The 144179-nt window shown below is 37.0% G+C and overlaps 4 protein-coding genes across 4 annotated transcripts; 1 reads left to right on the top strand and 3 right to left on the bottom strand.

Annotated features, from left to right (window-relative positions):
• Positions 1-18507: 18507 nt before the first annotated feature.
• On the bottom strand, positions 18508-29811 carry LOC140170697 (ileal sodium/bile acid cotransporter-like). Its single transcript, XM_072193936.1, has 4 exons — positions 29505-29811; positions 22950-23143; positions 21067-21271; positions 18508-18918 (listed from the first exon to the last, which is right to left on the bottom strand). Exons 1-4 carry the CDS (start codon positions 29697-29699, stop codon positions 18508-18510), a joined length of 1005 nt encoding a protein of 334 aa, XP_072050037.1. The 5' UTR covers positions 29700-29811.
• Positions 29812-41097: 11286 nt separating this feature from the next.
• LOC140170698 (uncharacterized) lies at positions 41098-42057 on the bottom strand. Its single transcript, XM_072193937.1, has one exon. The coding sequence runs from the start codon at positions 42055-42057 to the stop codon at positions 41098-41100; it is 960 nt and encodes a 319-aa protein (XP_072050038.1).
• Positions 42058-57629: 15572 nt separating this feature from the next.
• On the bottom strand, positions 57630-67496 carry LOC140170699 (receptor-type tyrosine-protein phosphatase U-like). Its single transcript, XM_072193938.1, has 11 exons — positions 67473-67496; positions 66931-67097; positions 66657-66792; positions 65615-65746; positions 64954-65053; positions 64314-64390; positions 60765-60899; positions 59648-59776; positions 59343-59494; positions 58561-58696; positions 57630-58045 (listed from the first exon to the last, which is right to left on the bottom strand). The coding sequence occupies exons 1-11, from the start codon at positions 67494-67496 to the stop codon at positions 57962-57964; spliced, it is 1272 nt and encodes a 423-aa protein (XP_072050039.1). The 3' UTR covers positions 57630-57961.
• Positions 67497-89241: 21745 nt separating this feature from the next.
• On the top strand, positions 89242-90980 carry LOC140170700 (uncharacterized). The gene is made up of 2 exons (XM_072193939.1): positions 89242-89258; positions 90269-90980. The coding sequence occupies exons 1-2, from the start codon at positions 89242-89244 to the stop codon at positions 90978-90980; spliced, it is 729 nt and encodes a 242-aa protein (XP_072050040.1).
• The last annotated feature ends 53199 nt before the right edge of the window (positions 90981-144179 follow it).

A 144179-nucleotide genomic window follows, 5' to 3' on the forward strand; every position in this document is an offset into this window, starting at 1 on the left:
AAAACGCCATTGGAACTCCATCGGTATTAAGGCGTAGTTCATTGAACTCACCGGATTGCTATTCCAAGTACTTTGATAATACAGATAATATGTACTAATGGGTCGAGGCGATTGCATTATGTGCTGACCTTCTTCTATTGTATTTGTTCATCTGTGTTTGGAGAGAAGACGCCATCGAAACTCCATCGGTATTAGGGCGTAGTTCATTGAACTCACCGGATTGTTATTCCACAGTACTTTGATAATACAGATAATACGTACTAATGGGTCGAGGCGATTGCATTGAAAAACTAATAAATTATTCATAACAGTTACGTAATCAGTCGATAGTGCGGACACTCTTTACTTGCAAACCATCAAAATTCGTAATCTTTTTGCGTTGGAAAAAAACCACGTGAATAGAGTGTCCTCTCAAAGGTAATACTCTGTGCCACGGAATAGGCCTGGAAGCGGCACTAGAAATTAGCATGAAGCCGCATTCATATGTAAATAGCGTATTGTTATTTAAATTTGCGCCCAGACGTATTGACAGGCGGCTGACACTGAAAAATTTGCATGGAAAAATGACCCGTCTCCTCCGCAGCCAATTTGGTTCCGCTCCATCGAAATCAAGCCGGTCACGGAGGAGACTACCCTCCTTTGTGTTTGTTCATTTGTGTATGGAGAGCCCTTTTGGAGTCCGGAATGACTTAGGCTACGCTCTCAGCTAGAGTCCGACGCTGCATTGCACTAGAAATACCTTTTCTGTGAAATCGCTATAGAGCCAATCGGGAGCACGTATTCGTTTTGAAAATATAGCATTAAAATTAGTATCACCCTTGTGGCCACCGTGCAGTGGAAAACCTTAATTCTTTCATTAAAAGGAAATGAAAATTAAAAAAAACACGGATCTACTTGTGCACCAATAAAATTGGCACAGCAATTTGTCTCAAATATGAATGAATTTTAAGAAACAAACGGGGTATGATGAACATTGACCTGACGCCATGATAGTAGGATCTATTAGTCGTTTTATATACAATGTATATACCGTATTGTCATAATACCAATATTTGTCATTATATATAATGAGTAATATCTAGCAACGTAAATGTGCAGTTCATATGCACAAACGAATACTGATCTTTATCATATTCAGGTTTTTGTACATCACATATAACATGTCACATAGGAGGTCATACGTGTTGACCTTCATCTATTGTATTTGTTCATCTGTGTATGGAGAGGATTAGCGCCATTAAACGCCATTAAAACGCCATCAGTATTAGGGCGTAGTTCAGTGAACTCACCGGATTGCTATTCCAAGTACTTTGATAATACAGATAATATGTATTAATGGGTCGAGGCGATTGCATTGAAAAACCTAATAAATTATTCATAACAGTTACGTAATCAATCGATAGTGCGGACACTTTTTATTTGCAAACCACCAAAATTCGTGATCTTTTAGCGTTGGAAAAGAAACCACGTGAATAGAGTGCCCTCTCAAGAATATCAACTCTCTGGTATTAAGGGCGACAGTCATGTTATCCAGACAGAGAATGTCTTGATGCGCCAGGCATGTCAAATTGCTGAGTGAATGTGTATAAATCCCTTTCTGTATAGGTAATAAGCTAGTATATTTCGTGTTCCAGTTTGTTATAAACAAAAAATAAGTATTATATAAAATATATTAAGTGTATAAACTTTGAAGTGCAGAGCTCCAAATCTAGCTAAATCGTGTAGTGTGAAATTATGCTGCGTGACCCCATCTGCGTGGTAGAATTATATTCATAAAACATTGAATTTAACATATAATATGGGCAGCCAACCACGATTTATCAGCATTTAAAAGATATATTAATTAGCAAAGATAAATAATCAATAATACAAATGTCAATTTAACTAGTAAACAAGTCTGAAATCTTAAAATGTTGCCACGTGATTTCCCGAACACATGATATTTCAACACGTGACCATTATTCAGATTTACCGTAAGTATTTAGAGTATGGTACACGGCTTGCAGGCAACTGTGTATTTCTTTACTTCCGTATAAAATCAATAATTCATGCAGGGAGCCAAGTAACATTCTGTCTGCTTAGTGCAGATTGTATTTTATTTTACTTGAGAGCATAATAGAAATACATAAAGACGAATAAGGCGCCATGATGGAAAGCTATGGAAGGTCAGGTCGGGTATCAAAGGTTATTTTAACTTCAAATACTACTTGTGTTTCACACCTTGCCTCTGTCACGTATTTCCTTCATATTATTGACTTCAAGTCCTAATTTTGACTTTGCTATTGCAAAATGTCATTTCATATCAAATTAGTAGACTTTCTTTGAAAGAACATATCACTGGTGCCTGATGGGAATACCCGTCCGCCATTTCATTAAACTGGATCGTTTTCGCGTGATTTGTGCCCAGATGTATTGGGGGCGCGCTATACTCTCATTGAACAGGCAAAGTTCGCAAAACTAACAACGTTGATATTTGCCAATATTAATTAACATGATCCAAGGGGTCGAACATGAATTATTCATAACGGATCGATAACTGGCCTCACTTTCTAGCTAGTAAACCAGCGGAATTTTCCATAGGTTTTGCGTTGCTAATAGAACAACCGTGAATTTAGTGTCACCCCCTTGTCTGTGCCTATGGTCTCGTTGTTCAGTGTGCCGGCAATTCCTGTGTATTGGGCCTGTATATTCTCCATAATCTCGACGCGACCGTATGTATCATCTGCATAAAAGGCGCCTTGTTTCCTTTTTGTCCCTCCAGTAACCAGCGACAAACCGGAAATAAATTTTCTTCTTATACAGTAATTTTACTCGTTCAGAGAACGCCTTTTTCTCCTTTAAATCCTTGACCGTTAGGTCCTCTACTATGTGATAATTTTCATACTTAAGTTTCTCCTTCTTTTCGGTCATAATGTCCATTTTATCTTGATACCGGAGAAATTTGACCAAGATGTGTCGATTTACACCGTGACGAAACTTTCCATCTCTATGAGCACGTTCTATTTCGATGTCTCCTCTGTCAAATTGCTCCTTCAAAATGGTCTCCACTATCTCAAAGACATTTTCCCCCTTTTTCCGGGGTACCCTATTATCCGTATGTTACTTCTACGTGAATGTCTTTCAAGCTTATTAATGTGATCATGCAGCTCGGCGATTTTGCTTGTATTTGATCCGATCTTTTCTTTCTGATTTTTTGCTATTATGTCCAGGCGTTTTGTGTCCTTTTTTATGTCTTTAATTTCCTCACCTTGGAAATTCACGGCAGCTTTAATATCATTCAGTTCCTTCTTCAGTTCATTCTGTCCAGTAATAAGGGCCGTTTAATGTATGCGTTTACCGTTTACGTCCTGATCCTTTGCACTATCGTTGCCAGTAGGCTGGGCATTAGCACTACGGGAATCATCGGCGAAATATTTACTTGTAGTCGGCCTTGGATCAGCTGCGTTTTGTTTAGCGCTAGTGTTACGTGCAGTACTCACATTACTACCGCCGCTGTTTGAATCACCCGCAATATCATTTCCACCTTGATTTTTTCTTCTTCTGGTATCCATTTTCATTCGAAATTTTGATCAGTGTGTTCCGAAACTGCTAAATACGTCGACAGTATCAATATTTCTGATTCTGGTGATTAAAGGTGTCGAGGTTGCTGACGATGATGGACGTGCGTCAAATCGGCTCCTAAATTGTGATTGCTTATTCCATCTGCGAGCTCTTCATGATCAGATTTTATGGTCATCGTCTCATAATAACATCAAGGATCATCGGGGATGATATTTTGGAGAAGCTCTGCCATTAATGAAGAGATTTAGCGCATTTTTAGAACCGACCTGGACACCTGTGAAGAACATCGCTATACCGGAAGCTTACTGCTACTGGCGGGAATCCAAGATGGCGACGCCCATGTAAAACAACATCTTGTCGACTATAACCAAGGTGATAAAACAGATGATGCAAAGAAATTGGACATCAACTTGTGTGTAGATGAACAGCGGAAGACACATTTACTTATAAAATCTGGATGACAAGGTAGCAAATTTTCAATTTGTTTCTGTAAACCGTGTAATACCAATCCAATGTTTACAATGGCTCGACATAGTAAGAAAATGGTGAATGATAAAACGATGTCATGGTTACCAATCCTGTATACACTGGTTGTGTTGCTACTCATTAATCATGTCCTTGATCATGGTAAATCAAAGAATCATCAACTAAATTTCAGACATAATACTTTATTAGAGGCCACACCAAGCCTTGGCCTAAAGCTATACTATTGGAGTATTGTTGATAAAGCAACAAGAACAGGTCAGAAACCACAACCATACAGTGTGACCTTTGTTCTGCTTCTGGTTTTAGGAGGGGATGTTGAGTCAAACCCAGGGCCGGTTAAGGATCCGTGTAAAATCTGTAGTAAACCGGTGGCTAAGACGCATAGAGCCTTACAGTGTGATGAATGTGATCAGTGGGTTCATATCAAATGCGGCGATATAACACCAATTGAGTACGAAAACTTGGGGAAGAGTAGTGCTACATGGATTTGCCACATATGTGGATTTGCAAATTTTTCAACATCATTCGGCAGCTCAGAATCAATCCTAAGCACTGAAAATTCCTTTACAGTTTTGACAGATGAGGATGATATGAATGGTACTGGTAACAATGCTAGATCATCAGACAATCCTGATAATCCCAATCCTGATTCAAGTTCAACAGAATCAGAGGCAAGTAGTGAGCACAGTGGGCCAACAAGACACAAACCAAAATTTAGAAAGCTTAAACTACTTATTATCAATTGCCAAGGTTTAAAAAGCAAGAGGAAACAAAGAGACTTCCAGAGTGTAATACAACAAGAAGACCCGGACATTATTTGTGGTACTGAGTCCCATCTGGACTGGATGGAGATTACTGCTCCAGTGAGATCTTCACCGATAGTTTTGACATCTTTAGGAAGGATCGTAACAGATACGGGGGAGGTGTTTTTGTTGGGTTAAAGAGAGACCTGCTCGGCATGGAGGAAGACGGCCTTCAAACAGATTGTGAATCAGTCTGGGTTAAAATACTCTTTGCCGGGAAACAACCCCTTTATGTAGGGTCCTTTTACAGAACCACAAATTCTGACCCAAAGGCACTTGAAGAACTTGATATTGCTCTGAAAAAGTTAACTGGAAGAAACTGTCTACCCAATATTATTATAGGTGGTGATTTCAACACACCTGATATTAATTGGACATCTATGACCATTAAGAAAAATCCACAGTATGGCAAGAAACTTAATCAAACTCTTCTAGACATAGCAAATGACAACATGCTAACCCAAGTCCAGCACGTTCCTACCCGTGGTGACAATATCTTGGAATTGTGCTTCACAACTCTTCCTGATCAAGTGAAGGATGAATATGCAGTCCCAGGAATTGGTGACCACGATGCAGTCTCTGTGAACCTTGACACTGCTGTCAAGTACAGCCGTAAGCAACCAAGAACTGTTTACCAATTCAGGAAAGGGAACATGGATGGAGTCAGAGAAGACATGGAGGATTTCAAGGACTGTTTTTTAGAATCTGAACCAATGGGAAATAACATTGAAGACAACTGGAATTCACTTAAGAATGCAATTTTCAAGGCAATGGACAACAATGTTCCAACAAAACAGTTATCAACATGGCAACATGTGCCTTGGATGACTACCACCATCAAAAGATTAAATAAGAAAGAAAAAGAGACAATGGAACAAAGCAAAGAGGACACAAACGGAGGAAGACTGGGAAACTTTTAGAAAGTTGAGGAAGGAAGTGGAAGCTGAGATGAAGAAATCTCATGAAAAGTATGTTGGTGGAATCCTGGACAACTCACTGAAAGATACACCAAAGAAGTTTTGGTCGTATATAAGTAGTTTGAAGAAGGACACCAATGGTATACCAACATTGAAGACTGACAATGGGCCGGCGATAGACAGCAAGATGAAGGCAAACGCATTGAATGAACAGTATCAGTCAGTATTTACCAAAGAAGATACATCACACATACCAAAGGAAACCACAAATTGCTATCCACCAATGCCCAATATAATGTTCACTACTGAAGGCATAGAAAAACTGCTGCGGGAATTAAACCCAGCCAAAGCTTCAGGGCCAGACCTTATCCCGATCCGCATCTTGAAAGAGGCAGCACAGCAGATCGCACCAGTCCTGCAAGTCATATTTACCCAATCTTACCAAACTGGCAACCTACCGCAAGATTGGCTCTCTGCGAATGTGGTAGCTATTTTCAAGAAGGGCAATCGTAATGTACCAGCTAACTATCGCCCATTATCGTTGACTTGTGTGATTACGAAGTTAATGGAACATATCATCTTCCATGCTATAATGGACCACATAGACTCACACAACCTGCTCCAAAACTACCAACATGGATTTAGGCAGAAGCATTCAACGGAGTCCCAGTTGATAGTCACCATGGAGGAGATAGCGAGGGCGTTGGATAATCACCATCAAATCGATATGCTGATACTCGATTTTTCCAAGGCCTTCGATACGGTGCCCCATCAGCGACTCCTTGGAAAGATTGACCACTACGGAATCCGTGACAACACCAAGAAATGGATAACAACCTGGCTCACTACAAGATCACAACGAGTTGTTGTAGATGGAGAGGCATCCGAGTCCATCCACGTTCAATCTGGAGTGCCGCAAGGCACAGTCTTGAGGCCCTTGATGTTTCTCTTGTACATAAATGACATCGGGAAGAATATCAACTCATCCATCAAGCTCTTCGCTGATGACTGTCTTCTCTTTCGTAAGATCAATACAGCAGAATATACCAGAGTGTTACAAAATGACCTAAGCAACCTATGCAACTGGACTGAGAAGTGGCAGATGCTCTTTAATGCGAAAAAATGTCACACCATGCGCATACTTAGGAAGAAGCAGCCTATCATCTCTAATTACACCATGGGAGAAGAAGTACTCACCACAGTTTCAAGTCAAGCATACCTAGGAGTGGAGATCCATGAGAAACTCAGCTGGAAACCACATATAAAGGCAATGACAGCAAAAGCCAACAGAACCCTTGGTTTCATCAGACGAAATCTGGGCAGATGTTCTTCCTCCATCAAGCAACAAGCATACACAACTTTAGTCAGATCGCAGCTTGAATATTGGGCAACAATCTGGGATCCTTACCGGCAGAACCAGATCGACAGCATTGAGAAAATTCAAAGGAGGGCAGTACGCTTCATAACTGGCAATTATCAAAGGGAAGCAAGCGTCACAGCTATGAGACTTGACATTGGACTACCAACCCTTGAGGATCGGCGCAAACAATCACGCCTGGTGACAATGTACAAGATCCTCAACCATCAGATAGCTGTTCCCCTTCCTGACTACATCACGCCTAAAGGAAGAGCAACCAGAAGTCAACACCAGCACAGATTCACTAGACTGAGCACATCTTCAGATTCATACAAGTACAGTTTCTTCCCCCGGACCATGAAAGATTGGGACGAGCTTCCTCACAGCACCATAGAGCTGCCCACCTTGGAGCAGTTCAAGGAAGCCGTCAGCACCGAGTAGTTGGCATCACTGTTTTTACTTGCACCTTGACTGTATATATTTGGCACATGCACGAGCCGTCCATCGTCGGCAGCACCCTCGTCTAGATGCTGAAAAGGCTTTGACGAGTAACCAAGTAGAAGTAGAAGTAGAAGTATTTAGACATTCAACTTAACGTTTATTCCGGACGGTGACACCCTCGCGTGCTTCATACCGCCGCCATGTTGTTATTGCTAAAAAATATTTAAATGAAATCAGCTGGCAGGTCCAGAACTAATCCTGATTTCCTTTTTACCTTTTTGGGTGCAATAACTGTAATTTCCTTTCTGTACTTTTGTATTTTTGTTCTTTTTATAATTTTACATAATATTTTATTTACATTTTTAGATGTTCATATTAGCTGCCTGGCCTGGTGGGATTTTTTGCTCTTCATCCTGGGGAGGGGGGGGGTCTCTCAGCCCTTTTGTTGTTTTGTGTTTGTAGAGAGCCATACGGTTAGCCACTTTGAAAGTTGACTTCTTGTCACTGTTTGGCTTTCCCTGCCAGGGTTCTCTTGTTTTCCGTCCTGTTTTGTCAATTTGTTGCTCCAACCCACCCTCCCGGGGGTTGGTGCTATCTGCCCATCAGGCCATGTTGCTCAATTCCCATATGTGTACATCCATATCGGGGCGGTGCGCTTGTCGGTTGCTGCATGTGTCTCGTTTCACATGATAGCTGGGGGTGGGTGCCGTGCTTGTCTCGGGTGGGGGTCGATTCGGGTCGTCCCCGGGTCGCATGGTTTGGGAATGCGTTTCTGTATTCCTGAATCAGGTGACTTCGGTGCTTACATGTACGTACATGTAGTACTATTGGTGAATTTTGTTTTGGGGGTTCGGTAGTCTGGTGGGCTGGCGGCAGTCCTACTCTCGTTCCGGAGTGTGCGGACTTTGCGGTGGTTGGTCATATGCATGATTTGGTGAGTGTGTCCCTTCATCACCGTTATTGGCGTTAGCCCAGGTCTCTTCCATTCGATGCTTTGGTTTTGATGTGACGCGTGATCTGTGATGGCGGACTTGTTTATGAAGGGACATGACCACTAAGTCATGTGTGTGGCTGGCTGCTGTGGGGAGCTGTGGACTCTGGTGATGGGGGTGGGGGTGTTGCTGGTTCGTCGTGTTGCTGAGGGGGTCCTCCGATCGGGGGTGGGACGTCTGGAGAGGGAGTGAATTGTTGTATTCGTGAAGCGGTTTACCATTGGTATGTTATCTAACAGTCCTGATGAACTTATTCAAGGGGCTTATATTTAATCGTTCTTAAATATCTAATTGTTTTTGATGTAGTACTTATAAATGTGCAATATATGTATTTTATAATGTTTTTCTGGCGAATAAAATGAAATAAAAAAAATGAAATGAAATGAAATGAAATGAAATGAAATGAAATGAAATGAAAGTTGGGTTGAGTGCATGGTATCTTAAAGGAAATCTGTACCATAAACTAATCAATGGCTAATATAGTTATATACCCCTAAATTAAACATACCAGACGGTCTATATGAATTTCGGAATATTCCTAACAAAGAAAAAGCAATTTTATTCCTTCGTTTCTGCGATTCATGGAAGCCGCCATGATAGCTGCTTGCGAATCCTTTCTGCCACAAGCGGTAGTGTAACCTTTCACACAGACCCGCGGCGAGCGTGTGTTGCTATGGCATTCGCGACCCCCACAGCGAATTTTGGTTTTAAGTGCTGTTTTTACTTTTCGTTCTCAAAAGACATTGTTGATCATAAATATTACTTAAAATACATTTTTTATGTTCTTCTGTAGTTTTATGGGTAAAAATTGTCGCGTTTTCTTTTGAACGAATGTTGAATCTGAACTTTGGTAGTATTCGCCAAAGTTCACGAGGGACGAGGCTGGTGGCACGGATTTCGCTGGTTTCAAAATCGGGGTACCGTTACAGCGTAATAAAATACATCGGGTATCAATATGGCCGCCACCAAGGATTACAAACTGTTCGCTGATTGTCGTAAGGAATTAAGAATTTCTCCTTTATTTGGACGTATATAAGCTTGGGACTTTTAATGTTTGTCGTTTTTATTATTACTGCAACTATATAGCCATTGATTAGTTTATGGTACAGAATTCCTTTAAGAGCTGTGTGAGCTTCTAGCTGGAAAACAGGCCTCTGTGATTGGTTTTTGTCGAAACCTTAAGGTCCGTATGCACAAAAGAGTTAGACCGGGTCTAAAGTTAGACCTGGTCTAAGTGGATTTTAGTTCCATCAGGAATGGTCCTTTACTCCTATTTCCTTCCTAAAGTAGCTAGCAAATTCTAAAGATTTAAATAAAGAGTTCAAAAATAATACAAAATATCTTAAGCAAATGTAAAGGAAAATGTCCTTTCTCCTGGGACTAAATTCCACTTAGACCAGGTCTAACTTTAGACCCGGTCTAACTCTTTTGTGCATACGGACCTAAGTGTTCCCTTCATCCAATCACAGTTGGTTTTTTTTATATCAAACGAAAGCTAACACTTTTAAAAACTTTTCGGGTCTACAGACCTGATAACGCATTTCAATGTTATAGCAAGGCGAAAGTGTTAAAATGTAGGTTTTAAAAGTCAAAACCTCAAGGTCCGTATGCACAAAAGAGTTAGACCAGGTCTAAAGTTAGACTTGGTCTAAGTGGAATTTAGTACCAGGAGAAAGGACATTTTCCTTTACATTTACAAGTTATTTTGTATTATTTTTGAACTTTGCATTTAAATCTTTAAAATTTGCAAGCTACTCTAGGAAGGAAATAAGAGTAAAGGACCATTCCTGATGGAACTAAATTCCACTTAGACCAGGTCTAACTTTAGACCCAGTCTAACTCTTTTGTGCATACGGACCCAAGTGTTCCTTACAATATTTTTAAAATTTCATGTCAATAAATGAAAGAGCACACTTATATTGTCCATTATACTAACGTCATTTTAATAAGCAATTGAAGAATATATGAAATTTCCCAAATTTATTTTAAAGAAACATTCAAAAAGTGAGCAAAATACAGAACTTACGGAAATACACCTAAAATTAATTAATAAGTTCAATAACATTTCAATAACACTGCAAAAATTGTAACAAGGTCACAACTCAACAGTTGAGTAAAAATTTTGAGTAAAAAATAACTCAACATTGAGCTCATATAGGTCACAACTCAACAAATGAGTACAAAATTAGTCAACATGAGCTCAATGTTGAATAATGTTTTACTCATTTGTTGAGTTGTGACCTTTTTACTCAATGTTGAGTAAAATATTTTTGCAGTGTACATTACAATATACAAAGTTGATACAGCATTGATTTCCATATTTATTCAATGACATAGCTTTTATACATAGAATATACAAAGTTTTTGACAATGAGTGAGTGAGTGAGTGATATGTGATAATGATTTCCTAATAATATATTTTATTATTATTGTAAAAGAACTTGATAAATATTAAATTGCAATCAGAAAACTGGACTCACTGTCTATATTTTGTGCCTTCTAACAAAGTCAATGCTACCTATAAGTGACACCTTCACCAATACCAATGCCGATATACCGTAAAACCCCGTCTACAAGGATATACCTAAGAAACGCCATCAATAAAATTGGTTGCTTTTTGTATTTGGAGTTTGAGCAAATATGTGACGTGTCATGTCAAAAGGAGACACTTTTGGGCAGGATCGTAAATGAAGAAATAGCCAAAAATCTGCCCGAGGGTGATTTTTTTCACAATTTGGGTTTTTTGCAAATTTGTGATGTTATTAATGTTAAAAATATTGTCTGATAGTGTCAGGCCGGAATATAACTGGCGTCTTGTATTTTTAGAGACATTTTTCTAGGTAATTCCTACTCTCAACATTGTCAATAATATTTTTAATGGCCAATATCTCAATTTCCAATTTTATAATACCATAACTTAAGAACTCAATATCTTTGCTTAGGAATGTCCGATTTCATTGGGGAAAACAGTGTTGTGGAGCAAAATATCTCTATATGTAAGATATGTAAAAAGCTCAAAATTGATAACCTGCCCAAAAGTGTCTCCTTTTGACATGACACGTCACATATATATACTGGCACTGGGTGGCTATGCATTCCATCTAAGTATGTTGTAACACCAATCAATTGTATTGACATAATAACGACTGTTTCGTATATCATGATCGTATAGCTCAATTGATAGAGCGTCAGACTTTGGAACTGAAGACATGCTGAAGAGAGCATGGTCCGGGCACCGGTTCCGTTTTTTCATTCTCGTTTAATTTTAACTTTTTGACATGTTCTTTTTATCTTTCTTCAAATCTACCTTTCTACTTTTAATTTTAGGTGTTTTTTTTTTTTTTTTTTTTTATAGTTTTTTTATAGTTTTTTTTATAGTTTTTTTTAGTAATTTTGTGGTTTTATAGAAACTAGTAAAAGCATTTATTCTAAATAATAGCGAAACCCACGGTTAGACAGATGTGTTGTAACTACTTGTCTGTCCTCGTCTTTGCAATAAAAACCTATGTTGCACCTTTGTGCCATCCCAATTCTTGAGGAATGGTAGGTAGGGTGCGTTTTTGGCTTAAGCACGATTTTGTTTCTACTTGAAATGAAATCAAAATAAATATTGTTCTGTTGCCACAATTGCAGTTTTTTCGATAAAAAAAAATAGATGAGGAATAATAATTATTCCATATTTGAATCTATTGTCCCATCAAGAATAGAGTGTCTTCAAAAACTTCAATCAATTCATCTGACAAAGGAAACTATTCTGGTCATTCAATTTTGTTTCGCTTGCACCTGTTATATCACAGGCGTTGGTAGAGAAGGCACACTTCTCTTGTCTTCACCGAAGTAGTGATGTAAACACTAACATGATTAATTACACTAACATGATTAATTACCATAGCTAGCAATGGACATACACTATTTTTTGTTCCACTTGAACCCATACTCATAGGCTATTCGCTGTCGATGTGACGTAATTAATCGGATTAACTACCATAGCAATTGATGAATACAATTTCAAATATAGCCCTGCACTTCATCGTTCACGTGGCACCTATGCATTAAACCATAGTTGTCAAAGAAATGCTAATCACTCGCCATGTAAGATTAGTATTTATGAAAAGAGTGGTATTCAATCTATGTTTGGTGACATACGCGGGTGATTAGTGCAATCTGCTTGATGGTAGTTATTGCGATTATTACGTCACTTCGACAGCGAATTGTAGTATAGACGAATCCAACAAGCCAAGTGATGGTCAAAATTTATTCGGCCATTATACGCTGGTGAAGTTGCGTAATTAATCGGATTAATTACCATAGCAATAGGTGAAAACAATTTGAACATATCGCGCTGCGCTACAAGCAGGTTACACTCATCACCTGTACTGTGTATGTCTGAAATCATAGATTGAATACAATACTGGTCTTTTCAAAGATACTAATCTTACATGCAGGTGCAGCATGATATGGTTCAATGGAGAGGTACCGCCTGAACGTATCAGTGTATAACGCGGTATATTCAAAAATTGTTTTCACCTATTGCTATGGTAGTTAATCCGATAATTACGTAACTTCGCCAGCGCATTGGAATAAAACAGGAGGATGTGAGTTCATAAGGGCAATGTCGGGGATTATAGGTCACAATCGATGTGGAGAGATGAGAGGTCCGACCAACAGCCATAGCGAATGGTTCATGTTCAACTAATTCCAGCGGACGGTCTGTGGCTAGTAAGGAATCGTCTTTGACCACATGCGCAGATCTGTCTCGTCAGGAAGATATTTAATATCCCGAATTTATAATAGGCCTATGCCTACCAGTTCCATCGTATAACCGATCTGCTAGAGAATATTTGTTACCATGTTTAATAAATTCGTATTTATCGTATAATAAAATGTAGCCAAATGTATATTATGTGTCACACGGTTTTCTGCCGAACCACTAGCCGGCTATGTTACCACATAAAGGTGAATTTTGATGATTTTTACGATCGTCCGGATGAGCAAATCACTGAATGGGTCTTTAGTTCCCTCCTCTCCTTATCCTGCCAATATTATATGAATCAAAGAAAAATAAAGAAAAAAAAAATTAAACAAGAAAAAAAAGACAAAGAAAAGAAACAATAAAAGAAAAACAATAGAATAAATTAAACTAAATATGAAAAAAAAATGATCACGAAAGGAGTCTTTAGAAAATGCAAGAAAATATAAATGAAAAGTTTGAACAATATTTTGTTTATAAAAGTTTGTGTGACCGTGATGAGGCTCGAACTCCCCATCTTCCGATCTAAAGAACCAAAGTCTTATGCCTTACCAAGTGAGCTATGCTCGTGAGATGCGAAATAAAGATAAAATAATACATTGTATACCTGCTTGTGTCGGTAAATGATTTGCTCAAATTCCATAATGATATAATATTGTGGAGGGCGCTAGCGTGAAATATGCTATCATCACAGTCGCTACTATTCCTTGTAGACGGGTTTTTACGGTAATTCAATAACTTCCCATATAGCACAATCACGATATCCCTTCAATAAAATGCCTTCCACCTAAACTAATTACAAGACCTCTTCTACATTGAAGCTGGCTTTCCCTTTTAAAGGAAATTTTTATTTAAAAAAGCTACATTTCTCTTTGGAAACGAATGTGAGTTTTTGATTTTTGGGTCGGTCGGGAAAGGGCAACAAAACAGGCTTTAAGCGATGAACGTTTACCATCAAATTTTAATTTTCTTATTCTTTACTCAAAATGCTGAAATGCTGATATTATTAGTCATAACTGTCAGGAAAGGGTTTGGTCCATTTCAAGCCGAAATAACAAGGTAAAATGACTATTTTGGTCGTTTAAAGGTGGAGTTCTATGGGTAACTTAATGTCTGCATACAACATTATGTCAAAATCACTCCGTTGACTCGACTAACATAATCAGCCAGCGAGTGAATAAATACTCGCTTTTAAAATCTAGACGACAAGGACTGTTACTTTGGTAATGATCCATTACTTCCGTGAAATAATTTGAATTTTTGCAGATGACCCTTACTTTCAACATCCATTCAGGTCCCAGCAAGTCCCCCCACCGAATGAGCATTGTTATAAAGTTTGAATTCTCTAATAGTGATACTTTTGGAATGGCAACTATTTTACGAATGTTTAACAAATAGTACATTATATACCAGAGGCTCCGGAAGATTTTAAATATTGGAAGGGCGGGAGACAATGACAAAATTTTAACTAGCCTGGGTGACCAACATTTAACTAGCCAAAATAGGATGCCCTCTATTGATTTTAAATTCAACTAGCCAAATGCTAATTAGCCCAATAGTTATCCCATTTTAATCCCGGGTTTAAATAGCATTTAAATGTCGGGTTATACATGTTATATGATCGAATACGTTATTGCATGGAAGTAAGAGACATGGAAGCTGGTCAAATACTACATCAAAGTGAGTATCATACTTGCCGCGATACTGAACAAAAGAAGTACAGGTGAAAGGAGAACAATTGAGTCAACGCATGGTCAACGTGTACCATGTCTAAAATCAAAGTTCCCGCTTAAAATCAATAGCAGTACGAAGTCGTGTACTAAATCCTGACAATGGGCTGTGTTATATTACCGCAGTGCATGACTAGTTTTATGAACACAAACAGATTTTATAAAATCCCTACGTAATGATCAGTTTAATTTACAATTTTATTAAAGGGGCATTTCGTGATCCACAGCCTCATCCCCCACTTTTCTCAAAAAAAGTTGAGATTTTTATATCACTGGAATACTCTGGCTACATAATGTTTATGTACAAAATATTTCTTGCAGATTAATTCGTTTAGCAAAGATATCGCGAAATTTGAATTTCGTTCTGGTGCACCAGAACGAAATTACAACGTATTGTCTATGGAGCAGTGTAATACACATAATCATGCATAACTCGCAAACGCAAAATCGGAATCAACTGAAATTTTGGGAATATGCTTTTTTCGTGGATATGTACTGAAAAATGTCATAAAAAGAGGATGCTAGGATCACGAAATACTCCTTTAAATGTATGTAATTATGTAAAAACCTAACCTACTGATTAAATGTATATAATATGCTAGACTCTCAGATAGCAGTTTTAAAACAGAAAATGAAATGAAATACAATTTATTTTACGCAGAATGTAAAAATAATACCCGACCCTGGAACATTCTGGTCAACAGCAATTTCGGGCAGCCCCGGGCACACAAATAGATGCGGGATTAATTTTATAATGTACCGCATGTGCCAAGTGCCCATATCAAATTTTACGGCTAATTAGCGGTTTAGAAGTAAATGCATGATTTCCAATATTTTGAAATTTAAGGAAATCTGTAAGTATAGGGTTGAACTCGATATTTTGATTTGATTTCTGTAATTATGGATTACAAATCTAACATCCCTGTCACTTTTTTCCGAATATAAACAACATACTTGAAACATAATCAAGAAAAAACACGATTTTTGCTCATAATAATAAACCTGTAAAAAACGAACTGGCAATAAAGGCGGCAAGTATGATCCACATCAAAGACACGCTGACTACATTGTTATCACAATAGCTTGATACGGACCCTCTATAGAATGTTACGTAAATAATTCAATACAGGGTGTAACAATAAAATTTGTACAATTTTGAAAATAGAATGACACAAGAATGCCGCCTATTTTTTGGTTTGATAGTTATATGCCTATCAAGATAATTTCTTTAGCCACCAGATAAGCTTTGTTCCAATAAAATCGTAGGTATACAAGTGAAGATATAGCCAATTATGTAATCTAGTCTTTACAGTGTTACAAAAGTGACTGAATAGAGTTGAATCATGGACCAGTTGGATGGCGCTCTTATGATAGATCGATTTAAACAATGGGGTATTCGAAGTGGTAGAAATGATTACATAATAGAATATATCCTTGAGTTTTTGAAAGTAACAACTAATCACTGACATAACAACCTCATTTACTAGAAATCGTGGCTGCAGCTCAACACCTTCAACCCCAATTCACGTTGGAAGAGCGTATTTTTATGGTTGTGATATTCGGTAGCACATGTAGTCAAGCAGAAACCATAAGATTGTTTATAGCTTATTTTCCAAACTCACATCTTCCATCAAGGCATAGAATTACATATAACAATGAGAAGTATGTAGAATCTGTTAACAGAAATGCTGTAAAAGTGGTCGCCCCAGAACAGCTAGAAGCCCAGCTGAACTTAATTTCAAAATCTTATTGTTTTGTACTTATGGATGCAAACACTGTTCTCGGTTTTACCAATGATATCTCAGGGATATGAGAAATTACTTTATTTGTAAGGTAATTTGAAAGAAATTTCATGACTTCATTTATAGATTTTAAAGAAATATCATTTTATTCATGTTCATGTTAATTATATGAAGAAACACCACTTATAATTCTTTTGTGTCAGTTCTTTGATGTTAAATGCACGATAAGCACAATCTACGCGGTTCAAACTTGATATACGCTAACATGGCAAAAGTGGCCCAACACGTTTTCTGGACGATTTAATTAATCGAACATAACTTTTGAAGCAAAGCTAGATATTATTGATTGTATTGCATATAACATTTGTGCCGTAACTCTTTTAGTTTTTTCCTGAGAAGTCAAAATGCAATTGTACAAATTTTATTGTTACACCCTGTAGGTGTTGGATCGACCAGCTTCCATGTCTCTTACTTCCATGGTTATTGTAAGTATTTTGTCAACAGTTAAATAACATTCTGTTAGAGTGTTTTGCATTATGATTTCTGGGAATGTTTTATAAGTGTTATTAAAACGTTTAAATACCCGTCATTTAAACATTTTCTGTAAAAAGGGGGGGGGGGGCATTTTTGGCAAGCCGAGAGGGGGGGGGGGGGTGGCAACAAGTGATTTTTGGCACACATTCTTGGGCGCCTTTTAAATAAAACCCTCTAAAAAGGCTTAGGAAAACCGTACGGAAAGGCTTACATATGCAAATTTACCTGCTCGCTGCACTCGCAACATTGTTACGAGCCTACCGACTCAAGGCCAAAATCACCTCTTACCCAAATTCACACGAATACACAGCACAAATACACTGCTTGATTAATCTAACAAAATCTAAGTCTTTAATTGAAAGCAAAATATGATTGATACAATATATGACAACAAATGCATATACAAAAATAATCACACAATCACAATAATTATTTTAACTACACAGTACTTAACCAGCAGTATATATTGGTTATATTGGCTATTATACTGGTTTAAATGTACCTCTTTTTGAAGCACAATAATGACAACACGTAGAGAGTTTACAATCTCTCATGACATTCTGCCGAGAACAAACTCACTTCTCTCCTGCTTTTGCATTCCTCCAAAAACCCATGATGTATTAATAGACCATTCTGATACATTACAACACTTCCTGTGTCCTACATTACAACAATTCCCCATGATGTCATCTACTTTATATACACATTAACCTTTCACATTACATCACTTCCTGGGTGGGGTCTTAATGGTGCAATACACTAAACTGGGGATTTCCAAGTTCCAAACATAGATCTGACTTTGTTACAATAATTTGGGGGAATCCCAAAATGGCTTTCCACACCAACTCTTGCAAGTACAAGGGGGTTTCCCATCTCATGAAATACTTTAAATTAAATTACTCAGGGCACATCACAACATGTATAAGATTTTCTAGCAGGCCAAGAGGGGGGGCGATTTTGGCGGGCCGAGAGGGTGTGGGGCAAGCGATTTTGCCGAACCGTTTAGAAATTTAACCCCCGGGCTCATAATTATTGCACAGTCCCTTACCAACTTGTGCTGTTGTTGTTATAATGCAATATGGCTATTGTTAATGCTGTTAATGTATCATCAGTTACTGCTGAAAAATAATCTTTACGAAACAAACATTTTCGCCCTACTCCCCCCCCCCACACACACACCCCCACACACTTTTATTACGGCAAAAATATTTCCGTCGGCAAAATATGCAGTACACCCCTCCAATCCGATTGGTCTAGAGACGCCCATAATGCCATACAAAATAACGCATCAATCAACATGAAAATCGCAAACAATGATGGAAATGTCATCAAATCGGCAAAATTAGGATGCTCTGAAAAGGTCATTAAAATCAACGTCAGAGTAAGCGCAACATTTTGACATCCTGTCTCGAAAGCAACGGTACGACATATGGTGTGTGACTGCTTAAGAAGACGAGCCATACCGTAGCCGATGCTAAATCCAAGGAAAGGCAGCGTGACTGAAGCGAACCAAATCTTCCAGCCTGATGTGAACATCCGTGGGTTGATAAGTGCATTCAGAGTTATGACTATCGGAATCCCAATTAGTGCCGTGATACTATTAATCTGAGAAAACAAACAGTAAGATAATCATAAAGCAAATAAATAAAACGGGGAATGCTATACAGGGTGCATCAAAAAAAGTATACAGTTTCAAAAATACCACTAGATTAAAAAGTACGAGGTATTTGGTCAAAATGCTTTAGTTGATAGCTGAATCAACATCTTATCATGCCACTCTTGTGAAATCACTGGGGTTTGACCATTATTGAGGACTCAGTGGCTATTTTTGTTTGGCGAATAAAAATGCAGCTGCACAAAATCACTTAAATTCAAAGCAAAATGAACATCACAGTTTAACCACTTTCTTTACAGTAGTTGATAGTCTTGTTCTTCCACATGGCCACCAGAACATCAGGTCTCCTCAACATGGCGTTCACACCACGTTATGAGAGGTCTGCCCTGCCTGGGTATGTCAACTTGTGCAAATGTGTCTCTGGAGTTCATCAAGGTCTGCAGGAGGACTTGTGAAAACCTTTGCTTTCAGATAGCCCTACAAGATGAAATCCAAAGGTGTAATATCAAGAGATCTTAGGGCCATTCCACTTGGTGCTTCAAAGTAATCACACAATTGCCAAATAATTTTGCAAGGCGTTCTGTCAATTACTGTAAAGAAAGTGGTAAAACTGTGATTTTCATGTTGTTTGTATCCTCGGCCCTGTTTTAATTGGCTTTGTGCAACTTCATTTTAACACGGCTCACAAAAAAGCCACTGAGTCCTTATACCAATGGTCCTTATACCAATATTACTGTTGCTAGGTCAACTGGCTCACGCTTTCTTTGTTACGAATCACTGATCGAAATGATCACAACACAAAGCCTATGGCATATCCAAATTCGGAACAGGTGTAAGGGCCCAGGCTTAAACCAGTAACCAATGGTTACTAACGTGCACTACGACAGCGAAATTACGCATCGCAACCCGCCAGCCTAATATAAAGACATGGGGTCTTTTAGGTGGCAGCTTATTCCATACTGGTCAAGCATGTGTTGCAATGAGTCGTATCAGAACAATAAATGGCTTCTATATTTTTAATTTATGTCCAAAAAGAATCTATGGTGATGCAAAAGTATCCGCAAATAAGTTCAGGATTGTCAATAAAACAGATGATTCGAGGATTCTTGTTAACAAATCAAAAATTTGGGTTGATGCTACGTCCTAAGACCCGTGCTAAGACTTAGCACTTTCTGAAATTGCCTGACCAATTCCTCCACCTAGATTCCTGTTTCTGGTTGGAGCTGATGTAGGTGGCGCTGTTAGGAGTTGGGTCAAAAAGTACTTCACACTCCAGTGATTTTAAAGTTGTAGGAGGACAAGATGTTGATTCAGGTAAAGTACTGTGACCAAATATATTGCACTTTTTGTTCACGGAGTGAACATTTCCCTCACTTGAACCCATATCTCATGTGCACCGTTTATCCCTTACATACATTGTGTCTTGAATAGCTAATGTAGCCCATCAGCCCGGTGGTTAAGAGGCTGGGAAATAATTCATTATGTCTCATACCCAGGTTTGTATCCCTTTATCTAATCCTGCCCCACATGTGACAAGGAATTTTTAGCACATCTCATCTTGTATTGAGACAATGGCAGCCAGGACAATTTTTTTGCAGCGCGGAGGTTGTCACGTGCGTATTTATTTAATACGTACAGTAGAATTAAGCATACTAGTAACAAAAAACACGGGTCCTACTCGTCTGATTACTACGGCTTAGGTAGTTTTTAGCGACGTAACTTGTTTTGGTTGGTACACTTCACTCATTGTGATATCTGCATTACAAAACACTATTCTATATGAAATTGCTGTTTCTCTGAAACAGTACTTGAATACTTTTAAAACCAGTGGCGGTGCCACGCATGGGGGAAATGAACGCTGAGGTCGCAGGTAGGTCAAACTATACTTTTGCTGAATCCTTGCAATGAGAGGAATAATTTGGTGTGCTTGTGCAGATTTGAGCAACTTTGAAATTTGACTACTGTGTTGACCATGTTGACATTGAACCTTGAAAATGGCCTGAGTGCCTTGAATAATAGGACCATAAAAAGAAGCTAAAAAGTTGGTTTGGTAGAGTCCTGGGGGGGGGGGGTGCACATAAAACCCTGGTATGTATAGGACTAAACTAAAGTTTGTTCTTGAGGAATGGTTTTCATACCTTTTCAACGTACGGTGCCCATCGCTTCAGTTTATATCGAATAAGCAACCCAAATGAAAACGGTACGACAGTACAGACAAGAGTTATAACGATATCTTTGTATGGGATGACTGAAGTCTCATTGGTCCAAGATCGGCTATAGATGAATAAATTCAGGGGCATCATTCCAAAAGCAAAGATGGTGGAGGCTGTTGTCATAACAACGCTGTAAATTGAAATGGAATGGAATTGAATGAATTATATAATGTATACCGTAATAAGGGCTTGGATAGCGACGTTTAGCACAGTATTTTTGTGGGACCTTAGCACATCAGACACACTAAATTGTATTCTGAATACGAGGAATATGTTTTTTATTAAATGATATGCGATATGCACATTTTATGACATATTATTAAACAATTGTATTTTTGACGTTTAAATGGGCATTTCGTGATCCGCAGCCTCATCAACACTTTTCTCCAAAAAATTGAAATTTTTATTCTAATGAAACCGCCGCGGCGGCCGCATACTTATTTATGTAACTATACAAAATTTCTTGCAGATTAATTCGTTTAGCAAATATATCGTCAAATTTTAATTACGTTCTGGTGTTCGCCCTACGTGATTGTAACTTTCAGCTTCGAGGGCGCATTGCCATCTTAAGGTGTTTGCAGTTCAGTGCGTTAAGAAACGAAGAAATGTCTCAGGTCAACCTATGTTGAGTTTTTGATCATTTGGCATCTAAATCATCTAGTTTCACCTGATATTGGTGGTGTTTAACTGTGAGAGTTCTGAATATGAGAACATTCCGCCCGAAATGAGCCATTTTGCCATTAAAACAGTGTAATAGATAATTAGTGGTATTTAACCTATTGGCAACCTTATCAAAGTATACAATTCAAGTGGGCCATTGCCTCTACTTTTCCCTAATTTCCCTTTTTTGATAGGTGCTACTTGTAGACAGCCTGTTCATGCTATAAGGATTTGCACCTGCTTAAGACTCTACTGAAATTTGAATGCCTTATTTGGAAAGATTGGACAATACCCTTTCAGAAAATAAATACTTTTGCTTTGATAGGGTCTATATGTGGCAAATTATGAGTTTTTCAATACAAAATGATGCGTGATCCTTGAAATTAACTGACGAAACGCAAAGGAACCACACAATGACACACGTACACGGGCCTATACTATAGCTTCAAGAGAAGTACGGCACTTTCTTACTCTGATCGACATGAGTGACCAAGGCAGCGCTTTTACTAGCGCCGCTCGGCGCCGACCAACGCTTTGACGCGTAATCGGCCATACGAATAATCGGTTTGTTGTTATGATTGTCCAGATGACTGATTCAGCCATTCATACATACACGCTATGTAACAGCGCGTGTGATTGGTCGAGAGCCGGTTTATGCCCGGTGTCCTGGATGTGCGATCGCCGGATAGGGAAAATACAAGCTAAATCATATTTTTTAGTAATGTTACTTGTATTTTTTTGTTATTATTTTGATGAAATAGGAATCACAAAATGTTCTGGTATGTATGAACACACAAGCAGCCATTATTATGAATGAACCCGTAAATCAGAACACCACTTTCGTGTTTAGGCTGTATATGCTCTCAAAATGTTAGTCTCATCAGCAGCCAGTTTGGTTCTGCTCCCTGCACACAAATCTGCCAATGATAACGAACGAGTTCTTTTTGATGGGAAAGCAGCTCGTTTATTACCATGCTACATACTCCAACACATGTTGGAAGCTAGCCGGTAGTAATCAGTTTCCCTAGACTTCAATATGATTAGGCAGCTAACGTTTGGGATATCGCACGTAACATATTTTTATTGGGACACAATACCGGTACTTCTGCCTAGTGCTTATGCTCACAAACTTGTGACAACTTGTTTACCTTAGGCATATGTCTCCATTGGTCCAGTAGGTGAATAAGTTGGAGACTGTCCCTCCTGGTGAGCACCCAACGATCAACATACCAATCGCAAACTCAGCTTTAATTTGTAACGCATGAGCCAAACTAAATGTAAGCAAAGGCATCACAAGAAACTGAGATATAAAACCAATGAGAACCCCCACTGGACGACGACACTGCAATAAAGATAATCATGGGAAACGTGAATCACAGTTTGGTAAATAATGAACAGAGATATTGAAATTTTCATTTTACAAACCATTTAGGACAGTTTATGTTTTCATTGGTTTTGGCCGAGCAACAGCTCCATATCGTAGTGACGTGTCTCTGAGCGGAGAATCATAGGGTCTTTTTATCTTTTCAGTATTTTTTTTCGTTTTCGTATTCGTTTTCGTATGTCATTGTTATTCTGAAGTGTTAGGCTCCTAGGTGTGACCAATCTTTTTTATTCTAGCCTTTTGTCACTTACTAATTTCGTTTTGGTAAGTTATGTTAATTTCGGACATGAAAACTTGAGAGGATTGGTGCTAATCTATACAAAAGAAGTGTCTAAATTTTACGGTTTTAAAGTTGCGATAAGTTGTACGGCTTCAATTGACTTGCGTGGCTGTTGGGCCTAATGTTATCAAAACGTTTTGTAAAAAACATTTTAAGAACATTTCTGTGTTTGCTGGGTGCAAATATTTTAACATAATGTTATTTAAGTGTTGACAAAATATTTGGCCAAAAATTTTTGCAAAAATAGTTTACAATGACATTTCGAAAACATTTTAAAAATATTGTTGTAGTGTGTTTTCATACAAAATGTTTTAAAACGATTTCATGACCTTTATATAACCCGACATTTTAATGTTATTAAAACGTTTTTACCTAACCAAAACCCAAAATATAACTTGTTTAAAACGTTTTAAGAATGTTTTTGTGTTTGCTGGGGACCTTGCTGACAAATTGAACAAGTGAGAGTATGAGAGGAAGAAGGCGAAAGAGAGGAGAGGGAGAGACGGAAAGACTAGAAAGAGAAGAACACATATGGAGGGAAAAGGCACCGGCGAGGGAGAGGGGAGACTGATGCGGACGGGGGGGGAAGAAGCGAAATAGGAAGATATACATTGACACGGTGGAAGGGCGACACTGCGGCCCAGCACAGGCCCGTAGCCAGGTTTATTGGGGTGCGACCGGCTCATAAGCGGACCTTTTGAGAGGGCTTATTTTCTACGTTTTCATTCACAAAAGTGGACCTTTTCATTCGGAATGGCATTTTGTCACCTTACTGTCAACCAATTTAACAACATCAAAGATGAGAGGGGCGCTAGACCACTAAAAACAATGACATACGAAAACGAATACGAAAACGAAAAAAGTTCCATAATCTTGTCTTATCCAGCATTTATTGACACAGGCATCCACCTCTATTGAAATAAGCTGATTGGTACTTCAAACTTAACAATGAATTTAGAGTTACAGATCAACTCACTTAATCACATGCGTTTTCGTTTCTGACCAATAGACTTACGAAAACTGAAAAGATAAAAAAAGACCCATAGACTAGTTCCTATTCACAACGACACGCTATTTCGAATTCAAATTGACTTTCTAATTAAACACGCTAGCAGATGGGATGATGAGTACACACAGTGTCTATTAGTATTGACCTGCTTTTAATGTTTTGAGAATAAGAAAGCATATAGAAGTTCAGTTGCAAAGTTTATGGTTTCAAACAGCGTTCGAAATAAGGCGTGTCCTCGCGTCAAATACCTGTGAAAGTAGGTGTGGACCCGCAAATTTCCTACGATACGGATCCACGTGACCTGTAAAAATTGAACCAAGCAAAGAGCCGGAAATCCTAGTTTTTAGTGTTGTTCCACTTGAAAATCTGGTTCACATGCATGACATAATACGTGCAGCTCCCTGAGTACACTTTCATTTTTGTTTCCCATCAAGTTTTCAACCTGGGTTTTCCGATTTCAAAGGTGATGACCCTTGAAATTTCAAAGCAAGGGTCCGGGACCCTTAGATTTTTTTTCTTATTTCAAGGCCTGGTTTCAAAGGTCGTGTATTTTTGTGTGTGATTATAGGGCTTAGAACCATGCGCCAGATACAGCTTTTACATGTGTGAAAGTTTTACCGTTTTAAAATATTAGGACGTTTTGTGCATAATTTTGACATTTATTTAATAAAACGTCCATTTCTCAGAGTTCACTTATGACCACATTGCACGATTTTTGTGACAAGTAACTCGAAAAATATGCACGTAAAGTGTGAACTTTTTGCACTATCGTTTAGAGCACATCAAAGTCCAGGGAACGTTTTCACATTTTTTTCAAAATATTTCTTTTAAACAAAAAAATTACACTATTATGTCCATTTTGTGCTGAATAGAGTGACAAAATTGCTTTTTTCACTTTTTCAAACCATCTTATAACATATCGAAAAAAGAGACGAATTTCAAACAGATGACCTAAGTTCATGTCTCTTCTTCATGAAAATCTAACTAACTGAATGCTCAAAAGGTCCATGTTCTTTCCAATTACTCTGGCCTTAATCATGATGAATTAGTATGTTTTTTATTTGCTATATGCATGTGAAACCAGTCGGTTAAAATCTTAGAGGTAAATACTAAATTAAACACTTTCAACGCTAAACTAAACACATAGACGCTCCTATGCACACATCAAATCATAGAGCATAAACTCATTGCTTATGGATTAAACATCTTAGTTTTTAAAGTTAAGTACTATATAGGCATTTAGTTCATAAACAGTGTGTTAATCTTTTGTAATGAAATTTGTATGCAACTTTGCCGAATTTTATACAATTTACCGACAACTTATACACTTTTGACTTACTAAGTTACAGAAATCTTTATCACATTTTGAAAATGTGTATGCTACTGTGTGAAGAGATGGTAGGGACACGTGTATTTCATGCAACATTTAATACAGAGTTTTGTATAGTACGTTTTGCATTTTCATTTTTTTTCATTTTTCATTTTTTGATTATCATTTTTTAAACATAATACCGTTATCAGAAAACCAGCTCTGTACTTTCATCGAGTTGTCAAGAAATAATAAATCAATTAAATGGATTGACATTTTAAATCAAAACCTACCCTTCTACATGTAATTAAATCCAAACGTTTTTTTATTATTATTACATTTTACAAATTAATTTCGTGCAATTGTAGGCACCTGTTTGCATTTTATGCATTTTTGCAAAGTTTGTATTCGTTTTTGAATTCTAATCTACATTATTTAGACATGATACCATAAACTTAATGACATTGTGTACTTTCATGGAGCTGTAGGCAATTACAAATAATGACAAGTCAATTAAATGAATTTACATTTACCATTCTGAATAACTGAAACCAATATCTTTTTTAAAATTATTTATAAAACACAATACCGTTAACAGGACATTAGTGAACCAGGCGTGCACGTGTACTTTCAACAAGTGGATTGACATTTTATATGAAATCTACCAAGAAACAACAACAAGTTGTCCTTACGATTATAGTACGTCAATACTTTGGAAAAATTGTAAATAAATAAGTTACTAAATTTCATTTAAAAAAAATATAAGTTGAGGTATGTTCTTGGACCCCTATTGTTTATATTATATATAAACGATAATAAATACATCAAAGAAGTTCCCATTTATTCTCTCTGCTGATTACACAGCAAATTATGTTATATTCAATTTGGAGAAAGGTTTTTAACACAGGTCTCCATATGCATATTAACAGCCGGTGAGAAAATTTCACTGACCATCCAGGATTTGAATCTGGGACATGAGCAGCGATGCCCAGCCAACTGAGCTGATGAGTCAGATGGAGAAGAACAGTGATGTTATTATCGATTCTACATTGCCAAGGATGTTATGGATGGCAATTAGCCTTTTCGAAGTATGGCGTACACAAAAGCAGGGCAGTCTTCAAGTTGGGAAAAACCCGGCAAATTCAAAAGACTTTACCCACTTCGTGCAGCGCCATCCGATTACGTCCGCCATATCTCGAAAAGGCTAATCATGGTTGTATGAAATCAACAATAGACAGGTCTATCCCAGGAAAAAACTGACACTTTTTCCTACCCGAACTATACTTGAATCAATGTAACCCAAGATTTGAAAGTTGCAGTAAGTTGTATTGATTTTGTATTCAGTGTAATGGAAGGAAATATGTGTAATGATATCTGAGTGCTTTTGTATTGTAAAAATTTGTATGTAAGTGTAACTTTCAAATCTGGACCTCACTACATTAAATTTACCGGTGTTTTATTGTTTTTTGGGCTATTGTATCAAATGAGGTGTCAAAATGCGCAGAAATAAATTCTGCTTCCAACGCATTTTACAGATTTGTATGACAATCACCCGTTTTTGAATAATGGCCATTATTTAAGGGGGGGTAGTTACTTTTTTTGAGATGTTTATATATGTTGCTTGGGTTAATAAGAACAACAACAACAACAACAACAACAATTTTTCCCTAAATCTAGGATGGCTTCCAAAATCACCACATCTACAAACAAATCATTAAAATAACATGTTTTGACGTCTTCATGTAAATCAAATGACACCATTTCACCTAAAATGTATCCAGATATAAGCAAAATATGCAAACTGAATCATTACAGTCAATGTCTCATCACTTGAACTTGAAATATTCAAAATGGCTGCCATTTGCACTGTACAGGTTAGAAATCACTGAACAAAAATGTTTTGACATCTTTACGTGAAGTAAATGCCACCATTTTGCCTAAAATGTATAAACAAAATATACAAACAGATTAACTTCAAATTGAAATATTCAAAATGGCTTCCATTTGCACTGTACAGGTTAAAAATCGTTGAAAATAATGTTTTTACATCCTTATGTAACGTAAATACCACCATTGCGCCTAAAACGTATCCAGATAATGCAAAATAATTTATTGAAACTGATTAATTTCAGTCAATGTCTCATCATGTGGTCTTATAGCTTCCATTTGCACTGTACAGGTTAAAATTGATTAAAAAACATGTCTTGTTATATTTTATGTGACACAAATACCACCATTTTGCCTAAATTATAACCAGATATAAGCAAAATATACAAACTGATTAATATCAATCAATAGCTCATCACTTGCACTGTCACTATTTTCGTCTAAAATATTCAAAATGGCTTCCATTTACACGTGTATTCATTGATAAATGACATGTTTAAACTTCCTATTATATAAATAATTATACCGGTAGCATTGCATTTGTTGAGAGACAAATTGGAGTGACTATAACTTCTTAAAAGAAGTTATTCAAAATGGCAGCCATTTCAGGCTTGGGTCCGTCTGTACGATATGATCATGGTATGCACAATAAAAATTATATAAAAAGAAGAAAAGCTTTATATCTGGATACATTTTAGGCAAAACGGTGGTATTGATCTTTCCCTAGAGAAGTCCTTTTCAGAGGGCTGAGCTTTCGGAACTCTAGCGCGTGCCATCTTATGAGCAACTAAATAAACATGATGATGCGCCTTATATACCCTAGGGGAACTCAATAGGACATGTCAAAATGACTGACATGAAGTGTCAACAGGGGGTGTCAAAAAGATTGTCAGGAAGTGTCAACGAGTCAATAACGGAACTTCCTGTGTGGAGAACAACAGAGGTTAATTAACATGGTCAGAGGTTCTTTTGAATAATCTATTCCATTCAGGAGGAATGTCCACTCCTTTGTCCCTATTGAAATTGTCTGGAGTGGAATGGATATGCCAAGCTTCAATGAACTTCCTTTCAGACCTCTTGATGTTCATGTCCAAAATCTTGGTATTGTCCCAGTCAATGTCGTGTTGGTTTTGCCACACATGCTCAGCGACTGCTGATTTTTGTGTGTTGCCGGGAATCAGTGTCTCTTTGGTGTCCACTAGTTCTCTTCTTCGAAGTTCTGCCAGTTTCACCAATGTAAACTTAGTCACAGGATCCACAAGGTATAATGATAGATAGCTCCTTGCTGGAGATCCTTGGGAATCAGGTCCTTTGGGTGTATAAGTTGCTGTTCTATAGTATTGGTCGTTTTGAAACAATATGCCTTCAATCAATAGGCAAAAAGAAAACAAAAATATCTATTTTGGACTTTTATAAAGGGTCCGTGTACACTTTTGGATTCGACCATATCTTCAATATAATAGGTCAAAATTTTCAATTGATAATGCGGCTTTTTTTTTTATCCCAACTGCATACATTTTAAGTAATATCATTAAATTGTAAAAGTTTTAATATTTTAAAAATTTAAAAAATATCATATTTTAATAATTTCTCATAAAATGTGTATTATATCGCGAATTTAAAAAAAAAAATCAAAATTATTTGATATCAGAAGGACAATCCTTGTATTCAGAATGCAATTCGATATGCCGGATGTACTCTCAGTTCCCCAAAAAATACTGTGCAAAAAAGTTAATATCCGATTCCTTAAGATAAATAAATTAATCTTCTTAACAATACAAGGCAATAATGTATATGTATTTCCATGGTATATATATATGGCTCTAGTACTTACCGTAGTTTTGATATCCTTTATACTAATTACGCAACCCATTCCTACCATGATAAACACCAAAAGAAAAGAGATCACTATTCTGTTAGCGAGTTTTAGTTCATCGAGATAGTGCGGAGTAGGTGATGTTTCACCGGTGTCATTCATGGTGCTCATATTTATGGTTGTGGCTAATTCGGTTGTCAATAACATCTCCATTTCTAAGCTGAGCTATCTTTTCAAGAGTACACGAAGTGTATAATTCTGTTGTATTACTTCCAAATCGTGTGCAAATCGAAGCGAGTCACTATTATGCAGATTGACGATGCCATCAAAATTCTAGCACGAATGACATTCAAACTGACATTGTATGAATTTATAGTTTATTTTATCACAGATCCTGTATATTTGATTTTATTGACATTTACATTTATATGAAATTATAGTCAAACAACGGATACAAATAAGTGTAGAAAAACATAGAAAGAACTAGTAACTACTTTTTACCTACATGTAAATAAGGAATGAATACTGTTTGATAGCAAATACACATGCGTAGAAGAACAAATTATTCACGAATGGTACCGTAAACGTTCGCCTAATGGCGCTTTTGGATTCTTAGAAATGTGAGAGCGCCATCCTAGTAAAATCTCAACAGCATTAAGGATACGTGTATGTTAAATTGAGCAACCTGGACATAATGATGGTGGCGCTCTGTAGCAGTCACACCCACTCCGTATCGTCTGAAATTTTGTGCCGGATTTTCACCGTTTTTGCAGTGCTGTTTATCGTGAGTGTGTGTGTTATGAATATTAATTGTGAACTGGTACCTCCGCTGAAGAAAGATTTTCAGAACTCTTAAAATATAAAGACTTATTGCTGCATCGAGTGTCACCACCACTGTCGTAAGCTTAACTGTGTGTTGATATAGATTTACTTAAGGTTGACATTTTCTTGCTGTCTCCGTACCAACACGCACAACCTACGGGTTTTGAGGCGTTTAATGTCAGCCCTGTGCGAATCCATTGTTCAAGCCTACAATATTGAATATTCGCAATGACACAGCCGTCTTACACACCAGTGCAATATGTATATAACTCTGAAACACTGAAATCAATTGCATCATCAAATAATATGAAACTTTCACCTACTATCAAACACAAGCTAAATGGACTTGGCATTCTCAAAACTGCATTTAAAAGGGGTAAACGAGCAGGTAGAAAAATCCAACGCCCTATACAAGTTGTGGTTGGAAATAGACCATCAGAAGTTTCACCCCGCCCAACACGCCCACCAGCAGTGCTTGCGCAAGTTCCATCAGCATCAAATCTGCCACCCACAAAAACTGAATCAAACACAACCAGCTTCCTCCTTCCAGGACTGTTTCTTACAAATGCCCGCTCATTAATGAATAAGTTTGATGAGCTGGAGATTTTGCTCAAACAAACAGATATCAACCCCATTGATATAGCAGTTGTCACTGAAACTTGGCAACCAGATAGAGTTGACAATGACTTTCTTGCAGTAGATGGTTTCAATCTGTTTACCACGACCAGAATTTAAAAACGCGGAGGTGGTGTCGCAGTTTACTCCAATGAAAACATGCCAGTGGAGACCTTACCTGACATCAATGTGCCCGACGAATTGGAATGCATTTGGCTTCGCGCCCGCCCCCACCGCCTACCACGAGCTGTGTCTGCAATAGTTATCTGTGCTGTCTATATACCACCCGAGTCACCGTACCAAGACTTGCTGATTGAACATATTTTGACAACTCTAGATACTCTAAAGTCTCAGCACCCTGAATTGGGTATAGTCATTTTAGGTGATTTTAATAGGCTCAATATTAACCCGCTGTGCAGAGCCCATTCATTAAAACAAGTTGTTGATAAACCAACACGTAACAACGCTATCTTGGATTTGATCATTACAAACCTTCAGAAGTACTATGGTACTCCTATTGTGAGCTCTCCAATCGGTAAAAGTGACCACAACACTGTCTACTGGTCACCAGTAGGGTATAGTAAGAACGGTAAATCTCACAAAAGAACAGTTAGGCCATTACGTAAACAAAGTGTGCATGAGTTTGGAAGATGGATAACCAAACATTCTTGGACTGAGGTTCTGAACGCGACATCTCCTGCTGATAAAGCAAATGCATTTTATGCTACTGTTCAGGAAGCAATTGATCTTCACTTCCCCTCTAAGGTTATCAAACTACATTCTGAGGATAAACCTTGGATCACTCCTGAGATTAAGAACCTAATCAGGAAACGTCAGGCAGCTTTTGCAGAGAAGAAAATGTTTCTTTGGCGCTTTCTCCGCAATAAGGTTAGTCGTGCCATTGATCAAGCGAAGAAATTTTACTACAAAGATCGCATTCAGAACCTCAAGTCAAGTGATCCATCAGGCTGGCATAAGGGAATCCAACTAATAACCAACAAATGCCAGAAAAGGCCAATTATCTCAGTCCCTGGTGTCCAGCAAAATGATGAAAAAGCAATTGCAAGGGCTATAAATGATAATTTTGCCTCAGTCTCACAAAGTAGACCTCAATCAACCCACAGGCGCTGCCTGCCTTCCTACCTGCAAGATTGCCACCTCAGATCCAGGTATGGGATATGTACAATGCTCTGAAAAAACTGAATGTTAAAAAAGCAGCAGGACCTGACGGTCTTCCTGGGAGGTTGATTAGAGAGTTTGCCTGTGAGTTTAGCATCCCAGTAACAGATATATTCAACTCATCTTTAAAAGATGGAATGGTCCCCCAAGTTTGGAAAGATGCCACAATTGCCCCAATTCCAAAGGAAACCCCTGCTACAATCTCAAAACTAAGGCCAATCTCATTGACTTCCCTTTTGGCAAAAGTATGTGAGGGGTTTGTTGCAAATTGGGTGCTTGATGATGTTTCTAGTGCAATTGACCGCAACCAATATGGTAGTATCAAAGGGTCGTCTACTTCTCATTGTCTAATTGAAATTCTTGATGTTTTCTTCAAAGGTACAGACAAAGGAGGAACTGTAGGAACCCTAGTTGTGACGGACTTCTCCAAGGCATTTGATTGCATCGACCATACTTTAGCTATCCAGAGACTCTACGAGCTTGGTGTCAGAAGCGAGTTACTGCCGTGGATTATAAACTTCCTCACAGCTCGTCGTCAACGGGTGCAGTACCACTCTGCCCTGTCAGAATGGGAAACTCTCTCATGTGGTGTCCCACAGGGCACTAAGCTGGGCCCCATCACATTTCTTGGTGTGATCAACAATGCTTCTGAGGAGTCTCTGACTAAAAGCTTTAAGTATGTCGATGATCTCACCCTTGGAGAGGTTCGTCCTGCTAAACAAGTCAGCCAGATTGGACCCGATGTTCAGGACTTGGATGCTTGGGCAAAGACCATCATCTCAAGCTCAATCCGAGTAAGTGCAAGGTGATGCAGGTTTGTTTCATGAGGGAACCACCTGTCCCTCCTAGTCTTCACATTGCTGGGATTGAGCTTGAGGTGGTGTCTGAGACTAAGCTCCTGGGACTGACTGTCCAGTCCAATCTTGGCTGGCAGTCTCAGGTTAACAATATGGTATCAAAAAGCAGTCGAAGGTTGTACATGCTCTCACGTCTCAAACGCTTTGGTGTTCCAACTGGTGACCTAGTCTCTGTTTATATTGGTTATGTTCGCCCAACATGTGAATATGCAGCCCCTGTCTGGCATGGTAGTATTACCAACGACCAGGCACATCAATTAGAGCGCATCCAAAAGAGGGCTTGCCGCATTATCCTTGGTGCTAATTACTCATCCTACACAGATTCCCTTGACCAGTTGGAACTCCAAACCTTGAATGATAGAAGACTACATCTCTGTACACAGTTTGCTCAAAAATGTGTCGAATCTGATAGGTACTCAGTATGGTTTCCACACAATATGAGGACCCACAATATGACCCTTAGACAGTGCAATAAGTATCAGGTCCCCAGAACCAAAACAAAAAGATATGGGAACAGCTCAATACCCTATCTCACTCATCTACTTAATTAGTGCATCTCATTATGTTCATATTCAGCTGGTGTGTTTTAATGATTTTATGACAGCATTTTTATCTTGATGTATTCAATTTGTTCCTTATAATTTGGCTGGTCCAGTTTAAATATGTGCAATATTTTGTTATGTTATTTATTAATTACTGCTTTATAAAATTAAATTCTTTTGAGCATCTGTGGTGTGTGGGGGTGTGTGTATATGGAGGGCTGATAGTTTGGGTGTGGGTGTATGTAAAGTGTGTGTGGAGATATAGAGGTGTGTGAGCTGTATGAGTGTGAGTGTGAGATTTTGCCTCAACAAGTGCAATTAATTTCTTTGAGTAATTTTTGGTGTTTTTATGTATATTTTATATGTGTTTTTTATGTCTTTTAATGTAAACAATGCAAATGTAATATTTCATGTAATTTGGCCTACGGGCCACGAATTTGAAATAAATTTAATCTGAATCTGAATCTGAATCTGAATGCCTCAGAAAAAAATATCGTGACATGACCCAATACTTTAGGTCACTAGGTTAGTTGCTAGAGTAGCAAATGTTTTGGGGTTTCTTCAGGTATTCTTTCTCAAAGTGCCATTGGACTTCATTTGTAAATCGATTCATACGTTATACCTAACTCATTTTGGTAAATCTTTTTATAACATTGTAATTTCTTCATATTTTTTTAATATTCTTCAGTTCAAAATTACACCCTTCTATTGTCTGACCCGTTAGCTCAGTCGGTGGAGGGTGCGCCTTGAATGGTGAATGGTACTTGTTCGAATCTTGATTTCTGCCCCCACTTTTATGTGAAGAAGGGTCAAGAAATGTTTTTGGATTTTGTCCCCATTTTACGAACGAATATTGTGATTTTTTTTAAATTAAATTTTAATTTTCTTATTTTTTTAGATAAATAGGTACTGCGAACAAACGGCAACAAAAACCGCTGACAAAATTTGCTCCACCTGCTACCTATCAATGCGTGATATATTCCACTACATTTAATAGTTAAATGACCTTTGAAAAATAGAACGGCCTCAATGTTTCAAATTGTGTAACTACATTACTTTATTCATTTATGCATTATAAATGATCAGCTATTTTTTCTTTTCTTAAAAGGATCGAACCCAAGTAGATCAGACCATTGATCATATAACTATCCGACCACGAAGTAGTTACGTAACTCCGTGATGGTATCGGAACCAAGCACTGTTTGTATGGCGATCATTACGATCACGCTATTTTGGTATGCCTTTTTGTGTACTGATTGTTTCGATCGTGGTTCATTACTTAAGCGCGTGATCCCGTTGACATAGTAACATTACGTAACTTCGATACCGGGCTTCGATACTGAATAATTGTTGAGTGCACATAATATGGAAAGCCATTGGGGTATTGTGTGCCTTCCAAAGCGCCTTATAACATGTTATCATTGTGTTGTGGAATCCTAGCCAGTATTCAATGATAGCTTAGAGGCCTTGCGTTTATCGATTGGCTCCAAACAAAGGATTTGAACCGGTTTCTTCCCCGTAATCATGGCGCAGTGCAGTCCATTCAATCAAATGTTGTCATAAACCTATTTGATCGTAGTGCATTTTGTTATGTGTGTGAGACGAACTGTCGCGGTAGATGCAATCATGCTTTTGTTGAATGCATTTGAGTAGTCCGCCATATTTATGGGATGATACGTCATATGCTCACGTTCGTTCACTCATTAAAATTTTATTTATATCATTTGAAGACTGAGCCTATTATGATACATCCTCCGTGGAACAGTTTCAAACAAATATAGCTAGGGATTATTGGGGCAGAGGTTATCTTTTGAATCCTCTTAGAGGGCTATCATTTTTTTCGGAAGGGGTCCCAAATTTACAAAAAGTCTGCGTCAATAAAATTGCGCACCCCCTATTTCGGCAACAAAACTTTTAAGATCCCAAACCCCAAAATTGTATTGAAATCAGTCTAAAATCAGAATAAAATAACACACTTTCTGTGGTCATCGTGTGACTCCCTACATTTTGGTCATTAAACATTTTATGACCCCCTCCTATTATTCTTTCCAAGACTTTATGACCCCCGTATATTTGGGACCCCCCCCCCTTTCGAATAAAATGATATACCTCTTATGACCACTGATGCATAGGCAAGGACACTCGCGCGAATTGAAAGACTTGTCGCACGCGACAGTTCGTCTCACACATATAACAAATGCCTATACAATCAAATAGGTTCATTACAACATTTGATTGAATGGATTGAGTTACTCTAAAATGTAACGATAAAAACAATGAATCATGAAAATCAAAGAAAAATGTTAAAGATAAAATCAAGAAAATAGAGAATAAAATTTCCTCAAATCAGAAAAAATAAACATTGACAGATATCATAATCTGTCAGAAATTACTGCATGAGATTCGAACCATCAATATTCTCCACAAGTTCTCTTTATCCTCGCACTATAGTCTAGTGCTCTGCTCACTGGGCCACAACGTATCAGGTGAATGATTACCGCATTATCATGAACAAGATTGTTCGATCTTGTTCATAATTGTATGTGTCGATAGGTTTCACCCTTTAACTACACGTACCCTTAATGATCAGTGATAATAGTCGGCTTTTACAGGGATGGCGCTCTCTCATTTCCATGAGCTCCATAGCGCCATTAGGCGAACGTTTACGGTATATGCCTTTGAAGTGAAAGCTATTACAATATGGACGATATCATATTTCATTTCATTTCATTTCATTTCATTTCATTTCATTTCATTTCATTTCATTTCATTTCATTTCATTTCATTTCATTTCATTTCATTTTTATTCAAAATAACATCGTGGAAAATAGCCAATGCATTACCTTTTACAATCTTAAAACATCAAAATTATTGACTATTATTACACATAAAATTTACGAATAGTATGAAATAAGCATAAACCAAAAAATAAATTATTATGTTGCACATAATTATGAAAGCAAACCCCTTGTCTAACCTTATCATCACACTCACCCTCACACCCCGACACACCCCCACTCACTCCTAAGTGCACCTCTTACTCCCGAACATAGTCACCTCAAATAATACGCGCCACACTCCAAATCACTCATATTCTCACTCATACCATAAAAATTAAAGTAAATAAAATTGCATCAAATAAACTGTTAAATCATTGGGTCATTTGGAATTGGGTTTGGAAGATACCTTCTCCTATACTGACTTAATTCGAACCACCAGTATCCATGGTTCGATGTAGAGAGTCTTTCCTATTCCGAGGAAATATTGCAATTACACACCTTATTGCCTTTTAACAATAACCAATGACACTAGCACATAATGTGACTATCCATCTCAAACCGCTCGTAAAGTCGGCAAATTGTATTTCGAGTTACAGTGCAAAATATGCATAGAGGTTGTATTCATATGTCCCTAATATTTGTCCGACATGTTTCTCATCTTAGTCCAGTCAAACACCAATCTTTAATCGTATTGTTGAAAAGGATAATAAGCTTATACTTATGTATAGCATTAGTAAAAACTTAAGTCTTTGTTTGCTTTGGCTAAATCCTTTTCAAGTGGTCGGTTAACCAACAATTAACAATGAGAGGACATTCCTGAACCTCGTTCAGTTGGGGATGATTTGAAGCATGATATTTAATACCAGCAATGTGGAAAAAAAGAAATAATGTAATGCCAAAATAATGTACCCTTTTACGGAAGGAGCAAAGTTTAACAAGTTATAACACCGCTTCTGCAGTACGAATGTCAGCGGCGAATGTCAGGTTATTATTTCCCAGTCTTGAAAAAAAAAGGCAGAGGTGGGAATCGATCTCGGTACCTCCCGGTTAAAAAGCACCGTGCAAGACCACTAAGCCAACTAAATATCTGTTGTGAGATGTGTGACATTAATCTTTGATATTGCTTAAGGGAGGTTTAATGAGCGAACCGTGTTTTGGATTCCAGAGGGAGGGTGTCTGTAAGAGGCACAGCCATCAGAAAATGAATAACTGAGATCGCGCGCCAAATGAACTTACTGCAGAAATTTTCCAAGTCTTTAAAAAAATAGGCATAGGTTATCTCAAGGACAATATTGTTCAAGGTTGCGCCGCAGGCTTACAAAGAGACAATATTGTTCAAGGTTGCGCCGCAGGCTTACAAAGAAACAATAGCAATCAAGCTTAAACTTTAAATTAGCACCCGATAGAGGGCAGGGCCTGAAGAATGAGGGAAATTATGGGGTAAATATTTAACGGAATAAACTGCATAATCATATTATTTAGATTTATTCCGTTAAAAATCTTATTTTAACTTATCAAATTACTAGTTTTTATATTCTATGGTGTCAAATATTTAATATGTGATCCTGTCTTCTGGAGTACAAGAGTATACTCTCACATGATACTTAATATGTGATCCTAATACAGTATCTCATATTAGGTTTCATGTTCTCCTACCCACTATGGGTGAACTCGTTGCTTCCCTTCTCCAGATACCTGTACTTCAAGGTCGCTCTTACCCCACGCCTTAATGGAACAAATCGTGGAATTAAATCAGTAATAAAAGAAGTAGATTCTTATTTAGCGGTCAAATTGGATAAAAGGGGAAATATTTGTCCCTGCTCTAAAGAAAATATAGGTTAGAAAATTATCAAATAAATTTAAATTAAAAATTGAGATTTTATATTTATTTATTTCACGAGGCGGCATTATCACAGACAAACACTGTATACGCTAAAAACTCGACACTTATCACTAGATGCTGTCATAGCTCAGTGGTAGAGCATCAGACTGGTAATGTCAATATCGTTGGTTCGAATCCGCCTGCTAGCAATGGTTATATTTATGATTTTAATGCTACGCTACGCTATTTATTTATTTATTTATTTATTTATTTATTTATTTATTTATTTATTTATTTATTTATTTATTTATTTATTTAAATAATTTTATATAATGAAAGGGGTATGGGTATATTTGAAAGGGGTATATTTGAATGGCGTATACAATTTGAAATGTTGACACCCGTATAATCCTATGGGGCACACCGACATCGCCCGGTTAATAATTACATTATACAGCCAAGGACACTGAAATGAATACCCGGGATCGATACACGTGAATGTGCTATGCACGATTGATATTCAGACGATAAATCTTTGGATACCGGGGTAGATAATGATGAATATCTCCCGCAAATGATTTCGTATAAAGAAACCAGATTTGGTTCCTTGCACTTGATATATATGTTCAACGGATATTATTGTCGTTAGCTAGCGTCTTGAGAAAGAAGCTTGCGTCTTGACTCACAAACTGACAGAAATATTCTGATTTTCTGATGTGAGCGCTCACTCACATGGCGTATACAGGGTGTAACAATAAAATTTATACAATTGCATTTTGACTTCTCGGGAAAAAAAATAAAAGAGTTATGGCACAAATGTTATATGCAATACAATCAGTAATATCTTGGCTAAAAGAAGACGTTTAGTTGGTTTCTTTACTAGCTTAGGTTCAAAAGTTATGTCCGATTAATTAAATCGTCCAGAAAACGTGTTGGGCCATTTTTGCCATGTTTGCATATTATCAAGTTTGAACCGCGTAGATATGGTGATCGTGCATTAAATATCAAAGAACTCTAATAAAGAACTTTGGGAATAGGACTCGCTAAATATTTTAACCGGCGAGGTAGGTACCAGGGAATAATCACACGGCTTGGTAGATGCGTCTTAGTTCACTCGTCTCGGCTAGTCCCTCAGATTGGTATTCGGTTTGTCGTCTCTTCATCATAGATTTGGCCGAGTAGGGGCGCTAAAATAAAGTTCTTCATAGAACTAGAGGTTCAACCAGGGACTTATTTAGGCTTTTAGAATCAGCCAAGCACGAATATTATCACACAAACATGAAGACAATCACAACCACAATTTACGGATATTTAAGTTATATTTATTACTTACTACATCTTCTTCATTCGGTATGAAACTTTATATTAAAACTAACACGTGAACTAGGAGTAGAACAAACTCCATTATCAAGTAATAATTAGCGAGAATTGTTCTCGCTCTAAAATAAGAAGTTGTGTTCAAATCTTGACGCACACGGAGAGTTTATGGAGAGATGTTAACCCTCTGAGTGAATGCCACAGACTACAATTAAACATCCGTTTGCGTCGTCCACAAAACCTTCGTTTACAAAAGACCATTGTGACGTTTAACGATAGTCTAATCGAAATGATACGAGAGAGTGATCTCACTCGGGGTGAATGACACCATAATTTTGAATAAATAAATAAATTAAAATAGAAGGCCCGGGATATAAAATAATATATCGCCACAACATACGCCCTCCCTAAAAGTTTTGGCGCCTGACAAAAGTAAATTTCTTGAACACCAAATTTGTTCTACTTTCCAGTTCATAATTGAATTGCAAATTTCATTTATGTTTATACAATCATTGACTGTCTCTGATAACAATTCAGGACATTTTTATAATTCATTGATTATTAAACAAAATTTTATGAAGGTAAATTTATGCGATATAAATCCTCTTATCCTCATCAGTGTATCCTCGTTATGTGATGATTTCAATATGCGAAGATAATAGAAAGTTCTTTATAAAAAGCAGCGTACAGCTTTGTTTTGCTGTTTGAAATACAATGTTTAAATGTTCAACATAATAATAGTTATCGTAGTTCATCAAATTAGCGTAGAAAATCGTTCTTCATCATAATTGTAAGTTCTTCTTCGCTTAAATTGTTTCCTTGTTACGAAATGTAATTCATCAATGCCTTGTCGTATCAGCATCTGTGGAACTCCTGATACCGAATTGACCCGAAAATTTACATATGTTAAAGGCCTAATTTTCAGGTAATTTCGGTTTCACGGAAAAAGTCAAGACTACATTGTATTTACATTACACAAACATTCCCTTACATACCCTTTCACGTACTTAGGCAAAACTCTTCTCCGGGGTTCCAAAATGATTACATCGAGATGGGAATGTTTCTTTTGAGGATTTTCTTGGACTGATTTCCTTCAATATCGCAATACATTGTAACACGCTGAAGTACATATCGCGAAATACATTAATATACCTTACTTTAATTGAATCAAAAATAAAATGATGGTGGCATCAACATTACAATTCTACATTTCTTAATTTCTTAAATGTTTCATTACTTAATTACCTACAAACAATTTGTTCCAATAATGTACACATCCACAACATACGCGCCAACCAAATATACATTCGGGTTCATTGTCATTATAATTCAAAATACATTATTTTGTGATAATCCAATTACACACAACTACAATTGTGACAAACTTTCAAATTACAATAATTCAAAATCAATTCAACATATAACTTACTTTCTGCATTTATCAACTGCCAAATATATTTGTTTTCATTTTGACGTCCTTTGATTTTTATATTAGTCATTCATAAATTTGTAAATGCACAAAAATCTTTATAAGTATTCTTTGATAATTACAAATCACATAATAATTATTATGCCTCATTTCACATTTGTCAAGACATCATTTTTTTTTTCACACAGCCTTTTGATCGAGTTGCTTACAACTGATCTAACAATGATACTGATTCCATAGTCTGGCCTTTACAGTTTACCAGTAATTTTGACAGGATTGGTCTTCAGAGACTCAAGAGCAGCTGCGTTCAAGTTTGTCTCTGGTTCCCAAGTGTTTCTTGATTTTGGAAAATCTCGCCACTTTATGAGATATTCTAGACGCCCATTTCTATAGCGTCCTCTGATAATATGCTCAATCACATATTCAGGAGTTTTATCCTGAACTGGTGGCAGACCTGGAATGATTGGAACCTTTGTTTTCTCAGATTCTTGTGTGGCCAAAAGAGGAAGAAAAGAGTCCTCAGGACAATCGTCTAGAACAAGTCCTGGAATTGGATCTCTTTGTTCTAAATCGGTTGGTTCAGTATCATTGCTTGGTCGGACATACCTATCATATGCAAATTTCATACGATTGACGTTGATTGGTGTAGTAATCAATTTGTTGTTTTCTAGATTACGTACACGGAAATTGACTGGACCTGTTTGTTCAACAAGCAGGTGAGGACCCGACCAGAATTTCTGAAGTTTGCGTGAAAGTCCTTGCTGCAATGCAGGAATATATATCCATACTGAGTCTCCAACTTGATAAGGAACTTCCGTTGCACTCTCAGCGAAACTTTCTTTCATCTTGTTTTGATTTTGCTCTGCGTGACGTTGTGAGATCTTCCTTACAAGTTCCAATTGAGAGATTAAATGATGAATGTGCTCTCTGAGATTCTGTTCTGCATAATTGCAGTCTGACGTGAGCGTTACATCTAAAGGAAGTCTCGCTTCTCTACCATACAAAAGAAAGAACGGACTGAAACCAACGGAGTTTTCAGCAGGAGTTGTACGGTATGCAAACTGTATGGCTGTGATATATTGATCCCAATCAGTATGGAATTCATTTACATAGTGTGAAATGGTGTCTAAAATTACAGCATTGTACCGCTCTTGTATCGCGTTGCATTGTGGGTGATAACTTGAGGTATTCAATTTCTGTGTTCGCATGATTCGACACACTTCCAAAACGATCTTGCTCAGAAAATTTGTTCCTCTATCGCTTAATAACGTTTCTGGACAACCGTGGACACATATGACATTATCGAAAAATGCTCTTGCTATTGTTGAAGCATTTGTTACTTTCAAAGGTACCAAAATGGCCACCTGGTGCAGTGATCCGTAAAGCAAAGAACATAACGGTTGCCAGAGGTTGTAATTGGTAAAGGTCCTAAAATATCAACACTAACGCGTTGGAAAGCACCTGGTACTTTCATGATTTGCATTGGGGCGATAACTTTGTGCCTATGCGTTTTGCGTTGAGAACAGGATATGCAAGATCTAACCCAGTTATCTACATCACGATACATCCCTTTCCAGAAGTACCGCTGACGAATTTTGCTGTAAGTTCTTTGAAATCCAAAATGTGCAGCTAACACGTGATCATGGCAGTTGTTCAGAACTGTATCAACAAAAGTAATTGGAACATACAACTGATAAGTATTCCTTTCTGGCATGTGCCTCTTTGCTGGAGTATGCCAAATGTGATATAATAATCCTTCATGGACATAATATTGATCAGCCTGTAACAACAGATTTCTAGCTTTAAGAGCATCATCTGGCAATTTGTCGTGCTCTAGAAAATTCAACATAGAACTAGCAAAAGTATCGGTCAGCAGTGCATCTTTAAACCCTTGTAAATTGATTTCAGCTGGAAGAGTCGGTACATCTTTGTTTTCCACCTTTTTGTCATTCCCAACACGTTTACCATATTGATAACGTATATTTTTGACAACATTCACTTCAGGTTTTGTGTCACTTCTAACATAACTAGCTACATTGTCATCAGGCAGCTCAGACAAGACGTCCTCCGAAATCTTGTCTAAGTCTGAACCTATCCATACATTGTTTAATTCTTCAGAATTTTGTGAATCAGACTTACAATGGTTACAATCGACACAAGTGTTTAGAGAGTCATAGTTTAACCTACTAAGTGCAACAGCGTTACCATTATTGCGTCCCCTGACATGTACTACATCAAATGTATATGCTTGAAGTTTATTTGCCCACCTAGCTAAATGACCAATTGTTTGTTTCTTGCTGAAAAGCCATTTCAGTGCACAATGATCTGTGACTACTGTAAATTTTACACCATGTTGTAGATATGGGGCATATTTTTTGGCTCCTTCAACAACTGCCAAGGCCTCTAATTATGTGGTCGTGTAATTCTTCTCACCTTTGTGCAAAGCTCTACCACCATAAGATATGACTCGTTCTTTTCCATCTTGATTCTGAGCCAAAATGAATCCTAACCCTACGCCACTGGCATCGGTTTGTAAAATGAATTCCGTGCCATCAAATCTAGGATAGGCCAAAATTGGTGGTTCTTGCAACTTTTGTTTGAGTGTTTCAAAAGCAGTTTTGCACTTTTCATCCCAAACGAAGTGCACTTCTTTTCTCGTTAAATTGGTGAGAGGTTCTGCAATCTTACAAAAATCTTTGATGTATTTTCTGTAGTACCCTACAAAACCCAAAAATGACCTGACCTCAGAGACCTTGGTAGGTGGGGGATACTCCTTTACAATTTTGACTTTGTCAGGATCTGTCGCAACACCATTTTCACTCACTATATGACCTAAGTATCTCACTTCTTTCTGACCAAATGAACATTTCTTTGGCTGTAGTTTTAGACCAGCTTGACGAAAACGGTCAAACACTTGTTTTAGATGACACAAATGCTCAGAAAATGAATTACTGAAAATGATGACGTCATCAAGATAACATAGAACAAACTGCCAGTTAAGACCTCTCAAAACTTCTTGCATAGCGCGTTGAAATGTCGCAGGAGCGTTATGAAGGCCAAATGGCATTCTTTGGAATTCAAATAGACCATCTTGTGTCACAAAAGCGGTGAGAGGTTTTGAACTCTCTTCTAAGCCTATTTACCAATAACCTGAAGCAAGGTCTAAAGTTGAGAAGTATTTGGGTTTGGCAGCGCCTAAGCTATCTAGTGCGTCGTTAATGTTTGGCAAAGGAAAATTGTCACGTGGACAAATATCATTCAATTTCTTGAAATTTATCGCAAATCTATAAGAACCTGGAGAACCAGCCTTGGGTACCATACATACAGGAAAACACCATGGACTAGTTGACTCTTTAATAATTCCTTGATCTAACATTTCATTGACTTGTTTCTTGATTTCCGCTTGAATATGAGGAGTATATCTATATGGTCGAGATCTAATTGGTGGATGTCCATTTGTTTTTATTTCATGTTTTACACCAGAATAATCTCCATGCGGACCTCCTTCCACTTTAAATATATCAATGTATTCGTTGAACAAATTAGTAATTTCTGACATTTCTGAAGATGACAAATGTTCAGTGTTTACAGATACTTTAGAAAGTACTTCTTGAAGCCTAGGATCCTCATCCTTAGCGATATCTATTGGCGATGAATGAATTTCATTGACAAATTCTTCCTTCAAGTTAGGAAATGGAACTATTTTCTCAGATTCCATCAGTGTAAAAGTGCCTAATTTAGTCCTAGGATACAAAATGATTGGTTCATCAGTTGTATTCATTACAACTAAATGAGCACATTGATCAATTACACTTGACACCGTATTGGCAACTAAAATTCCCAGGGCAGTAACACGCCTACCACCTTGACAGAGACCAATGGTTTGTACTGGTAGCCTATTGTTTATCTTTGCACAAACTACAGACTGAGTGTGAGGAGGAATTTCTTGTTTCTCTAGCACTCTAATCTGACTACGCTTTTTTTGCTTCAACTTACTATCACCACAATCAATAATGGCACAATGTTTCTTCAAAAACTTCTTGCCTAAAATGATGCAAGAACTAAGATTGCGTGCAATATTCAAAGGCACCGGAAAAAGTACACCATTGACAGATATGACCAAAACAATAAATCCTGTTACCTCTAAATCACTACCATTTGCTACTCGAGCAGATTTGATATTTCTGACACAAAAGAATTATACGTGGTGTTTCTTCATATAATTAACATGAACTTAATAATAATATGATATTTCTTTAAAATCTATAAATGAAGTCATGAAATTTCTTTCAAATAACCTTATAAATTAAGTAATTTCTCATATCTCAGTTTTTGCATCCATAAGTACAAAACAATGAAATTTTGATATTAAGTTCAACTGGGCTTCTGGGGCGACCACTATTGCCAGCATTTCTGATAACAAATTCTACACACTTCTCTTAGTTATATGTAATTGTATGCCTTGATGGAAGATGTGAGTTTGGAAAATGAGCTATAAACAATCGTATGGTTTCTGCTTGACTCCATAGTGCTACCGAATGCACAAACTGAAAAATACGCTCTTCCAACGTGAATTGGGGTTGAAGTTGTTGAGCTGCAGACACGATTTCTAGTAAAATTTACTCATTTAATGAGGTTGTTATGTCAGTGCTTAGTTGTGACTTTCAAAAAATCAAGTAGACATTCTATTATGTAATCATTTCTACCACTTCGCTTCGAATACCCCATTGCTTAAAACTACCTATCATAAGAGCACCGTCCAACTGGTCCATGGTTCAACTCTATTCAGTCACTTTTGTAACACTTAGACAAAAGTGGCCCAAGCGGTTTTAAGACAAGGTTACATAATTGGCCATATCTTCACTTGTATAATTATCATCGATTTTATTGGAACAAAGCTTATCTGGTGGCTAAAGAAATTATCTTGATAGACAAATAAATATAAAATCAAACTAAAATACGCGGCATACTAATTTGTGTCATTCTACTTTCAAAATTGTACAAATTTTATTGTTACACCCTGTACACACAGAGGTCACACACAGCGTAGTGGGAGCACTCACTCACATGGCGTATACAAGCTCACTTTACACACAGAGAAGTCAATTACCGAGCCTTAGTCGGGATGTCCCTTGGCTCATTATGCGTCTCAAAGGTCGGAACAAAATGGCCATGCGTGGCTGTGGATTCAACCTACCATGGCGATTTCTGCCATGAAGATATCGGGGCGATGACACTGTGTGGGGTCATTTTGAACCCACCCCTCCCAAATTGCCAAACGCACAACATACATAATGATCAGTACGTCCATCATGAGTGAACACACTGGCTGGTCACTGCATTCATTTGGGAATGTGTAGGGACCAGCTTGATTCACAATCCACAACATGATAATGTGTGCACATGCTACATTATATACACTTCTAGGCCTATGTTGTTGTTGGTGTATAAGTAATGGGCCTTGCAATTGAAATGCCTCAAGCTTTTAATCCAATAAGCTGATTATGATATGAATTGGAAGACATTCTTTGATGTATTACTGAGCTCAATCATCTGAAATTACTGGTATTCATTTCCTAATGTGCAACAAAAACATCAATTTAAACATTCAGTAGTCGATGAAGTGTGGAACTTGACTCTTTCTGAACCGCTCAGTTCTACAAGATAAACGAGTGATGGAATTTGCATTGCGCAATAGAGGCCGTCAGCCTTTCGCCATCTTGTGGGTACAAATGATACGCGGGATTCTGCGTCGGACACTACGCGCAGGGCGCAGCTTGCCACGCAGCTGTTATCACGCATCACCACGGTGATTTTGCTGTTCACGCATGGAGATCGAACGACCATCGCAGCCTGTACCCACAAGATGGCGGCATATGACGTCACGCTGACGGCCTCTATTCTCTGCCATGCATAGAGCGTCTTATTTTCTTCGAATAGAGATAAACTTGTTTTTGCAATAGACCTGACTATTTTTTATTCATTAGGAAAACAGAACTGACGTAAAAAGGCCCAGTGTTTACGTAAATAGAATTCTTTAAGCCGGAGCATTTTAATTCATTTGCCAATGGCGTTGTTGATCAGACACAAAATAATGTTGTCCCGGAATGTTGTTGTTGATTCTGATTACATAATGTTTCATTTCCTTATCGAATTTGATTTACTTGCATGTATCAACATTCGTATTTTTGATGTATTGAACCAAATAAAGCTTTCGCTCAATCAACGTTTTAAGGTACATGCTTAAAATTCTAACTTGCTAAGGGCTGGTACATATTTACATAACTATAATGGCTAATTTGATCCTGATATTTAATATCTGATTTGTGGGTACACGTACGTACCTGTTTCACAATATCTCCCCAGGTGGTGGCCGCATTGCATTCTCTAAATTCAGTAAATTTTCATCGTCAACCGTGTAATTGAATATGATTATTTTGAAATTTCAAAACGCTTGAATTATCACAAACAAATAGGCCTATGTTGATAGATAATATAAATACAAGCTAAAATTGTTGGGGTTCGAGTATATTGGAAAATGCCATACGGCCGGGTGGTTTCACAAGTTGCCGGGTCGATCATGTCATCCGCCGCCTGTATCTCCCCATGAATCCTGGACGACAAACACTGACACCACTGACATCCTGACATATTCCTCCATTATAACATGTATCACAGTCGTTAACACACTCTTTGCCATATTTTCGTATTGGGCATCGCGCATGCTAGGCGGAAACCCAAGATCAGAAATCAATGATTATGGAGCTTTATGGCTACTAGATTAGATTCTTTTGTGTTGTAAACTGTCATCATTCTTTTGTCTAAGTGTAACGGGTGAAAGAATGCAGTTTATAATACCCTTCAAGGCCGCATCATCCCACATTTTAGGTGGGATAGTTGGGTGCCCGTCGCGGCTAATGGCTGCCATTAAGGAGCAGGAATGCGTGAAATTGGATTCGTCTATACAAGAGCCCTTGAGGTCAATTCACCACACACGGGTGAATAGGAGATGTCCTCCAACTTTTTCTAATGGTATGGGCATGAAACTTGGTGGGTACGGTCAACATGTAGAGTCAAATTTTGGAAGGTCATTTCGGGGTCATCCGAGGTCATCCAGGGGTTATCAAATTGGTAACAACTGTAGGATGGGCATGAAACTTGGTTGGTATATTCACTATCAGCCAGGTAATCGCGCCCAGCCGAGAACCGCCAAATACAGATAACCGCCTAGTATGAATAAAAGACCAAAAAACCGTTTTCCTCATTCTTTTTTCTTTTATTCGCTCTTCTTTCTTTTAACGAAAATCCTTAGTGCGTGGTCTGATATAGTAAATTTGAAAATTGTTGAAAATCGTGTAATTCACAAAACATTTAGGTTTGATCTGCAGTTAACATGTTTTAACGCGCTTAAAAGCGCGTTAGAACAGTGTACACTGTGGTCTCGAAGATCAATAGAATACCCCCGGAGAATACCCTTTTAATGTGTATTTAGGTTAGCTACTTTGTACACAACCGTGTCTCCTCGTTCTGTCTATATCTCTATGAATCAAAAATTAAATAATGACTATCTCTACAGTTCTAGCTAGACGAAACATGGATGCACGTAGAAATTCATTTACCAATACACTTCTGCTTTTCTCTCTCCAAGGCCATCTAATAGCCGAAGATTTTTCTTTGCGAATTTGAGACATTAAAATGGTGGTAAGTTTCTGCTTTTTTATTACTTTTAACATAAAATCTTGAACGAATACGTCAGTAAAATTATACATATAACCTACAATTTGATGTTACGACAAGCGCTATAATTGTGTGGGACATAATGCACAAATCAGCCATGTTGACCGTGTCAAACATATTTATTCGAATATTTTGTCGGATGTACATTATAATCGGTGATAAGTTTCTATTGCTGATTAGTGTAGGCCTACTAGTAACATTCAATAGTAACAAGATTACCCACGGAGTGCACTTCAATACGTACTTATGAGATATGTACAATCATTCGGCAACTTGGATCTCAATGATTATAGGGAATTGAAGAGAACATGACTTAAAGGAGTATTTCGTGATCCTAGCATCCTCTTTTTATGACATTTTTCAGTACATATCCACGAAAAAAGCATATTCCCAAAATTTCAGTTGATTCCGATATTGCGTTTGCGAGTTATGCATGATTATGTGTATTACACTGCTCCATAGACAATACCAACCAGTAGCGATTAAACCCAGAAATTTAACTGCAACGGATGTCAGAAAATACAGAACAGTATACAATACAGTATGAGTAAATATGCTCAGTCAGAGGAAGCATGGCTGCCTTTAGTTTGACTCATCACTTCCGGGAAATGTCAACAAGCCGTTTCGCGGGAAAAGCAAGTCACTTGTGATCAACTGTCAGCCCTGATGGCGACTATGGCAAGCTAAAAGGCTCATTACGTATTGCGACAACGCGTTGCTTTCGAAAGCAACGCGTTGCTAAGCCAGCCAATAGATATAGAGCTTTTAGCAACACGTTGCTTTCCCCAAAGCAACGCGTTGCTTTCGCCTTCTGAAAGCAACGCGTTGCTTTCGCAAACAACACGTTGTTGTCATTCTTTACGTCTTGTGGCGACAACCAATCACAGCGACTCTTACAGGATACAAACACGCATGCAAGAAACTCTTTATAAGCTTATTTATTGTTCTCATAATATCTGTGAAATTTTACGCCTGAAATGGATTTCGTTTGATGATATGAACAAATTAATATTGTTGCTCAAGGAATTTCTCAGACTGAGTATTTAGGTCTACAATTGAGTGTACAATTATAGTGTGATACACGCAAAACACAAAACATGTAACAACTAGTACCACTAAGGCGGGATGGACATAACCAACAGCTCTTCAAAGCGCCGATATGATTGGCTAATCAAAAACTCGGCTTGTGCGCCCCTGAATTGAGTATGTAAGCAACGCGTTGCTTTGGGAAAGCAACGCGTTGCTTCTGAAAGCAACGCGTTGCTAAAAGCTCTATTTCTATTGGCTGGCTTAGCAACGCGTTGCTTTAGCGAAAGCAACGCGTTGTCGCAATACGTAATGGGGCTTTTGGCTTGCCATAGGCGACAGCTATAGTAGTGAGTTACTTTCTCATTGGATTTGTCTAGCTCAATGTTTGAAATATTTAATCTACAATCCTACAAATGCATCTGTTTTCTTTTATTAACTGGTGTGAACTTTGATCTACAATGTAGCGCATGTAGGCCTAAACACAGACAATTTAAATTGATGGGTACCGCGAATGGTACCGCGAATGCTACATTGTTTTTAAATCAACTTAAGGCATGGGGTATGGGCGAACTTGAAGTACAGGTATCTGGAGAGGGAAGCAACGAGTTACCCCAAATCACAGCGGCAGGTAGTGACTGGGCCGCCGAGTGCTAATATATATTTATTTTGGAAGGTTCGTGTTTGTTTTAATTTTTGGGGCGTTTTCCCAAAATTTGATATTTTTGGTGATATTTCAAAAAAGCGACATGCCAAAGACAACTCTTTGGGCACATAGTTTGTTATTGTTATTGCAGTTCTTTTCCCCACACCTACGTTACCATCTGCTTGGGTGATTTACTAATATTATATATTTTATGTCTGCAGTTTGGCGTTTTCACTGCGTTTTAAACGTATCATGAAATTAACGCAAATAACTAGTCACGCTGCTTTTAGAATTTTTACCTGATCGTCGGCTTTTGCAGGCAACAAAATGCAGATTGGGTCACGATAGATGTCGTATTCCTCTATGTGGATCTATTGATGATAAAATTACTTTGAATTCCTTGTAACAAGATGATAACTTACCTCTGTTTATAGGGTTCGTCGCTGTGTCTGGAAAAGCTTTAGCCTTTAGCGCCGTATCAATATCTCGAAAAAGGGTACGACTAGCGAGAATGTGTTCATATTTCCCTCATGAAAGCTTGCGTCAGCGCCTAAACTATACTATTATGGATACGTTGGTTGCCCATTATCAAACATGTGCTGTGATTGGTGCTGCTCTTTATATAATAATAGAACCGATTAGCAAGCCGCCAATGACCGACCTTGTTACAGACTCTTAATCTATTATCAGGGTTATAAAGCATACAGATAAAAGACTTATTGGTTTAGGTGTTGGTCAATGCATAATCCGTCAGAGCACACACCAGTTTGACTATGTAGTGAAATACCCATTATTGATTAGGCGCGGATATTCAAAGCACAGCTCCTAACCGTGTATAGCAGGAAATTATAAATACTAGAATGTTTGGAATTTAGTAACTAAAATACTAAATGCATTCTGCATTATGTATTTATTTATTTATTTACGGGTCTTATGCCTATTTATTTATTTGTTTATTTACTGACATTTGAATAGCATCGTACATAAATATCAGTATTGATTTATTCTATTCAGCAATATCAAGGACTACTATCACACTTCCCACAGCAAATAGCTAGTTGGCTTAGTGGTAATGCATTGAGTTTCAGAACCGTGAGGTCACGGGTTCGATTCCAAGCTCTGCCTAATTTTTTTCAAGGCTGGGAAAAATATTAATTTCTGAACTGCTAACTTATTTGGCGCGCGATCTGAGCTATTCCTTTTCTGATGGCTGTGTCTCTTGCAGGCACACTCCCTCTGGAATCCAAACCAGGTTGCTGCCCATTACCCCTCCCTTAATGGATTTTCATTTTTTTAATGGATTTTCATTTTAACCTTGATTGTGACCATTGAAATATGGTGAGTCCAAAGTTTGTGTTTACACAACCACGTGAACTCCAGTTTCTCCTTCCTGTACATAGTCACCGCTGATATTTTATCCTCTCGTTCATTATAAATTCACATTTGAGCTATCTGTTTTCAAAGATGTCTAAATCGGGAATACAGGTGAGGAGTTTTTGTATTTTATTTGAAATGCCTATATTTACGAAAGGACTACACGCCATTTAAATAGAAGCGTTTATTTTATAAATAGCTTTATATTTTACTACATGTGCGCTGTAAAACCTTTAAAACCTTTCAAATATAGGCATATAGGCATTTTCTAGTTTGTGTATGAACAATGATGATTATGACTTAAGTTGAGAATTAAATGGTGTTTTGGTTTTACAATTACTATTAATGTTAAAAGCAAACAGCAGCATGTCGTCAATTGTCATGTTTGTAATATTTTCCTTTTTTGATTTATTAATTGCACATTAAATTTATACATTTCCAGCGATTACAATTTGCGCTCTTCGTTTTCCTCGTATTTACGGCGGCTTACATCGGATTTTATCATTTTCTTGGCCCAGTGCGAACGTAAGTACATGTTAACATTATGTAATGAACTAAGGAGGCTATGGTGCGAAATCGTAATTGGGTGGGTTTATGGTTAATATTAAAGATGATGGGTTGCGCTACATTGGGAGGGCCCGTCTTCTAAAGTTCCTGCATATGGAGCACAAAAGGGGGTTAGTATAGTAGCCTATACGCGGCAGGCAGGCAGTGGCGGCACCAAGATTTTTTTTCGGGGGTAGCATGGGGAAAAGTGATTTTCAGGGGGGGCAAAATCGACAAATTTTTAGCAAAATTGTCGCAAAAAGTGTAAATTTACGTAATTTTGGGGGTTTGTCTCAAAAGCGGGTGGGGGAGGCAAACTGGGGGGCAAGAAAAATATTTTGGGAGGGGGCAACTTGGGGGAGTCACTGCACGTTGGCAAGACCAACGCACTGCAGGGTTTATTATTATATTGTGTTTGGTTAAAGCGCTGACATATTGGAAATGTTGCCAATCAATATTCATGAGAGTGTCCAGTTTTCGAAATTGGGTGGCTTGTGTTGGGCGTTTTAATTTATACATAAATGCATTGACATCATCGAATGGATCGAAAGGCTGCCTAGTACTGTTATGTGTTTAGTTTCCATAATAATTGTTATCATTTTCTTTATTCAATCCTTTATTTTATTTTCTCTGAACTTATTCTTTCTTATGATTACACATTATGGGGCCTATCAGTCCCTCGCTCTCCTTCTCCCGCTCCCCTTCCCCCCTCTTTCTTTCTTTTTCATTTTGTCTTCTTACTATAGCTTAAGAAATACCTTGACGACCAAGTGAAACTCAATATAATTAATAAGTGACATATGTTTGCCCAAGACTATTTACTAAATTGTATAAATGTGTCTGTTAAAGTCATGAATGTGTTTGTCGTTGCAGATATCAACATCGGATGTTGATTCCACCACCACGTGCAGATTCCAAAACTGGACCAATCGCTTGATTTCGATGGGAACGTCAATTTCACCTGGAATTTCACATGTACATTTAGAATCGGAATCAGAACAAGATGAGTTTCAGAACCAGAATATGACTCACGCAATTCCACACGTCCAGATTACAACAACTAGACCAATTTGGTTCAGACAGGACATGTTGGAACCGTCGTTGCGAAGTATTTCACCCAACCCAAAAAATGGCATATGCAGACGATACGATCAAATAGTGTTTATTAAAAACACATAAGACAGGTAGCACCACATTGCAGCTTATAATTCAAATTTACGGCTACTATCATAATAGTTCATTTGTGTTTAACGCGAACGATAAGTCTGGTGGACACTTTAGAAACGCTAAGACAGATATTACTAAACTTTTTCCTCCTATAAACGTAAAGAAAGGTGCATATAATGAATATAGAAACAACTTCGACATATCGGCAGGGCATGTCACGTACAATCGCACATTCCTGGACACTCTAATGAAGAACAGCTCCAAGTATATTTCTTTATTGCGCGATCCAGTGCACCAGTTCGAATCCGCATTTGTATTTTTTGGACATGTTAAGAAAGGAGAGGGATCTACGGAGGTGCAGATAAACAAATGGCTCAAGTCTTCGATATCGTCCAAAAATCGTACCAGAGCTTTATTTACTATCAACAATTATCAAATGCTTGATTTGGGGTTGCCAGAAAAGGATATCAGGAATCAATCTGCAGTTGCATTATATATCGAGAAGCTTTCGCGTGAATTTGATCTCATTCTTATTGCTGAATATTTTGACGAATCTTTGTTGTTACTCCGTAAGCTGATGTGTTGGAGTTTTGATGATATCGTATACATAAAACAAAACGAAAGAACAAAGGCATCTCGCTCACAGCTATCGAAGTCAACGAAGGACGGGATTCGAAAATGGAATGTAGCCGACCTAAGTCTTTATGAATATTTTAATCAAACATTGTGGAAGGAAATGGCTGCATATGGATCAAATTTTCATCGCGATTTACACTATTTCAAAACTAGACAAACTATACTGTATAAGTCTTGTGTAGGGGGTACTACATCTGAAAGAGTTGAAAAAATCCTAATAATGTTGAACGGACAACATATAATGTGCTACCGAATGCCACTGACTACTGTACCTTAAGGGTCGATAAAGAAAGAGATACTTTTAAAAGACTCTGGAAAAGACAACAGGTGTAAAAACAACCACTGTTGTCGATGTTTTGTAAATCATCAAAATTTTATATGCTTTATCAAATTTTTCCGCCCGTTTTTATTTACTAATTCTTTTTGCCGCCCCTTCGTTTTTGCCACCCCTGATTTTGCCGCCCCTTCTTCTTCCGCCGCTACTTCATTTTGGCCGCCCCTGCTTTTACCACGGGGCTGGCGCCCCAAAGCCCCCCCCAAAAAAAAAAAAAAAAAATACGCGCATGGCTCCTGGTGGTGGCAAGAACAGCAATGTTGACCCTGGAAGTCAAAAATTGGACTCAGAGTAACCGCTGTCGGAGTTTATTGAAAAACAATTATTGTGCATAGTTCTGCAATGTACACTAAGGCAAACAATTACACAAGCATGGGTTAACCTTTGCCGCTCACCACGGCAACACAGAAGCAAAATAAAGAGAATCTGCAAACACAATATCCACCAAGCGACATAATGAATTAAGTTGACACAAGTTCTTATGAAACAGCAAGTTGCATTGCCAGCTCAACAGATTTTCAAGTATTCAACGAGGATCCATTGAAATTCATCACATTTATGAAAAGCTTCAAATATGGAGTGGAGGATAAGATCATAGACGGCAGGGCCGGATTTACCATTGGGCCAGGTGGGCCCAGGCCACCAACATTTGGGGGCCCCCAAAATTGCCCTGTGCATGTTCCTTTTCAGCCCGTGGTATTCTGTGGTAATTTGGGGTGTTAGGAAAGACAGCCCAGTGCCTTAATGATATTTATAATATATACATAAATGTGACGTTGTTTACTAGATAAAACAATATATGTAAATAAACGCTATACATTTTTCCGTAAAAAATCTGTGATCGGTTGAAAATAATAATAATAATAATCTTTCTTTATTGAGGGTAATTCCACTTCAGTGTCAAGCACTGCTTTCCAAGCAGGCCCTCATACAAATATAAAATACTGTAATACATATTGATACACAGTAAATTTACATATTACACATGGTAAATCAATAACATAATAAATAGTATTGAACTCATATGGCAAAGATTATACAAAATACAAGCTAAAGCTAAAATGGCCTTATAAAAAGTACAAATTATAAGGGAATAGAAATCCCAAATTATTTAGCAGAAATATTTGTTCGCGCTTTAAATTGATACAAAGACATATTATTTAATTCTTTGCGGATTTGAGGTGCAATTTCATTCCAAGTATTAACAGCTCTGACATGGAATGTACGCTTGCCTGAATTTGAATTACATTTTTGTACAACAAGAGTATTTGATGAATGATTCCTGGTAATATGCATATGGCTATCATGAACAAATTCCAATTGAGATGATAAATAAGATGGACCCAGGTTTCTTAAAACTAAAATAAGAAGTTGACTATTCCATCTATCATTTAGTTTAGTAGTGCACTTATTAAATTACTTATTGGTGTTTTAATATCAGCAGATAAAATTGTCCTGGCTAGCTGATTTATCTAGCTGAAATACGTTGATAAATCTGTTTTGGATTACAGATTTTCACAGATTTTTGTCTCCTAGTGAAAATCCGTATTAAAGGAACTATGCACAATAAGTTCATCTTCATGTTTCACAGAGAGAATTGTAATTTTTTGACACATCAATTTATCAAAGGGTTTAATTTGTGTAATTTTCATTGCATTCCTACGATAATACACAACCTGGCTGGTGAGAATATTGATTCGGACATTACATGATCGTCAGTTACCAAACTTTTAAGCAACATCATTGATCATGTACGGAAGCCACATTGGCCTTTAGAATATATCATTATTGCAAATTACTAAAGTACTTCTTTCACATCACTTTAAAAACTGAAATGCAGTCACAGCCGTAACTGGTAGCTTTACAAAAGTACAGGGTGTCCCTGAAAGAACTGCTTTGTCGGAAACTTAATTGTTTGGGTATTTTAACGCCACAACTAAACATAACTAAATAGCTGGTGTGATTGAAGAATTAGTCAGCTGTCACATACTTTTGATAATTGACCACACCGTTCGTGAAATATAGGAATTTTACGAAACTCCCTCATTTTCAAACGTTTTCAAGGATTCAAATATCAATCGATGATCTGTATTGGGAGTGCTAATCACTGCGCATCATCAGCGCATGAGGCGTGTATTGTCATTGATAGATATTTGACTCCGTGGAATGGGCTGAAAATGAGGTGGTTTCGTAAAATTCTTTTATTTCAAAAGCGGAGTGGTCAATGGTCAAAATTCAAAAAGTATGTGATAGCTGATATATTCCTCAACCACATCAGTTAGTTAGTTTATGTTTGGTTTATGCGCTAAATACCCCAAAAATTCAGTTTCCGGGGATACAGTTCTATGTATACACCACATTTCAGCGGAAACCCCACCAACTATTTATACAGCAACTTAATTATTTTAATCAGTCAATCGTGAAGTGAAATGGCCACGTGGGCGTGAAGTTGCATACTAATTACTAATTTTTCATACAGTCAAGTTTAAGCATTCAACTTTTTTTTAATGCTTTAATCAAGTTCTTATGGATGGCGAACAGCATCAAAAGACGCCTAAGAAAGTTGTGCCCGGGAAGTGGACAGACTCACATGCTGTAGTATTTCTATCGATCATATTACAGATCTTATATTTTACGAGCTGTTAATATTTGTCAAGGTCTCTTTGAGAGCTTTCTAATTTGCGATACCATCCACCACCAATTCATGGCATTTGATCGATCTTGGACATTTAAGAAAATCTCAGTTAAATGTTATTGGTCGTTAAATGATTACACTTAAGATGATTGGTTGTTTGTGGTTTTCGGTACTGTGATTCGTTGATTTAAGTATATCGTGAGTATAATCTTAGGCGTCTTTTGATCCTATTGGCCATCTATACGTTATGAAATATCAAAAGCTCTTCCTCTATAGTCCTAATGAGTAAAAAAGTCAATTGTCATAATCTCCAGGACGTCTAATTAATGATGTATAGGTCATAATAGGTCAAAGGGTAAAAATATAATTATACAAAGATCAAAATATTCGAATTGCAATTGAAATCTGCATATTAAATTTTACAGAAATATGTCCTACACAAGTGATCTCGTTCTATAGATAAACTTGATTAACTTTGTATAAGAAAAAAGAACAGTTTACTGACCCAAAGTGTAACAAATAAACAAGACAACAAATAAACACAAATCCCATCCGACACACAGCCCATGGAAAAAGCAAGGAAATGTGCTGGCGCGGGATTCGAACCCACGGTTTCCGATCACAGGACGGACAGGACTAGATGGTGGTTAATGCAGGCAGTCGATGTATACAAATACAATACAAACAAACAGATATTACGCAAATACACTGGTACATGAGATCCAAGTATTGATGAGATCATTACTGAAGGTTAATCGTTTCCCCAGCATTATGCAAAACTTGACCTTCTGTACAAAGTTCAATGACCTTTTCCCACTAAATGGTTGTCCAGTTGAAATGCCTCTATAACCTAGATTAGTCAGCACTATAAGTGTAATTACTCTCCCAAATAACACGAGTATAGTGCATGTTAACTGAAATCGTTTACATTAAAATATATAAAGCCAGACCTAAACTGTCTAGTGTTTCGTCTTGATTTCTTAATTTAGGCATAGACAGTAGAGAGATGATCTAGCTCTGCTGAGTAAAATTGGAGTAGGTCTCGAATGCCTGGAGGTACTCATGTGCCACTTCATAACAGAACCTGTACTGATCCTGTAACGAAAAAAACATAAATTATTAGTACCAATTATCAATAAATAATTGAATTTCATCTATACAAGAAAATGTTACCGGCTAAAATTACAGGCGACTCACCTCTCCTCCCCGTGCACATGATGTTTATACGTGGTGTATGGATTCTGACATGTGATATGAGGGAACCGCCGGAAGAAGTAGTGCATTGTGGGGTATATGTATATGAATAGAGGACCCGATCTGATATGAGGTCTTTTTTATATTTATGCTTAATGCTGCAAATTGCAGCATTTCAGCACTTTGTGGTACTACTGAGATGCCAGCGTTTCGTTAAATAATGCTAATATGAACTTGTGTGGCCTATGAACACATTTGGATTGGAGCCACTTTGCACTAAACTCGGTATTTCGACATAATTGTTTCGCACTTACAAGCCGGGATGCCATGATTCAGGTAATACTTTTTTCTATTGCAGCTTCAATTAATTAGAGAGTTCAAAGTGTCTATATCGAATGCTTCAATGGTGTACTTACAACCGTTGGTATGGTGTCATGTCGCGATTTGCGAACTCGTTTCGTGGCTTGAAACACGTCCACTAGCTGCTGTTCCTTGATTTTATCTATGATCGATATTGAGGCACATAGTAATCCACATCGTGTCACACCATCCCTAGAATAAAATCAAACAAACAAAACAAACATATTCATCAATTTAGTTCCATTGTCTCCACCCTATCTTTGTGATAATTGCATAATACCGAAAAAGAGTTTCCCAAAACATGATACAATATTATAGAGTATTATCATACTCAATATTGTACTTAATTAGTGATAATACGATCACAAGAAGCATGATGCTCCTGAACCCATGCTTGAAAACGTATGCTGTAACATTAAGGGTAGACGAGGTTTTGTTGGTCGAAGCAACCTAAAAATCGATTTTCATTATCTAGATCAATATATTATTGAAAATTAACACTTTGATGTTTTGCAAAAGTTCATTCTACAAATCGTATACTCTGCAAACTTGCTTAATTTATTGTTGTTAATTAGTTTTGCACGTTTTACAAAAGTGTTTCAGCCCTCTTCACAACGTAACTCAAGAACCACAGCACCTATAAAAGTATATCTGTGATATTTTAATTCTTCTACACGCTCGCTATGAATTGAGCAATGCAGTTTTGCCGAAGCTCACTACCATTCGTAAGATGCTGTGAACTACCAAATCACAACAGTTTAAAATAATTAATAACCTTAAGGAAAATCCACACAAAGGAAGTAAACATGCCGACTCCCTAACATCATTATAAACTTACAGACACATGACGGCTATTCGTTGGTCCTCACTATCTCGACGGCCTTTCTCGACTGTCTCTAGAAGCTTCAAAAATGAATAGACAGACTTTGGGATGTCTCGAGGATTTGGCCAATCAGTGAACTGTATCAGCGTAACTATGCGACTTTCCTTCTGCAGGATATAAAAGAAAGATAATACACATATTCCATGATCTTAGTGAATAATGACACAAATGTAAGCCAATGGGATTGCCATGAAACCAATGATGCTGGGTAATTTATAAGGCAATTAAAATATCATTGCAATAACAGAAGAGGGACATACTTGTTCTGAAGATTTGTAGTATTTCAATCTGCGTTCGATTACTTTGCCAATCACGTCCATCTTGATCATTTCCACAGTGAATGAACCGCAAGTAACTCTGCCTTCCTCGGGCCAATACTTGGCACATGTCTGGAAAAATAATAGAATATATAATTACAAAGTTGGTACTTGATTTACATAAAAAGCTCATATTGGTATGATTTACTGTATCCGGAGGAAGGATGCACACAATAATAGCCGGCGTGCCATTTTTCGGCAAACAACATTTAATTGAATAATTAACAAAATGAATGTAACATGTTGCGAAAACGTGACCAAAACAGATTATTTTAAATGCGTTACAGTCTTTCTTGCGTTAACGTCGCAACCTCTCTGTAAATGTCCTTATCTTGACAACGGTCGAAGGCCGGGCTGCATATAGCAGTCAATATCTAAATACAATGTAAAGGTCCGTTCATACTACGCCGCAATTGCGATGCGTTGCGGTGCGTTACCGATATATCGATTATTTTTTGCCGCAACTCACCGCAACTCGTTAAAACATTGTTAAAGTTTCCAAGTTAAAATGTCGAAGGCCGGGCTGCATATATCAGTCAATATCTAAATACATTGTAAAGGTCCGTTCATACTACGCCGCAATTGCGATGCGTTGCGGTGCGTTACCGATATATCGATTATTTTTTGCCGCAACTCACCGCAACTCGTTAAAACATTGTTAAAGTTTCCAAGTTAAAATGTATTTAACTTTATTGCGATACCGCATTGCAGCATTTTGCAGTTCGATGCAGTGCGGCAACGTATCGCATCGCAAATAAAAGCAACTGTGGCGTAATATGAACGGACCTTGCGAAGAAACAATTTTCATGATTTATGTTGTTGGTTCTTTTTCACTAATAATATAAAGCAAATAAATTGTAATGGTAATAGCATTATGACTTGATGCATTCAATCTAGTCAAATGAAATCGGGGGCCTTAATCATATTCGATGCGGAAAGCTATCACTAAAATGCATTCTAAATACAATCATGTATTTCAGCTCCGTGCTACAGCTAATTCAGGAAACTGAAATATTTGTAGAGAAAAATAATGATTCATCCCCGGATTCATCTCATTTACCTCATCCGTATTCATTTGGTCGCTAACATCTACAATCGTATGACATTCGTAGTCGTAGATCATGCACCAAAAGTCTCCAGTTGTATTTGCTAAGGGTACTTGAGTCATCAGATGCATGTTGTCCTTAGCAAAGCCCTAAAATCACGCAAAAAGTATACATGCAAAAGGTCAATATCTCTTCTGTTGTATGCCGCGTACATTAAACCTGTAGAACGTCTTTTACGAGTCATACAATTCTAATCATTTACACGCAGTGCATCTAGCGAATAAAGATATTGGACTTTTTGTCAACTGGATGTCTAACAGTACGTAGTAATCAATGAGGAAGCAGTGGCGGCGCCGACACACACGCTCCCTCAGTCATGAACAAAACCACTATTTGGGGCGAAAATAGACATATTTTGGGCAATTTTAATATGTTGGGCCAAAAGAGCCTAATTTGGGCAAACATTTTCCATTTTTAGGTAACTTTTCTCGATTTTTGACCTCCCCCGTGTCGCCATTGTAATGAATGGTATTTCAAAGAGGATCAGCCTATAGTCCGAAGGGTCATAAGTCTGAAAAGGATTAAAGTTAGGTTTTAAGGCATTTTAGGTTAGGATAAGAGTTAGTGATAGGATTTATAGGTTAGGTTTAGAGTCAGAGATAGGATTAAAGTCAGGATTACGATAAGGCCAACGAACTTATTTGCTTGCCTTCCAATGGGAATATTAGGGTGGGTCGGCATGGCGGAAAAATATGTACGGTATATAACATTTTAATGACTCACTACTGTATAGGCCTAGGCAATGAGCATTGGTCACGTGGAAAGATTAGGGTGACTGACTACTTACAGGCATTAAGACAAAGTTTATTGGAAATATGGCTGCAGAAATGGACAGTTATGAAATGTTATATGAGTTTACAATAATAATTTTCTTCTTAACAATTGTTGTTGGCCAAAATCAGCTTTGAAATGAAATTTACACACAGAAGAAAGTAATAAAAAATCATTCAAATTATAAACTAAGGCAGGCAAACCAAATTTTATTTTGGCCTTAGGGTTAGGATTAAGGTTGGGGTTAGAGTTTCGGACTCTATCGACCTATAACCGTTTAAAGCTCATCCATGTATGTACATGATCCACCAGTGGAGCTTCTGCGACCCCTACGCAGAACTTCCGTTAGTGGATTAACTGCGCACGGTGGACGCAGGGAATCCACTGACGGATTTTCGGCGCACGTGCGCTGAAACTCCCCTCCGTATATAGGCGCCGGTGGAGTATTTCTGCGCACGGTCGCAGGGAATCCACTGACGGATTTTCGGCGCACGTGCGCAGAAACTCCCTCCGTATATAGGCGCCGGTGGAGTATTTCTGCGCACGGGCGCAGGGAATCCACTGACGGATTTTCGGCGCACGTTTTTCTTGAATTGTTATGATTTAATATTTGCCTACCCTAGAATGTTTAATTAGTGATAAGATAAAGGGTAGAAAGTAAGAAATATTATTTAGGCCTATATTTTTAGAGTCAGAAGTTACGGTTCTGGGCATCAAATGTCTCGTGTTTAAAAAGAATAACTTAGAAAGTATGAAATGTATAAATTTGTAGAGTTTATTTTTAATACGGTTGAGTAATTCTGCGCACGGTCGCAGGGAATCTACTGACGGATTTTCGGCGCACGTTTTTCTTGAATTGTTATGATTTAATATATTTCTTACTCTATACCATTTAATAATAATAAATAATAACAATTCATGAGATGATTATAACGTGCGCCGAAAATCCGTCCGTGGATTCCCTGCGACCGTGCGCAGAAATACTGCACCGTTCTGACTCTAAAAATATATATAGCCTAATATTTCTTACTTTCTAAGTTATGTTTTTTAAACATGAAACTTGATGCGCAGAACTGACTCTAAACATAATAGGCCCTAAAATAATATTTTTACTTTCTACCATTTAATAATGTTAAATCATAACAATTCATGAGATGATTAAATCGTGCGCCGAAAATCCGTCAGTGGATTCCCTGCGACCGTGCGCAGAATTACTCCACCGGAGCTATATACGGAGGGGAGTTTCTGCGCACGTGCGCCGAAAGTCCGACTTTGGATTCTCTGCGACCGTGCGCAGAATTACCGTTCTCACTCTAAAATATATATAATAGGCCTATTTCTTACTTTCTAAGTTATTTTTTTAAACATGGTTTTTAAACATGAACTGACTGTAAACATATAGGCCCCTTAATAATATTTCATACTTTCTACCATTTAATAATAACAAGTTCATGAGATGATTAAAACGTGCGCCGAAAATCCGTCAGTGGATTCCCTGCGACCGTGCGCAGAAATACTCCACCGTTCTGACTCTAAAAATCATATATAATATTTCTTACTTTCCAAGTTATTTTTTAAACATGGATTTTAAACATGAACTGACTCTAAACATATAGGCCCCTTAATAATATTTCATACTTTCTACCATTTAATAATATTAAATCATAACAAGTTCATGAGATGATTAAAACGTGCGCCGAAAATCCGTCAGTGGATTCCCTGCGACCGTGCGCAGAAATACTCCACCGTTCTGACTCTAAAAATCATATATAATATTTCTTACTTTCCAAGTTATTTTTTAAACATGGTTTTTAAACATGAACTGACTCTAAACATATAGGCCCCTTAATAATATTTCATACTTTCTACCATTTAATAATATTTTATCATAACAATTCATGAGATGATTAAAACGTGCGCCGAAAATCCGTCAGTGGATTCCCTACGACCGTGCGCAGAATTACTCCACCGGAACTATATACGGAGGGATTTTCAGCGCACGTGCGCAGAAAATCCGTCAGTGGATTCCCTGCGACCGTGCGCAGAATTACTCCACCGGAGCTATATACGGAGGGGAGTTTCTGCGCATGTTTTTTAAACATGAAACTTGATGCGCAGAACTGACTCTAAACATATAGGCCCTAAAATAATATTTTTACTTTCTACCATTTAATAATGTTAAATCATAACAATTCATGAGATGATTAAATCGTGCGCCGAAAATCCGTCAGTGGATTCCCTGCGACCGTGCGCAGAAATACTCCACCGGAGCTACATACGGAGGGGATTTTCAGCGCACGTGCGCCGAAAATCCGTCAGTGGATTCCCTGCGACCGTGCGCAGAATTACTCCACCGGAACTATAATATAGGCCTACGGAGGGGATTTTCAGTGCACCGTGCGCAGAAAATCCGACTGTGGATTCCTTGCGTCCACCGTGCGCAGATAATCCACTATCGGAAGTTCTGCGTAGGGGTCGCAGAAGCTCCACTGGTGGATAGCTTACATAACTCGCTCATGTCAGCAAAATAAAAGCAGCATTTCAGATTGACAACATGTTAGGAATGTAAAAGTAAGTAAAGTCATAGCGACTTTTTTTTCCACAGAGTTTAAGCAAGTGTTACACACCATTTGATGTCGCAAAGGATATATGACAAACCTCATTATAATGATTCACTTATGTTGCTTTACATTGATTTGTAAGTAATAAAAGCAAATCAAAATGTTACCCACATTGCAAAATGTAGCATTAATATAGTTGTTCCCTGGATCGTTACCGTTGGACATCAGATATGGTCGGCCTGAATCGGCTAAAAGGAATAAGTACAGATAAATTAGGAACGTTTTGACGATATATCCATCTCTGATTTCACTAATGTTATAATAATAATATGGATTTTTTAAAATAATAATAACGATTATAACTTGCACACCACATTTCATTAGCCTGATCAGCACAGAGAATGTTATAATAAAATAAATTTACATAGTGATATTTGGATACTGAATTCTCATTTATGTAGTGACTTGGCAGCAATCACTATTACGTAATATATTTTACTCGTTTGTATGTTAATGCTAAATTGAATCCCAATTGAATCACAGAATAATTTAACTCCTGAATTGATCTGATCAGCAAGAAAAGTGCTGTGATAAAATATATATAAGAAAGAGAATGCGTATATTGGAGAGTGATATTTGGATACTATATTTTCATTAATGTAGTGGCTTAGCAACAATCTAACATTTTTAAATGTTGTTAAATTTTTTTAATACAATGTAATACATGTTATTATAATTATATAAATTGATTCCCAATATAATCAACAAGGACATAATGAATTTGTTCTTATCTCTCACTCAGAAAACTTACGTGGGATTTTGTCAGAGAAGCGATTCTTCCCTATATTCGTATCCATTCTTCCTCCGTTATATTTGTCTTCTGAGATAGCTGGATACATTGCATCTATCGCCTAAACAATGGAGAAACTTATTTGACCTTTTCGGTAAATCACATAAGCCTTTGCGGGTGGACCCGAGATGTTGTCATTTGACGTCACAATGCGCAGTAACGATGTTCGCTAAACAATGTGCGCATCGGTGTGATGTCAAATAACGACATCTCAGGTCTACTCGCAAAGGCTTTTTTCCCGAAAAGGTCAATTTTATTGTTACATATAAAATGTACATTACTTTGGACTACTGATTTTAATTTAAGTATTTATTTATTTATTAATTTAAGTATTTATTTATTTATTTATTTATTTATTTATTTATTTATTTATTTATTTATTTATTTATTTATTTATTTATTTATTTATTTATTTATTTATTTATTTATTTATTTATTTATTTATTTATTTATTTATTTATTTATTTATTTATTTATTTATTTATTTATTTATTTATTAATTAATTAATTAATTATTTAACCTGGGGTGACCAATCAATGCACTGGCATTGTTCTCCCTTGGTTCCCAGGTCGTATCAGGTCTCTTTTCTGATATTTCATAATGTCCGTTATATTTTCTTACCCCGTGTTGACCTGCAATTTGTTTGTCTGATTTCAGTGTCTTCCAAGTTTGCATGACCTCATCAGTCCTCATGGTTGTCTTCCCACAGAACAGAGCTTCCAAGAGAGCATCGTGAAGAAATTCATACTGAACCTAATATGAAGGTATTCATTTAACATTCCATAAAGCAACTTGAAGACATTTATACTGAACGTAATATTGCGAATATGAGGATATTTAACATTCCTACAACAAAGCAATATCCAATAAACTGGTTCGCTCCACATCTTTTAAAAGTGACCAGTACGTTCATACAATTATGATAAAACGCTGGGTCGTTCTACAACTTGCATTGCAAGTACAAAGGTTTTGACAATTCGGAATATTTGCCGCTAATTATGTTATTCACAAAAGGTACACTGCAAAAATTGTGTCTTACCTGAGGACACTATTTTAAGACGCGACTTTGAAGCCACTTTTTAGCCATGTCCTTATGCAAATCATGTCTTGCATGGAGACATGGCTTGTGGAAAGACAGGACTAGCTACAAGATATCAACAAAGTATGTAGCTAGCCTTAAGTCATGTCTTAATTATAGGATCAGAATGGCACATGTCTTACTTCATGTCCTAATTAAAGACACATCTAAAGTGACTTCTAACAAGTCACTAATGCTTCGAGTAGTGTCTTATCGCAATTTCTTATGTCTCTAAACTAGACATGACTCATATGCATAAAGTCATGAATAACCACAAGATATGTGGTTATGATATGTGACTTGCACAAAGACGCTAAATTAAGACATGTCTTCTGAAGACATGTCTCCATGCTAGACACAATTTTGCAGTGTAGCTTTAGTAAAACGTAAATACACGAGTTTACTTCTAGAAGTGAAATTTTGGGAAATGCATATACTTTTATCTAAAATATGATAAAATCCTTACCCTCTCTCTAACTACTACAGTAAACACCGTTTAATGAAAATGTGATCATATACAATAATTTTTAAATTATCAAATTGTTAAATTATCAAAATAGCATGAAGTACTATTTTGTGACTTACTGCAGTCTGAATCATTTTCATCCTTTTTGCTCTCATTTGGCAGACGAAATTGAAGACATCCAATTTGTTTTCAGCTTTGGCCATTTTCAGCATGGAATCAATGGTGATGAATGTTCCCGTACGACCAACACCAGCACTATAATGAAACACATCATAAGGGTTTAATAATTTGTTTAAACTAAATTCATCCAATGTGGATAATATCAAGTGACCGAGTGATGGATTTGATTGATTGATTGATTGATTGATTGATTGATTGATTGATTGATCAAACCTGCAATGTACAACAACTGGCCCAGCTTCGCTCGGATTCGCTTCGTTGACATGTTCTAATAACTGAAGGACAGGGGCAGCGAATTCAGGTGCTTTCATATCGGGCCATCCAGTAAAATGGAACTGCTTGACACGTCTTCCTTTCTCAATATCATCTTGGTCCTGATCCTGTAAAAATTGTTACAAGTTACTTCAGATGTCAAGAAAAATACAGAGCTAGTTTTTCTCTTTTTTTGCAGATAACACATATTGCTCAATGTTAATCTTTTAGTTCGCCAAAGCTGGGAATAAACGTTAAAATTCTATATTCAACCAATTTATGGAAACTTATTTAAACTCAGAATAAAATGCACTAGTACAAGTATGATGTAGTCGACTAGTACAAGTATTTAGTCAACTAGTGCACGTATCGTTCTAGCATACAAAAAACACCTTAATAATGGAATTAGCTGTATTTCTAGTTAGATCAAACTGAATGATTATGATTAAGCCATGTTTCATCTAGCGAAACAGAACCATATTTTTGAATTGAAAAAAACACACCACATTATTACAAGAATCAAACATTATGGTTTAGTTACGATTACGCGAATGATTACCGATCTTTTGTTTCGTTATTGTGAGGGTATCTGCAGTTTCGAGTAAGACATTTTTGCTTGTTTAAATAAGTGTACTTTGATCTAGTACTAAAATGCAAGACATAGAAATATATATAATTATATACAGCTCTATGTATTTAATCATAGTTTCGAAATACTATGTGGTTTTAAAGATATCAAGATTCATATGATAATATCGATGACTTATAAACCATATCTTCATACCTGTATAACTATAAGATCACGGACAATGTAGCATTCAAATTCCTCTTCGCCATGGTTGTATACAATAATATTCCCATTTATCATATGTTTACCTTTATCTGGCCAATATTGGTCACATTTTCTCTGAAATATAGAACAGTTTGTGGAAATTGTTAGCAGAAACCTAATCCAGCTTGTATTTTAAAAGAGGTTATTAAGGTTAACAACTATTTTAAAACTGTTGCGATGTGGTAGTTAACAGCATCTTACGAATGGTAGTGAGCTTTCGAAAAACTTGCATCGGTCATTCCATAGCGCGCGTGTAGAAAAATACTTTTGTAGGTCATGTGGTTCTTGAATTATGTTGTAATGAGGGCTGAAACAACAAATTTCTTGTAAAACGTACATAATTTACTCATTAACAACAATAAATCAAGCACGTTTTCAAAGTATCGGAATTGTAGAATGAACTTTTGCAAAACATCAAAGTGTTATTTTTCAATAATATTTTGATTTGAATAATGAAAATCGATTTTTTTTTGGCTGCTACGACCAACAATACCTCGTCTACCTTTAATATTCAAAGTCAGTGATCAAAAATTCGAAGTTACAACCACAATGAAAATAAAAGCAGTTATCGACCAGTTACATCAAATAGCAAAATGCATTTCGCAGGACCAGATTCTTAATTCAAGACAACTGCAAGGTCTTTGTTGGAAAATGTAATGATGTCAAATGATATACGGTATGGTCACTAATCTGCTGAGAAAAGAATACCGTATGCTTACAACATTATCACAAACTAGTGATCTTGCCGATGAGGACCATGAAGATGGCAAGGTATGTTGAATGTATTTATTAAACAGCTTTCCTCCGGACCTATTGTCACTTTGGAGAGCGGATACACAAATGATAACTGGACAGAAAAGATGGAACATAATTTCACGCGCCTTCTGATAAAAATGATGATCATTACATGCATGCGGGATTTAGAGGGGGCACAGCCGGCCTGTGCCCCCCTTTTGGCGGATCCAAAAAATAAAATAAAAAAAAGAAGAAAAGAAAGAGAAGAGAAGGAGGAAAAGGGAAAAAAGAAAAGAAAAGAAAGAAAAAAGAAAACGGCACAACGTAAAAAAGAAAGAAAAAAATCTTCGGGCCTATAGCCTAATAAATCTGTAGTGAGTATCATACACCGGGGTGGCACTCTCCAGGCGCGGATTCAGGGGGCGGCGCCCCCTTCCTCCCCCACCCCAAAAAAAAAGAGGAAAAGAGAGAAGAGAAGAGAAAGAGGAAAAAGGAGAAAAGAGAAGAGAAAAGGAGAAGGGGAAAAGTTAAATTGCACGTATAATTAGTAGGCCCATGCCAAATAAACCGCACAGTAGCTCACAGTCTGGTATATCAAAAGTAGGCCTATATAGGCCTAATATAGGCCGGATTCTTTTAGGCAGTACTTGTTGATTTCTGATGGCCCGTCGATGATGCAGGGCCCGTCACATTTTGTCACCAAAGTCAGTATTAATACGGACTCCATGCTGACTTCGATCCATGCCGAATCTCCAAGTCTTATAGGCCTATTAAAGTGTCAGTGTAACATTTTACAAATTGAGTTCGGGCCCTGTTTTGTTTTAAAAAGCAATGATATACTCTCGTATAGTGTAAAACAGATGCACCAAATGGCTTCAATTGGACCTTCATTTCATAAAATTTCCAAATTTCGGAGGGGGAACATCAGACACCCCCTGCCTGTATAAACAGCTGCCCGTTTTCGCTTCTGTATTTCACACCCAGCACTCTGAATTTATACAATAACAGTGAAAAAAGGTGGCTTCAATTGGCCTGTCATTTCGCAAATGTTATATTTTCGGCTTTTTCAAACTCAAATTTTACACCATAATAGTGCCAAAATGGTCCACCAAATGGCTTCAATTAGGTTTTTATTTTGCAAATGTTTTCATTTCGGAGGGGCATCCCCAGACACCCCCCCCACCCATGTCGCGAAACGTTATGGGTACATATAAAGCAAATTTTACAAAAGAGGTCAAAACTTGTCCACGAATGGCTTCAACTGGGCCGTCTTTTTGCAAATTTTAGGCTTTTTCAAACTAAAATTTTACACCATAATGTTGACAAAATGGTCCACCAAATGGCTTCACTTGGGTCTTCATTTTCCAAAAGTTTTCACTTCTGAGGGGGGCACATCCCCCTCACACACCCCCCTGCGTCGCGCAAGCGCTCCGGGATGACCGCTTCGCGGCCATTTATTAATTTTTTTTTATTTTAAGGAGTGTGCCCCCCCTTTCTCGAAATCCTGTATCCGCCCCTGATTACATGTTACGACAAGTAAGAAGGATAACCGTTTCTGGTATTGAATTTTGAAAAAGGCAATTACCTTTCGCGATTCTACAAGGTTAGTAGCCATAATTATGGTTTGCGTGTTCTCTTGCCAAATCATCCTCCACATGTCTTTAAAAGTGTCTGTATTGGGGCCTTAAAATAAAAGAAAACATAATTTATTAATATCGACATCGATTTTTAAAATGAAGTTATACAAATGGCATCGCAAAGGGCTTATAAGCCAAACTCTTTCGCTAATTCTAGATGGATAACAACTAGGTTTCGGTGTACCACAGAGTTTCATTATGAGGCCTCTTGTCTTAGTATATTTTAATATATTAAAAAATGGAACACCATTTACCGGCGACGTATTTTATGATTACCTTGTGTAGCAATATATGCATTCGGTTTCTTGTATCCCTGTAATTTAAATTACAAAATAAGGTAATAATCGAAATAATATGAAGATGAAGCTAAAATACCATTAACACTATATGTACAAAGAAACAAATCATTTCAAAGGCATATATATTCTGCTGACATTTACATAATTATATTTTGAAAAGTGGCTACAACAGACATTCTTGCAAATATCATGTCTCTATTGTTGGAACAAAAGTTTCAATTTCAATGGTGTTGTTGTCTACTGTTGTCACTAAAAAAAGTAACACCGCAAATCACATAGCGTTCGTCACCAAGAAAAACATTTTCATTTCCTTACTTTCTTTTTATCATTACCCTTTATTTTTAATCATTGTCTTTCATAGATCTTTATAACGTACATCTAGAAGTTCCCTTTGTGACTGACAGACACTTACGTCAATATAAGATGCGTTTACGTAGTCCGAGTCAGGATCGTCATCTAGAGTCTCTAAAATTACCCTAGAATGGTCATCTAAAACAAGCGAAATGAGCAATTCGGATTGTATAAATTAGACATTGTGTTGGAGTCTTTGAAAATGTTGCGGCAAGTGCCGATACTAACTATTTTGATGTACTCTGTAATCAGGATAGTCATAATTGTAATACAGAAAGATAATATTATTTTGTCCATTGCTGTTCGAGGCAAATAAGAGTCTTTTGCCTTAGACTCATGTCAACAGTTAGCATTGTTTAGCCTATTATGTTTATATCAATTACCACTAGGTTAAGGCATATTCTTTACAAAGGTATGTGCAATGTAACGAAGTATTATCAATGTTAATGTCAATGAGCACAGTAAACACTGGTAAATAAGTTATTGTTTAATGATATAAACTGCTCAAATAAAGAAAGTCCGCAGTCATGTAACCCGTTCTACATGAAAACCTGATTTTGTTATGACAATTTGATTGATAAAGTCGTGTGCAGAATCTTGTTAGCTCCAATTTGATACCAAATTTGGTACCCAAAACTCTAAATTCACAAAGATTGATACCTGTATATGAAATTTGGTGCATTTTCAAAAGTTGCAAATTAAAAACGGAGCACGCGGATCTGTAGGTGAATGGCAGAGTACGACCATTAACATAGCCCGAAACAACTGCTTGGTCATATCGATCGCATCGTGCCCTAGTATTCATCAGTAAAGCACTGTAACAATCCATGCGTTTTAAATTAACAATTGAATAAAGCGCGCACTTCGGATAGTCGACATGGGTTCATCGTGGGCAAACAAGCTTGACCACATTGCCACGCTAAGCAATTTCGACCGCGTGTATCGTTTTGATTTGCAACTTTGAAAATGCACCAAATGCCATAAACTGGTATCAATCCTTGTTACTGTTGAGTGTTTGGTAGTAAGTTTGGTATCAAATTAGAGCTAACAAGATCCTGCACACGACCGTATCAATCAAATTGCCATAACAAGGTCAGGTTTTGAAGTAGGACGAGTTACATGACTGCGGACTTTCTTTATTTGAGCAGTTTACTTTGACGATCAAAAACAATGTTAAGCATTAAACGTGTACATTTAACAATATAACACATGTAACATACATGTAATAATGTTCGTATATCGGTTCTTCTTAGCATTCTCCGGTTTGTTTGCTACATCACATGAACCTTGGTTTCTATCAGGTAGAGCCTGAATTAAAACAATAATACAATTAATTTAGGTAACATTGAATGGCGTACTTATACCTACCGATTATACAAACGATTCTCCAAACTTTTGTTTAGGCAAAACCCCATTTCTTAAAAGACAGACCCTCGCCTCCCATGTTTTTAGATTCCGCGACCATAAAATTAATGCGTTTGGATCCAGCGTTTGAGAGTTTTTGGTGTCCACAAAAAGCCCGGTCCTGCAGCACAATAGAATCCACTTATCTGCTGCTGTTGCCCCCGAAAATCCTGCTTTTAATCTATGTTAAATACTACTTGCGCTTCTGGTAGCAGAGGTTTAGACATATTGTAGACTACTAAGGCATGATGATACATTCTATTTATCTAGTTATAGTTCGAAAACGCTCATTAACTAATGAGTGCAACGTACCTTAAAATCCAACATCAACTCGCTATCAGGTGCATCGAATTTCTTAACCTTCACATATTCGATAAAATCTTGCACAGGGATAGGATGGTCCTTGCTCAAGTTCTTAATTGGTTTAACAACTGCTTGAGGTTTAGGTTTCCGTTGATCGTCGTCTGTTTCTCCAAAGGCTTCGGGAGCATCAGAGGCAATATTAACATCTGGTGGGAAAATATTATAGGCTACCTCTGATAATGTAATTGTCTCAAGTATTTTGATGATGCCGTATTGTCAAACTAATGTGAGAATCGGAATCCTTGTACTCGACATATCCGAAAAAGTGTCTTTGTGCATGATTATAGGTTCTCTGGTTTAAAACTTACATTTTCAAAATGGTGGCGGCGGCCATTTTGATTTTGGCCTCTAGCGAAAAATGCCGGGATTTTCGCGAGGGACATGGAGGCTATTTTGTTTCTAAATGGTCCATAGAAGTCGAATCAATCGTCAAACCTTACTAGCCAGAGAGTGGTCACCAAAATTAATTGAGTTTTTTCACTTAACTACTGTATATGCAATTGTGCATATATCATAGAGTTAAAAAAGTGGCGAAGGTGGAGTCCATTGGCAATCTCCAAAGGGACCTGTAATAACGGGAATCAGACATGTGGAGGCAAGCCTTCGTGGAGCTCGGGTATGTTCGCTCTGGTTTAATGGGCGCCGGCATGCTGGTTGAGCATTCACTAAGATGAAGTAAAATATCCCTTTCAGTTGGGTGGACATTTGGATGTACGTGTATAAGTATATTGGCTTATAGGTTATTATTTTTCATACCGAAATTCAAACGCGAGAATATATGTTGGGGCAGTTGGGCTGCTGGTTTATACGGCCATCGTCTTCGAAATGCACCTAATCTAAAACACACCTCGTATTCACCTACAGCCGTGGATCCTTGGATTTTACACAGGCAACCGAGGACATGAAATTGTGACATTGAACTTTTATTCACAAATCTGACAATTAATGGTCACCGTCGTAGGCCTGACATTACACCTCGAATGGGGCCTGTTGTAAGCTCAAATCTTTCTGAAGGTGTGCCCCGAAGGTGTGTAATTGTGCCCTTTGTCTTTGTATGCACATTTTACGAGACAAAAGCCCATGGTTGCAGGTGGACCGCGAGGTCTAATCGTCATTGAAGATGTCCCCTCCGTGGTTAAACAAAATACACATCTCCTGTTATCTTTGCATCATTGATTCAACGTTTCTAAAATGATTATGTGCTACTATAGAAGGTCTATATGGCACTACTCACGACCAGATAAACCTGCGCTTGGTTCTTCCAATACATGGTGTTGTGATTCACGTGTGGTCTTCTGCAAAGCGGATGATGTGCTGTGTCCTGAGCGGTTGCGGCGTCTGTAATAAAGTAAACAATTTTAATTGTCTCGTGATATTTTAGCGTTGCATACATAAGCCTTGGTGGTAATTTTTTGTTGTTGGTAACTTGATCATTCGTAAGATTACCAAGACCAGATAATGTATGGAACAAAATTGATATAACACGATTTTTGGTGTGTTTATACCTTTTTTATTATTACCTTTTGGTGATGACGACACCCAATACAAAGGCACAAACCAGAGCAAGAATTGGGATAATCGTACAAGCGGCGATGACACCTCCCGGGACTGGGTCTGGGGTTTGAAAAGAGAGAAAAACAACAAAATAGCATCGTTAAATTAGGAAAAACAAGCTACCCAGCAAACACAAAACGTTTTTGACATCATTCGCAAAAGGTTATTATATTTATTATGCTTCATCACTGGCTCATATACAATTACAAAGATAAATATAAATTATTATATTGCACATACTAATAATCAAGACAAAGTAAAGAATAAAATGCCAGCGAAAAGAATGGGACAAACAGGTGCAAAATCACCTCTAGGACCATCCCACCTTTCGATTTTTGAAAACAAATTATTGGGAAAAAAACCCATCACACACCCATCCCAAATTAAATAAGCCTGCAATTTGAGCATCTGCAGTAAGAGCTCCAAGAGCATGTTTTAAAAGAACAAAAATTTTGAGTAAAATGAGAATTCAAAAATTCAACCACCCCGGATTTGAAGGAAGAAAAGAAACCGGCTGTCCTTGTAGACAAAGGCAGCTGATTCCAAAACTGCACAATGCGATTAATATAAAAAGTCATGTGCGCTTCGGTTTTGCAACGTTGAATTTTGAGTTTAAATGGATCGGAAGATAATCTAGTGGTGGGATGGTCCTTCCCATTCCCTTGGCCGAATTTAACATAATTATTGACATTAATATCATAGAAAAAAAAGGTCGTCAGAAAAAATATGTTATAAAAGGTCGTCAGAAAACGTTTAAATGTCGGGTTATATAAAGGGTATATTAAGAGTATAAAACGTTTTCATAACCTTAAAAAACACATTTTTTGATAATCTACTGCTCAGCAAACAAAAATGTTATATAAAGAGTATAAAAACGTTTTAATAACATTCCAAAAAGATTCTTGAAAACTTGATACAAAACATTCTAACATTCTACTTGAAGGCCTATGATTACAGGTTACACTTTGAATAATGCAAATACTCTCCAACAATTTCTTTATAGTTAATTTCGCTTTGACGTCAATTTCATTTTCAATAACGTCTGATATGTCGTCTGATGATCGCCTTGTGGTGTTAAACTCAGAGTAACGACATATATTCCGGAAGTTCTATACTTTGAATATAGGTATACCCTCTACCTTTGGGATCGAGCACTTCATTCAAAAGTCTAACTTTGAATGGATGTTGTTATTTATTTATATATTGATTCATTTAAAACCCAAAGTTATATTATGTTTATGGTAATGCATGGCTTGAAATGATTTTGTGGCTCTCGTCATGGTTGCAGAGAATAGTCGAGTATGGAAACATTGTTGTTATATATATAGGTCAACTAGGACACGAACGCACAACTAACACACACATCCGCATACACACAAAAACAAAATCGTCTTACCAGATTCATCTTTTGTTGTTGCTGTTCTTATCTCTGCTTCTCCGGACACATCTCCTGACTGTGCATTTACTGAAATCTCATAGGTAGTCCCTTCCTGTAGGCCATATAATGTCACTTCAGTAACGTTTGTGGTAACCGACTCCAGAGGTGAATCTTGTGCAGCACTTACATACTCAACTGCGTAACCTGTTATTGTACATGGACTCTGGATGTCGGGTTCGTGCCAAAACAATCGCAAGGAGTCCAGTGTTTCGGAATCAACTTGTACATTGGAGACTTTTCCAGGTACTGAAAAGATAAAATGACATGCACCAAAAATCGATTTTCATTATTAAAATCAATATATTAGTGAAAATAACACTTCGATGTTTTGCAAAAGTTCCTTCTACAAGTTACATACTTTGAAAACTTGCTTGATTTATTGTTGTTGTTAATGAGTTATGTACGTTTTACAAAAGTGTTGTTGTTTCAGCCCTCTTTACAACATAACTCAAGAACCACAGGACCTACAAAAATATATCTGTGATATTTGAATTTTTCTGCACACTTGCTATTAATGATCAATGTAATTTACCATCTGCAAGATGTTGTGAACTACCAAATCGCAACAGTTTAAAATAGTTGCTAACCTTAAATCCACAGATTACATGATGAATTCAGTTGAATCAAATAATGGACTAAGATAGAAATGTTGCTTCTTGTGGTTCTTAATCAAATAAGAGGAACCACTGAGAGAGAAAGGTTCACTTAAAGGCCCATTCAGTGATTTGCTCATTCGGACAATCGTAAAAATCATAAAAAATCAGATTTGTGCACCTTTGTCATTATAGCCTGCTAGTGGTTTAGCCGAAAGCTGTGTGTTTAAGACAAAATAAGGCATTTACATGAAATCTGTAATTTGTATACTGACAGTATATAAATTTCTATCTTATTCCAAGGGAGCACGGTGGCCGAGCGGAACGGGCTAGGACTCATAATCTGAAGGTTGCGGGTTCGAGCCCCGGCGACGCCATCGTGTTGTGCCCTTGAGTAAGGCACTTTATCTCGATTACTCCTCTCCACCCAGGTGTGAAATGGGGAGCTGTTATGAATACTGTCCATTGAGCGCCGCCCAAAGGTATGAGCATGCCTTGGGCATTGTATGGCAGCTGACATATTCTAATGACGGCGGAATAAATGTAAAGCGCTTTGGTACATGTTCACATGTGAAAGCGCTGTATAAATACCAACATTTTTTATTTTTATTTATTTAGCTACATATATATGAATGGGGCCTCAACTTTGACAATACTTCTGGCTCTTTTTCTCATTTTTTGCATTTCAAAATACCTAATGACAGTTTTAATGACTTATCCTTCACTTTTAGGCAATTTATTAACAATTTTAATTTTTCGACACTTTCGCTGGGATCACTGAAAGGGCCTTTAACATGTCGATAGTTTATAGCCAGATTTATAAGGTCTCAATGGGTCACAAATGTCATCATTCCTCTACCAAAGAAAGGCAACCTCTCTCTCATGACAAACTACCGTGGTATTTCGCTTATGTCCATTGCCGCAAAAGTGTACAACAAGATCCTTCTGAACAGGATCCGACCTCACATTGATCCTTTACTGAGAAGTAACCAGGCTGGCTTTAGATCAGGTCGAAGCTGTGCTCAGCAAATACACATTTTGAGGAGGATCATGGAAGGCTTCAAGGAGTACCAACTTCCCTTGACAGTCACTTTTGTGGACAAAAAAGCCTTTGACTCCATCAATAGGTCCGTCATGTTTTCAGTGCTGCGGCATTATGGAATACCAAAGGTTGTGGTCAATGCCATCCAGGTGCTCTACAAGGACTCCAATAGTGCCGTTATGGTAGATGGAAGTATCTCAGAGCCTTTCCAAGTAACAACTGGATTGCTTCAGGGTGATGTGTTGGCACCATTCCTGTTCATTATCCTGGTAGACTACCTCCTGAAGAAATCAACTTCTGGAATTGATGCTGGAATTGTTACCTACCCACGTCGGTCAAGCAGGTATCCTGCTAGGTTGCTGAATGAAGTGGATTTTGCTGATGATATTGCCCTGTTGGAATCTTCTATAGCCCGGGCCCAGTCACAGCTTACTAGGACTGCAACAGCAGCAGCAGATCTAGGCCTTGTCACCTAAGACAGAATATATGACTGCAAACTGTAACGCCCAGCCAGCACTTGAAGTCTATGGTAGTACCATCAACCATGTCACAGACTTCAAGTACTTGGGTTCCAAGATGGGCTCTAGTGTTGGAGACCTAAAAAGAAGAAAAGTACTAGCCTGTGCCGCTTTCTGGAAACTGGAACGCATGTGGAGAAGCCCATCCCTGCCAATCGGAACAAAAATCAAGCTGTTTGAGACAACTTGGGTCACTGTCCTTCTGTACGGGTGCGAGTCATGGGTAATCACCAAGGACATGGAAAACAAGATCAATGCCTTTGCAACATCTTGCTACAGAGTCATGTTAAACATCAAGCGTGTGGATCGGATCCCAAATGAAACCATCTACAATCTAACCAACAGCACTCCACTGGTTACCAGAGTCAAGATTCATCAACTCAAATTTCTCGGCCATATACTGCGTCTTGAAGATGACGAGCCTGTGAAAGAATATGCCCTTTATATTCCACAACATGGGAAGAGGAAACCGGGACGGCCTCGGACACTGTACTTAGAGTATATACAGCACCTCCTGGGAGATACTGAAGGTATGCTGCAGCCAAACAAAATTGTTTCGCTTGCCCAAGATCGAAACAGTTGGAGAAAGCTTGTAGTCGCCTGCTCCGCAGCCGACTGATGATGATGATTAGGTCTCATTTTCTTTAAGGCTTCTAAAATAATTAACTATATTCGTACAAGAGACAAACATTATATGAGTCTTAGCCATGATTTTACAGTCCCTCATTTCAAATATTTAGTTTTGGTTTCTCTTTTGTTTAGAAACCAAAAATCAAGGGATTAAAAAGTAGAGCTGATCTGGTTTGCAATCATAACACTATTATGCTGGAAGGACACAGTATAGGGTATATAACCAGAAGTATAAAATAGCCTATTGTGCTAACATAATTATTATCATGATTGATATCGGAAATCTATCCCGCGGACGACAGTTGATGCTCTCCGTCGAAGGTAGGTGGCATATTACACTCACGAGTTCTAGGCCTAGAAATCATATACATGCGCGTATATCATGTATATTGAAGGATGGGGCGGGGTGGGGGATTTGTTTGTTTGTATGAAACATAAACGACGCATGGATATGATTTGATTATGAATTAGTTTATTATCCCCGGGAAGCACAACCCACACCTCTTTAAGAGGGGGCTCCCCTCCCTATATAACCACCTCTTCCCTAAATTACCCCTTTCCCCTCCTCCTCCCTACATTCGATATCTTCATCTCGAGCTCTCCTCCCCCTTCTCTTCACTTCCAATGCTCTCTCTCATCTGTTTCTCTCTCTCCCGGCCCATATCCCCCTTGCCCTCCAACCACCACCCCCCCACCACACACACACACACACACACCCCCACACAATCTCTTTTCCCTCTATCTTCTACTTTTTGCAGTAAAAATTGCTTCAGTAAAAGTCATTAGGTTATTAGAGGTCATATAATGGCCTTCCATCGATTCTGGTACATGGGATTAAGGACATGAATCGATTTTGTTTATAGCACCTATACAATTACATTAGTGACCCCTTTTGTAATGTCGAATGCAAATATTTCGATGGTCTATATTTTTTCACAGGTGAATTAGCCTAGACTTATTCGGTTTTGTAAACCACGTCTTTCAATGTAGATTACCATGCTCGATTTCTCTCCTCGTGAATATTGCACTGCGAAATTTAAACATTTCTTTTGTATACTTAGAGAAGGTAACTTCAAATCAAATAATTTTACGATCCACGCCACTTATAAGAAACTGAAACCAAAACCGAAACTGACTGACACAAATGTTCGGTTTTAAACAAAAGGTAGAAACAATGAGTTCGATATCTTATGATTCAAGTGGTTAGGCAGGACAATAGGAAACCACGTGACCAAAACCAAAACCAAAACTAAAACTATATATTTGAAATGAGGCATTGTCACAAACCATTATGTTCATTATTACTGTGTTCATGCAGAAACATTTACCTGCGTTATCAGTAGTTTCTACACTAACATTGCTTTGTGGTCCCGTCTCGTCAACATTTGAAGCCAAAATTGAGAACTCATACTGGGTGCAAGGAATAAGCCCAGAGATAGTCGTTGTCCCCAGACTTCCATCAACGGTTACTTTGTTCCCATTATAATATACTGTAAACGATTCAACTCCTGTGTTACAGGCAATCCAGTCTTCTCCTTCAGGAACCTAACATTAAACAAAATTTAAACAGGGTATTTTTTCACATTGTCATACCTACTGTAATCAGATAGTTGAATAGTAAATCTTTAAAGATTAGGCAATAAAGGATAGGTAATAACTGTGGATACCCAACACATGACGTTTAGAGGTTAGATGGTGTTTTCATAGTTTACTTACCAACCTCTTTCATGATTTGTGTCTTTTAGAAATAGATATTTAAAAACCGACCGCTAAAATGTTAAACAAAATGAAGACAAATGTTACCTCCCAAGTCAAATCTGCGCTGTCACTCCCTATCTGAATATTAGTCAATGTCGGAGATGATAGTGGTACTGAATGACACAAAATACAAACTTCTGTATTATGGGTATCCATTTTAATAATAAATACTACAATACAAGTGTTTGATCTACGTTTGGAGTCTACGACCTCCGAAATACTCGAAATACTTCTGCCAGATACCAAATCAAATATTGGAAGGATGTACACGGTTTAAAGTGATCTGCTCTGATGGGCAACAGAGCTGTTTGATATCCTTGCTAGTTTTCAGGAATGTGATACCGGTGGGTGGGGGTTGAGGGTGTTGGGTTACACTCATATAATGGAGGGTCGGATTTTGGCCATCAGGCGTCGACGACGTTTTTTCAAATAAGGAGTTGATTTCCCAGTATTTCGACATAAAGGGTATCCTTTTTGAACATCGATCATCGCCATTTAGGGTGTTATTTTTCAGTGCTGGAGGACTCGAGTCCTGGACTCGGACTCGGAAGCTAAAAACTTGGACTCGGACTCGGTCTTTTTAGGTCTTTTATTTTCGTTCATTTTAATCATTTAGTTTTGCTGTGGAACCGAATTCAGCAGTCGGGCGCTTGCAAAAATAGCCGGTTTTCAATTGGTCATTACCATCACAACCAAAATGGGAGCTAATTTAAACATTGATTCATTAGTTATTCTATATGCTGATGTGCGGGACATTCTGTATAATAATGTATGATGGTCGTCACAATGGCAAGGAGCTTTAGGTTCAACGGAATCAACGCCATATGTGATTTGGCTCGAATGCACACCCATTTAATGCTTTTACATGTCCTATCAAATGGTAATGTCATCCAAAGTGTTGTGTGTTTGGGCGAAATAGACACCCACGTGGCCGTGAATTTGCCGGCCTGGGTTGCATCGATTGGCGTTGAAATTTGAAAGATATCGTTATTTTTGTATTGCTTCAAACATGTGAAATACAATGGAAGTTAAATTATATCCTATATAATTTGTAAGCGCTCTTTAGCAAAGTCATAGTTCATTGAATTTACAACCGTATGACAAAACAGGCGAAATCTTTTTGCACAAGATTTGCAATTTAAAGAGAATTGGCCATTGCTCATTCTAATGAAGCTAGTATATGGCCAATATAAGTGTGCTCTTACATTTAATGACGAGGAATTGGAAAAATATTGTAAGGAACACTTGAGGTTTTGACTTTTCAAACCTACAAAAATGTGCTTGGATAGGTAGTTTTCAACAGATTTTCCACATTCGCCTTGCTATAACATTGCATTGCGTTATCTGTTGACCTAGTGACGAAAAGTATTTTTAGGGGGAAGTGTTAGCTTTCGTTTGATATTTAAAAAAATCTAATTGGATGAAGGGAACACTTGAGGTTTCGACAAAAACCAATCAAAGAGGCCCAATCTTTCAGCTAGAAGCTCCACTGCTATGCACTCAACCATGTAGTGTAATCAAAGACTGTGCGGAGACAATTCACTGCTTGCTTGAGATCTCTTGGACGAAAATGTGTGCTCAGGTGTATGGAGGTGGAAACTGTGCGCATGATGATTTATAGGAGAATCTTTTTGTATAGAAACCTTTCCATATGATTCACGAGATTATGAATTATGTATAAGCTATCTCGGTCGTGACTCCCGATTTTAACGGGCATATCTATTGCAAAAACAAGTTAAACTCCATTCGAAGAGAATAATTATTACATTACAAGTTGACACTCGTTGTAATTTTTTTTTTCGTATTTCTACTGAAAAAATAGAAATTGTGTTTGTAAAATGCTGCCTCGTACACAAATGTACGGTCCTTCCCCCGTTCGAAGCAAAATTGATTTCCATGGCAGGAGACTGGTGACGTCAGAGTAAATGAAGTGTCATGTTACATACGCATGAGCCCTGGATATGAGCTCTTTTGACATTCAGTCATGTGTATAATATGCGACCATGTACCACGTGAAATCGGGAAGGTTCGAACAAAAGGGCATTGAAATTGTTTATTTGCATAATAAATACAATATAGATACATCACGCTCAAATTCTAAGATCATAAAGATGCACGGTAAAATTGGTCTAAAATATTTTTTATTGTTTAGTCCAAATATTTCTCAACAACTTGATACTAGTATACATATGAACTGTAATATCACAATTTACTAATATAGGTGACCCCGGAATGACGCCACAAGCCATTGACCTCCGTTAACAACAAATCCGATTGTTTGCAAATCGGCCAAAATACTACCATTTCAATAACTTCTCGACATGGGGCCTCCAATAAAGACTCTCCTCTACATGTTCATGTGTTCAGCTTCACATAAAATGCACTTTTCGCCAAGTATTTAACCTTTATTTTACCGAAATCAGCCCAGAAATTTGCTCGATTCGAGGTCAAAACAGAATGAAACCAAACTGAGTCAGCTCTGCTACAAGTCTTCAACAACTAGTCGCTCTGCTCCATGATCTATTGTGAGTTGGAAAGCGTAAGTGTAGCGTCATGTAAAATAAGTACCCGGATGGCCGGGGTCACCTATATAAAAAGAAGCGGCTGATTTTATCCATACGTTTAAAAACCATTAAATTTGTAACACTTGATTAGACTTTTTTATGAGAACAACAACAGTATAAGTTCTGTGCATTGAGAGCGTTTACAATCCCTTCTCTTTAAGCAGGCACATCTCATTTCATGACGTCAACTTTTTTCTAGGTCAAATCTGTCTCGTTCGTTTTGCGGATATCAATTATTTTAAACGTCAAAAAAGGAGTCATTTTCATTGTCCTCATAATATTAGCTTGCCAATGATATGATGTTGTCCGAGCAATATACATGATCTTTAATACACATCTTACCTGCACATGGTACTCGTGCTGTTACGGTTGGTCCAAGATTTCCTTCGTAAGCGATACTCAAAACACGAAGTGCACCAATTCCTATTTGGTAATATGCTCCTCGTATAATATTAGTTAGAACGGCAGACTTTGTCGAACTGTCACATGCATCCACTGGATATGTCCTATCAATTCCATCTTTTTCATAATGAATCAAATAGCTTGATACAGGACCAGTACCGTAGTCAATATCCTGAGACCAGCAATTCCAACTAACTTCAATCCAACCTCTCTCGTTGTCAACAGTAATACTTGGTTCATGAGCTAAAGAGGGTAAGGCTGAATAATGAGATACATTTAAAAATGAACAACAATTATTGTATTGACTTCCTTCTCCATTTAAATTATATTAAAGTATTATATAAGTTGTCTCATCAAATGACATAAACAATAGAACATGAAATGTCATTTTAGTTTTGTTTAAAATGGCTTAATAGTGCAATACTACTGTAGTTTAATTTGTTGATAGTTCAACTACATTTGTGGTATAGGTTGGGATTAAGAATGAAACGAAGAAATATTCAACCGTCGTGGTTTATACCACGGAGGTATCATATTCGTGGAGGCGCAATAGATTACATAACGCATTGTAACTTTGTGCCGATTTGAAAATCTGCAGGACAAAAGAGTTCCGCCATTAAATCGGTAACTAACCTGACAGCGTATTAACGGTTTACCAGGCAGGCTACTGTCAATAAGTGATCAAAAGAATGTCATGTGAAAGCGCCCACTTCAGCGAGAGGTACCTATTGTCCTTATTCAATCCAAGGGTGTGACTGAGTGTTCGCCAGCACACAAAATCACACTATATCGTCGAAGTACAATTATTTACGACCCACCTTTATTTAGGCGCCTCATTTAAACCAATTCAATATAGTTGCTGATCGATTACCGTAACAACGTGCCATGGCTGCTATGTATACAGGTCTATCTGTCACTTTCTATAATTAACTCCTTAGCGGTAGGCCTATATGTTGTTATCGTGGTTATAGGCCTGTTCAATAAAAGCTAATAAAGTCAAATGGTTTCTTAATATCACGAATATCCATTTTAAGAGCCAGTAGAGGCAATTGAGGTGAATGAGGGGTCAAGGGGTGAAAAGTGGAGAAGCTGATGGGTGATCGAGATTGTAGGGAGGGAAGGAAGACAAAAAGAAAAAGAAAGGAAGAGGGGGAGAAGAAGAGAGAAAGGGAGACGGAGAGCGATGGAGTAACAGGTCCCTAAAGTGCATAGGCGTATAGATCCGGGGGAGATAAATCCCCCAATATTTTGCCAGGGGGGATGGTCCATACAATCACCCACCCCACCCCCATATTGACGCCCACCCCCATATTGACGCCTGTGTATGGGTTTCTGTCGAAATCAACCTCATGATTGACCATGTTAGCCACAAAAATGCCAATTTTTTAGTGCTTCGCGTGAATTTATTCCACTTTTGTCCCATATTTCACCAGTTTAGTTTCAATAGGCCTATAATATTTTTTGCGCGCCACTGCTAAAGTGTAGGCATAAGTGCAGAGAAAGGAAAAGAAAGGGATGAATAAAGAAAATAATAATTATTATTATAGAAATTAAGCATATAACAGTACTAGGCAGCCATTCAATGATGCCAAAACCTTTATGCGTTACGTTATTAAAACACCCAGTCAGATATATTTCACACCTGCCAAACACAAGTCACCCAATTCCGAACGTTGAATGTACACTCTCATGAATATTGATTGGCAACATTTTCCAATATGTCATCGCTCAAATCGGACACAATAGAACGATAGACTATTCAGTGCGTTGGTTTATACAGCTACATTTCTACGCATTATCATTAAAATGAATAATGGGTTGCTCTAATTAAGGGTATAAAGTATGAACACACAATAAAACATTTGCAGTAAAGTCCTGCACTTTTTATATTTACAAAAAATTTTAAAAAAAAATGTTTATTATTTTGTAAACAAACCTTGTTGACAATCTGATCCTCCCCAACCATCAGCACATTCGCCATTGTCACAATATCCCGATGAGCGGACGCAGTTAATATTATTTTTACAATGACATTCGTAGTTGCATAAATGACCGAAGTAGCCAGATGGACAGGGATCATCTGGTTCTGTAAAAATTGAAAATAAACAACCATACTGTATCACAATTAAAAAGAAATGAGGATGACTGGAGGCAACAGATTTCAAAACAGCGATGCAGGACAGAAACTTTTGGAAAGTCCATTATGGTTCTTATACAGTGTACTTCAGTTAAATCTATAAACGCACGTGACCCATGGGCACGACATACCAAGACCAGCAAGCATGACCAAATCCTTATGCATTGACCACTATACAGAAAGGGATAGGAACTCTGTTGATAAGTATCATCAAATTTAAGTATTAATTGAATTGCAAAATTATTGCACATTATGCAATTCCTAACTTTTAATATGTTATCAAAAACAGCAACGGAAAAAATATTCAACGTACAATTTAATCACAGAGTTGAACAAAATGGACAATTGTGCTGCACAGCAGTCTCATGTTGTTCCGCCTTACTGTCTATAAGCTGATAAGGCAGCACGGTGCTGGTGGTGGTCACATGCGTATTTATAAAAGCGCATTTATATATAACACCGAAGTACACTGACAAGAGTGGATTCAAAATCTACCATTGTACACGCACAATGGCAGATTTTGTATACACTTCTGCATTTAGGGTCCACAATATTGATCAATATTATTGATCGTGTATAGTCCGCATGAAAAAGGACTTGCAGATGGTGATATTGTTTTGACAACGGAAAGTGGTAAGCAACTCAATCCAGAGGTGTGGCCCTGCAGTAGACAAAGCACAATACACAGCTTGTGTTTTTTACTATCCTCCACATTGAATTGTGGACTGCAATTATGCCCAAATATGGCACTTGCTAATCAATAATCACCCACTTGAAATTCCATCATTCGCAGCACTGACCAAAGTTATGGACAGATGTGAGAGCTGTTTTTGCTGTTAACTGTCATTTACATATCAGGGAGGTACGAACATACGCAGATGCCCCACCTACTCAGTTTTTAGCCTACATGTAATGTATACATTATTCTTGATTGACAGCAAGTACAAAGAATATCCGCCAAGTGGTTTAGCTTTAAATGCCCTTCAGAAGAGAGCGGTCTACAAGTGAGGGATAGTTACTAAGAATTGCATTCGATTTACACAGGGAATTTTGAAGGCCATTCCGTGCCCTTCCAAAGTGCGAATATTTCCAAATATCTAAATTAGCTAAAATTTAGGACATGTTACAAAACTATATTTCAGAGAGTACAACAAATATTGGCCTGTTATTTTTCACACAGTGACGTTAACTAGGCAATGACCTATACCTCTAACATACACTGTTTGTAGAGGTCACACGTCAATGGTGAGAGCACTGGGTATTGTGTATAGGAAAATGAACAGTAACTGCAGTATGTGTAACTTTGTGGAGTGCATTATTAGGCTGAGTGGCAATAAGCACCCTTGGCGCTTAAGTATTTTGGCAACCGCAAAGTCGAGTCACAATAAATATATTCAAAGTAAAATGTAGTAAATGGTGTCAGCAACGACATGTCGTCGTCTGTATTCCATAGTGGCGTATAGTTGGCGCCGCGAATAAACAACTTTTCGAGAAAATCGGGTTTGAAGAAATGCCAATTTAAGATCGAGTTGTGTAAATCAGACATTCATTATATTTTGTAAATGATGTAAAATTTCTGTAGTAAACTAAATAGATTTTATTGTTATATATTTTTCAAAAGAAATAAATACATACTATTGCTGGCAAACTGAAAATAAAACTATACGTCACTATGGAAAAAACAAAAACAAAAACGCAATACCCTAACCTAACGTTAACCGTACGCCAGCTCGGTCGCCGTGTAATCCCTATGGCGTTACTTTTCGTCGTTCGTATTCCATAGTGGCGTATAGGTCCGAAACGTGTACGCCACTATGACATACGATGTTTTTCATTTTTGCCGATATTTCATAATTATAAAATGTGTATAAAAAGTGGCGTATGGTCGATACGCCACTATGGAATACAAAAATGTCACTTTGTAACTATACGCCACATTTAATTAATTAATTACTAATTAATTAGCTAATTATGACTGATGAGACTTAGAAAAAATGAAAGAGAACATCATTAAAAACATATGTGCCAATTTTCAAAAAAATGACCAAAAATCACTATACGCCACTATGGAATACAGCCGACGATGTGTATTAAAATTATAAGCCTGTATAAATCATGAAATACCTTGGCAAGAGTACCCGCTATATCCACCATGACAGGTTGTTCCATTACATCCATATGAAGCATCGCAATTATCACAATTACATGGTATTTCACAATTAGCTCCGTATGATGTGCCATTGCATGCTTAAAACACAACATGAAAAAATGAGATACGATTGGCAGTGACGTGACGAGGAGACCCCGATTGAAACCCTTCCCTTGCTTTCCCCGATAAGTCGACTATTTATACTAAGCTTCAAAGAAAGATCGATATTTCGACCCCATTAATGGGCTATTCCAGAAAATAAGTGCACACCCCCTATAGAGGAGTAACTTTTCAATCACAGAAATGTCTGGGTTTCCGGGTCTGCTTTCTGAAAATGACTGGAATTCCAGTTGCAAATGTCACTTGAAAAAGCCTGGAAATCCAATTAAATGAAGGAAAAATCACGGAAATGTCTCAAATTGAAGATTTCAGATTCTGAACTATTTTTCTGCTGGAATGTTTTGCCTTTGTACACTTTAAAAGTCTGGATTTCCAACAGTCACGACTGGACAAAAAGTCCGAAAATCCGAACTCCTCTATAGGAGGCGTGCATCTATTTTCTGGAATAGCCCAATGTCTCTCTGATTTTTCCTCACCTCCCCTCGATTGCGAAAGTCTAGGTACACTTCTGATGATTGGATTTACGTATTTTACGTATTTTGCTACACTTACAAAATATAGTCATGAATGTAAGTTAGTAAAGTAGTAAAATCGTTATAAGAAGTTATAAGAAGCGAAATTCGCGAAAGATGGCAAATTTTATGGCAAATTATTAACAATATTGATATTTTTGATATTTATATAGCAGTCCTCAAAGTAAACTTTATAAATCAAATGATATGTACTTTAAAATAATATTGTATGTAGCTGGGAGTATATCTTTCGTATTTAAGATATAGATAAAGATCTAAATTTGAAGGGAAAATGTATAGCTTTAATACGAAAGGTCAAATTTTTCAAATGATCGTTGGTATTTCCTCCCATACTCTTTAAATAAATATCATTAGATTTATGAAGTTGACTTTGAGGACCATTAGATATCAAAAATATCAATTTAGTCGTAGGGTATCATACCGTCACCCTCATAACCAAATTTTGCCAAAGTCGTGTTTTTTAGTTTTGAGGTTTTTTTTGTTGCTAAAATCAATCTTTATAACAATTGCCACCTTTTACCATACCACATCATTACCACATGAGCGCCCTCATAACACCTTAATGATTTTCTGCCTAAATTTCAATAACTTAGACAGTTATTCCAGGACTTGTACCACATGTATATCAATGACGTTGTCTTTATCATTAGTTTGAATACGTAATCTTATGCACATGCCAGGTGGTGTATGACGTGCAGTCCCTAAATTCAGTAAATTTTCATCGTCAACCGTGTAGTTGAATGGGATTATTTTGAAATTTTAAAACGCTTGAAATATCACAAACAAATAGGCCTATGTTGATAAATAATATAAATACAAGCTAAAACCGTTGGGGTTCGATAATGAACCCCACAAAACTAACCGAGTATATGGAAAATGCCATACGGCCGGGCGGTTTCACGAGTTGCCGGCTCGATCATGTCATCCGCCGCCTGGCACATGCCTATTTTCAACACCCCCAACACCAAATTAATTTGTCAGTTTTTTTTCTTAAAAGTGCAAAAAATAACTTTGGTAATTTGGTTATCCGGGTGACGATACGCTTCCAAATAACCGATTTGGCTTGTGTTTTGTGTGGGTGGGTACGTTTTACATTTTGTGTTTGTTTCAATTCTAGGGCTATGTTTTTCATATATCGATCATATTGATTATTTAAAAACACATTTTCTGTGTTGATCTTACCTGTCTCACAAGTGTCTCCTTTATATCCAACATGACAAGAACAGCCCAGTGGGTCAGGAACACAAAATAATTTTTCATTACAATCGGGATTCGCACTCGAACATACAATTGTACATTCTGCTCCCCAAGTATTATTACCGCATCCTAAAAAACATATAGGTGTGGTCAATATTTTCCATGAAAGCTGCTTCTTCTTATGTATATTTACCACAACTGTAGTAATACTAGTACTGTAAGAGTAGGGATCTGGTGTCCATTTCGTATGTTTTTTCCCACCACCAGATTCAGGTACAGCATGTACAGGGTAATAAATAAAAATGGAAAAAAATATAGGTGAACCATATTTTTTTTTTCAAATAAATTTTGTTAATATGATTGAACAAATTCATCAGGATCGGTAGAGTAAACTCAGTAACAAAGTTCCTTGTATCTAATTCAATTATACACTTACTTGTGAACGTTTCAACAACCACTGTTGCCTTTGTCAACACTTGATGAGGAATGACTGCAGTTACTGACAACCGACGCTTAGACAGTCTTACGGACAGAACACAGTGAAACATCTACGTGATTTAGAAAATTGTGAGAAGAAGATACAGCGTCATAGAAACCATCTTGTCTATAGCCCCCGTTGCCGTGACCAAAAGCTAACCCCTCCTAGTTTAAAACTACGTTGTCCGGTGAACACCATCAAGTGAAGGAAATCATCAAGCGAGCGGAGAAGAGCCTCATTAGAGAGAGGATACGTGTGGTGAACAATAAAATCAAGAACCTAAAAGCGAAAAATGATCGGAAACTGAGTTGGGACAAAGAATTGATCGTCATCTGGCGACTGTTGGTGAGTCTACGTACGTGGATACTAAACAACGTCACCTACAGAAGTTAAAGATCTTGACTGAAAAAACCGCCGCGAGCAACAAGAAGTCCGTCGATTCTACCATTGATTTATCGGGTACGCAGCTCAAGAAATGGGTAATAAACCTCTCAAAGTACAAATTAAACACAGCTGAAACCAGTGTTTTGTCTAAAGGGATTTAATTTCGCCATATCACCACCAGAAGCGCGGAGGAATTTGTACTAGCAACAGAGTTGGTGTGTAAACACCTACCGCTGGCCGATGGAATCCAACTGCGAGCAAAAGTAGCTAGCACGTTAAAATCATCCAAAGTGCCTGAACAAAACATCACCAAAGATGAAAGAAAAACTATCAAAGACCTGAAAAAAGCCGAGGATATTATCATCCTACCAGCAGATAAAGGGAAATCCACGGTGGTATTAGATAAGGTAGAATATGAGGAGAAACTCACTACCATGCTCGACGACAAGAAGACGTATGAGGAATTACCAGCTGTTCCAACTCAAAAGTACAAGCGTAAACTCGTCTCGATGTTATCTAACATGAAGAAGGAAGGTAAGATCAGTGAAGTTAAGTATAAACAACTGTATCCCACTGCTGAAAACGTGCCTAGGTTATACTGTACACCGAAAATTCACAAGCCAAACACCCCGTTGCGTCCCATCGTTGATTATACGGCGACTATTGGGTATAGCACTTCCATATGGCTGGCAGATATTCTAGGTGGATTAGTAGGCAACACACAGCATCATGTAAAGAACTCCCAGCATTTATCTGAGGAACTTAGCAAAGTAATCATCGAGGAAGAGGACATTCTCAACTCCCATGATGTGGGCAGTTTGTTCACAAATACTCCGATTGACCAAGTGTTGAATATCGTGAAAAATAGACTTGAGAATGAGAATGGCTTTTAATTAAGCGAAGTCGAATTAAAACGAGATTGTCAATGGGGAGAACATTTTTGGCCAGGTGTAAAAATGGGAGTTTTTTCGCCCTTGTGTATAATATGGATTAAGCCGTTGATCCACTTGGAGTTATGCACATCAGTGATTTCAGATTTGCGTTCACCCGTGTTAAAACAGGTGCATGGTTATAAAGCAAGCATAATGGGTTTGTTAAATGCTTTTGTTGTTGCTATGATGCAACCAATCACTTGGCATAATTGTAGCTGGTCAAATGCAAATGGGTTTTTGACTCATATCATGTTTTATCATCAAGAGATCAACTTCCACTGAAAAATGGTTAAAGCATCTATGGTTAAATAGCTGCGTGTCAATATAAAACAGTGGCATGTTTTAATGCTTGCATTCGCTCTATGGCAATGTATAGGAATCTCCCAACAGGATATTAACAAAATGGCAACAGTAAAACAATCAGGGTATCGAGTGCAAGCAGAATGTTACATAGATTGTGATTGTAAAGCAGGATGGGGCGTCATCATGGTGGAATCCTTGTCTTTCGGCGGTATGGAAGAGACAGAGGACTTGAGTAGGCAAGTTATGATTAATCTGTTAATTATACTATGAAATAATAATGATAATAATAAATAACAGAAATAGCAATAACGAGGATCACCATGAAGGACAGCGATTAAGTTATACGAGTAACATACATGTAGCAAAAGATTAGGGAACTATAGGCCTACTTATCTCGTATCTTTTGAAAAATTTATTAAATGTAGGCCTAAACGTATAACATCTATACGCGTATAACATCTATAAACAGTGCCAATAAATGAGTGCGTAAAGGCATAAGATAGGATGCGAGTTAATTAAAACATTAAATAGTACCAACGTGGGCATTTCAGTTGATCGAATAAGTATGAATATTATGTGGTTAAATAGGGCCTACATTAATTTCAAACATGCTCAATATACATGAGCACATGGTAGGTGTAAGACGGAGGGCAAGTAGTAGGACATATGGTACCTTCTGTACTGGGGGATCAAATTAGGCCTATATACAAATGCACGGTCAGATTCATCTTCGAGTTATTGCGAGTTGATAGAGTACGTAAAAAACCCGAATTAGTATTACACAAGTTGGAATTAATGACGCTTCAGACCGGGGCTTCAGATTGACATGGTTTCGTCAAAAATAATAAAGCCTAAACACGAATATTACAGGATATAAAAGTTGTATTAATTACGGTAGGCAATAAGTACAAGGATAACTAGCGGGGAAAAATATTAAAAGCAACAAATGGTAGGGTCAAGGAGGTTACACTAAATTCATGGTTCTATTACTAAGGCAAAACAGAATAACGAAAAAGTAAAACTATTGCTTATCAAGGGAGATATACCAGCTCTATATAATGGCATGGCGGCAGAGTCGAGATCTTATAAACTGACATCTGAATAATATAAGAAACTAGGCAGATTAACAATAGATGTGAACAATTGCTGTACAAACGGGAAGTAAAGAAGGCCAACAAGAAAAAATATCTTATTTTTCTGGAGCTAAACAAAGTGGGATGGTCACTTAGGTCACAAATAAGGAAATAAAGTATAAGTAATAAGCCTAACATAAATATAAAATAATAAGCATACCAGGTACAGTAATAGCATCTACGCGTATTTAGTGGATTAAAATAAAACACATTTGTATAGGTAATGATAGATATAATATAGATATGCAGTAAAATATATAAATATTTCTTCAAAAACATATATTAATTACAAGGTCAAAATGGCCAGTCAAAAATAGTGGAACTGCAGTATATAATTTAATATAACAATATCAAAGAATACATACAGGTAATATAATGGAAAAAAAAAAAAAAAAAAAAAAATAAATAAATAAATGGAAGTGAGTATATTAAGTTTTAGGCCTGATATCAAAAATTTATAGTGACATGCTTTTAAAAAGATTCTTTTGGGTGGTTGTCAATTAATACCAGTTATATTTAGTTAGTGCATTCACAAAAGTCCACCGATGGTTTAGGACGTTTGGAGTGCAAGTATAGGATAGCGAGAGGCCTTGTTAAATAGAATGAACAAAAATTGTCTTGTACAATGGTAAAATATGAGAACCTTTAAGCTTATTACAGTGTTAGCAGATCACATGACCAGGTTAGCATTATTGGAATATATTCGTATCATAGGCAAGAAATATAATTTTGAGGATAGGCCTATACTAAAAATGTGAACTTATGTAGTTAGGCATTCATTTATAGTTGGTATTATAAGATATGCTGACACATCAAATATGCAAAGATATATAAATGTAGGCACGAGCAAGGAATACATGATTGTACAAAGTATAGATGAGAAACGGGTTGATTTTAAGATAGAACAAAATAGGAGGAGCAGTAGATGAGGAAGCCACAAATTGCATAGTGCGTTAGTGATGTTGAACCCTTTACATGATAGTTAACCAACTAATGAGAGTAAGAGAACAAAACAAGCCTAAGTAGAGGGGCGAAGGTCACGTTTGCGAGTTCATATATGCATACAATGTTAAACACGTTTATAACAAATAGGCGTTTCAAAAATAAAAACAAAGGAGTATAGGCCTATATTTACAATTATAGGTGCAGACGTATATCAAAGAAACATGGCTGAACAGACACCAACAGACATCATATCTGCATAAATCATAAAACAGTAGTATAAAACATACAGTGTTTAGCATCAGTCGACTCGTGCTGTGTATTTTTGTTTCATTTCAGAAATTCATAGTGCTGAAGTTGTGGAATTAGCGTACTTGGTGGGATATGGCAAAATGTGTAGTGGACATAATGCATGGTATACAGTTCAGTCTATAACAAACGACAATGGGCAGTACTTCACAAGGCAGAGCTCCTGAGTTGAGGACAATTTAAAAAAATTTCTCGCATAACGCATGAACGCTTGGATCAAACTGCGGAGGATATCAGCATTCAAGTCTAAGGCCTACAAGAAGTTAATAATAACAAAGTTCTTGAATAACATACCACTGAAGATTATAATACGAACATGAATAACGATGGACGAGATATGGCAAAACGAAGTTCCTAAGCTCATCGAAATTCAAAACAATTTCATGCATGGACATTGGATCAAACCGCATTAAGGCCTAGAATGTACAGCTCATACTAGCCTACGACTACAATATGGGCTTAAGGATATTGATTTCGTTATCTAAATCAATATATCATGGAAAAATAACACGTTGATGTTTTGCAAGAGTACATTCTACAAATCATATACCGTGAAAATGTGCCGGATTATTGTATCGTTGTAGGAGTTTGGTACGGTTTACAAAAGTGTTGTTGTTTCAGCACTCCTTACAACATAACTCAAGAAGTGCACATTACCTACTAAAGTATATCTGTGATATTTAAATTCTTCTACACACTCGCTATGAAATGATGAATGCTATTTTTGCAAAAGCTCATCCACCAGTTGCAAGATGCTGTGAACTACCAAATTGCAACGGCCAGAGGTGCGAACGTGTCTCACATATGCAGCAATTATACGTGCTTAGGTGATGTTGTAAACCGTTAAAATCGATGCACTTCGATAAATTTATAATAGCTTATAATATTAATAGTCGCATCAACACCGCATCATCAACGTAATTGTCAGGGGTGTGTCAGCATGGAATTGGCATGTGATGAAAGCTCAGATAACAAAAAACCAATGCAAGTAGTTTGTAGTCACAAAACAAAGTCAAGCAAACTTTATTCTGGAAATGGCATGATCATCACCAGAGTTAAACAATGTCCACAAAAGTGCAATGAACTGCAAGTATATAGTACAGGGCCGGGTTAAGCAGTCTTAAGATACATTTAATTGTTTTTCTTGGGGATACAAATTGAAACTTAATTCGTCAAATGCATAAAGCCAGTAGGTAACATTTAACACTCTTACTATGAACTTGACAGATGGCAAAGGCGAAACGATAAACCAAGTTCATAAAAGAAAAATTGTATATAGATCCTGTATGGAAATCCTTGGTAAATATTGAAACGATACACGCTGCAATTGGAAGGTTTTCCTGCTTTTATCCCACGAAGGTTTTGATTAGGTTTTTCTACGTTCCAATTACATCTATTCGGTATCAGTGACAGTATGAAATCCAACGGATTGGTATGGGAATTTGTGTTTGTATGATTTCAAAGTATGGGTTTATTTAGTCAACAATTATTTGAAAAGCCGTTAAGATAGATATAATATACAGTAAAGCATTTAGCCACTCCAATGCTCAAAATCAGTTCTCGAGGTGCTAACCGCTTAACCCACAAGTAATTTGGGTATGATGTTGGGCAAACTGGCGGCATTCTAAAGTCACAATCATCAACTTATGCTCCACAAGTTGAAAAACGTATCATCCTATATTAAGCTGGATAGTGCCAGCTAACTTTATGCTGCATGTTTCACGCTGCATCCTGGAATATTGAATCATTGAAATTGAAAAAAAAAGGGTGGGGTTAAGCAACTTCCTTCTGAAATGAAGGAACTTGTTTGGCAGTTATTTTTCGGCTTTCAATGATATTATGCATTAATTATATGCATTTATGACAAATCATGGCAAATGACATGGTCATTATTTGAAATCTGCGAAAAGTATGGAATTGGGTGTTATAAAATACACTTTGAGGCTTTGGTAACTTGTGCCCTTAATTAGTGCAAATTATGGTCATGTTTGGCTTTGGGGCATTCACATAGGGAATAATATGTGCCCTGAAATGGCTGCGGATTATGGTCTTGTCCGGGTCAAGGGTCACTTTCCCATGGAATCTAGAAGTGTGCCAATTGGCGAATATTTATGGTGAACAATGGTAACTTGTGCCCTTAATTAGTGCAAATTATGGTCATGTTTGGCTTTGGGGCATTTACCATAGGGAATAACATGTGCCCTGAAATGGCTGCGGATTATGGTCTTGTCCGGGTCAGGGGTCACTTTCCCATGGAATCTAGAAGTTGTTAAATTAATAACGTCATAAGAAATAATGTGCCTTTAAATACGCGCAGATTATGGTCATGTCTGGTGTAGAGGCATTTTTCTTTGGTATGAGATACTTAAGAAATCCCATAGAGGATATTCTTTATATATAAATAAACCAAATGATCTCTCGGTTGGTATAGAACATGACCACCACAAAATTTTGTTGTCTCCCATGTTTGTTTTTGAGTCCATTGACAATGGCTTTTAATTAAGCGAAGTCGAATTAAAACGAGATTGTCAATGGGGAGAACATTTTTGGCCAGGTGTAAAAATGGGAGTTTTTTCGCCCTTGTGTATAATATGGATTAAGCCGTTGATCCACTTGGAGTTATGCACATCAGTGATTTCAGATTTGCGTTCACCCGTGTTAAAACAGGTGCATGGTTATAAAGCAAGCATAATGGGTTTGTTAAATGCTTTTGTTGTTGCTATGATGCAACCAATCACTTGGCATAATTGTAGCTGGTCAAATGCAAATGGGTTTTTGACTCATATCATGTTTTATCATCAAGAGATCAACTTCCACTGAAAAACCCACCCTCCACACCCAATAAGTGTACATGTATTAAGTGAAAGTCAAGTAACAGCGAGTCATGAATAAGTTAACAATTAGCGGAAAATTAGTAAGAATAATCAATTGGTCATAAGTTTTACGTAACTGGGAAAACATGTTTAATGCTAAATTATGCGGCTTAAATTTACACAAGCATTAAATTAGTAAGAATAATCAATTGGTCATAAGTTTTACGTAACTGTGAAAACATGTTTAATGCTAAATTATGCGGCTTGAATTTACACGAGCATTAAATGTTTATCAGAGCGTTAAACGTTTCAAAGTTAATCATGTGAAACAAAAATACCTTAAGAAATGTCAAATATTCACAAAATTAGTTAAATTCGAATTCATGCATAACAATATAAGAATTGAAGTGAATATAATCAAGCCGTGCAGGCTTAATTTGTTAATGGAAATTAAGTTAATGGCTTAACATGTTTAATAAAACATGTTTATCATAATAAGTGGGGACACGGATAAGATAATAACTCGCAAGTTAGCAAGTTATAATTTTGAATTCAAGTTTAAGTCTTTAAAAAGCTTTCAATTGTATATACTTGAGCCTTAAACACTGCATATAGCGGTCGTGTTAAACTAAGAATGTCTCCAAGCGCAAAACACTTGGGAAAAATAGTTCACAATGTAAATAGAGAACTAGCTGTATAGAAATAAGATCACAAAAGTCAACAAATTCAAAATAAGTTGATATGACGTTGAATTCATAGCAAATTCTGAAGTCTGAGAATTTGTATGCTAAAATAATTCCACAAAAAGAATGTTTCTGTCGGCATCAAGGAGGCACTTTATCATAAAAACAAAAAGTAGAAGAAAAAGCACTTTACCACATAATCAAAAAAAAAAAATAAATAAATAAATAAAACAACCAAAAAATGGTTGTTGAAGTTAAAGATACAAGCCAAGTACACGTATGTCACAAGTTTCCTGGGCATTGTGGTAAATACATACCAATTAATTGTGCCTAAGATGGAAAAAAAAAATACGTGGAATGAGTGAAGCAAAACTTTTCATGTCTATAAAAGAAGACGCACATGTGCAGTTATTTTTCGGCTTTCAATGATATTATGCATTAATTATATGCATTTATGACAAATCATGGCAAATGACATGGTCATTATTTGAAATCTGCGAAAAGTATGGAATTGGGTGTTATAAAATACACTTTGAGGCTTTGGTAACTTGTGCCCTTAATTAGTGCAAATTATGGTCATGTTTGGCTTTGGGGCATTCACATAGGGAATAATATGTGCCCTGAAATGGCTGCGGATTATGGTCTTGTCCGGGTCAAGGGTCACTTTCCCATGGAATCTAGAAGTGTGCCAATTGGCGAATATTTATGGTGAACAATGGTAACTTGTGCCCTTAATTAGTGCAAATTATGGTCATGTTTGGCTTTGGGGCATTTACCATAGGGAATAACATGTGCCCTGAAATGGCTGCGGATTATGGTCTTGTCCGGGTCAGGGGTCACTTTCCCATGGAATCTAGAAGTTGTTAAATTAATAACGTCATAAGAAATAATGTGCCTTTAAATACGCGCAGATTATGGTCATGTCTGGTGTAGAGGCATTTTTCTTTGGTATGAGATACTTAAGAAATCCCATAGAGGATATTCTTTATATATAAATAAACCAAATGATCTCTCGGTTGGTATAGAACATGACCACCACAAAATTTTGTTGTCTCCCATGTTTGTTTTTGAGTCCATTGACAATGTTATTCGTGTTTACAACAAAGAGACCGGTTTTAGCTTAGCGAGTGATGACGTCGTACAATTACCTGAATTCATCCTAACGACCACCTATTTTACGTTCAGGGGAAAAATCTATCGCCAGCTCTTCGGTACAGCCATGGGCAGCCCTGTTTCGCCGATAGCAGCTAACCTTTTTATGGCTCCCCTCGACTGTAGACCGAAGCTGTGGCTTCGTTATGTTGATGATGTCATAGAAGTAATAAACAAACACGGCGTTCAGCAGCTGACTGACCACATCAATCAGGTTGATAAGTCTGGCTCCATAAAGTTTACGTTTGAGCAGGAAACACAAGGTTCGCTTCCCTTTCTCGACGCATTGATCGTAAGGAAATAAGATGGTACGGTTAAACTCATGGTCTACCGCAAACCAACGCACACCGACCAATACCTTAATTACCATTCCCATCATCCTTTGCACCAAAAACTTGGGGTCATACGATCGTTGTACTACAGAAAAGACACTATAGTGACAGAAGAGGAGGATAAGGTCGAAGAAGAAAAGAAAGTCCAGAAAGCTCTTCAAACTTGTGGGTATCCGAGTTGGACATTTGAGAAAGTGAAAGATCAGATGCAGAGTGTGAAACCAAAGAAAACTACAAAGAAGAATGAGGAAAACAACAAGAGTAAAGGCATGGTTGTTCTACCATATGTGAAAGGCGTCACTGAAAGAGTGTCCAGGGTAATGAAGAACTATAATATATCCACAGCAATGAGGCCACACAACACCCTCAGAAAGCACCTGGTCCACCCAAAAGATAAGCGATACCATCTCAACAACACTCAGGCAGTGTATGAAATCCCCTGCAAGAACTGTAACCTGTCTTATATTGGTGAAACAGGATGAAAATTTGGCACACGCTTAGAAGAACACAAAAGTGAGGTGGAGAAAGTCAGCAACACAGTGGTCACAAGAGCAGGGAGAAAAGAGTCGCTAACTGCCAACCACAAGATCACGTTGTTGACAAGAATCACGTCATTGGGTGGGGGATGCTAAGGTCATTGGCACGGAGCAAGATAGATTCAAACGCTGGATTAAGGAAGCTGTAGAAATTAGGAAGACGGGCTGCACGACTATGAACAGAGACGAGGGACAGTACCAGCTTTCTCACATTTTCTGCAGCAGGGACCTAAAAGATCCCTAGAAGGAAAAGCAACTGGCAACCAAAAACATCACGCTTGAAATTCCTCTAGCGTCGGTTGTCAGTAACTGCAGTCATTCCTCATCAAGTGTTGACAAAGGCAACAGTGGTTGTTGAAACGTTAACAAGTAAGTGTATAATTGGATCAGATACAAGGAACTTTGTCACTGAAATTTTGTTAATGATATCCTAAAAAGTCCCTAGTCAGGATTTTTTTTGGTACAGTGCAGATTTTCCAAAATGTGGCCCTTTTTTATACATGCACATGCAATAGTGGACTCCCACACACAAACAACATTATACTCAACAGCAGAAATACATGGCAATTTGGTCCACAGCAGAAATACATGGCAATTTGGAGAAAACCTTCTGTTAATAAAATACTATGCTGAGCCAGTAATTTCAGATGATTGAGCTCAGTAATACATCAAAGAATTGTCTTTCAATTCATGAAAACAAATAGATAATCAGGTTATCGGATTAAAAGCTTAGAGGGAAGGTCTTGCTGCTCAGCGAGTGTTTGTAATTATCAGAAGGTTTTCTCCAAATTCATTATCTAATGTTAACTCCACTAAAATTCACTTTAACAGGTTATTTTGGACAATTCAGAAGGAATCCATTTGTAAATTTTTCTGTCTAATTTCGACCTTCTTATCGTGGGTATATTTTAATTTCTCCCTGAAAAGTGGACTTGTTGATTGTGGGGTGCATGTGAGTCGGCACTCCCTGTCTCGCGGGCCTGGTCCTAAACGTCTATAACACGGATAAATATTTCGTGTCATCATACTAAGATGTAGACTTCATTTTGCCAATGCCGTTGATAAGACTTGAGTTTGATTCACTTGCAAGTAAAAATAAAATAAATTAATTTCGGATTTATATAGCGCCTTTTGCCAGCTAGATCTTGAAGGATTCAAAGCGCTGTAATTTTGCTGCCATGTCACAATCAGATCGCATCATCTAGGCCAGTTGCAGTCGAACCTCAGGCGCAGACCTATCCGCACTTAGATTGTAACATCCGCCAATTATCTGTGCAGCTCCCCAAATTCCATTGGGTGAAGGAAGTTTTTGATAACCAAACAACTAATCACCGATTTTTTTTAAAGCAGGAGGAAACCGGATATCCCGGAGAAAACCTGCGAGAGCGAGCATGAAATCGGGATAAACCAAATGCACATACAGTCCTTGGGCATGGCCGGGGCTTGAACCCGGGACCTCAGTGGTGCAAGGCGAGGGAACTACCGCTGCGCCAACTCGCTCTCCCAGTATCAGGATATACGAGTATATTTTTGACATATTCTTTGTTTCGCTCAATATTTAATCGATTTCAGGTAGTGGCGGAGGAAGCTGTCAGATAAGGGGTCGGGGAAAAGCATATTTTGTTCCGGTTAACAGGTTTCAATTTCAGCTATTTTTGCTATTTTGAATGGTAAATTGGCAATTTTACCCTATTTGGGCCCAAAATCAGATGTTTTTGTACAGGGCAATCTTTGCTTTATTTTTACTTCTGTTATGATTTTACCCTCCCCTTGCAAAAATTATGGGGGACGTATCCCCCGTCCCCTCCGCTTCCGCCGCCTCATGATGATTTCTGGACTACCTTGTTCACACTGATCACCCATGAATCCTGGACGACAGACACAAACACCACTTATATCCTGGCATATTCCTCCATTGTAGCACGTTTGGCAATCGTCAAGACATTTTTCGCCGTATTTTCGTCTAGGACATGCTGCAGGTGTAAACACAAAAAAAAACGTTTTATGGCCGCATTACGAGTGGGTTTTGGCAGGGGCTATTTTATTTGTGCAGTGAGATTGAAATTCCGTGCAGTGAGAATTAAAAATCCGTGCTTAAAATATTTCTATGCATTTTGACAAACTCAATATGGATGCTTTAATTATAGCACCTACCGTATGGTCACTTTCAGGTAAAATGTCAAAATTTTCGCGCTGCGCGCACCTAACACTTTATCACCCCTCTCCTCATGTTTCTCGACAACTCCGATTTTCAAAGGGCCTCATGCATTAAATACATAGTTTTCGAACCGCTAGTATCGTCAACTCCGCCCCCCCCCCTCCACCACACTTTGCTAACGACAGTGTTTACAACCTACACAAGGTCTGGCAGCTTTCAATTTGCCAACGTGCGTGCTGTATGGGGTGGTGGTGCGGCAACGCTTTGCGATCGCAACAAAAAGACACAGGCGTAAATCCGGGGGGGTTGTTATCCAACAAAGATTTTATATGGGGGATTGTCCATACAATTATCCTCCATGGTGACACCCGTATGTGGGTTTCTGACAAATGTAGCATCATATTTGGCCAAGTTTTGCGCTCTCCTCGCGTATTTGTTCCACTTTTGCATCATAGGCCTATTTGGCCATTTTAGCTTCAATATGGATTTTTTTGCGTGCTTATGCAAGATTGGCAACACGCAACGCACCAAATATTTGCAATTTAATAGCATTAATTTTTTCGCGCAGTTCATCGGAACGACTTCGCAATTGTTACCCTTTAAAAAAGTAATTCTTTATCTTGAGCTTCAAAGATCAGAGATTTTAATTCTATCCTTTCTAAGTTATATAAATCATGAATATGAGGGCAGGGGAAGCTCTCCGGTCCGATGCCATGAAAAAGCCTAAATGTAAGCTTGGGGCTCTACCCCCTGGACCCCCGGCAGGGGCTTTGCCCTCGACTCCACCAGGGGATCTAATACTATAAGGCAGATACACGGACCCCACCCGTTTGAGCTCGCAACATTGATAACTTTTTTTTTTAATTCAATGTTATGGTGATTTTAGTGAAAGTGAAAGATTGTTTGTATTCATTTCGTGGGTGATTTTTTTTCTGTGTTCAAAAAGTAATAAAATTAAATTATTTTGCAGGTTTGTTTGTAGATTAGTTTGCGAGTGTCGAGTGTCCTATCAGATACGGTCAAAAATTAGTCACTCAAATGGGTGATTTTGAAAACGGGGACATTTTCCAAAATTTCTGGACATTTTTGACCGAGAAAGCTCGCAATTGGGCAAATTTGGACTTTTTTTTTACCGAAAAAACATATTTGTTTTCGCTCACAAGGTGCGCCTTTTTGGTCTTTGATGATTAGGGGAGTGACGCCCCTGCCTCCAACACTTCTCCCCGCAAGCTCGCTGCCGCTGGTTGATTGCCGAGACTTTACATCGCTATAACGTGCAGTGACTTTTTTTCTCCTAAAATAGCCCCTGGGTTTTGGAAAGAACCTTCTGTTAAATCATGCCTATTCATCTAACTACTCAATTAAAAATCTCTAAATCCCTTTCTTCTTGTTTATTGATATTTTGAATAGTGTTTATCTTTCCCTAATAGATTATGATACTAAATGAAAAATCAGCTTGAGCAGTTCGCACTACATCTCATAGGACAATAAAGCTAGCGCCCTGTTCGATTCTTCCTGAATATCAATATGCTTCATTTACAGAGATCGGACACTAATCCCAACCATAACAAACCATGTAAACAATGATCACCTGGTCTATATTACAAGATTAGATTAGTAAAGCAAGATATTGCTAATAAATTAATGTTTACACCAATAACAATAGCTTTGTTTATACCCATACCCATAATAGGTCCCATACAAGTACCCGTACCCATGGCCCGTACCCGTACCCATACTGGGACCCGTACCCATACCCGTACTCGAGTCCCAATATCCGTACCAGTACCCGTACTCATGGCTCCGTATCCGTACCCGTACCCGTACTCGCACCCTATTTTGGGTTCGGACCCGTACCCAGGTGGTGGCCGCATTGCATTCCCTAAATTCAGTAAATTTTCATCGTCAACCGTGTTATTGAATGGGATTATTTTGGAATTTTAAAACGCTTGAAATATCACAAACAAATAGGCCTATGTTAATAAATAATATAAATACAAGCTAAAACCGCTGGGGTTCGATAATGAACCCCACAAAACTAACCAAGTATATTGATAATGCCATACGGCCGGGCGCTTTCACAAGTTGCCGGCTCGATCATGTCAGCCACCACCTGCCCGTACCCGTACCCGTACTCATGGCTTGGGACCCGTACCCGTACCCGTACCCATGGCCTGGGACCCGTACCCGTACCCGTACCCATGGCCTGGGACCCGGACCCGTACCCGTACTCATGGCTTGGGACCCGTACCCGTACTCATGACGGGTCCCAATACTACAAGTCTGCAAATTGGAACGATTTTGTTTCACACAAATTTTGACCCCGGGATTTTGACCCGTGATAATAAGTAATTTTTTTTAATGATAACACATAATCATTGACAGATATGTATATGGTTTTGGATTGTAAATCCTCTCCGGAAATCCACCAGACCATACAATTGCCCGATGGTTGTATTATTAAAGCGTGTCTATTATAGGCCAGTAAATCTAGCACTTTTGGGGGCCAACTAAGGAACTAATTGCAACAGAATATTTTTCACCACAATGCATTTCCTTGAGGTCCCCAAAGTACCATATTAAAAGTCCCAAAATATCCAAGTATGGCAAAGGTGCCTAATTTGCATAAATCCAAAATGGCCGCTAAAATTTCAGAAAAATTTAAATTTTGACATACCTTCACTTCTAGATGGCCTATTATTAAGCGTGTGTCCTTACAGTCCCCGTTACAGACCAACCGTGTTGAAAGAAAGAAACATAACGTACCTCTAACAATAAGTCTCATAATAGCATGTAAACCTTCCTCACGCTGACCATCTTGATAACATTCATATATCCCTTCATCTGCTTTTCTTACATTAGTAATAGCCACTGTCTTCATGCCGTCCCAATCACTGATATAGTCTCCGTTATGACTCCATCGCAAAACGTCCTCAGACAAATCTGTCGATACACTCAAAGGGACCGAATCTCCTATGCTGGTAGATGTCGTGGAACTAAAGGCTTTTATTACCGCTGTTAAGGGAAAAATTATGATACCTGTTCTAGTGTTCAAAATTATATCATAATCAATTAATCATTATATTATAAATATTTATCTCCATACTTCGTGCAAAATAACACCAAAACGACATCAACACAGCCATAAATTAATAAAGCATTAATTAGCATTTATACAAATTAGCTCATTGATTATGCAATTATGCATATTAGAGAGCGGCTAGACAATATATATAATACATTAGAACACATTAGAAACACAAGTTTCAAGGCAAAAATATGCAAGCTAAAAGTACCTTGAACTTTTATGCATGGATTTTTATAAAATAACTAGAGCGATAACCGCACCATAGCTGAACCATGTGGCTTCGGCAGTATATTGTGGTAGGCCTATACCACTGTCACTCTGAGTCTGTAATGGACATAATCTCGAAATGCTACGAAGGTATGAACGCCCGAGTGGTGTTAATGAAAGAGGAAAAGTAAAGAATATAAAATAAACTAGAGCAACTGTGCCCTTTGCAAGGGCACGAGGTAAGTTAGGCGGATGACTGTGACGATCTGATCAAGCAGCAATACTGTGCAGGATAGTATTAATTTTAATAAGACTGTTTCATTATTTGCCGTTTTAATATACCTTGATCGTGAGAAGCTGGCATTTTGAAAACTTGACTTTTGACCTCTGTATGACCCCCTTAATGACCTTAAATGAATTTTAAAATATTTAAAACATGTTAAGAATGTCATAAGGATCATTGCATTTAAATTTCAGCTGAATTGAAGCATTTTGAAAACTTGACCTTTGACCCCTTTATTGCCCTTTAATGACCTTCAATGAATTTTAAAATATTTTCAACATGTTGAGAATGTCACAAGGATCATTGCGTTTCAATTTCAGCTCAATCGGAGGATTTTTGGAAAACTTGAACTTTGACCCCTTTATGACCCCTTAATGAACTTTAATGAATCTTAAAATGTTTTTAAAATGTTTAGAATGTCATAAGGATCATTGCATATAAATTTCAGCTCAATTGGAGCATTTTGAAAAACTTGACCTTTGACCCCTTTATGACCCTTTAATGACCTTAAATGAATTTTAAAATATTTTTTAAATGTTTAGAATGTCTTAAGGATCATTGCATTTAAATTTAAGCTCAATCGGACCATTTTCGGTTAAAATGACCTTTTTTGACCCCCGTGACCCCTGGATGACCTTCGACGTTTGGAAATATTTTTATTATATTCTTTATGTTTTCCTCTTTCATATGACACCACTCATGGGGTCATACCTTCGTGGCATTTAGAGATATGTCCATTTCAGACCAAATGGTTAGTCAGTTAGTAAGACCTTTTTGACCCCCGTGACCCTGGATGACCTTCGACGTTTGGAAATATTTTTATTATATTCTTTATGTTTTCTCTTTCATATGACACCCCTCATGGGATCATACCTTCGTGGCAATTAGAGATATGTCCATTTCAGACCAAATGGTTAGTCAGTTAGTAAGTAAGCTAGTAAGTAAGCTAGTAAGTAACATTCACTCCTATAGGCTGATACCATTTCATGGTTCAGCAAAAATTATATATTAAGGGTGGTCTGAACCCTGGAATTATGGAAACTTTCGGGCTTCATAACTGCTAAATTATTAGTCTAAAGAATATAAAAGTATACATTTTTTTCTTGAAATGACTTGCTGAATTCATCTGTGAGGTCCAATTTGGGCCAAAATGCTCATTTTTGGAGAAAATCCTAAAAAACTGGTTTTTTTTGGCCCAAATTTTTCGTGCAACGTAACAAAAAAATTGTTTGGCCAAAACAATTTTTTTATTAATTTTTAATAACTAGATAAAAATATCTAGGGACTGTTTTTTTTTTTTTTTGAATTTTGACCAACTTTGAGAAATTTGCACCAAACATTTTCAAAAAATCATAAAAAAGCCTGATTTTCGCCCAAATTTCAAATATTTTTGGTGAAGTTGGTCAAAATTCAAAAAATGAAAAAACAATTTTTTTGTTACGTTGCACGAAAAACTTTGGGCCAAAAAACCCGTATTTTTGGATTTTCTCCAAAAATGAGCATTTTGGCCCAAATTGGACCTCGCAGATGAATTCATCAAGTCATTTCCTTCTAAAAATATATACTTTTATATTCTTTAGACTAATAACTTAGCAGTTATGAGGCCCGAAAGTTTTCATAATTCCAGGGTTCAGACCAACCTTAATTAGCCTTTTCAGTCATTTTAGCTCATTAACTACATTATTAACTGATTATTGATAAGAAAAATACAGATACAAAGAAAATATAAATTGATGCATTATTGAAACCGTTTGTCCGATTTGCTTCAAATAAAAAAGGCATATTGATCAGTATACCTTGCTCTACTCAACTAATTATTTAAAACATGCTCGGAGCATTTCCTAATTTCCAGAAATATCCTCATATTCCACCATAATTAACTAATTAAGTGCCATTTGACCAAAACGGTAAATATTTCCCCTGAAACCAGCAAAGTCTTGGAAGCCATTTATAGACCGAAAAGCTAAAGGAGAAAAGGGATTGGATTTTGATCCTGCCTGAGATCCGATTATTTTAAAGTAGAAACCAGAATCCGTCACATGACTTCCGGTTGGAATTGACAGGTCATCATCAACATTACATCTGACACTTATCAGATGGTATCTATGCGATGTTTCAGCTGTCGCAAACCAACTTCCACTATCACGTACGCATACTAAAAAGCCCAGTTTCGAATATCTTTTTTAAAATTTTACAAATGTGAATCCTGGTGATTTGAGGAAGAGTGATCTAGATAGGATCTAGATGAATAACGTGTATGATACAGACCTAAAGTAAAAAAAAGCACAGTTGCAATGAATAAACAACTTCCTTTGCCAGCACGAATTTGTAACTTTTGAGATTTTTTTCAGTGATTCATTATACTTTACCTTGTGCAGCCGTTTTGATAGTCACGATTTTTAATGAATTTGCCGCATCATCAATGCCGGTCACATAGAAGGCTCCTATTCGTTCCTTAGGTTCCTCCTCACCTTTCAGGTTCACAGACAATACATTGCGTGTAGTATATTTATTATACGTCACTTCACTTCCATTTGGAAAAGCAGAATCTGTTATAGGTTGGGAATCTGGAGGAAATCCCAGTTCCACTTCTTTACCAACATCTCCTGCACCCGTGTCACTTACTCTCCCGATGTTAAAGGTAATATCTTCGTATCCGTCGCCCGTAACATATGCTCGGTAGTCAGATGTATCATTCGCACTAATGTTCACCAAGAAAGGTGTGCCCTGAAATCCCGTTAGATCTATCTTGTGTACTGAAATGCAAAACAAATTTAACGTGTGGCAATATGCGTATATAGTTTATATATAAACGTATTCAACACCCTACATTCAAATCTATAGATTTTACAACATCGATACTCTATACTTTCATATTTTGAATTATCTAGTGAAATGTAGGTACATGTAATAACAGTACTACCCTATTTCTATACCTTAAGAAGCTGTAATTAGTAGTTAACATCCTAATTACGTTAATACAACTCAAAATGTTCATCTTTTACATGATGCTATTTCATAAAATGACTCCAACTTGCTTTAAAAAATAAAGCTTACCTGCTGAAAACACGTGTTGAGAGAAATGTAATACTACGCAAATTAGCGAAAATATAAATAGACAACGAAAACCCATAATTACAGTTATCCTGTTAAACACTAGTGTGTTGTGAGTGCACTATGACAATAAAGCTGAAGTATGAAGTTCTGACCTTCGATCCGTGATCGAGATATAAAACCTAATGCATACCAAAAATTAAAAATAAAACCAACTTGCAGGCGAAGTTATGATTAGCATTATCTAGAAGTTTTGGTTTCGACAAAATTTTATACGTTTAAAGAAATTGTAGTAATTTGAGCTCGATTACACATAAAACACAGTGAATACAAATCGACTATACTTTGGACTTTAGACAAACGCAAAATATGTCAGCCTTTATATTATAGATTAAAGGGGATTTCCCTAGATATTACCAGTGATTTGCCCAGTATAGCTTTTAAAAGTCTCATCTTATACGATCAATATTTAGTTCCGTTTCACCTTTTACTGGATATCTACTGATTAAAGGGCGTATATATTGCTCGGACAATATCATAATGGCAAGCTAATATTATGAGGACAATGAAAATTACTCCTTTTTTAAGAAAAGTCGTTTAAAATTGATATTCAGCAAAAACTAACTGTAAGCGATGAGTTCCTTTGAACAAGACAGATTTGACCTAGAAAAAACTGTGATGTCATGAAATGAAGTGTGCCAGCTTTGAGAGAATAGACTGTCAACATTCTCAATGCACAGAACGTATACTGTTTTTGTTATCAGAAAAAAACTCTGAATCAAGTATTACAAGTGCAATGGCTTTTACACATATGGATAAAATCAGGCCGCTGCTTTATCATATATTAGTAAATTGTGATATTACAATTCATATGTATATCAAGTTGATGAGAAATATTTGGACTAAAAAATAAAAAATATTTTAGACCAATGTTACCGTGCGAGTTTAGAAGTTGAGCGTGATGTATAGCCATATTGTATTTATTATGCAAATAAACAATTTCAATGGCCTTTGTTGAACCTTCCCGATTTCTCGTGGTACAAGGTCGCGCATTATACACATGACTGAATCTCAAAAGACCTCATATCGAGGGCTCATGTGTATGTAACATGACTCTTCATTTACGTCATCAGTTTCCTGCATTGAAAATCAATTTCGCTTCGACCGGGGGAAGGACCGTATGAGGCAACATTTTACCAACACAAATTCTCTTTTTTCAGGAGAAATACGAATAAAAAATTGCAACGAGTGTCAACTTGTAATGTAATAATTATTCTCTTCGAATGGAGCTTAACTTGTTTTTGCAATAGATATGCCCTTTAAGAGGGCACTACGCGACGCAGGGGTGTGTGTGAGGGTGTGTGCCCCCCTCAGAAGTAAGAAAATTTTGGAAAATGAAGACCTAATTGAAGCGATTTGGTGGACAATTTTGGCACTATTAGGGTGTACAATTTTAGTTTGAAAAGTTAACATAATGAGAACAGAATTAAATAAAAAACATGGAAACAGGAAATCACAAGCAGCAAATAAAAAAGAAGCTAAAAGGGAAATGTAAGAAAGAACAGATTTAGAAAATAATGGGAACAGGGTTGAATAAATAAATAACATGGAAACGGAAAATCACAAGCTAAGCAGCAATTGTCATTCATGGTTTCTTGGGATTGATCACCCAGGGAATTATGACTACACCTCCCAGGCTTCCTTCTACTTGGTGGTTTGAGCGCTCACTCCACTGATGTAGCTATTGGTGCTCGTATCATTTCTCAACCTTGGCAATATACCAGTGTTCATTGTAAATAAATGTGATTTACCACTGCTTACTTAAAATGTTATTTACCACATTTTAACTTTGATGTTACCTTTTCCATGTTTTAAATCTCAGGATATTTGTCAGTTTTAATGTTTAAAAGAATTGCACACAATCTTGCCTTCATTGGTTGGGTTGTGAGCAATTTGGAGTGGTTGTCTTTTATCAAGTAACAATTGCAGTAATGCCGTTTAAAGTTTTAAGTAAATAAGTTCAGCTCGGTGGATCTCGCTTGGAGGGCGAGGGGGTTATGTGCAGAGATATGGTCGTGCGCCCCCTCCAGCCATAGCGGGTTTTTCCGAGTTTTCTTGTTGGGTTCTCCCCCGATAAGGCGGGATCAAAAAAGGAGGAGAAAGATCGATGGAATCCCGCATGTGTTAGTGATTAAGATGAATAATAAAACTGTTCCTGAAATAAACCATGAAACCCCGACGTAAACCAATTTGTGTTATTCTGGTCATCACCCTTTTGGCGTTGTGGCCCCGAACCTCGGCACGCAACAACGGGAACAAAAGAGGCCCATGTAGAAGAAACTGAAAAGAAAGAAAAAAGGAAATGTAAGAAGAGTCAGATTTAGATTAATAAAATGTACCTTTTCAATGATTCTACCTGTTCAGTAAGTCTTCCTGTTATAGTGAACGCTCCCATTTACTCATCAAGTGGGGACCCGTGCGAAGCGCGGGTATCCCGCTAGTAAATCTAAAGCATGTATGGATCGATGTTGAAGTTGGCTTAAAAATACTGACTTTGGTGACAAAATGTGACGATGGGCCCTGCATATCGGCGGTCCCACAGTAATTTTCATAATGCTTTAGGAAGAGGACCCGCCTTCAAGTAATGCCTATAATCGCAGGCCTATATTATTATAGGACCTACTTCCGATCGACCCGACTGTGCGGGTTTTTAGGCATGGGCCTACTCGATTTCTCTTCCTTTTTCACCTTCTTTTTCTTCTTTTTCTTTTTCTCCTTTTTCTCCTGCTCTTCTCTTCTTTCCTCTTCTATTCCCCATCTTCCTCTCTTTGCTAAAAAGTGGGGGACGAATGCCCCCTCTGCCCCCCCCCCCCGCTTCCGCGGGCTGACTTCATGAACTTGGTGCTCCACATCTATCAAAAAACGAACTGGTTAAAATGCTTTTCAATGTTGAGCTATATTTTGTATTTCTAGCTAGCGACATTATTTCTCTGAAACTTAATTAAGCCATAGGTAACAGGTTACCACAACCACACTACAGCAATGTTGAAAAACATTGTATTTCTTGTCACCTATACCACCATATTAGGTAGTTTTTCGTAAGCTTCACCTTTGTGATTTAGGTAACTATTTTATATTGGTTTGTCCAATCCATTTCAACTAGGCAATCTAAATTGTACTCACCATTTACATCCCAAGGTATGTTAATATATCTACCTCACACCTTTTCAATATCCAGTAAAAGACAAAATATCAAAATTATGCCTCAGACTATCACATGTATTCAAAATGGATGTCTAAATTTGACCTGAACCAAGTGACCTATAACCTGCCCTATGATGACCTATAGCCTTTTAAAATCTCTTCCTAACAACACATTACAGAAGGTACATAGTATTAAATTGGCTTTGCATCCACTGTTGAATAGCTTATTTAATGCAGTGTTATTTAGCATGCATGGCTGACTACATTTTCTATAGATAGTATAACAAAGGATTTAATGTATTCTATTCAAGTACTCTACTTGAATAGAATAAATTATGGTTTGTTATGAAACACACATCTGAGTAACTAGGATGCAGTAAGCAAAAAATATATAGGGCCAAAATGATTTACTAAAATGGTTTAAAAGCACTTTGTATGTAGAGATATTTTATAAGTTCAGGACATGAGGTGATGAACATATTTATGTACTTCATAAATTCATAAATTTGTACACAAAAAAAGAAGAGGGGTGCTGATGAAAATCAAGGTATTACACCCCCTTAATGGATGTGAATAGAGGGTATTCATTAATACGTCATTGATGTGATTTCTCATGCATAAAATTCCTCCACGTAGGCTGTTCAGCTTATTCGTGAAAGTGGCCTCTTGAAATGATACCAAAGTAACCTTTACGTTATAGGCCCTATGTCACATGATCGATAACGCAAAATAACGAAACATTTTAATAAAACCTAAGAAAACACAAGAATATTGTAAAAAACACAAAAATTCACAACATTCTCTAAAATAATGGAAAATATCAGTAGATATTCTAAGGTAACACTGAATTTCAGGAGATATTCTAAAATAATTTGTTTTTTTAAGGATATTTTGCGTTATCGATCAAGTGACATAGGGCCTCTTGCTTGAGATACGCGAGTGAATTTCCACGTAAAATCACCTGGCAGACAGGGTGGGAGTTATTCAAAAAAATCACCTAAAAAATTGACAAATAATGTCAGAACAATACCTTATATGGGACATCTTTTGAGACTTTTTGCTCTTGGTATAAAATAAGTTGCAGTCTTAATTGTCTTCAAAACTGTTGTACTTTGACCGTGATTGTATCCTAGCTACCCTCCCAAATGCCAGCCACGCCACTGCTAAATACTTTAGAGGCTCAAAGTTACAACTAGACACGCAGGTAAGTAATTATGTTATGTTGCAAATTGCCCGTGTGGTTTACAGATTACAAATCTGAATTTCCAATGGGCAAGTACCCCGGCAAGTACTCAATCATGTTAATTCGATCCATGGTATGCATTGTATTTGAGCAAGGTCTGGGAAATAATCAGTAGCGTAGCCAGCGGGGGAAGGGTGATTGAAGGGGATAGAGTTCCCCCTCCCGCCTGACAAAAATGAAAGACAAACTGCCCCCTGACAAAAAATGATGAGCAAAACGGGAAGCCAAAGGAAAAGAAAAGGGGCAAGGAACGCGTTTTCCATCAAAATTCACCCGATCATGGGCCAAAATTGTGTCAAATACAATTTTTTCGCATATTTTCCCAATAATTTTTTGAACCTTGGGTTTACAGGGTGTAACAATAAAATTTATACAATTGCATTTTGACGTCTCAGGAAAAAAAATACAAGAGTTATGGCACAAATGTTATATGCAATACAATCAGTAATATCTTGGCTAAAAGAAGACGTTTAGTTGGTTTCTTTACTAGCTTGGGTTCAAAAGTTATGTCCGATTAATTAAATCGTTCAGAAAACGTGTTGGGCCACTTTTGCCATATTTGCGCATATCAAGTTTGAACTGCGTAGATATGCTTATCGTGCATTAAACATCAAAGAACTGACACAAAACATTTATAAGTGGTGTAAGTCACTGGTGTTTCTTCATAAAATTAACATGAACTAAATAATAATATATTTCTTTAAAATATATATATGAAGTCATAAAATTTCTTTCAAAATTATCTTATAAATAAAGTAATTTCTCATATCCCTAAGATATCATTGGTAAAACTGAAAACGGTTTTTGCATCCATAAGTACAAAACAATACAATTTTGAAATTAAGTTCAGCTGGGCTTCTAGCTGTTCTGGGCGACCACTATTGCCAGCATTTCTGTTAACAAATTCTACATACATCTCATAGTTATATGTAATTGTATGCCTTGATGGAAAACGTGAGTTTGGAAAATGAGCTATAAACAATCTTATGGTTCTGCTTGACTCCATGTGCTACCAAATGTCACAACCATAAAAATACGCTCTTCCAACGTGAAGTTGTTGAGCTGCAGCCACGATTTCTAGTAAATGAGGTTGTTATGTCAGTGCTTAGTTGTGACTTTCATAAACTCAAGGAGATATTCTATTATGTAATCATTTCTACCACTTCGAATACCCCATTGTTTGAAACTGCCTATCATAAGAGCACCGTCCGTATCTTCACTTGTATACCATCGATTTTATTGGAACAAAGCTTATCTTTTGGCTAAAGAAATTATCTAGATAGACATATAAATATCAACCAACAAATAAGCGGCATACTTGTGTCATTCTATTTTCAAAATCTTTATTTACAATTGTAATTGTATTTTTTTTTACAAATTTTATTGTTACACCCTGTACATCTACTGTTTCTCTCTCGGTATATATACATGTATAGGGTCCACAACTTATAAGTTCCCCCTAAGTACTTTTAAAAATAAATCGAAAAATATTGGCGAAAAGCAAACGTGTAAAATGTTACGGGTAGCCTTATTTGTTTTACACATATGGTCCAAATTATAGTGTCACACGTCACAATGGTTCATTATGTAAACAAAAGACATACTGCAGTTACTGTCCGTTTTCCTATACAAAATACACAGTGCTCTTTCCCATTGACGCGTGACCTCTACAAATAGCCTACGTTCAAAGTATGGGGATATGCCTAGTTAACGTCGCTGTGTGAAAAATAACCGGCCAATATTAAAAGTACTCTTCTAAAGTTCTAGAAAATATAGTTTTGCAACATGTCCTAAATTTTTAGCTAATTTAGATGTTTGGAAATATGCGTACTTTGGTGTTTTAGTTAATGTTATAGGTAATAGTAAATTGCCTAGTTAACGTCGCTGTGTGAAAAATAACCGGCCAATATTAAAAGTACTCTTCTAAAATTCTAGACAATATAGTTTTGTAACATGTCCTACATTTTAGCTAATTTAGATGTTTGGAAATATGCGTACTTTGGTGTTTTAGGAAGGATATGTAAACGACAGATAACACCAAAAATATGAAGAAATTATTTCCAAACCGTGTTAAGTATGCAAACCACCATGTTTCTCATTTTCAAGAACGCTGGTTAACAATAAGCACGTATTGTCTCATTTCGTAAACAAAGACCACACACAATTGTTCTCTAGCGCTCGCTTTATAATCGTTCACCCAACTGAAAGTATAATCCCAGCTCATTGCTCCATTGTACGTGTAAAGCAGACACATATGTTGTGTGTATTTAACCAGAGAAGATATGATTTAATCAGTTGAGCTGTTTTCAATGAGTGTTATCTTGGTTTAATAGCTTTTAATGGGGTTTAAGTCATGCAAAGGTCGAATTGAATTCTACTGTAGACATGACTGCATCATGAGACCATTTTTAACAGTGTTAAAAGTTACATTTGAGTCCATAGGAGGCAATTAACTCTAAAACAATACTCTAGGCCAGGAATATTCACGTGTTTGTTAAAGAAAACTTAATCTTTGTTTTTCTTCTTTTTCAAAAGCAAAGCAGGTGTTTAATTCTTTTCTCTTTAATCGATAAATGGCTGATTTGGGCGGGATATGTACTGCGGTGAGAATAGACCATACATCGGCAGTAGTTCATCACATGTGAAAATTAATTTTAAAAATGCCACGTTTGCCCGATTTCCTTCGAGGTCGACCAATAGATGAAAATGTACCAGTGAAAGAAATTGCTCATCGTGTGGGAGTTGCGCCCAATGCGATTCGAAAATTGAGAACAAAATTTCAGGTGAAAGGAGAAGTGAAAAATCAGCCGAGAGCACCTCGTGGACGTGTCACGCATGTTCGTCAAGACATGTCAATACTGCCAATAGTGAGTTTGGCTGAAACCAGCAACGGATCCGGAATTTAATAAACAGCATGCGCCGACGTTGTAATGCAGTTGTTAACAGTGTAGAAGGACACATTACCTATTGAACATCTAGACTTTAAGTTTTACAAACACATGAACAGACCTGACATACTGTATTGTTTGAAAATTAACTCCTATGGACCAAAGTGCAATTTTTCAAACTGCGTCATTTCCATAAAGGCGCTGGAACTGACAATAGCGATATTAACACAGAATAGCAACACTGACTGCTAATATGCAATTATCAATGTGAGGCTTTGAAATTAGCGCAATTATGATAAGAATTTGTTGAAATTAGCGCAATTATCAACCATCTTTTGAAATTAGCGCAATTATGAATTAAACGTTGCAATTATGAAACTTTCAAAATGCTCCATGAAAATAGCGCAATTATGATCATAACTTTTCCAAATTAGCGCAATTATCAACCCCATTTTGAAATTAGCGCAATTTTGAACTAAACATTGCAATTATGAATCTTTCACAATGCTCAATGAAAATAGCGCAATTATGACAATAACTTGTGCGCAATTTTGCGCTAAATTGCGCAATTTTCAGATTTTCACTTTACCTCTTCATTGAAGTGATAATTGCGCTATTCCGCTATTTTCAACAAAATTGCGCAATTTTGCGCTAATTTGCGCAATTTTCAAATTTCCAGATTTTCACTTTACCTCTTCATTCAAGTGATAATTGCGCTATTCCGCTATTTTCAAAAATTGCGCAATTTTGCGCTAAATTGCGCAATTAAATTGCGCAATTTTCAGATTTTCACTTTACCTCTTCATTGAAGTGATAATTGCGCTATTCCGCTATTTTCAACAAAATTGCGCAATTTTGCGCTAAATTGCGCAATTTTCAAATTTCCAGATTTTCACTTTACCTCTTCATTCAAGTGATAATTGCGCTATTCCGCTATTTTCAAAAAATTGCGCAATTTTGCGCTAAATTGCGCAATTTTCAAATTTTCACTTTACCTCTTCATTGAAGTGATAATTGCGCTATTCCGCTATTTTCAACAAAATTGCGCAATTTTGCGCTAATTTGCGCAATTTTCAAATTTCCAGATTTTCACTTTACCTCTTCATTCAAGTGATTTCGTACATAATGAATCATTGTGACCGAACGCAATGATGTGTGACACTACAAGGTGGTCCAGATTTGTAAAACAAATAAGGTTACTCATAACTTTTTACAATTTTACATTTCGTTAAATAGTTTTCGATTTCTTTCAAAAAGCATTAGGGGGAACTTATAAGTTGTGCACCCTATATATATCCCACCGTGGTGCAAGCGGGATTTTTTTTCGTATTTGCCCCGAAATCTTTATTTGCCCCTCCCTCCGTCCAAGAAAGCTGGCTATAATTCATCTTCTTGGTGACCTTATCAGCTTTCCTCGCTTACTACGCAAGTTCGAACAACTCTGAACAGTAATTATAAAAAATAATAAGCAACAAAGAAGCGGTAGCAGCTTTCAAATAATCATTACCCGGATTCAGATGATTGGTTTCTGTAGGTAAATTTGTATTTGTTTAGACTCATAGATTGCAATTATCATTTATACAGGGTGTCCCAAAAAAAAGAGGCCCCTCATTGCGCCCGCTTTTTCTCCTATTTCTGAAAAGTTGATCAAATATATTTTGGTATGTAAAGAAACCTTAAGTCGTTAGCTTTGATAAACAAAAACAATTATATCAATCAGCTCACAACTTTTGAAGATATGCTCTTTTAAAGAAATGTACCCGTTTTTCACTCTGTCCATGGAAAAGGTTTGGCTACTTCAAAGATTGAAAAGGAGTGCACATACCATGCATGAATATCAAACATTCCTCAATGATAACTTTATAAAATAACTGTATTAATGGAATGGGCTTTACCGGTGGGTTTATGGGCAATGGATTTTGTTAATAGTGTCATTAATTTGTGGGTAAAATGGATGCCGAATGGGACTTCTTTTGCTTTACTTGTATTGGTTATTTATGCCTTTTTGTTTTATTATGTTTCTTACTTTCTTACTTTGTTGTTTCTTGCTTTCTTTTTTTTATATTTACAACATAAGTCATTTCTCTTCTTAGGATAAAAGGTAGCCCTAAAAGGCTGTTTGGTTTGTCTTTGGTTCTTCTTTAAGTGAGTTTACTGTGCAGCTCTGCCCTCTACCTGGTTGCTTCCTTGGCGAATACAGGATTCAGCCCTGGTCCTCATTGCATCAATTACGTTGCGTACCATCCTTGTGCGCCGGATACTTGCGAATGCAGTCAGTAATACGTTTACGAAGATCTTGGATTTTGCCACAAAGGAAAAAGATCAAGTGGTGTGAGGTCTGGTGATCGTGCAGTCCACTCCACAGCATGAGCTATCCCAACCACTCTGTTTGCTATCCGTGGACAGAGTAAAAAACGGGTACTTTTATTTAAAAGGTCATATCTTCAAAGTTGTGAGCCGATTGAGATAATTGTTTTGGTTTATTAAAGCTAACTATTAAAGGTTTCTTTACATACCAAAATATATTTAATCAACTTTTCAGAAATATGAGAAAAAGAGGCCGCAATGAGGGGCCTCTTTTTTTTGGACACCCTGTACGAGCTGCGTCACCATGGTCACGGAATTTCCCTTAGCACCACCTGTACTTTAAAGTCATAATGTACGATCTTATAATATGAATTTGGTTAATTTTTTTCAAACCTGATTTTTTGGCATATTTGTAATGTTTACACATGTCACAACTTGCACCTAAATGGAATCAGCCAAATTTGTTGTGTTTGTAGGTAAACAGAGCAAAGTTCGACATAAAGTCATAATTCAAGAAATTATGACTTTATGTCCGCCCATAGAACTGCGTGTTAAACGGCCAAAATAACAAGCAGTGTTTCTTTCACGTTACCTCGTTATTTCAGCTCAAAATGGACAGAAACCATTCCCGATCATTATTACTAGTATTATTTCAGCATTTTGAGTATATAATGACAAATTTAAAATTTGAAGGAAATCGTACATTAAGCCTTTAAGGAAGTGTAAATAGCGAAGGCATGAAACAAAGTTCAAAGATAAAATGGAGTCTATATAATTGTGATATTAATATACAGGGTGTCCCAGAATAATTTATACCGGGAAAGTTGTATTTTTTAAGCTATGAAGTATTGTCTAAAGTTCTAAAGTTCAAAAAGCTTTTTGTGCTTTGTAGAATTAAAATAATGAAGCTATGTTGTTAATTTTTTAATGGTAGTATTGTCTAAAGTTCTAAAATTTACATATATTTACCTTTCTTAGGAATTTTAGATTTTAGAAATTGACGTTTCTAATAGAAGTTACAGGATATTGCTTAAAAATGGTGAATTTCAATTTTCACAATACTACCTATTTTGAAAACCTGTAATTTACTAACCGTTAAGCAAAAGTTATTTGGAAAATGTTATGCAGTATATTTGTTGTGTCCTGTTCTTACTAAATAGTCGATATATAGGCCTATCGATTATTTATGATGTCACGAAGCAATCCTTGTATGGAATAAAGGATTTGTTACGCTTGAGTGGCAATTTTGAAGACAATTATTACGGTGTGTGAGTTTCATCACTTGAATTGCTGGCAGAGGTGGATTTTTCATAAAAGTATAGAGAAGGTTTGTCCTTAGTGTCACAGCATGTATTTATGTCCACAGTTTATTGGCAAACCCACAGCTACGTAACGGAGAAGATTAAAATTTACTGCGGAGGATCCTTGAGGAAGTTATATCCTCTGTAATAATGATATTTTTGGGTAAAAATTGTGGTAAAAATCACATAAAAAGTACGTTTTCAACCTAAATATCTGAAGTCATATTGAAATTTTTCACTTAATCCCATATCAAGAATTATTCACCGTTGTAACATCTGTGCCAAATTTGGTGTATTTCCTATAAAAAAATGTAGGATTTCTCCAATATAGATGGTTTCTCTCCGGGTAAATCGTGCACTACTGCCCTGAGTGAGGCTGTCTGCGAATGGAATAAGATCCTGGACCGTCGCACAAGCCCGACTCCGCGAGTTGATTTAATTTCTGTTGACTACAGTCGTGCTTTTGATTCCATCTCTCATGCAGTTCTTTTAGAAAAACTCCACCGCACGTATGGTTTTAGAGGTCCACTTTTGAACTGGATCTCTTCTTTTATTTTAAACCGCAAGTAAAGAATTGTTTTTCGTGGCCATATATCTGATTTTGTTCAGGTTTTATCTGGTGTGCCCCAGGGATCAGTCTTGGGGCCACTTCTTTTTAACATTTACACCAATGATCTTCATCTGCATTTAACTTCCAAAGTTAATCAATGTGCTGATGATAGTTTTATTTCCCGCACAATTAACAATGATTCCGATGTTGCTATTCTCCAAAATGATTTGAATACACTCGATTGGTGGTCGGAAAACAATGCTCTTCAGTTAAATCCTCTGAAATGTCAAGTTATGTGTATTTGCCGTCGCAGAAAAAAACCATCACCAGTTTATTATGTTTCAAATACCCAGCTTTCAGAAGCTTCTAGTTTACGTCTCCTTGGGGTTCAGGTATCTTCTGACCTCTCTTGGAATGAACATGTGTCCAATGTTACAAAAAAGTGCAATAGACTCATAGGCTTCCTCAGGACTGTTGTTGGTAAACAAAATCAAAACATCCTGCTCACACTTTATCGTTCTCTTGTTTTACCGGTCATAGATTTTTGTTCACCAGTTTGGTTTGTATATCGTAAAAATCACATTAATAATTTGGAACTTATCCAAAGGAGGGCATCAAGATTTATTTTGGGTCAGAGAAGGGGGGATCAATCTTACAGGGAGCGTCTTCAACAACTCAATCTTATGGATCTCAATAACAGGAGGAAATATTTATCTATTTGTTTTGCTTGCCAGTGTATTTCAAATTCAAATTCTTATGTCTTTCATTTCAGCAACTGGATTGTAAACATTCGCCATCTTGACAATTTGCTTTTTAACAATCACATCACCCCAAAAACCGATAGTTTTAAATATACCATCAGTGTCAATTTTCCCCGTCTTTGGAATGCACTTCCAGTGTCCATCAGGGATCAGTTTATTTTGCATAAAAATATGAGGCCATTCAAAAGCCACCTTAAAACACATTTTATTGAAATGACTATGCAAGAGCTGGAGCTGGACTCCTAAATGTTATGTTATTGTTGATGAAATATGTGTAATGTGTAATATGTAACTTATTCTAAATGTGCAATATTTAATATTTATGTTTTGAGTTCACTTGTCTCGGTGGGTTGGAGGGGTCACACCCCTCGGGTGATAGTGTTCACGCTCCTGGCTCCTCCTGGCTAGCCTACCGGGACATCTTTTATAATTTTTATTTTATGACATGCTTTGTATGTGTATTTTTTATGTATTTTAGCCAGTTATGTAAATAAATAAATAAATAAATAAATAAAAATATATTGCACAGTGCGGCTGGACGATGGTGTGATCCATGTGTTATGATGCTTTTGCGCTGTAAATTAGCACACATGCAGTTTTTGTCCATTTTCAGTAATAGCAATGTCACGCCAAAACGAATCAAGCTATTTCCATGAAAGTCACAGAATAAGTAGGAGACATGTGTGTCACTGTATTGATTTGGATAAACTGTTGACTATATATTTTTGATATTTTATTCAAGCGCGGTATAAATCATTCTGGGACACCCTGTAATACCTGAGAGTAACAATCTCGGTAACAATCTACTTCCTTATTTTGTAATAAAATACATATACAAACTCACTTCTTTGGTTATTTTTACATGGACTGCATTTTCTTCTTTATTATTATTTGCAATTGCAAAATATATCTGTCTTAAGTAATATTAAGGGGGAATAATACCCTGATTTTCATCAGTACCCCTCTTCTTTTTTTCTTGCAAATTTATACATAAACATCTTCATCATCTCATGTCCTCAGCTTTAAAAAAAATCTCTACCTACAAAGTGCTTTTAGACCATTTTAGTATTTCATTTTTGCCCTATATACTTTTTTGTTTACCTGTTACTATGGGATTATAGTAACTCAGTATGTGTGCCTCACTCATAACAAAACATAATTTATTCTATTCATGTAGTACTTGAATAGAATAAATTATATCCTTTGTTATACCATCTTCAGATTGTGATCAACTAGGCAGGCTAGAATATCTCTTCCTCAATGAATGGTATAGCAAATTTAATACAATTTAGCCTCTATCATGTGTTGTTTGGAAAAGAGATTTCTATAAGGTTATAGGTCATCATAGGTCAGGTTATAATCACCTGGTTGAGGTCAAATTTAGGCAACCATTTTGAAATACATGTGATATATCAACATAGCTATAATGAGGCATCAATTTTGATATTTGGTCTAGTTTGTCTTTTTACTGGATATATAATGCTATGATGGACAAAATAACATTTCTTGGGAATGGATGTAAATGGTGAGTACAATTTAAATTGTATAGTTGAAATAGATTGGGCAAACCAAAGGTAAAATTGGTACCAAAATCACAAAAATGAAGCTTACGAAAAACTACCTAATCTGATGGTATACGTGACGAGAAATGTAATTTTTTTTAACATAACTGTAGTTTGGTTGTGAAAACTTTTTACCTACGGCTTAATTAGGTTTCAGTGAAATAATGTCGCTAGTTAAAAATACAAAATATAGCTTATCATTGAAAATAGAAGCATTTTAACCAGTTCGTTTGTTGATAGGTGTGGAGCACTGAAAATCACCAAGTTCATGAAGTCATCAAGAACCACTTATTTCCATTTTACATATCAACATTATTTCTCTAATGCGTTAGCAATATGTATCCTAAATTTTAACGGAATCCGTTGACAGTAAGCTTTCCAAAATGAAGTGAATTTAAAATATCGGTGATGTACCACCTTTTGGCATCTACCTGTAACAGCATGTAAGCTACATTGATACCGATGCCACCAATAGAACGAGGAGATTTGCCCCTTCATTTTGCATACTACTTTGTTCAATTTTTTTCTCATTTCTTCACAAAATGCAAAAAAATGCAAACAAAATGCAATGGGTGTAGTACCCCCTTAACACAATTGCATTTACATCTTCTCGATGCAAGACCATACATCGCAAGTGCAGCAGAATGTTTTAGCTGCCATACCAAGGCCTATCATGCATTCAGAACCTCCTATTGTAAATTGTTGATGTTCTGTATTATTTCCCTATAATAGCGGCCACAAAAACTTAAAGCAAGATATCACCTTTTACATGTATTTAGGTTTTTCATGTGTTATTGATCAAAAGTAAGAATATTTATCGAACAAAGACTTTGTAAAAAAGTCGTCATGCTAAAATCAGGGTTTTGTTTGCAATGTTTGCGCATAAGGCGCGAGAATGTGAGACTTAACACTTAGTTTGGTCAATGATTGCTGTTATACGGGAAACACAGAAGCCGGGCACATATAAATATTATGTTATTCTTACAATAATTCTTATCTTTTGATTAGTCAATTGCTATTGATTATTTTTGCCATTTTAAGAAAAAGAATATCGCATTCCGTGCGAGTGCAATAGTCCATTTTCCATTGCAATCAGGGTTGACAAATGCAAACGTATTGCGATCACGGTGACCACCTCGACTCACCGATTATAGGTGTGGGTGTCGCGTCTAAAATAAATACACTTTACATATTTTTTAATTAACTTTATTTTCCTGGTGATTATATGTAAGAAAAAGTATTTATATGTGAGTTATATAAAACAAATATTAAATGTTTTTATTCGTTCAATGGAAAGAATATTTTCATTCGGTGAAATATGAACTGTTCCATTATAAAGCCTCGTTGAATGGAACCCCAGCAAACACAAAACGTTTTCGACATCATTCGCAAAAGGTTATAAAAGGTTGTCAGAAAACGTTTAAATGTCGGGTTATATAAAGGGTATATTAAAAGTATAAAACGTTTTCATAACCTTAAAAAACATTTTTTGATAATCTACTGCTCAGCAAACAAAAATGTTTTACAGAAAACGTTTAAATGTCGCGTTATATAAAGGGTATAAAAACGTTTTAATAACATTCCAAAAACATTTTTGAAAACTTGATACAAAACATTCTAAACAAAATGTTATTTTGGGGTTGAAAAAATATTTTGCGAAAAATGTTTGCCCAAAATATTTGCAATAACGTTTTGAAAACGTTTTCATGACCTTTATATAACCCGACATTTAAATGTTATTAAAACGTTTTGAAAAAAACATTTTAAGAACATTTTGTGTTTGCTGGATGCAAATATTTTAACATAATGTTATTTAAGTGTTGACAAAATATTTGGCAAAAATTGTTTGCAAAAATAGTTTACAATAACATTTTTGAAAACATTTTAAAAATATTGTGGTAGTGTGTTTTCATACAAAACGTTTTAAAACGTTTTCATGACCTTTATATAACCCGACATTTTAATGTTATTAAAACGTTTTTATGTAAACCAAAAACCAAAATATAACTTATTAAAAACGTTTTTAAAACGTTTTTGTGTTTGCTGGGACAGTCCATATATCACCTCGTGAAAATATTCTAATATTGTACCCACAAACATTGAATATTGTATAATATCTCGAGAATATGGAAGCAAATTACTTTTAAGTTATTCAAAAATGATGTATCTCACTCCTCAATTTACTGATGATACTGCTTTCCTTAGACGCAATTGCTTACGAGAACGACTTACAAATGTATTTTTGTTAAGAAACGCATTAGAATTATAGGAGTTAATTCTAATGGAAATTGTCATTAGTATTGCTTAACAATTGCTTACCAACTCTCTTTTACAAAATAAAAAATGTTATAATTATTTGAGTGTATTAATTGAATATTACAGCTACCTGATTTCAGTATGATCCATTTGTCTAGTGTATTTAGTAACATTCATTTACACGATTTCATCACTAACGTACATATCACACCAATTATAGGCTACATGATGGTGAAAATACAGGTAAAAGTAATTTGATTGATTTGGGGACAAATAATTAAAGTCAACTGCTTAGCAAACATCTGAATAAGGATGCAAATCGGAGTCCTCCGGTGACATCACCTCATAGTTTTGGCCAATGTGTTGTCCTTTACTAGGGATAACTCTTGGTGTATTGACATAGCTCTCGTTGTCATGAGAAGGGTCGCCAACCTTCTCTAATGGATGTTGTAGATCTTCATATCCAGATTGTGGTTCATCGGGTGGAATATATTGAGCATATCCGTCGTCACTGGATAACGTCACTGGGGAAGTTGACATGCTTTTGATTCGATCGACGTCAGATCGATGTGACTGACTCGGAGAATTTGACCTTAACAAAATATTAAAGACAGGTTTATTTGCGAATTTATCTAACTTGCCTTAGCTTGTGGTCGTCGTCATCTTCAACGTCTACGTCGTCATCCTCATCATCGTAATTATCATCATTATATTCGTTGTCATCCTTGTCCTCATCCTCTTCTTCCCTTTACCATGTTTACCACTCTTCTTCATTACCACCACCACCACCATCATCATCATCACCACCACCACCATCACCACCACCACCACCACCACCATCACGACCACATCAACACCACCATCACAACCACCACCATCAACATCACCACCACCACCATCAACATCACCACCAACATCACCACTACCAACACCATTACCGAACACAACCACAACTACCACCACAACCACCACCACAACCACCACCACCACCATTATCATCATCATCGTCGTCGTCATCATCGTATGGTTATTTTAATATGAGAACCTACCTTTTGCTCCATAATAAGAAGGCAAGAACTGCTACCAAAACAAGTAATAGACCAACAGCAGCACCGAGGGCAATGACGGGAATATTTGCATTTTCTGAAAATGGCAAAAGATTTGAGTAAAATACCCTTTATCGTATTATCGCGAACTTTCACTTTGCGTTTCAGAAATTGACATTGTCTGAAACAACCTCGTGGCATTAGGCTGCAGTACGGGATTGAAATAGAGGCCGTCAGCCTTTCGCCATCTTGTGGGTATAAATGATACGCGTGTTCATGCGCCAGACACTGCGCGCAGGGCGCAGCTTGCCACGCAGCAGTTTAACGCATCGACGCAGTGATTTTGCTGTTCACGCATGGAGATCGAAGGACCATCGCAGCGTGTACCCACAAGATGGCGGCATATGACGTCACGCTGACGGCCTCTATAGGAAACATTTGTTTGTTCCACGTGAGTACAAAATTATATTTTGGGACACCAAAGGTCATAGGTACATACAAATAAATGTCTTACCGGGTTCCTTTTTCGTCGTTACCGTTAATGTCTCTCCTTCTCCAGATACCTCGCCTGATTGAGCAGTTACTGATATCTCATAAGTAGTCCCTTCCTGTAGACCAGACAGTGTCACTTCAGTAACATTAGTAGTAACCAGCTCCAACGGTGAATCTTGTGCAGTATTTGCAAGATCATATTTAACCATGTATCCTGTAATAGTACATGGACTCTGTATGTCCGGTTCTTCCCAAGACAATTGCAAATTGGTGAGTGTTTTGGATTCAACTTGCATATTGGTGACTGTTCCAGGCACTTAAAAGATAAAGTGACATAGTAAAACATTACGTTGAATGCACAGAATACTCTTTGTTATAGTAAGACCCAATAGAACGGTTTAGGCATTGGTGCAACTTATAAAAATAACATGATGAATGGGTTACTTTTCATACAGTAATAGTCAAGGAGAATTTTAACTCATCCGAATAAATACGTGCGTTTACAAGCAATTGTGGGTGGTATCGCTTCGTATTCGAAGATAGTAATGTTGTATCACTAGAACTACTTTGTGTGGGTCTTATACCATAAAAACAGGAACCACAAACTGAGAGAGAAATGTTCTCTTAACATGCTCTAGATGTCGATAGTTTAAAACCAGATTCATTTCTATAATTCTCCTGCAATAATCAACTGCTTGTACTGCTTGTACAAGTGGCAAACAGTGTAATGAGTCTTAGCCATGATTTTACATTGTCAAAAACCGTGTTCATTATTACTGTGTTCATGCAAACGCATTTACCTGCATTACTAGTAGTTTCTACACTGATATTGCTTTGTAGTCCTGTCTCGTCAACATTTGAAGCCAGAATTGAGAACTCATACTTGGTGCAAGGAATAAGCCCAGAGATAGTCGTTGTCCTCAGACTTCCATCAACGGTTTCTGTGTTCCCGTTGTAATGTACTGTAAACGAGTCAACTCCTGTGTTACAGGCAATCCAGTCTTCTCCTTCTGGAACCTAATATTAAATCAAATTAAAACATGGTATTTTTTCATCTTGTCATGTTCACTGTAAATATTCGATCAAATAGTTATAACATTATATAAGTTTAAGTGTACTAAATTGGATTAGATCTTTGAAATGACCTAATTTTATTACTATTACGTTTTCCCAGCAGTCTCCATAGTAAAACGTCGCTCAAGCAACAAAGGGTAGATAATAACTGTGGATACCCAACACAGGACATTTAGAAATTAGATGGGGTTTTTATAGTTCACCTACCAACGTATTTTATGCTTTGTTTCTTTTTGAACTAGATATTTAAAAACCGCTCAAATATAAAACAAAATGAAGGCAAAGGTTACCTCCCAAGTCATCTCTGCGCTGTCACTGCCCATCTGAATATTAGTCAATGTCGGAGATGATAGTGGTACTGGAATGACATAAAATATAAACTTCTGTATTATTGGTATCCATTTTAATCATCAATATACAATACAATTCTCATCAAATTGTTTGCTAAAATCACCTACAATCTACGTTTTGAGTCTTCGACCGTCGGAATACTTCTACGAGATACCAAATCAAATGTTGGGCACCATTGGAAGGATTTAAAGTGATCATCCCTGATGGGGAACAGAGCTGATTGACATCCTAGCCGTTGTTCAAGAATGTGATACCCTTGTCCCCTTTCTTTTTGTAATAGTGTTTAATTATGCTTCATGAATGGCTGTTGATGACAAGGAAGAAGCTGGAAGAACACTCGGATTCCGCCTGGAATAGATAAGGAACAGATACATTTGGCCAGAGCTGGTAACAGACCCAGACAACAAGCTCAGGAACTACAAGTTATACTTCAAAGGGTTTAAACATTTTGTTAGAAGAGTTGGCTGTCATTAAGACAACGTTCATAACTTTCAACCAAAGCCAACATCAACACCAGCAATGGTACGAAGTAATCAGCATTCACTTCGATGTCAACACATGCCAGTAGCTTGAAGAGCCACTTCCTTTTTCCTACCTTTTTGACATGATGTTCAGGAGGGTTTTTTTGAGACAGTTATAACAGAAATACCTTGTGTTGCAATTTTGTCTAGGTCAAACCTTTTTAGATTGGGTCGACTATAACGGTAGTTGCAGAGTTGGCACAGTCCAAGATTGGTTTTCCTCCACAGTTTCAGATTTGGGATGTTGTTCATGGATGGCATTAATATGGAAAGACAGAAGCTCTGGTGTCCAGACATATAGGAGCTTCTTCCATGCGGTGTCAGTCTGCATGGCAGAGTTTCAACTCAACCACTGTCCTTGTTAGGCACATCCGTAGAGGTAAACCACCATATCTTCTTCATTCACTTATTTCAACAGATTAGTGAGACATTTTCTGTGTTTTTTGGCTCATGTCCTTAATAGACTGTTGGGTTTTCTTGAAACCCAGTCCTGCCCGGTCAGTTTGACCTCGGCTTATCTCATTTATGATGATGTGGCGCTCTCTCAGTTCGAGCTCTTTAACTCTATTCCACCTCTTCTTGGATTTCTTATTTTCCAAACAATCTCTCTATAGTGTTTGGGTCTTTCCATCTCTGTAATATTTGTTCAGATGGTATTTGATGACCTGCATGCATTTGACAGCGGTGGTGAGTGTTTTCAACTGTAGGCTATGTTTTCCTTTACCTCTACACAATGCACTATTGGTGGTGCATGTGCTAATGCCGGCACATCTCTTCAAATACCTCGTACAGGTTGCCTCCAGGTTTTTGATGTAGGTTTTTGGGAGATTGAATAATTGTGAACTCCCATGTCATTTTGGGGGTAATCATAATGATTGTATATCCACATGTTCATGATTCCATTTAGTTGACTTTTATCAGTAGTTTTCAGCATGGCTGACAGTTTCTGCTTAAGAATTTGTCTGATGCCATCATCCTTTAGATCTTCATAGATGAGCTTTCCTAGGAATCGCATGTGCCGGTTGTGAATATAGGTGATCATCAATCCGTCTATTTGTAGCTGAGGATTGTAAGCTACATATTGGGTCTTGTGGCAGTTCAATTTCTGTTCTGCGTTTAAATACTTTCTCTATTCAATTTCTGCATTCATGGTTTGGCCTTCATAGTTCTTGTCCAGTTGAGGAAGTTGTTGACAATGTTAATAAGTTGCTGGCAACTTTCTGGGCTTCTTGCTACAAGGGTCAGATCATCTGCATAAAATTATGCTTTGGCTGACGATGTAAGGTCTGAGCTACTCACGGTATCCAATGTGGCTGGATTGCTCAAGAAGATCCAGACACAGATTGAAGACTGCTAGGAATAAGATGCAAGATAATGGGCATCCTTGGAAGACACCAGTACAACATTTAATCCAGTCTGTGGTCCAATCTTCAGTTCTCACTCTGATGAAAAGCTCATCGTAATATTTGAAGATGATCTTTCTAATATGTTCTGGTACATGGCACCATTCCCAGGCAAACTGTATAAAATTGTGTGGAACAGTGCCATATGCATTTTGCAAATCTAGCCAGGTTGTACATAGCCAAGCTAATCAATTGAACAGTCCTAAACATTTGTTGCCCACTCCTTGCTCATTGTTGACCACTCACCTTTGTTTCCAATGGACATTTTATTGTGAAATGCCATTGTACAAGGAATACATAAAAAAAAATTCCACATAGCCCCCGAATGAAAAGTATTTAATTATCTTTGTAATCACTCAAAAAGCATTTGGTGTGAATTTTACATCCGAACTAGAGGCTATTAAATTTTTACGAGCCTTTTCATTTTACATGTAAAGCCTATGGGGGTGACGATTAGAAATGGACGGCAATATTGAAAAACCCTCATTTTGGGCCATTTTAGACACTAAAAAGAATAGCCTCTAGTTCGGATGTAAAATTCACACAAAATGCTACCTGAGTGAGTACAAACATAATTAAATACATTTCATTCGGGGGCTGTATCAAAAACAAAAAATGTCCTATACCCTAATGGTTATGGAACAAAGGTGCACTCCTTGCTTGTGCTCAAATTATGACACTAGACTGGTCGGCAGGATATGGAGAGCGGTTGAAGTTCGAGAACACCATTCGATAAGCTTCGATACAAGCAAGTAAAGCAACCAATCATCGGGGCATTCCATTTACCAAAGGCCCGGGCCTGGACCTAAACCCGGTTATAATGAAAGTTCTGAACCTGTTTCTTAAATTTTGCATATTGAACAATTTGCACATTATTTGAACAACATTAAATGGTAGCTTCATCATAATGTTGAATAACTGCTGTAGCAGTGTTACCAGTACATCATAGTGTATCGAATACTGGAATGTCCTCATCATCTATGCTTTACTATGTTGTGATGCCAGTTGACAGTAGAATGTATACTTTAAGGCTTATTAAAGACTAAGATATCTCGGTCGTTACTCCCGGTATTAATACACAACTTACCTGCACATGGCACTCGTGCTCTTCCTGTTGGTCCAAGTTTTCCTTCATAAGAATTGCTACCGATATCTCGAACTGTACCAATTCCTATTTGGTAATACGCCCCTCGTATAACATCAGTTAGAATGGCAGACTTTGTTGAACTGTCACATGTGTTCACTGGATATGTCCTATCAATGCCATCTTTTTCATAATGAACCAAATAGCTTGATACAGGACCAGTACCGTAGTCAATATCCTGAGACCAGCAATTCCAACTAACTTCAATCCAACCTCTATCGTTGTTAAGAGTAATGTTCGGTTTATCAGCTAAAGAGGGTAAGGCTGAATAATGAAATACATTTAAAAATGAACAACAAATGTACTGACTTCATTTTGCATTAAAACTATATTAAGTTAAGTTGTCTCTTTAAATGACATTAACAATGAAACATGTAGTGACATTTGAGTTTTAGTAATAATTACGTTACCTATTTGGGTACGTTTGTTTAAAATGGCTTAATATATTAATTTGTGTTAACAGAGTTCAATGTTGATAGTTCAACTACATAATATTGGTTGTGATAGATGACTAATTCCAATTAAGAATGACACGATGAAATGATTCAACCATCATGGTTTATACAGCCATATTTCTATGTATTATCATTTCTAATAATGGGTCGTAGAGGAATTGGAATTTATAATAATGGCTTTTCGCTGTGAGAGTTCCATGTATGAGAAACTCTTTTTACCTATTTTCTATTGAAACTGTGTTATAGAGAATAAGTGGTATTGAACCATTTATTAATAGTCAATATTATGACGTATGTTTACTATACTTTGCAAAAAAATTGTTCACGTAAGTAATAGGTGATTGCTCTAATTAAGGATATAAAGTATGAAAACACAATAAACATTTGCAGTAAATGCCTGCACTTTTTAAATTTACAAAAACTAAAAATAAAATAAAAAAAAGGTTTACAGCAAGTATATTTGTAACAAACCTTGTTGACAATCTGATCCTCCCCAACCATCAGCACATTCGCCATTATCACAATATCCCGAATAGTGTTCGCAGTTAGTGTTGTTTTTACAATGACATTCGTAGTTGCATAAATGACCGAAGTAGCCATATGGACAGAAATCTGGTTCTGTAAAAATTGAAAATAAACAACCATAAAGAAAATGACTAAAATGAGTATATATGTGTAATTTTAGTTTTGCAACTTAAAAATATTTATTAGCTTTCACAAATATTTTTACCCCATTAAAATCGGATGATGCATTGCAAAGTTTCGGCTATTTGAAGTGAACAAGGTGTCGAGAAATATGGTAACATTCGTTCGTTTCCTATTCTTATACATCCACTTGAATTTTAATGTGTTTTTTTCAAGGTGCGATATGTAAAAGAATTACTAACAAAAACATTTACCTGGCAATTACAATCATAATTTAACATTTATTTACTTTATTATTATTATTTATATATACTTAATTTATTATTTATGCCTCAACATATTTATATTCCAGTATATTTATAATATATTTCATAATTTCTCACCTGGATATTATTAGTCATTTTTAAAACGCGTTTATTTCAAAATGGTAATTTTATCGGTAATTCCAGGATTTTTCAGCCATTGTACGTCCAAATGACTTAAAACTTGGTAGAAAGGTGTATTTTAAGTAAATCTAGAGAAGAACAGAACCCTTTTAAAAAGAAAACCTCCAAATTTGAAATATGGCGATTCCCCCCCCCCAAATGGCCAAATTTTAAACTTTTCGCATAAACACGATCTAATAAAGTCTGAAAAACAAAAACGGAGCAAATTTTGTGAAAAGGGGCTCTGTACTTCTTTTTATTATGCTTCTAACTGTTAAATATTGGTGATTTCAGACTCATTGTTGTTTTAAATTTTCTGAAAAACAGGAATAACTAAGTGGGTAAAAATCCATTATGGCCGCCGTTACCATGGCAATGGTGGATGCGGCGACGAAAAAAATATATTTTTGAGTTGAGAATTGTTACAGGTATACACCAGTGATGAGTGTGTATTCAAAAAGTCCAAAATAACAAAAATGACTTCTTGCCTAACAGCCCCTTAATAGTTTAGTATTGACAACAACAAAAAAAGAAAAGGAAAATAGGTGTTTACATGTTGTAAAAAATACAAATTAGAAAATAGTATTAGGCAAACATGTCAATATTGATTGTACTTATTTTTATTTTGCCGTTAGGATAATTTCTTAAACTACTGCATGAGCTTTGTTTCAATACGATCAGTGGTCTAAACAAGCAAAGGTATGGCCAATTGTGTAAAGTAGTCCTAAAACAGCTTGGCCACTTTCGTGTCTTTGAATAGCAAGAGTGACCGAATTCAGTTGAATCATAAACCATCTGGTCGATCATGGGGGAATTTAAAGTGGTATCTTAATTTTTTTCAAAGAAATGTCATATTATTCATTACTAATGTCAAGTATGTGAAAGGAAAAAAGAAACACTCTTGGTTTTGTAATGAGATCTTTGACGATTGGGAGTTCATTTTACGTGATACACAATAATGCGAACATGGCAAAAAGTTGCCTATCTCTGGAGATAAGCAATCAGACATGGCGTTTAAACCTGTATAATTAAGTAAAGTTTTTTTTGTTATCCAAGATATTATTGATTCTACTACATAGATCATTCAGTTGATTTCATGACCCCCCCTTTTTTCTGAAAAGCAATATTGCAATTATAAATTATTGTGATTTTAAAATTGCAATTTGTTTTGTTAATACAGTCTGTAAAATACTGGATCATAAATAAATAATGAGACTTATTGTGGACAAACAAGAAAACAAAAGAGTTATACAGTGGGAAAGAGGTAGATTAATTATTTTAAACTGTTGTGATTTGGTAGTTCACATCATCTTACAAATGATAGTGAGCTTTGGCAAAAACTGCATTGCTCAATTCATAGCGAGTGTGTAGAAGAATTAAAATATCACAGATATACTTTTATAGGTGCTGCGGTTCTTGAGTTACGTTGTAAAGAGGGCTGAAACAACAACACTCTTGTAAAACGTACATAACTCATTAACAACAATAAATTAAGCAAGTTTGCAAAGTATACGATTGGTAGAATGAACTTTTGCAAAACATCAAGGTGTTATTTTTCAATAATATATTGATCTAGATAATGAAAATCGATTTTTAGGTTGCTTCGACCAACAATACCTCGTCTACCCTTAAAAAGGACTTGAAGATGGTGATATTGTTTTGACAACGGAAAGTGGTAAGCAACTCGATCCAGAGGTGTGGCCCTGCAGTTGACAAAGCACAATCACCAGCTTGTGTTTTTAACACACGTATTCCGCAACACTGGTATAGTTCAAGTAAAAATGTAACTACATGTATGTGGAATGTGGAATACATACAATGAATAATTATATTAAAAGTAAAATGTACTACATGGTGTCAGCAACAAAAGGCGTATTAAAATAGGCCTGTATAAATCACGAAATACCTTGGCAAGAGTCCCCGCTATATCCACTATGACAGGTTGTTCCATTGCATCCATATGAAGCGTTACAATTGTCACAGTTACATGGTATCTCACAATTAGCTCCGTATGATGTACCATTGCATGATGCTTACATGTTAAGATAATATGAAAAATAAGATACTTAGACTATTGTCAGTGACGTAACCAGCAGGGGCGGGCAGGAGGCACAAGGGAACCGCCGATTGTAACCTTCCCCTCGCTTCCCCAATAAGGCGACCGTTTATACTGCGCGCGCTTCAAAGAAAATATTTCGACCTCATTAATGGCTCTCTGATTTTCCTCCGCCTCCCCTCGATTGCGAAAGTCTATTTTTTGAATATAAGTATTTTGTCACATTTTCCAATATACTGTTGTGGTATTAAAAAGTAAAAAGTAGAATTAAATTGCCTTTGCGATATTTGTGTTTAGCAGATGGTTAAGAGAACAAAATAAGTTCGATTACGTCCTATAAACGAAAGTGCTTTCGTGACGTTAGGAGGCTGACTCCTCCCTCACTGAAACGTAAGTGTCAAATGTTCAAAAATTCCAATCCGAAAGATCAACTTTAATCGATATCTCAACAACCTTTTGACCCCCTTCCCTCTCCTAATGAAAGCGCTTTCGTTTATAAGACGTTGTACTTTTGGGTTTGTCCGCTTAGTTATTAGAATACATAAATAAGCTTCAATATATTGATCTTTTAGGAACATGATATTGCTCGTGGTTTATCATTTTTATGTTCTTAATCATGTGTAACATATTTAAGAACATGATACTTGTTTTTAGTTGTAGTTGCTATTTTTGGTTTCTTACTATTGTGATGTGCCCTCAGTAATTTGATGATTTATCTTCGTTTACAAAGTTACATGAGTGATGACATTTTGGGGAGTTCCCCTCTCAAATTGAGCAAAACAAGTTGAATCATATCTAATTTGGAATATTTGGAAACCCCCCTGAGGTTGTAAACTGAAGATGACATGATGTCATGTGAAAGGTTAATGTTATAATTAAGGCTTGGGAATTTCCAAGATCACATTTGGCTATTAATACTTGGGACTTCCCACTGCTTGATATATAAGAAAATGTAAACACAATTATTGTCACAGTTGATAGTGTTGATCTGGGCTAGCTAGCTAATATGCTTACAGTCCAATTCCTTCAAAGAAAGGAAATTGCTAACCAGAATTAATTTAAGTAGTCAATGCACTACTACCTGCCGGTGTTGTCGGAGAAGATCTAGAATACGTCAAAGAACGTACTTCTTCCAAGAAAGGAATATATATTCTTCTGCCGATTTGCTGAAGTCTGGTTAAAGGAGCAACACAACTGTCAAAATAAGTGGGGACAACTGCATCCCAGTCCTGCTTCCTGAAGATATTGTGTGAAAGGTGGAAATAGCACCAAGTTTGGAGAAAGCAGCGCAAGGAGTTAAGTTTAGAGAACGCAGCGCAAGGAGATAACGGCAAGGAGAAAGCAACACCATTTTTGTGTGAGGATTTCATACACAAGGATATTTATAAACTCCAGTGTACACTGGACTTCGCTGATTTTCGCAGGACAAGTGAATAAGGATATATTACATCAGTCGTCCAGAACATTGCAAGAACTTTATGATCACCAAGAAGAAGAATGCTGGCTAAGTACTAAATAGATAAAGAGTGATTATATTTGATTATTGTGTATGTGCATTATTTTGTTGTCATATATTATACCAATCATAACGTGCTTTCAATTAAAGACTTAGATTTTGTTAGCTTAAACAAACAGTGTATTTGTGTTGTGCATTCGTGTGAGTTCGGGTAAAAGGTGATTTTGGCCTTGAGTCAAGTACGACTCGTAACACTATGTCTTCTGTCTACATTTTACAGCCATTCTTTAAATTTAATATGCAGCATTATTATGTAATTTCGAGTTGATCTTATTTATTTATGCAGCTGTAGGGTATCATACCGTCACTCTCATAACCAAATTGCCAAAAATGACATAGTCATTATTACCATAGAGAGCGCTCACATAACACCTTGATGAATTTCTGCCTAAATCTGCGTGTAGTGTGCCTTTGTTTTTATTTCAATGACTTAAGTTGTGTTCACACGGTCGGACATAAGTCACTTATTACTGGTAATAAGTCACTATTACCGATAATAAATCACTTATTACCGGTAATAAGTCACTTATGTCCGACCGTGTGAACATTGTCATTCGTATACTTTATGCACATAGTAATTTTTTAGTTTTTTGCCTTTTTCTCAAAACTGCAAAAAATTACAATTTGGTTATGAGGGTGACAATACGCTTATGAGGGTGACGATACGCTTCCTAATAACCGATTCAGGTTGTGTTTTATCTGGGTGGATGGGTGTGTGATTGGGTGTGTGGGGTGGGGTGAACACGGGGTGTGATGGGGGGTGGGGGTGGGTTGGTGTGGGTGTGGGTGGGTTGGGGTGGGTGTGGGTGTGTGTGTTTTACATTTTGTTTTTGTTTCAATTTCAGGGCTATATTTTTCATATATCGATCATATTAATTATTGAAAAACACAATTTCTGTATTGATCTTACCTGTCTCACAAGTGTCTCCTGTATACCCGACATGACACGAACATCCCAGTGGGTCAGGAACACAGAATAATATATCACTACAACCGGGATTTTTAGTTGAGCATACAATTGTACATTCTGCTCCCCAATTATTATTACCGCATCCTGAAAAAAACATATGCGTGAACCACGTCATTTAAAAAAAAAACTTTTTGTTAATAATGATGTGCTACAAAAAATGTCATTTACAAAATGTAGACTGTAGCAATCGGGCTATGTAAAAATGTTGTCACACAACAAATATTGATTATTTAGATTCTTAGCACAAGGTTTGAGCAAATAGTAAAATTTATAGAAAAATATTCTATTAGTAATGTCCTAAGAAGTCCGTAGTCAGGAAATTTTTGTAGGGTGCAGAATTTCCAAAAAGTGGCGCTTTTTCCACAAAGATTTGCTTTAGGCCTATATATACATGCAAAAGTGGACTTAATTTACTTTTGAGTATGGTGAGTGGCCCCTTTAAAGTTAGGGGGTCGGGGAAAAGCATAGTTTGTTCCAGTTTTACTGGGCCTTTTTGTGTGTCAATTTCAGACACTTTTAGCCCCGAATGAGGTGTGGTTTGCTATTTGAACGGAAAATTCTGCAATTATTTTACCCTATATGGGCCCAAAATACTGTGTTTTTTGTACTAAGGCAAATGTACAGGGCAATTATTGCTTTATTTTTTCTTCTGTTATGATTTTTAGGGGAACTCCCCCCTTGCAAAAGGGAGGACGTATCACACCCGTCCCCTCCGCTTCCGCCGCCTATGATTTCTGGACATGTAGACTACCTTGTTCACATTGATCACCCATGAATCCTGGACGACAGACGCAAACGCCGCTTATATCCTGACATATTCCTCCATTGTAACACGTTTTACAATCGTCAAGACATTGGTCGCCGTATTTTCGTCTGGGACATGCTACAGGTACATGTAAACAAAAAAAGTATTATGGCCGATGATGAGTATATTTCCTTGATAATATTCGTCAGACCTTTGCATATTTAATCGACTATAAAATTATGCGGAGCATATTAGACGTTTTGCTCTCAAAGTAATACGGGTAATAAATTAATCATTGTATCAATAAACTTATGATTGGTGCATCTTATATATCATTTTCGTTCTATCAGTTCAACAAAATATTTGTTGTTCATGACCGTAATCATGATAATAAATAATATGATAACACATAATCATTGACAGATGGATAATTTTATTATATCTATATATATAGTTTTGGATTGTAAATCCTCTCCGAAAATCCACCAGTCCATACAATTGAATATATGAATACAAAACCCACCCAAGTCCATACTTTGGCCAAATTGAGTTAAGCATGGGAAATTGTTGTTATACATAGGCCTGCCATATGGATGAAAGAACAACTCAAATTCATCATCTGTGTCTATTGAGCATGTGAAAAATAGCATGTATCAAAGAACCACCCAATTCCATGATTTGAGTCTTGTAACACATTGATTGAAATCCACTATGTATAAAGTTCACTTGTAACACATTCATTGCTGGAGAGTGACTTTTGAAAACAAAATGGGTTTAATAAAGGAAAGTGCGTGGTTTATATTACATGGCATAATGCTTATCAACATTATACATACATGTGTGCTTTATTTTGTATTATCTTATTAGTGGTAATCTCATTCCAACATTGTTGTCTTTGTATATGATTAAAAAACCCAAGTCCAGCATTTAAAATGAATCCCACGAAGTCCCTGAAATGCTAATCGTCATACCTAATACAGGTTAATCCACTCATTTGCACGTACAACTTACCATATTGACCAGGTAAATCTAACTGAAGGAATTAAAATGATACACAGGTTTTCTCTCAAAATCACTTCCCATGGACTTCCCATGGACTTGGGTGGGTTTTGTATTCATGTATTCAATTGCAACATGGTTGCATTATTAATGCGCGTCTATTAAGCGTGACAAACCGTTAAAGAAAGAAAGAAAGAAACATAACCATGTGTACCTCTTACAATAAGTCTCATAATAGCATGTAAACCTTCCTCACGCTGACCATCTTGATAACATTCATATATGCCTTCATCTGCTTTTCTTACATTAGTAATAGTCACTGTCTTCATGCCGTCCCAATCACTGATATAGTCTTCGTTATGATTCCATCGCAAAACGTCCTCAGGCAAATCTGTCGATACACTCAAAGCGACCGAATCTCCTATACTGGTAGATGTCGTGGAACTAAAGGCTTTTATTACCGCTGTTAAGGGAAAAAATATGATACCTGTTCAAAATTATGTCATAATCAATTAATCATTATATTAAAAACATTTATTTCCATACTTCGTGCAAAATAACACCAAAACGACATAAACCAATCAACAGAGCTATAAATTAATAAAGCATTAATTAGCATTTATGTAAATTAACTCGTTAATTATGCAATTATGCAAATTAGAGGGCGGCTAGTTTCAAGGCAAACATAAGCAAAATAAAAGTACGCTGAACATTTATGCATAAATGTTCAGAAAACTATTGGCAAAAATTACATATTAATTAGTCTTTTCAGTGATTTTAGCTAATTAACTACATTGATTATTGATAAAACAATAAGATACAAAGAAAATATAAATTGATGTATTATGAAAACCGTATGTCCGATTTGCTTCATACAAAAGGCATATTGATCTATAGGATTCTGAATAACGTGTATGATACAGGACTAAGTTAAAAGCATCGTTGCTGCGTACAAACAATCTTTCCTTTGCACGAATTTGTAACTTTTGAGATTTTTTTGGGGGCGGGTGACATGCCGCAGTGTTGAGAAAATATTCGTGCCGGTTATATCCCAAACATCCACAAAGGTGATAGTTTACGGCGAGTTTTGTAATTATTACTTGATTTTGATATGTAAGTAATACGATAAAGTCGTCATAGGCAGTAATGTGTTTGTATTAAAAGAAATAACAAAAATAATTATTTAAGTAATAGAAATACTATTTGGAAATTGCAGCAAGATTTGCAGATGTTTTTATTTGAACAGTACCAATTCACCAGTTTTGCTAGTTTTCCTAATCTTTGGGCTAAATTAACGCGTGAAGGTATTGACAGCTTCGGCATGTACTTAAATACAGCTTGTATGTGCATTGTGTTCAGTGTGTACATAGGCTATTTACTTTTCAAATCTTGTGACAAATTATATCATAGTGCTTGCTGATGCTTGTATAAGGTATTATAGACAAATTATTAGAATGCATGTGCACCAGTAGAAATGGCCCAGGTTGAATAAAATAAATAAACACATGAATGAATATTTTATTCCCTGGATTATTTTTGTTGGGACAAAATAATGATATAGTTTGACGCTTTGAAATACAGTTTAAGTTATGTTAATCATAATAAAGTTACAAAGTTCAAAAATAATATCGAAATATTGTAAAATCAAACTTTTCCCCTCATAAGTTGTATCAAAACAACATATTGAGGAAATTGATATGACAGATGTTTAAACTTTGATATGGAAAGATACCCCAGCCCTGTTGTCTCACCAGAGAAGATGAGCAGAAGTCTTTCTATCTGATGATAAAAAAAACTCTAGGTATGAAAACGAAAATGTTTTAAATAACTATTATCTACAAAAGTTTTATAACAATGTTTTATATTAGAGTCACGCGGTAGCCGTGACCAGCAAGTTTTTAAAAAAAAGACTGATAAAGAAGACTAATAACAGATGCTCCCGCGAGACTATATTTACAGCTAACATTAAAACACTTGACTTCTATTGTTCGATGTTATTTTTCGCTGGGTACAAAATGTATCTAAAACCATGCTAAATGTTATTTACAGTCCCAGGTGTAATATCTTGACAACTCATTAATTCAAAAAGGGCCACCAATCCTACAGTCAATCATTGTTCCTAATAAACAAATATTTTTGCTTCCATTTCACGCGGTATTTCATAGCGAAAATTAGTGGCAAATCATACTGATCCAGAATTTTTAGACACTGCTACAGGTCTACCTGGTTATCACCTTCACACTACTTTTTCAAATTCACTTACAATTATACCCTAGCAATTTCTGAAATACCGTACATACAAATTCCGAACCCCATTCGCCAAAAAATCAAGTTTTTCACAATTCTTTTGTTCTTTTCGGACGACACATCAATTCATATAATAAATATTGTACATCGACACGCTATTTCACAGCCGAGTCCCGTGGTGTAATGGTTAAGGCATTGAACTCCTAATCCGGGGACTCGAGTTCGAAATCCGATGACCAACTTAATTTTTCAATATTTTATTAAACAATTATTTTATTGTCATTAATCAAGGATAACACAATTTTAATCATCCAGTGCTATTATGATATTATTTCTTTTTATCAAGCAAGATGTTTTGGGATATTATTTATTGCATTAAGGGCCTATTTAAAAACAACCTATGTATAGTGCAGCCGCTAGCTGAACAAATAATAAAAGAAATCTTTTTATTAATTTCTTTATTTATTTAAATCTGAATAACACAAGAAACTAGATCAAGTTACCAATATTTTTCTCATTTTTAGTTCTGTCCTACCACGGGGCGATTCGCATGATAATAGGACAATAAAACATGTGATATGTATGAATGGTTGTTGAATCGATCTAGAGACCTGTCCCTTTGTCATCTTCAGCTATCGTAGAACTGTATTCCAACATGACTGTCATTTCAATTGTTATACCGTTCCGGTTGGATTATTGCATACACTCTAGGCTATAGGTGTGAAAAATTATTGTTCCACTAGTATGGAAGGCCAGCAGGGACAAAAACGTATCCAAAAAGATATAACCAAATATGGAAGGCCATTAAAGTCATAGTTACGTAAAGACAAATTAGCAAAGCGGCAAAAATACCCAAATGCCTATTAAAAGGAGGGACTGTCCCCACCACATACACACGGAACCCCCGATAGAAAGCAGGGCTTGGAGAATGAGGGAAATTAAAACCACAAACCGCGAAAGACCGCCAACAACCGCCGCTTAATAGGGATGTCAAACTAGACTGCCCTACATGGTTACAAAGAACCACAAACCGCGAATTTTGGATATCCACCTAAATTGCCCCGCGGGGCTACAAAGAAGTATGGTTATCCAACAAGCTTAAGCTATAAATTACCCACTCCCCTAGAGATCAGGGCTTGAAGAATGAGGGAAATTAAAAACCACAAATCGCGAAAGACCGCCAACAACCGCCGCTCAATAGGCATTTCAAACTAGATTGCCCCGCAGGGCTACAAAGAACCACAAACCGCGAAATATGGATATCCAACCAGTTTAAAAGACAAATTAGCCACCGATAGAGGCCAGGGCCTGAAAAATTAGAGAAATTAAAACCACAAACCGCGAAAGAACGCCAAAAACCGCCGCTCACTAGGCTATCCAACTAGATTGGCCCGCAGGGCTACAAAGTACCACAAACCGCGAAATTTGGATATCCAACAAAAAAACCACAAACTGCGAAAGACCACCAACAACCGCCGCTCAATAGTGACATCCAGATAGATTGCCCCGTAGTATAGTTATCCAACAAGCTTAAACTATAAACTAACCCCTAATAGAGGGTAGGGCATGAAGAATGAGGGAAATCAAAACCACAAACCGCGAAAGACCGCCAACAACCGCCGCTTAATAGGGAAATTCAACTAGCTCTATAAATCTAAATAACTATCAACCGCGAAATTTGGATATCCAACTAGATTGCCCCGCAGGGCTACAAAGAACTATCAACCGCGAAATTTGCATATCCAACTAGATTGCCCCGCAGTGCTACAAAAACCACAATCATTAAAACATAATTATCTTGCTAAGTCGTGGCACTTAGACGCTTCCGTAGTATAAGCCTTGCTACATATACACGCATTTCTCAGCTTCAATTTGAAGTAAATCGGACTGACTCTGTGTCTCGCTGGCATCGTCAACATTGGGTATGTGTTGTTCATATTTACATTTTCTTAGTTGCCTTGAATAATTGAAGTATATTAAAATGTATATGTATCCCTATTAACATTACAGTCACACGGTAGCTGTGACCATCAAGTTTTAAAAATAAACGGCTGATAAAATTTTATTAAATTATTTACTGTCAAAAATCAAGGATAACATCAAACATCTATGTTTCGTTTTATTCGTTTTATGGAGTACTTCGTAACCCGATGACTTTCCAAACTTAGAGCTGCTTGGCTACATTCATAAAAGAAATAAAATCCACCAAAAAACGTTGACAACGTAAAGAAAGCAGCAAGTTTAAAAAGCCCCCACCTCGGCTCACTTTTTGAAACTTGGTCCCATTTTGAATATCAACAGCAAATCGGTGTTTTTAACGTTTAAACAATAGCATCATTGCCATTAACATGCCTACTTGTTATTCGTTTAATTCAATCATTGATAATAATTATTATAAAACAAAACATATATAGAACAACATAATAACCTTTCTGATCGTTCCAGAATGCTAACAACTTAATATTGCATCGGCACATTAAAGATACATAACACTTCTGGAAATGTTTTAAGTTGATAATTATCATAATGACAAAGTTTAAATCAGTATCTTTTACAAATGGGACCAAGTTTCAAAAAGTGAGCCGAGGTGGGGGCTTTTTAAACTTGCTGCTTTCTTTACGTTGTCAACGTTTTTTTGGTGGATTATACTTTACCTTGCGCAGCCGTTTTGATAGTCACGATTTTTAACGAATTTGATACAGCTTCATCAATGCCGGTCACATAGAAGGCTCCTATTCGTTCCTTCGGCTCGTCCTCGCCTTTGAGGTACACAGACAATACACTGCGTGTATTATATCTTCTATACCCCACTTCACTTCCATTTGGAAAAGCAGAATCTGTTATAGGTTGGAGCTCTGGAGGAAATTCCAGTTCCACTTCTTTACCAACATCTCCTGCACCTGTGTCACTTACTCTCCCGATGTTAAAAATAATATCTTCGTATCCGTCGCCTGTAACATATGCCCGGTATTCAGATGTATCTTTCGCACTAATGTTCACCAAGAAAGGTTCGCCCTGTAGCACCGTTAGATCTATCTTGTGTACTGAAATGCAAAACAAATTGAACTAGTGCCTTGGCAATATGCGTATTAGGTATATATAAACGTATTCGACACCCTATATTCTAATCCAGTGGCGTGTCCGGGGAGGCTTTGTGTGCTGAAGCCCCCCGCATTTTGTTAAAAATCATGTAAATCTGCCGTTTTGGACGATTTTAGCCATTAAACCCCCCGCATAACTCTGAAAGCCCCCCTGAGCCCACGCAGGAAAAGATCCTGGACACGCCGGTTTAATCTATATATGTTACAAGTTCGATACTCTATACTAACATATTTTGAATTACCTAGTGAAATGTATGTACATGAAATAATAGTATTAGCCTATTTCAATACCTAGTTAAGTTAAGAATTTGTAATTAGTAGTTAACATCCCAATTACGTTAATACAACTCCAAATGTTCATGTAATCGAACCCTGGATGTTATTTTATAAAACGACACCGACTTGCCATAAAAAATTATCGTATACATAAAGCTTACCTGCTGAAAACACTTGTTGAGAGAAATGTAATACTACGCAAATTAGCGAAAATATAAATAAACCACGAGAACCCATAATTACAGCTACATGTATATTGTTGAACAATAGTATGTCGCGAGTGAATTAACATCATGAACATTAAGCCAAAAGTATGAATATCTGTTCTGACCTTCGATCTGTGATCGAGGAGCAAGAACCTGAAAAGGTGAATTAGCATTATCTAGACGTTTTGGTTTTGACAAAGTCTTACTCTTTATTAACCTTAACATTTTTGTTGTAATCGTGGTTTCGTTCAAGATTAAAATTGGCTACATAAAGTGTCACACTAAAAAGGCAAACTAGAAGTGCAGTGGTCCTTCGGCCACAAAGACAGACGTTTTGACCTTTAGCCCTAAAGATACATGGGCAAACTTGTGAGCATCCCATATATGCATATAATAGGCGAAAGAAAGAAAGAAAGAAAGAAA

This window comes from Amphiura filiformis, chromosome 15, assembly GCF_039555335.1.
Source record: "Amphiura filiformis chromosome 15, Afil_fr2py, whole genome shotgun sequence".
NCBI classification, from domain to species: domain Eukaryota; kingdom Metazoa; phylum Echinodermata; class Ophiuroidea; order Amphilepidida; family Amphiuridae; genus Amphiura; species Amphiura filiformis.

Bases quoted from the DNA above. Each gene is read 5' to 3' on its own strand.
- LOC140170698 (XM_072193937.1), bottom strand. From the start codon at position 42,057: ATGCGAACACAGAAATTGAATACCTCAAGTTATCACCCACAATGCAAC.
- LOC140170699 (XM_072193938.1), bottom strand. From the start codon at position 67,496: ATGTTTGATTCTTGTAATAATGTG. The intron at 65,054-65,614 runs GTAAGAAAATAT...TCCATTGTTTAG, and splicing joins AAATTGCAGGTCAACACGGG to GCGATAGATGCAATGTATCC. The intron at 59,777-60,764 runs GTAAATGAGATG...TTATTTTTCCAG, and splicing joins ACCAAATGAATACGGATGAG to ACATGTGCCAAGTATTGGCC.
- LOC140170697 (XM_072193936.1), bottom strand. From the start codon at position 29,699: ATGGAGATGTTATTGACAACCGAATTAGCCACAACCATAAATATGAGC. The intron at 21,272-22,949 runs GTAAACAAGTTG...TTCAATTTACAG, and splicing joins AATGGAGACATATGCCTAAG to CGTTGTTATGACAACAGCCT. The intron at 18,919-21,066 runs GTATGAAAACCA...TTGTTTTCTCAG, and splicing joins GGGCACCGTACGTTGAAAAG to ATTAATAGTATCACGGCACT.